General features: G+C 42.1%; 1 protein-coding gene across 5 annotated transcripts; it reads right to left on the bottom strand.

The window, feature by feature from the left end:
* Positions 1-48,412: 48,412 nt before the first annotated feature.
* Positions 48,413-117,673, bottom strand: TAFA4 (TAFA chemokine like family member 4). Of its 5 annotated transcripts, none has more exons than XM_088171285.1 (6): positions 117,502-117,673; positions 93,399-93,534; positions 90,309-90,424; positions 56,422-56,577; positions 53,123-53,247; positions 48,413-50,251 (listed from the first exon to the last, which is right to left on the bottom strand). In XM_088171285.1, the coding sequence occupies exons 2-6, from the start codon at positions 93,476-93,478 to the stop codon at positions 50,240-50,242; spliced, it is 489 nt and encodes a 162-aa protein (XP_088027411.1). In that variant the 5' UTR covers positions 93,479-93,534; positions 117,502-117,673; the 3' UTR covers positions 48,413-50,239. The 5 variants fall into 5 exon arrangements, with proteins under 5 accessions (XP_088027411.1, XP_014727259.1, XP_014727250.1 ...); XM_014871773.2 differs by lacking the exon at positions 117,502-117,673 and adding an exon at positions 117,056-117,191; XM_014871764.2 differs by lacking the exon at positions 117,502-117,673 and adding an exon at positions 117,056-117,191 and having other exon boundaries at positions 49,933-50,251; positions 53,164-53,247.
* Positions 117,674-128,082: the final 10,409 nt, after the last annotated feature.

Genomic DNA, 128,082 nt, shown 5'->3' with positions numbered 1-128,082 from the left:
GTGTGTTTTCATGCATTCAGTCACAAAGCTTTGTACTGTTCACTCATTATTTTGTACCTTAACAGTTTTCTAAAGGTGCTTGGGACATCCTACTTTGGTCATCACAAAATAAGTGCCAAATATACTACAAAACTGATAAATCTTGTGACTATGAAAATATTTCTCTCCCAACCTTTTTTTTTTCTTTCATTTGCTACAAAGAAATGTGGGCTAAAACTGATGTCTCAACCCAGAGCCGCCTGCGACTGAACGGCTGCCTGCTGAATCTACCTTGGTTAAAAAAATAAAAAAGCAAAACAAGTTGTGCAGTAGACCATCTGCCATGAAACATAAATGTCTTGTAATAGCAATAAGCCAAGAGCCATGAACCACTTAGCCTGGGGGAGAAGATGTTTCAGCAGGGTGAGCAGCAAGGAAACCCTCAAAGCCACGAGTGATGCTCCCATGCAGCTCCAGCTGCTGCAGTGTAGGAGGGCAGCTCTCCCCAGCCTGCAGAATTCCCACCCAGCTCCTGCTGTGCCACCTCGCCACCTTTGCATTCCTGCAGGGAGGTTGAGCCCTTGGGAAGACGGGAGTCACTTTTGTCAGTGCTGCTCTGTGGTCAGAGATCCCCCACAGCCCCCTGTGCCAGGAGAAGATGTGGCTGTACCTGGGGTTTATCAGCACCTCCTGCCAGGACAGCCCTGACCTGCTGCCACCCTTTGTGTGACACACAGCAGGAGAGCTCATATGCTGATAGGCCTAAATTCCCTGCAGGAAGCAAGGAGAGGGCACTACAGGCTGCTGGGATTATGGTATTGTTGATCAGATGCCACAGACCTGCCAGTCTCTATAGTTCCTGCTTTTTTCCCATCCTACACGAGTGTTTGCAGGACCTTCATGCACATTTTGGCTTTTGTTTTTGGATCACAAAGGGGTAAAAGACAACTAGGAGAGCACAGCCTCCATCTTTGAAATAAATTTTATCCCTCTTTTCTCCTAAAAGCATCAAAACACCCTTCATTCCATGTACACCTGCAGGACTTACTCTGACACAGCTTCTAACCACAGCCCCAAATGGGAAACCTTGCATTAATATGAACCAGTAGGACATTTCCAACTGTTTACTCTGGAACAGAGCTAATAAAAAAAGACAAGCAGTTTTCAACAAAAGGTAGGGTTAGCTCATGTCACGGCAGTTAAAGAGTATCATTTGAAAAACCCCAAAGGGAGCATTTAAGAAAATGTCTTCCAAAAAATCCCCACTCTTGTTACCATCTCAGGAAAAAGCAGCAGGAACATGACACCTTTGCCTTGTTGGTGTAATAATGGAACTGAGAGGATGGCAAGGTTGAGTGCTAATTGTTCATTGGGTGATCAGTGATATTCCCAGGTGGCTGCAAAGGCAGAGGTTGAAAGGGGAAAAACAATTCTTTGGATTTCTCCTTTCAAGAAATCATTTAAACAGAGGCATCAATGAAAGGAGTGTCAGGACTGAATCTGCAGATGGCTCCAATGTCAGGGAGCATTTATCTGAAAGCCAATAAAAATGTGACTGTCTCCTGTTCTCCCAGGCTGTGTAACATCACCTTGATGAGTGTTTGCAGCTCAGACCAGTCGGTGCAGGAGGGCACATCTGCTCACATCTGTGCTGCTCAGCACAGCCCTGGCAGAGCTGCTGCTTCCTCCAGCCCCAGGCAGCTCCCACAGGGAATGGCACCCAGGGTTTGGGTTGCATCACCCCTCTGACTGCCCCAGCCTCTTCCTCCCATTATCCCCACGAGGCTCATCAATTTGGCTGATCCTTTTGTGGATCTGTCCATCCGTTTCCACACTGGGATGTGCCAGCACCTCACTGTCCTGTGTGCAAATTAATTCCCTTCATAATTCAGCCTCATTCACAAGGTGCTCATAGTTCTCATTTTGGAGGACATGAACAGCCCCACACCAGCTCATATTTGGTAACCCATGCCCAGGTGTCCCTCAACACCACAAGCTCTCAGCCCAACTCTTCCATTTGTTGCTCTGTGTAGGGATATATTATTTCTAAGTTAGTAGCCCAAAATCCATCTGGGGATTTGGCTTTGACTTCCCTCAAAAAAGCACTTCAACATCTGGTCTTTACCTACCCAGCATGCAGGTCTGTGAACAAATCTTCCACTCCTTTGAACAGGGCTCAGTGTGGCTGAGGAGAGAAAATATGCCCCACATCTGGACAAAACACATCTGCTGCCTCAGGAAGGTCTGACACTCACTTTTAGTCAGCTGGAGGCCACAAATGATGGTGAAGAATCACTCTTGGAGTTCTCTTGTAAGAGATTATCTGGCATAGCTGATAATAATCGATGCCCAAGGGCAAAGTGACTGGTATTAACCTAGCTGCCCTCTCAAAGCCATGAAAAATAATTCCATCCTTTGTATATTCCTAGAAGAATGAAAAAAAGCCAGAAACAAAGTGCTTAAAAACCTGCATTTGTCAGACTGATCCTGTTTAATTAAACAGGAAATTGCAGGGCAACTAAATCAATCTTTACAAAGAAAAGCTGTTTCTCTGTTTACAGAAGAGAAACTTGTGGTGATTTATCTTAAAGAATGTAATTGCCTAATGATTAATAGTGACCAGAGATAGGAGGAAATGAGAAACAGGAGTGACTTCTCTTGGTGTGTGAAGCATGGCAGAACTATATGCCCCTGCCACAGGGAGCATTAAACAAGAAAAATTTCCTGGTTTCTACCAGGAACCTGCTATTCTTTCTCTACTTCCTTCTTTTGATACAGAAGTTATCACCACTGGTGAAATCCAGGTATGCTATTGAATATTAGGAGATTAGGGTCAAGGAATACATTTGGTTTTTTCTTTTCTGCTCATGGTAATTCAAAATCAGATTTTCATCTTCCTTCTCATCCTTTCCTGCAACCTGCCATGGAAACCAGTGGGCTTCACAATTACATTGTACCTCAGTGAACACCACAATGAAGTGTCCCAAATATTTCTGCAGCCCCATCCTTGGGGGTTTCATCCTGGTTTTGGATCCTGCCCTGAATGCAGGACACCTGAGGTAGAGGCAGGAACTGAATCCAGATTAGCTGCATTTTAATGTAACACCAAATGTTAAACACCACTTTCCAATCCAAAGGGTGTCTGCTCACATCTTTCTAAGAGATAAATGAAATTTGCTGGTCACTAATGATGGCTTAGAAATGGGGCTTAGAAATGTGAGTTCCTCACACAGAATAACAGATACTATGGCTGCACACATCCTAACACATCCCCCATCTCCACGATGACATTCAACAACTGATCAAAGCTATACCCTTGAATTTAAATAGGAAACAGATGATGCCAATACCTCTGCAGGGAAGGCAAAAGGAATCACCAAGGAGTGACTTATCAGAGGAGCAGCACACCCTGGGCTGTGGGGAGCAGGGCATCCCAAAGATCACAGGGAAGAGGGGTCAGCTCAGCCATAATTGTGACTGAAAGCACACAGCCTCTCTTGTGTGGGACTTGAGAGTTTGACAAGTCACGATTCAATCCTAGAGCACTTGATGATGTCAGTACCAACATCCTCTGCAGCCTCCACAGAAATGCCACTGTAGCCCAACACAGAAGGGCCATCCATGCCATCCCTCTCACCTCACCAAGCAGATTTAACAAATGGAAACAATTTCTGTTCACTTGGAACTGGTGAAGGTGAGGGTAAGACTCTAACATTTTATGGAGCCATAGCTTTTTGATTGCTTATGAGGAAAGGTAGACAGAGTTCTCACAAACCAGTAGTGAAACCTCAGTAGTGAAAGCTCATGGTTTAAGAAAATGAGGATTGTTTATTATTACTCTAAGATGGCTTACACTGAGATGAAAGTTTGAAAAACCTTTAACACCTCTGAAAGAGGTGTCTTCAACTTGACCAGAGTGTAAAATAACCAATTTTACAAGTGTTTCACTATTTTTCTGTTGTAGCTGAACCGAGGCAACATTCTACTTGTTTTCTCAGCTCAGTCAAGATTCATCTGCACCTCCAGTGGGACTATTCTGACCCTGATAGTTCATGCTCTCTCCCAGCAAAAGTGTTTTGCCAGCATTTCACTGCCTTACTTTAAAGCACCATGTTATTCTCTCAGCTCCATAATTTTTCCCCATTTCCTTTAAATGACTCAAGGAAAATCTGCTCTCGGTATCTTGCAGAAAGGAATCTGTCAGGCTTTAGCCCATAACCTTTTTCTGCTTTGGTGACCTAAAATTCTCTTGCCTGTAAGGCAGACTCACATTTCAGAGCTTCTATCTCCAAAATTTAGGGAAGGTCATAAAACATTGTCCAAGCATATCCACTCTCTTTTCCCATAGATCATTTACTGATTATTTATAGGCAGCATCCCAGCTACCTGTTTGACAAGTGCTTTCATTCCTATGCCTCCATATGAAGCAACCCATCTAGACTCATATCCACACACTGCAGTATAAATTCTCTGTTAAGTCCCAACCATTGTAATTACTCAGTCCTAAATACTCTCATTTCTTCCTCTGTAGGGTCCAAAAATATCTAGCACATGAGGATCTCATAGCCACCCTCACTGGTCCCCTGCCACCACTTAATTGAATTATAACACCATAAATAATCTGAAGGCTATCTCAGAGGCACCCCATACAATTTTCAGGGAGGCTGCCTGGTGGGTGACCTATTTGGAGAGGTGCAGGCAGATTTCTCAGTATTTTCTTCAAGCTGATTATCTCCATATTCCCTGATGGGCCTTTGTTGCAAAAGAATTACCAAAAAAAAAAAAAAGTGCTATTTAATTTATTAACAGCTGGTCCCCGACCAAATTCCCACGGAGGAGGAACACTGAGCAGATAAACCTAACTTCTGGAACTGAGAACTTCAGGACAGCAATGTATTTTAAGATGAGGACCTGAATTTTGCAGCTGAAGACCATCTTCAGGCAATGAGTGGATTAGGAAGGAATACAAATGCATGAGGCACTTAGAGCCAAGCACCTCCTGGCATTCACGAACATAATCTCCACAAAAAAGATTTCCACCACAAAGAGATGTTTCGGTATACAGCCAGAAACAAGGTTGCTTATTTGAATTAAACATTCCAAGGGCATTAAGGCTAATCTACTGGCAGCAGTAGGTCTGCACTTCAGGTAGATGGAGTGCTTGTGCTGTATTGTAGCCCTGCGTCCTCTCAGCACAAGGTACTCAGAAAATTGCTCTTCTCTTTGCTTGCCCAGCTGCTCTAGGGACACTGCCACTCTTGTCAGACAATAGATGTGGTATGGGAACCATTCACATCCCAACCACACACCCACGAGTGCTGTTGTATTAAACAGAGCTCTGCAGAGCAGGTCTGCACAGCACACATCTCCTTTTGTTATCAGCCCCTGCCAGTCTGCACATGGCACCAAGCTGAGTGCTGTGCCTGACACACCTGAGGGATGGGGTGCCCTCCAAAGGGACCGGGGTGACCTCAAGAAGGGGACCCATGTGAACCCCACAAGGTTCAACAAGGCCAAGAGCAAGGTCCTGTCTGTGTCACTGCAGGCTGGGGGATGAAGGGGTTGGGAGCAGCCCTGCAGTAATTTGTCTCTCTTCCAACACGACCAACTCGAACTAAGATAAGACACTCTGTAACCTGAGTGAATTCACACTAATTCAGTGTAGCACATCTACTGAGACCTTAAATATCTGATATGGTTACAGAGCAGGCTAGAACCCTTCCAGACACGGTGCTGCCTCTCAGGGACACTGTCCAGCAGTGCTTTGTCTGCTTAACCACACACACACTGGTGGGGCAGCTGTGCCATGGACACGCTGTGCTTCCAGATGCTCCCTCTTGCATTGCTCCTTCCTGTCCTCATATATGGATCCAGCAGGAAGAGAGATGCTCCTTGGGTTGCAGTGATGTGGTGGTTCTGGTTGCCATGACATGTAGCTGAGGGGTTTGCTTTCCTCTCTTCTTTCTCCCTGTCCCTGCCTCTCTGAGTGCCCCACATGTGGAAGCAGGGATGTGTGCCTGTGCTGCCACAGGATCACGGAGCTGTTGAGACTCGATGTTTTTCCCAGCTCCTCTGCTGCTCTCTGTGTGCTTTTGTGTAAGCAAAAGAAGCCATTGAAGCCTGATGTATTAATATATAATCCCTACATGGGGAAGCAGCAAGGTCTCCTCTCCTGCTGCTCATGGAGTACCTTTACATCTTCCCTGCTTCCCAAGGAGGGGTTAGGGGGAAAAAAGCCAAATCTCAGGAAGGAGTCTGCTCTTTTTGCCTTCCCATCAAACACAGCTCTCTGCATGTGTGAGGTCTCACAAGAGGTGTGAGCCAAGCCTTATCCTCATCCCAACCTTCAATTAAGGAAAGAGTGAGCAGCGAGCCTTGGCAAGCCCCAGGACCACGCCAAAGCCCAGAGCTGTCAGTGTGGCTGTCCACAGCAAGTTCCCAGGAGCTTTCTACCAATATTTAGAAAACAAGGGCAAACAAACCCAAAACGAACCACTGAGCCCGAATTTCTGATTAAATATCACAAAAGTGCACATAATCCAAACTGCTGTGTGCCAGGGAAGCTGGAAGGTCGGCAGTCTCTGGGAAGCCCCAGATGCAAGAGTGTCTCCTGCTCTTGGCCAGGAGAGAGGAAGAGGAGCTCCTGCAGGAACAGGAGCTGTTTGGGGCCAGAGTTTGGGTGACTTTCTGCTAAATTCCTCTGAGGTTTTACCCAGCCTAGCGGTAAATGCCATACCAAATCAGGGTTTTCAACAGTCCAAAACCTTCTCTGTAAAGTTTCAGGAACTCCTGGTGTACAGCTGAGACTTGGTATAGAGCTGACCTGCACAGAGAGGAGAAGACATTTTCAAGTGCAAATTCCACATATTCAATTATCATCCACCCAGTGCTGAGCCATGTGATGGAAGGGAGGGACGAGGGGATGCACAGTGCTCTGGATACCTGTCTGGGTTTACCTCTTTGGGGCAGGGAAATCCCAACTCTGCCTCTGTGTTCTGCATCACTGCATTCCCACAGCAACGGGGTCAGACACATCTGTCTCATAAAGGAGAATTAAACTAGGTTACCAATTTAAAAATACACTCCTCCTGTTAAAGAAAGTAAGTAAACACCCTCCACTGAGTGATTGATGTGCTGGGAAGTTACACAGCCTAATGAAGAGCACTATGAGCTGTTGGCATTATTACATTTGCTGTGACCTTAAAAAGGAATAGCTGCAGTTGTCTTTGGAGTACAGCTTTGTGTGTTCTTGGATTTCTAAAACTAACAGGAGCACAAAATCTGGCACTGATTAAAATCATAGAAGCGTTTGCTTCTACACCAAGGAAAGAGTGAGAATGGATTGTATTACAGGCATTTTGACAGAAAAAAATATTTGCTTTCACAGAGGGAGATCTAATGTGTCAGTCCTCTAGTCAGAGAGCAGACAGGCAGGCTTCCACTCCAGCACCAATTCAGCAAAGTCTGGTTTCACTCTGTTACACATTTCCCAGCACATGAGCCCAAGCCCTGGGCAAACACCTCCAAGAGCCCCTTTGCAGATCTCCTGGTGCAAATGGAATGGGTCAGACAGGGCAGAGTGGGCAGGATTGCAAGTTAAAAAAGGTCTGTGCTGGCAGCATGGCCCAGGGAGAGCTCACCCACCGTGGGCAGCTCCTGAGCCACACACGAGGCTGCTCTGGCTGGGCTGTGGTGCTTGTGGGGCTGGGCAGCAGCAGGGACTGCACAGGATGCCCAAATGGGTTTGTCCTGATACCATCTCCATGGTGTCCCACAGGGAAAAAAGGGGATTGCTGAGAGTTTCCCACATCACCAGCCCCTTGAGCATCCCTAGCCCAGTTTCCTGACACATTTCTCGTTCCATAACCACCAAAAATTGTTGGGTTTGTGACTTAAATTACCAGAAATTTCTCTGTGCAGCCATGCCTACATGAACACAGGTTACATCAGGTTACTTAACCTCCCAGGTCTAACATTTAGCAGCATGTCTGTTGTGAAAACAAATTAGATTCAACAAAACCTGTTTCAGAGACAGGAGCAAATTCCAATTGCATTTCCATTTCTGTAGAGAGGCTGAGAGTGGTAATTGTGCATCTAATACCAGTATTCAACTATAGGTGACTAATTATACCAGAAATGAAACAAACTCAATACATTTCAAATTTCATTGGCTTCCAGTTGGGGCTTTACTAAACAAAAAAGAAGAAAAATAAAGATGAGGCTTGTCTGTCTGAGATTGAACTAGAAGATTTAAATGCACATTTTCAGACTTTATACCATTCCTTCATATTTAATCTTTCTCTTTCCAGTGTTGTTATAAGCTTTCAAGTGATCACAATGCCTGAGTCTTAAGATACTCATTTGTTTGGGAAAGTATATGGGAAGATTTCAGGAAAGAGAAAGTTACGTCTCACCTGCTTTCTCCTAGAGAAGGGATAATACAATGTTATAATTAAATGTATTTATAGAAGAGTGTCTGGCAAAGCATATTTCTGCTGTTGTTGAGAACATGATGGTGCTTTTCCTCTTTTGTTACACTATGTAGAAAATGAATTATTTCCCTTATCCATTGTTTTTAACAAAATGTTTTTGTTCCTATCAATATGAAATGTCAGACTGAAACACGCAGCTATTTGCTTTGGAGTAAGCACAATATTACCCACAGCTCCATTCAAAGCGCCAAAGAACATAATAGTGTTAACTATAATTAGATTATTTTCTAGAGAGTTAAAAAGATTCATTGTAGAGCAGGGGTTTTCATACGGAAACACAAAGACTTACTTTATCAAATAACTCTGCACAAAATAATTTTGGAGCATTAACTCCCTTTTGTGCCTTGGCTTTAATTATTGTCTTTTTGGCTTGGTAATACATGGATTCCAATTATCACATTTTAACAACATAATAGATGACTCAACAGACAAATGTGTTTTCAGATTACAGAACTATCTTATCCTACTGCCACTCCAAACCTCCTGTGCCCACAGCACACATTACAGCTACTCTCAAGGGCCACCCCTTACCTTCTGCACAGCCCAGCAGCACCAGATGCAGATTTCCTCCACAGAAATATTTCTTTTTCATGCCATGCATGGCATCCTGGCCAGCACTTCTCACGGGTCAGCATTTCATCCTTCCCTGGACAAGGATGGCACAACACTCTTGCTAAAACCTCATCTCAGCACAGTGGTGCAGGCTTAAAAACATCTAATGAGACACTACAAAGGTGCATCTTCCTGGCACAAAACAGGCAGGCCATCACAAGAAATCGTGTCACCAATTTCATCAGTTATTTCTAAGCAAGCAGGTGATCATGGATTAAATGCTTTTGTTCCAGAGAGTCTCTGTAATTGTTTGTTGTGTTTTCCTGCACCTGAGGTCTGTGTCCTAATGGATGTTTTGTGGACAACTCATCTGGCATCTGGATCAGAGACTGAAGCCTCTATTGACCTGTTTTGTAGTCACTGCTGATCATCATTGTATCTGACAAGGTTTAAGAAAACCCAGATAAACAGAAGCTGATAAACTGCTATACACCTGGCACTTTTGGACTTACAGGATTTATAATGGCTGTTTCATCTCCAGTTTTCTTGGAAATTAGAAGAAATTCAGGAAATCTCGAAATGTAAGATTTAAAACAACTTCAACACAAAATTGAAGGACTCTGCACAGCTTAATGACCATTTTCCTGTGGAAGTAAATTCTTTTTTGTGAACTATAATTATTTCCAGTCATGAAACCTTTTAATTTTCAAAAATCCCTAAGGTATGGTGTTGCCTATGGGAAACCCCATCACTGTGGTTATGCACAGCTGGTCTGGAAAGCAAGATATAAGCACTGGTGTGCTTTATCCCACATCCAGCTGGATATTGTAGCTGAATCATATTACTCATTATTGGCTTGTGTCCCCAAATAAATATCTTTTCAATTCTTCTCTAGCCCCATGTGTTTTAACTCTCCATGAACACTGAAAGGATTAATCTCACACCTTAATGGCTTGCAGGAAGGGAATTTTAAGTGAGAAAACAGTAACCATTGAGCCCTGGAGTTGTGCATCCAGCTGGGTGGCTCCTGAAGGTAACCACAGTCAAAAAAGGGAGAGGAAATTTCAAAATCTTTAAGTCAGACCAGAAGATAAAACTAAGTCCAAACCAGAAATTAATTTGAGAAACTCATCAACACTCTTGACCTCCAGTGCAGATGAGTGTGGTTTTGCAAGGTCTCTGGGGACAAGGTTGCATCTGCCCATGAGGATTAGAGCATCCCTATTCAAGTGTTACACCAGCAATTACTAAAACATCGTTCAGTTCTCTCCTCTCAAAGGGCTGAGGAAATTGGGAACAAGCCTGGTTAGAAATGGCCCTTGTTTTGGAAAAGGTGTTCAATGGTCTCTACTGACATATTTCATACCCTTCCCTAGTGGTGACATTGCTCACAGCAGAGGAACCTGCCCCGAGCCATGGGACCAGCACGGAGTGCCACCTCATTGAATTACATGGGCAACTTTACCTTACCCCAGGCTCTTCCTGGAGGTCTTCCATTCACAATGGACAAGGCCCAAATCAGCTTGCCTTGCAGGACTTCTGCCCAAGCTTCTGTGGCTGCAGATATGTGAACAAATCTGTATCAGAGAGAGCTGAGAGCAGCAGGAACTGTAATGATGCTAGGGCTGGCAGTGAGCTAAATTTCATGTGTCAGCACTGGGACTTCACAGCAGCACTGGCGTGGAAATTGGATTAGCAGCTCCCACTAAACAGAGCTTAAGCCATTATAAAGCCAGTGGGAGGTTCTGATTGACCTTGGTGGGCTTTGGATCGACTCCTCCCAGGAAGAATATGACCAAACTAGACTGTGTTACTGCAAAACATTGTTCCTAGAAGATTTCCTTGCCCATGACAGAAGTGTTTCTAGTGAGCAGCTTTCTAATGGAGAGCCTGGGGTACGGGGAGGACTGTCTGGCTGGTTTTTGAAGGCAGCTTCTTGAGCTGCTGACTCTTGAAAGCAAGTGCCAGACAGGGAGCAGACAGTTTGGTCTAGTCCAATCTTCCTTTTACAGTGACCTAGTCAACCCTAGGTGTTATTAACCACATTTTCTCACAGTTGTTTTCCCTGCATTGAAGTCTCTGAATAGGACCTCAAGAGAATGTAGAGCTAGAGATATTTTTTGAGCACTAAGCAAATTCTCCTCTCTGCTTCTTCTACCCTTGCTATTAAATCAGAACATGATGCCACTTGAGAGGAACAAATTGAAACGGCCATCTAAACTTTTGGACAGCTGCTTCTTTTTGGAAAAAGAAATAAATACAGTTAATATATCAACTTGAACCCTGACTTTCATTATCCAAACCAGTTAATTAACTGAGGGGGAAAAAACCTATGTTTTATAGGCACCAGATACCCTCACTACTCACACTGTACAGAAAAGAAAAGCATGGTCCAAAGCCTGCCATTCAATGTTTCTCATGATTGCTTGTTGTTAGAAGGGAGCTGCAGCTATGCTAATATAGTGTGCTCTCTACAAAAAACCCTGTAATTGGGACAAGGCAGCCACAAAGCTTTCCACAGCTGGCAGGAATTGTGACTGTTCTCTTCAGCTTTAATCATGGCTTTTAAAGCAGATCAGTAACAGCAACAATTAGCCTTTTTAGATTGGTCTCAGAAATTACCATGTTTAAAATATGGTGACTCTGCAGGCACAAACCCAAAAGCTCTGAGCTCTGCATAAAACAAGCAGCCACACGCTCTGACTTGTTTGTCATTTGTTTGGTTGCTCCTTTGTTTCTGCAGAATTGTGGCTCTAAAAAGCAGACAGGAACTTGCAGAGATTCTCAAGAGGAAATAACTTTAGCCACCTCCTTTTCCTCAATAAACCCACCCTTTGAGACAGCTTCTGCTCTGAAGGAGTGTCTGGCACAGGGGCTGTGTCTGAGGAAAGGGAGACTCTGCTGTGGTGGCTGATGCCTGAAAAGGTTGCTGGTTCTTACTCAGCAGAAAACCTCTGAATCTCACTTAGTAGAAAAGGATTGAAACAAAGCCATTCGGAATGGTGACATGAGAGAACAAAGAGGTGAAATAAACAGGAAAATTTTCATTCCAGCAAAGGTCGCCGTGGGGAGGATATGGAAAGCAGTGTAGGAATAAGAACAAGCACCTCGTTAGAACAGATGCTGGGGTGTGTGGGCTGCTGTTGAGAGGGTCTTTCAGTGCACCTCCACAAACAGCAGCAGTCAGCCTGACAAGGCTGGCAAGAGCTTGTTTAGCTCGTATCTGTCTCTGCTAAGCCACTCACAAGTTTCTGTCTGCACAGCAAGGTTACTCGGTGACCCTCACATCCTTTGTGAACCCTGTGTTAGCCACAAGTCCTGGCATACAAAACCGGGTATCCCTATCTAAGATCTCTCTCCCTACTCTGTGTGGGATTACAAACGCCTCGTTCCTTCTTGGAGGGTTTGCCAGCACAGCAACACAAAGGAGCCTTTTCAAGTACAGATCTGGCCTTTGTGCCTCAGGGCTTAATTCTCTGATGCTAAGACTGCTTTGTACCACTCTGGCTTACAGAGTCTTTAAAGTACAAGTGTAGGTGCACTTGGATGTATCTCCGTGTCAGCTGGTAACAGGATGTTTCTTGCCTACCTCAAAGAATGACGGAGCGTATTATCAACCAACACTTCCACCGGGCTTTGATTTCCCTCAGAAAAGCACTTTTAACATTGGCACTCCTGGCTGGGTCTCACTGAAGCCTGCTGCAAACCCCACACATCATCCCCACAGCAGTGCATCCCTGGCAGACTGCTGTGCCAGCTGCTGGCCAGCTTCTTTATTCCCAAAAACTTCATTACCTGTCTCACAAGCTGCACGTGCCTCAGGCAGCAGAGGGTTTGGAAATGAAACATGGCAATTGGATCTCTGTGGCAGGCATGAGCAGTCCACAGTCTGCTCTGGGTTGTCCTACTTCTATGAAAACAACAGAAAGATGATGTTCCCTGAACCAAGTTTTCCAAGCAATGCAATTATAAAATGGCCAAAGGATAAAATCCATATATATAAGAAACACCGACAAACCCGCAGCCCATGAAGCATATCCATAAAGAATTCTGATATTTCCTTGCTTTATTTCTGTCACAAAATTGGAAAATTTATAAAATCTTCATTTTTCAACACTATAATTTGTCTTTTTCTATACTTACTGTAGACCTAGGAAGAAAAGAGTTGAAGCCTCAATTACAGGAGGCTTTCAAAGAAGCAAAGGAAAATCAGCTTTATGAAGTAATCCTGCATGATGAATAACATGTGGAGCTTAGGCTGAGCCTTTCATCTCCATGGGCTGCAGGACATGTGGACAGCAGTGCAAAGTACCCACTTTGTACTTCAAGCCTGTCATTCACCACATCCTCAATCAAATGGCATTGAAAGGTGGAAACGCTGATTTTGTCCATGATGGCCCATAATGGGTTTAACACCTCCCTGGGAAAGTGCAGTAGGAACTGGCAGGAATATAAACCTTATATTTCCTGAGGTCACACATTGCTTTTAAAATTGGGACTTTTTGCTGTAAATAGGGTGAACGCTGAGCCAGAGCCATCATTAAGGTTTGCATGTTCTACCCTGCCCATTACTACTTGTCTACATCAAAATCTGCACATAGCAGACACGGCAGGAGTCGGATAAACCAACATAGTTTAACGTTGGGCTTTCAATTATTCCCTCTTTATGAAGTTAACCATTGAGGCAATGTGCATTACCAGTAAACCAAAAGGTAACTTCATCAAGGACAAATGCTATTGGAATAACTGTGAGTGATTCCTATTATACATAGCAAAGCAAAGGATAATGTATTTATTTCTAATGCCAAAATGGGCCACATTTCCACCCCATAATTCTAAGGGGACAGAAAGCATATTTTTTTTTTTAATGTATTTATAATAATTAACACTAAGATGGAGCACAAGCAAATGATTCAATTCTTGTGTTAGCCTTGCCCAGCTGACCTACCTCCTCCCTACTCACCAATTCCCAAATATCACATTTGAGGCACACATCCTCTTCTCTGCTTTGTCTTCACCTCTTTCTCCTCTTTCTGTGCTATCTCCTAGAAATGCCAGCGCCAAGCACTAATGGGAGCATTTTAACAGCAAATTCAGGAGCACTTGCCTGTAACAAGAGCAGAGCTTTATTCAGAGCTGTATGGTCCTCGTGGATGTTGCTGAAAATGTATCAAGTGGGTGCTGTTGCCTTGATGTTCTCTTTTTATGCCATTCAGCAAAAAATGCTTATTTAGAATTCCTGTCCTTGGGAAAATGAAAAGCTTTTTTTCCATCCTTCCCATCCCAAAATGGAATAGAAAACATCTTAAAAAGTTGAATTTTTTGGATTTTCAACCTGTTTTTCAGGAATGAAATAATGTAGGTTGGTTGCAACAATTGTCCTTGCTGGCTCACAGAAGGTGTCTCATTTAGGCAGGTTCTGTCCCTTAGATCACCAAGATCTCTTAAGTATGTTTTCTTTATCATGATTCAGGTTTTATACACAGTGATTCAGGTTTTATACACAGTCTTTGTCTAAACTTTGCGAAGTTCTCTTCTCAGAAAACCTCTTATTTTTTCCTCCCCAGAAATAACTGATTAAAAATTTAACATCTTGTGAAAAATTCAAGAAAAACTGTTCCTTATAATTAAAATTTTAATTGATATCTGCTTGAATATGTTATCCGTTTCATTACTGAAATTCTATTCTTACTTAAGCTTTTATATTTAAAAAAAAATGCAGAGTTTCATTAAAAGAAATGTGACAGGTCTGAACGTCTCCAAACGGAAATTATTTTGCATAATGAGTTGTGTGGCATTCAAGCCAACCTCATTGTCTGCTCTGATATCTGATAATGCCGTGTGGTATAGACACATCTATAGAAACGCAATATTTGACACCACTATTTTTAGAACTGCTGTATTAGCATGTAATGCAACTGAGTTTTACAAGGTTTCAGGATGAGGCTTATGGAATTGTCCAAGGGGATACTATGCATGGTACCAACAAATCAACCAACCTGCCCACAGCTTTAATTTCTTGCAGAGAGCAATGCTTGGTGATAATGTCAACTCTGAAAAAAAATCTAGCAAAATTTTCTTCATCTGAATGTGGAAGCCACTTTATTAACAGAGAGTATTTAACTTGCTGCTTGAATGAAGGAAAATGTCTCATAAAAATAGCTCAGAAAAAAAGACAATTACCTATTTCTTCCTAAGATTGTCTGTAACTTCTAGACAGTGTCCTTCTAATTGCAAAAAACCTGACGCGTTCGAGTCATAAATCAGCATTTCTCAAGGCAGCCAAGATAGCCTTTAAAATTCATTGGGATAAGACTGCTTTATTGCAGTGCTGAAACCACAGTTTCTCAACAGCAGCTCCCTATTCAATCCAAATATCTCTGCCAAGAGCTGGTAAGACACATGGGAAATCTGGGGCAGAAAAGAGGGAAATGATGAAAGAAAACTTCACTGCAAATTGTATATAAAATTATTTTAAGTTATCTCATTGCAAGTGTCTTGTCTCCACCACATCTCAGAGTAACTCTTTCAGGAGGAGTGGGTTGTGCTGATCAGCCCTGACTCACTCCTTATCCAGGCAATCTCCCAAGGGCAGCTTTCCCCACCAAGAGATGGGGAGGCACCTTTAGGATTTCACACACTTTGCTTGAAGCTGGAAGCAGGACTTGACCACAGAGCAATATGCAGAAGATAGTAGGGAGGAAGATCCCTAGAAAGAGAGCTATGTTTTGTCTGATTCTGTCTGTCCCATCTCTGATTTGGTTTATATTCCTTTTTCTTTCCTTAGTCAGCCTCTCCCTACTGCACATCATCTTCCTGCATCATGTTCCTGATGGGAAGGAAAAAGTGATTATCTTGTGGCTCCCTCTAACCCTCACACCCCATCACTTGAAAGGTTTTTTAGGATGATGATTCCCAACCTTCCTGAAATTGAGTAAAAGTTAACACTTAGAAACCCCAGGATCTGTGTTCTGTTGATCTGACCCCAGGCAAAACATGTCTCTGGCTGGGGCTGTTTTACATCTAATCACAGCAGAAGAACAGCTCCCACCCAGTCTTATTTGCAGTTTTTTATCTCACTGTCCAGCTAAGCCAATCAATTGCTGCAAACTGTGTTGTGCTGCAGGGTGAAGAATAATAGAGAAATATTCAGCCAAACTGTACAAATGTTTCTCCTACTGTTCTGTGTCTGTGTTGGAACAGCAGCCTGGCTCCTGCTTGCCAGGTAATGCCACTGGTCTTTGACAAGACTTGTACAGCTCTTCCAGTTTCAGGGGGAAAAACATAACAAGAGCCATCATTCACCTCAGGAAGCATCCACGGAATAATTACTCCCTCCAAAACAATTATATCTGCAAAATGGTCCTTTTCCTCAGAGGGAAAATCCTCGTGGAGATAGTTCCCAATTAAGGTTAATATATGCCTCTGTTTTTCAGGAAAAGGGTTGTTCTGGTCCCCACTGGAACCACTCGGAAACTTTAATGGTCTTTGAACCAAGCCCAGTGACAATGTGTCTTCATTAGTGGTAGGAGTGCTCCCTTGCTTCAGGTTTGTCTGAGGTTTGGATGTTTATCCATCACACTGTGGACAAGAAATTGAACATTAACTTATGGGAAGAACTGAGATTTCCTACAATTTGGCCACCTCTCATGCCTGATTCAAGGGCTGCATGGAAGATGGCATTTTCAGTAACATTTGCTCTGGTGACACTGTTGGGACCAGTCCCTGCCTCCAGCTTCAACACGGCTGGAAATCACAAAATCATGGAGTGGTTTTGGTTGGAAGAGCCCTTAAAGCTCATCTTGGTCCAACCCACTGCCATAGGCAGGGACAATTCCCATAGACCAGGTTGCTCCAGAATGGGTCTGGGCAGCTCAGCACTGGTTCTAGACATGCTCCAGTGTCCCCAGCTGTCAGCTGCTGTCCTCTGGGCCATCACTGGAGCAGCATATTCTCCTTAGTCATGTGCACACTGAAGTAGTCCTCAGTTTTGGGGGCTGGAAGTTGCCAAGGGAGGGGAAGGAAATTAATAATTATGCAGCAATCTTTCTTACTTTATACCTCTGCAAAACAGCTTTGGAGTGATTTTTGTGTCAATTGCCCCACAACAACTACATCTAAGGTTCCTGGGAGGAACAGGGATTTTTTTTTTTTTTTTAATGGAATTATTGTTTAATTTCAGTGCCATATTAAGAAAGCAAACTGACAGACTGCTACTCTGGAGCTCTCTGCAGAGTCACTCTTACCAAATGCCTGGGAAATTTGAAGACAAATTCCCTCTGACTTTCATGGGCTCTTTTATCACCTCGTCCATGCTTTCATCACCCTGCTTATGTTTTCCTGTATATCCCATTACTTTTTACAACAAACAGGGTGCAGTTGTTAATATTGATCACCATTCTTCTTTCTCTCACACACAGACTGACTTCTCTCCCTTTCCCTTTCATCATACAGTTGCCAGCCTCTACTCTTACCCTGGTTTAGGTATTGTATAAGCTTTTCTTTCTATTTTCTATTATTCAGTAAATTACTCCTTTAGATTGAATATGTGCTACAAAATCTCTGCAATGTGCTGGTACCTCAAGTTCCCCCTAATTCTTTCAGTGCTGTGGTTTCCAAAGCTTTGCTCTCTTGCCGTAGCTGTCTGTGTAGCATTTCACACTGTTCCTTTACAGGATTGCTTTTCTCAGCTCCTCCAGCAATGCAGGGTTTCCTTCCAAAATATTCGTGGTTCTTCTTGGCATCCAGGTGCCTGTAGTACATTACAATAAATGGGGGGAAATAATTCAGTTGTGAGCTGCAGACAGATGAAGGGGTTGTGCCAGCCTTTAAATCACCAGAGCATCTAAATGTTTGTTAAAAACAATAATAAGCACCCTCTCATCAAATGTAGTACTCAAAAAACTATTGGATTTTAATCAAATGAGAACAAAGGCAGTAAACAGTGGCTCCCATTCATCTTGAGGCATCTTAATGCTGGCTCCAAATATTGCTGAAAGTGAGATGAATGGGAGCTACTGACAGCACTAGCAGAGTCAGCTCTTGGCTTCTGATCACTCTTAAAGCAGCTCAGACTTTAATGCCCACCCATCACGGGGTTTTAAGGGAAAGCCTGTGCCTTGGAGTAACAGAGACTTTAACTTATTAGTATAAATATGGAGAATTGAGCCCTCATCTTCCTCCAATCTTAAGAACTGTTTTGACATGTGCCTCTGTCCAATATTCTATAATACCTACCTGGTAGGGGAGCCACCATGAGGTGGTTCTCAGGACAAGGCTCATCCCCTCCTCTTCACTTGTGCTGGGTTTTACTCTGGGTCTCTTTGCAGTTGGACTAGATGAACATCGTAGGACCCTTCCAAGTGAACTACTTCCATTCCATTCCATTCCATTCCATTCCATTCCATTCCATTCCATTCCATTCCATTCCATTCCGATAAATAAGGAGCTGCAACCATTTCTACACAAAACATTGCAGCTGACCCTGAACACCCAACTCAGACATGTCACTCACTTCCAGAACTCTCTTACCTCCAGATCCACCTCTGCTGACTTTAGCAGGTCTGGGCTCTCTGGGTGTGCAGCCTGCTCTGAAATACACTTGAGGGGGTGGAGGGACATTTGCAGTTTGGGATCCAGGTGAATTAAATTGAAGAGCAGCCAGGCAAAAATAACATTGAAGCTGCTTGGACCACATAGTGCAACAGCACAGAAGGGATCCCACTGAACATTCCACCAGCTCTACCAGGATGGGATCCCACTCAGCTCTACAGCTGTCTGAGAGGTCATTTCCAAAGCCACTGAGTTCCTCTGTGCTCGAATGAAAGTAATACTTGTGGACTACAAACCAGTAGTTGGATTTTATGATATCTATGTTGCTTATCAAACTTCTGAACTCCGTGAGAAATATGAGAAACACATGGGAGAGTTGCTTGTGAATATACAATGAAATTGTTTCTTTCTGGGCAGCAGAGCTGATTATCAAATAAATGAATAAAACAAAATATTCCTTCTTAACATGGAACTTACATCTTTAATAAATATCAGCCTCTCATTCTCATGAGAATCTTACTATACAACTTCCTTCCCTGATTCATGTATTAATACCATTTTGTATTAGACTGGTACATAATTGATGATATGGAAGTGTTTTCATATAACAACTCCTTCACTGCATAATATAACCCACTTATCATATTTTCAGCTCAAAATCCAGAAAGTTCACGCATGCATTATACACTAAAATGAACACATTAACTGTATAAAAGTACAGTATATCATTTGCAAATTGCATGCAAACCAAAGTAAATATACAGTACTAAATGCTGACTTTGATACAGCTCATGTTGAAAGGCATAAATCAGCTAATAGAAAAAAAAATTAGCTCAGTGGAGTGGAAAAATCCCCTGCAGAAAACAAGACCCGACCTAGTGATTTGGGTGCAACCTGTATCCTATATGGCTGTGGCTAACACATATGTTACCCATTCAGAGACAGGACTTACCCCCAGAAAAACACTCCTGTCTTTCAGTACCTCTCACTAGAAGCAGGTGAAATCCCTGAAGAGCTGAGTTTTAGATTTAGGACATTATTGTTTTGTCTTCTTTGGCCTGCATTTGCCTAACAGGATTCAGCAATACTTCAATATCTAATATGGTAAAATTACCTAAGGCTCAGGAGATTGCTCTGTTTTATAAAAACTATTTAAAATTAAGCCCAGGAAGACAGTGAAGGAAACCTTCTTCCTGCCAAACAGCACACCGGGGCAGTGACAGCACAGACCAACAGTCCCTGTATTTATTTACAAGGTTTTCATCCTTGGAGCTCATTTTACAGATGCTCAGGCAAAATCATTAAATACTGGAGAGCACTCTGGAATAAGCTCACTGATAAAAAGGATGATGGTTTGCAGGAGGAACACGTGTTCACTCCAGCCACATGCAAAGAGAAGGAAAGTTCATTTCTGTGCTGCTGCTGTGTCCCAGCCTAGCAAAGGGACCGTGTGAGATGCCACTACCTGTCGAGGACTTGTGCCAGCACAGGATTGGCTCCGAGTTTTCAGACACTGTTCAATTCCCTCTTATCTCCACAAGGGGGAATGACTTTAAACTGAAAGAGAACAGGTTTAGATTAGATTAGATTCGATTAGATTAGATTAGATTAGATTAGATTAGGAAGAAATTCTTCACAGTGAGGGTAGGGAAATTGAGCCTTGTGGCACAGGGTGCCCAGGGAAGCTGTGGCTGCCCCATCCCTGGAAGTGTCCAAGCCCAGGTTGGATGGGGCTTGGGACAACCTGGGATAGTGGAAGGTGTCCCTGCCATGACAAGGGGTGGAACAGGATGGTCTTTAAGGTCCCTTCCAACTTAAATCTCTCTATGATTCTGTGTTGCTCCATTAAAAACCTAACAGTTCTGAATCTCCTGCTTCTTCTCCCTCCACCACAACACTGACTCATCACTTCTCTGCTGTAGAAAAGGTGTTCAGGACCCTGGGTTCCATTCCAGCTCCCTCAGGCAGGTGGCAAGCCACACTACCTGACCTTTTAACTCCTTCCCCTCGAAATGACCTCTCACTTCCCAACCCCATGCCCCCTCTGGGCAGTAAAACAAGCCTTGCTCCAGCGACAGTGATCCATTATTAATCCAGCATCACTATGACTGGGACTTTGAGTCCAAGGCAGAAATTAAAAGACAGCAGCACAGGCAGACTGGGAGTGAAGTCAGAACAGCGTTTGTAATTTAATAGAGCTACCTGGAGTAATGCTATAATCTCAAACAGCCTTCATAAGATGTTCAGAGAGAGATTCCCTAAATCCTAAAATCAGCTACAAATATATAGTTGCATTACTGCCATGGATTTAAATGCCTTTGAAGTCAATAGAGAGATTCTTATGGATTTTTTGCAGGCTTATGTGGTATTTACATATATATACACACATAGAAATACATACATATATATATATATATAAATCTCCCTAGGGGTTTAGTCTGGATTGAGAGTCCCTGAGGCACTCATAGCTGACACCCTAAGGAAAGGCACAGTCAGAAAGCTCTCTGTCTGTAGGGTTTTATTATAATGTCTTTTGAACACAGTTTTTATTCCATTAACCATCATCTTTCTTTCCTTTTGTCAAGGCAAGAGTTGTCTCAATTCTGTAATGTAGACATCACCACCTCAGAGTACGTTCCCAAGGAGGCCAATTTAAACACTGACAAGAAAATCACCCATTCCATTTGGACAGAGAAAAAAATTATATTTTTCCAGCTGGAAAGGAGAAAAAAAATCTTGCTGTGTAATCTTAATCACGTTTGCTGGCCAAGTCAGGGAAAGATTGAGGTTTTGCCAAAATGAGGATCAAAATTATGGGAAAAGGTAACTGAGTTTTGTTTGCTTGTATCTTTGCAATAATCTTCCCAGCCCCTGGTGTTCCCTTGGTGCAGAAGCAAGGCCAGTTGGATCCTTACATGACCTGCACAGATTCACCCTCTGCCACCAGAGCTGGGCTGGGCCACCTGTTCATTTTTCATCCCTGCTTTTATCTTGCCCATCTTGCTCCCTTTCTGCCCCCATTCCCTGTCTCCCATGACACAATCCCCTCCTCTTCCCCCTTACACTGAGCAGTTTTTCCTCCTCCTGCCTTTTCTCAGCTCCTGCTGCAGGGGCTGAGGGATGGCACCGGCTCAGAGCAGCTCCAGCATCACCCACAGCTCTGGACTGGCAGGTTCCCAGGCAATGACAGCCAAAAACACCGTGGAGCAGAAAGAATCACACCAGACACCAAAAGACAGAGGGCTGGAGGACAGCTTCTGCTGGAGGGCTCCACAGACAAAAGGAGGCGAGGTGAGCGGGTAAAAATAATCACAGGTGTCCTTTGGAGGGCACAGATCGGATCAGAAGCCTCTGACATTTTAACTGACATCTGTGAAAGCATTTCCAAACCACACAGCAACTTGCTGTGGAAGGGGGAAATGTTCCAATGAGGAAAAATCCTTTTTTTAATTCAGTAAAAATTTTTAAAATATTTTTGTTTTATAATGACTTGGGGATGGGGGATTAAAATTAAATTTAAAGCCTGGCTTGGAGTCTAGGGGCTGTTTCTCACCTCAGTGGTCCTGTCAGTTGGGAAGCAAATCATTTCATACAAACCAGGATGGGTTTAGCACACCAAGTCCTGCTGCTCTCAGCAGTGGCCAAAAATCCTGTGGAAAGACACAGCACCAGCATGGACTAGGCCTGCCATCACTGCAGGATCTCAAAAGCTCTGTCTGAGAGTCACACAAGGCTTAACTCCCAGAACTAGGCACCACTGCCATACAAACAAGGGGACAGGGTAATACAAAAATCAGCTGAAAACCCAAGTGTATTTCTTTAACCAGGTAGTTTAAAATTTTGCTCTGTATTTCTTTGTTTCAAAGCAGAAAAGAAAAGAAGAATAAAATAAAAACAAAGAAAAACAAAATACAAACAACAGAAAGTGGAAATGTGGACCAAGAACAAAAGGCTGTGAGATGTGTGTCTGGTGGCTAAGTAAAGCATGAGTAAGGAGTAAGAAACGTCGAGCTTCTTTAAATGTCTTTCTATTGCTAATTAAAACACTGTGCAGAATTTCCCACGGGAAGAATCATGGAAATTGAGCCTTGTGGCACAATTCTGATAGAGGGGTAGGATACAGCTGCCTCCCCCTCAGACAAAATTCTCTACCACACTTCTTTCCACCATGGTCTCTCAGTCCAGCTTCCCACACACCTCACACATTGTCCACCCTTTTAGTGAAGAAATGTTTCCTAACATCCAACCTTAATCTCCTCTGCCACAACGTGAGGCCATGTCTTCTTATCCTATTACTTGTTCCTGGGAGAAGAAACTGCCCCCCAGCCTGTTACAATCTTCTTTTGGGGAGTGAGAAGATCCTCCCGAGTCTGCTTTTCTCCAGGGTTAACACCCCCAGCTCACTCAGCTGCTTCTCATAAAGACTTTTCAGGGCAATTTATCCCAGGGATGTGTCATGTGCTGGATTCTGCAGGTCAGGGGCACGGGGCACCTTTGCAATCCTCTCTCTCTTCTCCCAAAACCTGGCCCAGTGCAGCCCCCCTGGCACAGATCCTCTCCCAACCTTCTCCCCCCACAGCCCTGCTCACCACCAGTTTCAATGCACAAATCTCAACCTCAGCACTTGCTGGAATAATCTTGTGTCATGTTCACAGAGATCAGGCAGGATTTATTTCTAGATGAAAGTCGGCTGATAATATAAAGCAAGTTATTAATCCACTCAGACCGCCCATCTAACACCCAAAGCCTGTTACTCTTGCTGGCTGGAAGGAGATATTTGATTAAATCAGGAGGGTCTTTGAACTCTTCTTCTTTGAGTTGGAAGCTGCTTAAAAACGTGTAGCCAGGGTTTGTGTCCCTGTATCCACCACCTGACTGTTGGCTCTTGGTTATGGGTGACTGAACCTGTGAGCTGAGTCTTTGCAGTAAGAACAGGCACAAAAGTCAGGATTCGAGTTCCTTCTGCTACACTCTCATTTAGTACCAAGATCCCAGGACTAGAAATAAGGCCAGTCCTGATTAAGCATGTAATATTTTTGTCTTGCATATTCATCAAACATCTCTTCCCTTTGGGCTCAGAGCTCTGTTTCCCTGCCTCTCCCTGGTAATGCCTCACCAGCTCTGTCTCCCCTCTCCCAAGCTGATATTCCCCACTGCCCCATCTTTCAGCCTCCCCCAAGGGACAGCCCTGTTCCTGGGATCATGGCACACCCCCACACCCCTGCCACAGTGCCCACAGGCTGGGCAGGATGCAAGACAATACCCTGCAGCATTTACTGCTCTTCTGGCCATGAAAAAACTGCACCTTAAGAGTTTAGGGGGTACAGACGCTTTGAAGATTGGTGTAGCTTCTAGCACTTGTGGTTTTGTACCTCTGTGCTGAAAAACTCTGATTTCTCCATAGGAGTGGTTTAGAGCTGTCAAAACTTTGTGTTTAGCTGCTGGTTTAACCAGCAGGGACTGGATTTTCTCTCCTTTTCTGTCAAAGGGTTTGATGAGAGAGCTGGTATCAAGAGGATCAGCCAGAGAGTGATGATAATGCTTTTAGCATCTGAACCAAAGCCCACTGCCTTTAGTGAAAGCCTTCTCATTGACTTCAGTGGGGGTTGATCAGCTCTGTGCCTCACACAGGACTGGGCAGGCTTTGCTTTGAACACAGCTTCAGCATCAGACACCAAAATTTCCAAAGGCCACCATGTGGCCCGGTCACAAAAGTTTGAGAACAGGCAGGGCAGCAAGGGAGAAAAGAATTATTCTTTACCCCTCTGCTATCAGTTCCTTAAACACTTTTCACATGCCTCTCCCAATATATTTATTTTTCAATATTCCCCAACATCTCCTGAAGCATCCAAAAATAAAAAAGACATCGACTCATTTTTAACAGATAGATGTAAAACCCAAAAGATTTTGTATAAATAAACAAATAAATATGAGGAGAGTGAAGAAAGTAAACACAAAAAAGATTATTAAATGCTTTGAGAGGTTGACAGGAAGGCATTAGTTTAACTCCTCTCTCACACAGCCTGAAATCTGCTAAATGCACGGAACGCAATTCTCCCCATCTCTATTTATTGCATTATGCATTAACTCTGCTATCCAGGGAGACGAGCAGATCTTGACAGGCTGTGACAAGCTGCCAAAGTTTCTGCAAACAGGAGGTTCCTGAGCAGCCTCACTAAATGAGGACAGCCCACACGTGCTCCTAATGAAGCAACCACAGAGCTGTGCCTGCAATCTGCCTCCCTCGGCACCAGGAGCACTGGAACAAATGGGGGATGGAAAAGCCTGGCAATGGGAGCAGCACTGGAGCAGTGGATGTGAACTTCCACACCTCCCAACAGCCACTGTTGATGCTTTAAATCAGAAATTAAATGAGCAGTTGTGAGCCTGAGCCTGTGACCATCCAAGGATTTAAACTCATTAAGATGCTGCTTGACTCCAGGTATTTTTTGGGGGTGAGACCACAGTCTCATTTCCTTCTTAGGTTTTCTGCCTCGTTACACACTAAAAACTGAAAGCTAATTAGCAGCTTGCATAAAATGCAGGAGGGATGAGAGAAGGTGTGACAGAGACAGGTGGCTATCACCAGGGAATGTCTCTTCCCATAACTGCTGGTGCCCATTCACAGGCTCCAGAAAACCTTGTCCCTAAGAAAATAAATGCCAGCTGCAAAGCACGTGGTGTGTGCTCTGCTCCTCTTCAGCAGCTTCCCTTTTGCACCCCCAGTTAATTACAACTTTGAGGAATAGCATCCTATAATCATGGACCTGCAAACTCATTTCTCTTTCCATGAAACCTGGCTAACGGTTGAGTTTTACCGGAACAATTTTCAAACAAACAAGCTCTGAAACTTAAAAGGAATCTTAAACTCCATTAAATAATACAGTTCCTTCACAGGGATTTCTCCTGGGAAGGGATGTCTTCGATTCAAGTGCCATGTTATGACAAGCATGACAGACTTGATAGCAATCTGTTCCAACTCATGACATTGCTTAAATTAGGTTAGATAGAATCTGCACAGGCTTTGGAAGGAAAGCTCCTCTGGGTGAAAGCACTATTATTTTTGTTAATGGCAGTGAATTATGATTTTCTTCTCCTAGGAGTCATAAACTATGTTGCTTCACAGTACTACATCATGTAATGTATGTAATACATGATTCCTTAGTAGGGGTGGAAACTGTTATATTTGCATACATTAGAGCCAGAGTTGTAATCAGAATGTGTTTTCCCGCTTCCTTCATTGAATATTTATGGATTCCTTCCCCACTTCCCCCTCTGCTGCACATGTCTCTCCTTGACCTGGTGTCTTGCTCTGTCTCACTCAAACCGTGGAAGGGCTGGTGCTCGTGGCACGCTCCTGTTGCTCAGCAGGCACCGAGTGCCTGGCTGGCTTTCAGACGGCTCTCTGAGCCTCACTCACTGCTCTGCACACCCAGCCACAGCCTCAGCCATGGGCACAGACAGGTGGAGGCAGAAAGCAGCTCCACTCCATCGCTGGGGGCTCAGGAGCACATCAGGCCAGGCAGCTGCTGATGGCACCAAGGATGCTTGCAGGTAAACAAGGGGATTTTAAGGTTGTAGCAACACCTGAGCAAGCTTGAAAATACCACAGCCAGCAGATGACAGGGTAGAAAGGCACAGGGTGATGTTCTCAGTGCTGTGCCTCTGTGTTCAGTACGTTCCATACAGATATTTCCAAGGTCTCAGATCTCTAAAGGTTCTCCAGGGCTCCTAAATCGCTGAGGATTTATGCAGAAATCCTGTTTAGGAGCCCACCAGGCAATCCCATGCTTGTATTCTTCCACAGCTTTCATAGTTCACATCTCAAATTTTAAAATAATCATTCAAGTGCAAACACAGAAGATAGACTTAGAGGATTTGTTCAGAGCTTACATGAACATAGCTGTTTTCCCATCAAGACAAAGCAGGACAGAAGACTGACACCCATTTGTAATTTGCAGAGGGGCTGGAGGCCATCTGAGCAACCTGGACAAAGAGAAGCAGCAAGTGCACTGGTTTTGATGCCACGTCTGAGCACAGAAACAAAGCAGCAAAGCTGGAAGACTATGAGAAAGATCAAGAAGCAGAAGAAATTCAAATTGCTTTTGAATGCTATAAAACAACAAGTATATAAAATTCCAAGGAAAATGCTTGGATCTCAAGCACACAAACCCACACTTGGTCCATTTTGCTAAATAGAGTGTCTGCAACTTGTTTAACAGCACATCTCCAGTCTCCCCTCCAGATAAAGTTTGTGCAAGTGCCTGAGGTTAGGGACAAAATGAGAGATGGGTGAGATCCCTCACTGGCCCCTGAGGCTCTGCTGGAGCACTCAGATGCTGACAGAGCTGGCCGATTAGGGACGTGCTCCCAAGCACTTTGGTGCTGATCAAAGCAGAGTGGACCTTCCTGATGTCCATCACGCTGGCAAGGCTCAGCCAGGTTAAGAGGAGGTTTCACATCCATGTGTCAAAAGCCCACAGTAATAACAGGCTGCACATTCAGAACTGAATTATTGCCCATGCTGGGAGGTTAGAGAGAAACCAAGAGCATTCCTTACTGACTCAAACCAATTTAAGCTCAGGTTGCCAGAGTGACACGTTGTTATTTCTTAGCTGAGAGATCATTCAAGGCAAACTGGAGCCCTGCAGGCAGCCTGTGGGCAGCCCAGCACACAGAGAGGGGAAGGGGCTGGTGTGTGAGGCTGCAGCACTGCAGGTCAGAGGCCACTGCCACCAAAAGGACACAAAAAGAGCCCCGTGCTGCCACAGAGGAATATTCTCTGCCTCGGAGCAGATTCATGGCTGGGCTGCCAGAGAAGAGCTGCCCTTAATGAAAAGGAGCAGAGGGGGTGGTTACAGAGTGAGATTCCTGAGGGTGTGCAGAGGAGGAGGTGGCAGTGCATGGTACTCCAAGGGTTTTAATACATGACCAAAGATGTACTTACTGCTAAAAGATGACTAGGTGCCTAAAAATGCAGAGAAACATAGGGGGCCAGATCTCTGAGGAAGAGAGTTTTTCCTGGGATGGGGGTTAGAGGAATTTCCAAGCCCTCCCAGTCAAAGGAAATTAAATGGCAGGAGTGTGGCACCTCTGTGCTTCTTAAAATTGCAGAAATAGCTCTGCAGAACAGGACTTTGTGCTGAAGAACAGCTGCAAAACTAAAAGGGGAAAACAAATTTTAAATGGGATGTTGCAATTCCTGTGCCACTGGGGCAGGTGCAAAGTTAAAAGTGTCAGGTGGTTTTACATCTTACATTTGAATTCATGACAAGTTCATGGTAAAAAAATATGAAAAGTATTTTGAAATAACTTTGGCCTCTCTCTTCCCACATGAGACACTAGTCACAATTATCTAATAATTATGTTACAGCCACTTCCACAGGAAGGACAGACACTCACTCTGCTGCTGGACTCATCCTGGAAAATCATTCACGTAATGCAAACAAAGAAGGAACCTGCTTTAAAACACTATCCAAACTCACAGTCCCTAAAGCTGGAAGAATCACACAGCACTGAACAGACACGAGTGCTGAGTTCCCACCCAGTTCAGGGCAGATGCCTCTTCAATCCCAATGTGTGTGAAGATCTGCTATTGTATTGGATCATGGTTTTCCAGCTGTTATCCAGCAGACTGCAGTGCTATTAATCTAAGATCTTTATGAAAACAACATTATTTTCAAAGAGAACTCTATATTTATGGCTGATAAGTGTCATTTGATCATTTTTGTGAAATTAAATTTAAGTTCATACTGCATGCTCTCCAAATTACTCTATAAAATTACACTTAAAGCAAAAATTATATAAATCTCAGACAAACTGATACAGTCCTTACCCCTTAAAAGTACTGCATGGGTATTATTTAACCATGATATATGCAAACAAAATGCAAATTAAATAGCAGTGGGTGTGGTATATATGCAAATTTAAAACCCTCCCCAGTCCCAATTTCCCCTTCATGAACTGCCAACAGCTATAACTCAGAATTTATAAGCCTCTCAGCTTCTAATGCAATCTCTGTCATGGGAATGAGGCAAAAATAATGGAAAATGATACAAAGTCAACCTGCTGCCTTAGGCCCTGCTCATATCCAGGGCTTTGGCCACCCAAGGAAGTGTTGGCTTGAGGATGGCCAAGCAAGGTGAGGCACAGGAAGGTGTGGGACTCGTGAAAAACCCCTGTCCAGGGGGCACCTGGGGCTTTCTGTGTTACCCAGCAGAGAGCTGAGAACTTGAGGGCTGGAATTCACACGTGGAAAGCAGCATGGACCAAGAGCTGCCCTGCTGCTCCTTGCAGCAGCTCACAGGGACACCTGAGCAGGAGGAAGCTGCTGTGCCCCTGCTCCAGCCCTCAGCCCTCTCATTTCCATCACACATATCTCACTTTCCCACAGCACAAATTGCTTTCATCAGCATCTCCCCACGGTTTCAATACAATCTGTCTCCTTGTTTTCCAGCAATATTGTGAAATGACAAATTCCACGAAGAATCCTATCACACCTCTACCTAGAGGGGATATTTTTTTATGTTGCTAAGGCCTAAGTGCCTGGATTTAATTTTTTATAAAAACAGAGCCCAGGTGTTTGGACAGAAAATATTCCCTGTTTCAAACCAAATTAATATTTTGGAGAGTCTTCACTCCTAAGGTGAGAACTGGCAGTAGAAATTGCCTGTGCTTGGGGCACATAGGTCAGTATTTTTCTGGAGTAAACATGAAAATCATCCTTTTGGCTGACCTAGCTGCCACTGGCACAGGACATCATCACACTCACCCAGCAATGAAGGAGAGATGCCAACAGCTTGAGTTGAGCTCTATACTTCAAACCCAGCCTCCCCCACACTGGTCCCAGAGGGAAATTTTCAGTATGCTAAACTGACAAAGCATTACAAGTATTCTCCTCCATCTCTCCTAATACTTGAAGGCCTCCCTGCCTTTGATTCCCTTTAAAATTTTCTCTTCAAGCATTTATTTGAGCCTTCTCTCAAAGGCTGTGGGGACTTTCACCCTGTGACAGCCTCACTGTGTTTTTCTTGAGAGCCTTCCAGTGTCTTCATTTCCCCCCAGGGCCCTCACCAGGGAACCAAGACATCACATTTAGTTTCAAGAGACTCGATAACAGAGAATCTGTCTGCCAAACCTGGCAGACTCAGACTTAACAGAGTTTTCCTTCACAGTTTCAAAAGCAATAGGATAAAGCAGCCCCAGAGTCTCTCCTTCACCTTCCTCCTTTCTAACTCACACACTACAAAAGGAAGCTGGTTATTTTTCACTCCTGTATTGGACCCACTGCATTTGTCATCAAGACTTTCCCCTGAGGACAAACCTAAAGACACACCTAAAGGACAGAAATGAAGGTTTTCCTTATCCCACTGATGGAGGACTTGGAGAGGGAACAGAGCAAAGCACACAAGACAGGTCTGTAAGTCTGCAAGTTCAGTTCCAGGACTCCCAGCTGTAACTCACCACTCACAGCCCTGGCCACTGAGTCAATTTGCTGACTGTTACTACATTTGCTGCTTTTATTAGACCTTCATGAGCCACACAGCCTTCACAGTCACAGCTATGTGAAAAGGAAACTTAGTATACAGAGCAGAGACAGGGCTCAAAGAACAGAGGATTAAATAATTAATTTTGGTTCTGAGAAAGCACCTCAAAGAAGCACAAATGAGAGCGTACTTTTTAGTTCAAACTGAGTGAAGGCAAACTTTATGTTCCTGGAGACTGGGAAAGTTGCCTTTTCCCCTGTGAACACCTTTTGGAGATAGCACAGTTTCTCTGAGTCCAGAGCAGCCTGAAAATTTCTGCATGAGAAAAAAGGTATTTGAAGAGGAAATCAAGGAAAAACGCAGCTTTGAGCACAATGTGCTTGAAGCCCCATTCACTGCAAATAGAACACCCTAATTTGTGACTGCAAACCTGGGAGTAACACGATGATCAAAGGCAGTGTCTGATAGCGCAGTACTTGTGACTTGTTCCTGTCTGTTCTGTTCCCACCTAATTATCCCTTCCTGAAGTGAATGGAAAATAGTTTAATCTGGTTTTACAAAGCTCGTTCCATCAAATTAGTCAGTGAGGTACATGGTACAGCTACTGCTGGTAAAACCTACACCTAGGAACAACTGAAGACAGAAAAGCCGTCCCTCAGTGTCTTGGTTTTTTCTTTGACAGATTTAACCAGCTCCTACAAGGGGAGGGTGTGCAGGAAAAGGCCCAGCAGACACCACCTTCCTCTGGCACACGGGTGCCAGGGTGGTGCTGCTGGGTATATAACAGATATACATATAACACACCAACTCCTTTAACCCCTACTGGTTGAAACAAACAAACCAAAAAATCACAGCACCTTTTTCTCTCCCCAGTCGTCTCTGTCTCCCACAGGAGCACAGGTTTTCCATTACTAATGGTTAAAGTCCACCAAGGCTGCTGTGATAGGGGATGCTGTCCTCAGCCCTTCCAAAACTTCCAGAAGAATGCTCACTCATACCAGGGATTACACAGCTCGGGTGAAAATCACACAGCTTCTCAAGGATGGAGAGAGCAAGCTGTGTTTGGATTAGCAGAGTTATCCACCATTCAGGAGTGTCTTAGCCTACCCTTATCCTTGGAAGGAACAGCTCCTACCCAAGGCAGGGTCTCATTGGAGCACGAGCAGCTCCACGTTTTGGGAGCTCTCATTAGCACTCAGCACTTACTTTATCAGCTGCTGTTAGGCTGCACCTGTGCTTTGGTCTCCTGAGTCTGTCAAAGTAATAATCCACTTGACATCTCCTCAGTCTGCTGTACATTTTATGGTTTTATGGCTTATTCCTCTGTAACATCACTGTGTACATGCACTTCGGGTGGGCTGACCTTGAGAGGAAAAAGCTACTGCTAGATAACTACACCCATAAATCCAGATCAGCCTCGTGTCCTGCTGATCCCTCTCCACACTGAGCCTAACCCAGGTCTGACTGAAACTCCTGGGAAATCTCTGGCACTAGGCATATTCTTCTTTATCCTGCTGTCATGCTTCTCTGACCAAGTAAGCTGTAATGTTACTAAGCTTTCCATCTAAAAACAATCCTTCCTTATTTGGAAATAAATTTAAAGCAGTGAATTAGATAATTATGGAAGACAGATCCACAAGGGGACAGAAAAGGTTACCAGCCTGTTCCCCCAGTCACACCAGAGAACCATATCTTCTTAAACTATTCATGAAAGGTCTTCTTTAAGCTCTTTTGGGAGTTTCCAGGGGTGAACCCTGCTGCATTTGTATTTACACAATTTTTTAATTATTCACATGGTTTAGTCTTTGCACAGGTTTTCATATCAATTCTAAGTCCATAGAGTGAATCAAATCAAGATCATTTTTGAGGGGGTGTCAAGGGGTGGTGTTTGCTTTAAACTGGTACATAAAATACACAAGACACTGTCAAAACAAGCTGGGAGTTTCTTTGTCTGCACTTTTCAATCTGAAAAGATTCCAAACTATACAGTGTAAAACACATGAAGTTGGAAAGTAACCTATGGGGAGAAATAATGAATAAAACAATTTGATGCCTTTCCAATCTGACAAAACAAAGAAACATTCTGAGCAGCAGTTCTAAGGGATAAAAATCCAGCTTTTCATTATATGTGTTAATTTATGCTTTACATATTTTAAAAAACATTGAATTTTTAACTTGGAAACCTGCTATTGCATCTCACTCTGAGTGACACTTGGGCAATACACAGAGAAGCACTGGTAGATCTAAGCACTGAGCACGGTGCATTTGCAGTTACTAACATTTGCTAATTTAGCAGGGGATGGGGCTTTGCTGAATAATTGGTTTTCCCAACCACTGATGGCCATCTTCTTCCACCCACAGCTCTGGCCTTGGTGACATGCATGGGAGGAAGGCCTTTGGGCATTGATTTTGCCACCTTACAAGAACATCAAATTCTTTGATGTATAGTTTGTTAAACCAGTTGCACCCAGGTGAGGAAGAAATGCAAATCTTGCACAGAGTCCAGTAGAGCAGAGAGAAGCCAATCCCACTAGGGCTCAGGAAATAGAAACCACCAAGATGAAGCTGCTGTGATAGCAGTGCCCTAAACCTTCTCAAATTGCATAAAATATTTCTTCCAACTTCACCATGTGTTGAATCAGTTCTGAAGGCATTTGCTCATTCTGCAACACCATTAAACAGAAGAGAAAGGGGGAAAAGCCTGCCACTGTCAGGTGACTGCGAGATCAGATGGCAATAAAACAAGCCAGACTGGGCAGGATTTCAGTTTGGCTGCTGTATTTAGTCACGACTGCCTCACTGAGACATGACTCGATGCTACAGACTCTTGAAAAGGCACCTCTCTCACCTTTGCTCCTTCTCATCAAAAAGTCTAGGATATATTCCACACTCTAGGATATATTTTAGTACATACCAGACGAATGAAGAGAAGGGGTTAGCTGTTCCTCAGTTTCAGATGTAGAAAGCATTCCTGCATTGAATAATTGGAATTAAAAATAAATACATGAAGAAAACCCATACAGCAAGAAAATAAGATGATCAGAAGCACGTTCTCCTCCAAAAAGAAAGACTTCTAATTCTCTCAATGAAATTATAGATCAGCTGCCTACAACCACATGGAAACTTTGTATGAAGGCATTCAGCTATCATGTTATTATCTGGATTTTCTTATGAGGTGAACATATTTTGCATCATATTTTCAATACAAAATCTGAAATCTTGTATTCTGGAAGTACTGGGAACCTCAGACTCTGTTGGAATTATTACCAACTAATGAGAGCAGAGATCAGAGGTTAAACTACACACCCGCATGGCTGAGGACAACACAAACTGCTTTGCCTTTCAAAGAAGCCTCAACTTGTCCTAAATGAGCAAACCAGTCAAAAAAAAAAAAATCATTATGTATTTTCTTCTACTGTTTAGATACCCTCACTCTGCCTATTCCCTTCATCCCTACCAAGAAGGTCACTCCATGAATCTGAAAGCCAGCAAAAGAACAAGTCATGAAGTATCAGCTTATTAATCAAGTACATATGGTTCTCTCCAGAAAATGAACTTTCACCTACAACCAAGCTGATGTCTGTGTTTCTGTGCTCCAGCAAAGTTCTTTTTTTTCCATAAAAAGAGCAGGATTCAAAATAAATATCAAAGGAATCAAGTCTTCAGAGTCCTTCTTCAATGATAAATAATTTCTTCGACCTTTTCAAAAGCTGATCCTTGACCTTGAAGATTCTGACGTGTTCTCCTGTTGACACCTCCCTGCTCCCTGCCAGCTGCCTCACTTTAGCCAGCATTCTGCACAGAGCAGGGATGCAGCCCCTGAAACAGCACAGAGATCTCTGCTGACACCCAGTTCTTGCTATCCCTCCCTTCCACTTCTAGATTGGTCTGCAGCCTTTGATACAGAAATTGAAGGAGCTGTTAGTGACAATAACACCAGCAGTGAACAGTTCCACCCCAACATAGCTGCTGTCAGTGGTGTCCAGCAGAGCTGGAGGCAGGCTCTGTTCTCCCATCTTTGAACAGCCCATAGACATCCACATAACCCTTCTTCCTCTCTTTAATCAGGAAGGATGGCTGGGAGAGATGGAGAAGGTGCTGCAGGCTTGGTTACCAGCAGCCTGCAGATGACAGTGTCCCCACTCTTCACCACTGACACTCAGAGCACACCAGAACACCTCCAGGAACTCAGCTCTTGGAGAGGAGCAGATGGCTTGAACTGCATCCAAGGAGGCTGAAGTGAATGAATCCAAGCATGGCCAAAATGCAGGATGAGGGGAAGGATTTCTTTGAACAGCTCGTGGAAACATCATCTCCCCCTCTGTGGAAAAGCATGCTGCTCATATTTGTCAGGGCTGTGCCTTGGGTCTAACACCTTGCAAAGTCTGGCTGCTTAGGTGGCATCAGTAATCCATGAATTTGTCACCTCTGGGCTGGATTATAATAACTCAATGTGTTCTGAAACTCAGTGTGGAAACTGTACACCAGCTCCAGCTGGTTGAGAATGAGGAACAACTGCTTATTTCATGGCTTATGTTGCCAAGGGCATATCTGGTTTGTGCTCAAGTCTTTCCCATGGCTCCCAGCCAGTATCTGATGCCAGCTTAAGGCCCCATTTCTATTTTTCAAAGCAATTAGTGTCTCAAGCTCCAACCACATCAAAGTCTGAATTCTCATCCATGAACCCCCATGGCATCTGTGAGCTTTCAAGAGGTCTTAAAGCTCAGAACAAAGCATCTAGGAGAGCTGTGAAGAAAATAAGGTGGTTCTTATCAATAGCTGTGGAATATTTTTCCTGTGGATATCAGGCAAGTCCAGACTCTGGTACACTTCAGGCATATTTCTTTAAGGTGGATTTACTTTCTGACCTAAATTCACAACTCAGATAACTGTTTGATGCCAAAACTCTTCCCAAAGCCCTCATCATATCAAATGTCACTAGTTTCTACTACAATTTGGAAGATCTGGAAGGGGCCCTACAAAGTCCATTAGTCCACACTGCCCACAACATACAGATGCTTAATTCCTGTAGAGGAAGTACAGAAAAGCAAGAGCAGGAAAAACACGCTGAATGCTTCAATTAATCCTTGACATTTTTTTGGATGACAGACCATACCAGAGAGGAAGTTAAAAACCATTTCCATTTGGTATACACCTACCTTCTCACATCTGGCACTTTTGCAACTTCATCAGATGAATTTTTTTGTTCCATTCCTGTTACAAATCACAAGTAGGTTTGGGAGATTTGTTATTTACTCCTCCAGGTTAAGCACCTTGACAAAACCACAGTGGTGTTATCCTACCTAGCACACCAGCCTGCAGGCAGACTGATTTTTCTCCAGTATCACCTAGTGGAATTACCAGGTTTATTTCCTGTGAAAACTTGGTGTTCCAGTTCTCCATACTTTTAAGAATTACAAAGGGACATTCTTTTGCAGGTGGACAGGATTTTATACAAATTATGTGTGTTAAGCAGACTTTAAAATGCCATTTCTTCAGAAGCTGTATTTTTTCTACATGGCTGTTTTTCACTCAATAATTCTCCTGTTGTTTTTCCCCCCTTCCCAGTGCATCCCTCTCCTCTTGAACTTTCTCAGCATCAAGTCCTGCTAGTGGTAGATGTCATTATCTTTCTGTTCCCACCAACGTCCATAACATCTCTTGTTAAAAAACAAACCCAGAGTAGCACAGGCAACTCCTCACATTCATCATATTCTGCCCTTACTCAGACAAGATTAAAGACCTTTCAGTAATTAAAGATGGAAGGGTGTCATTGAAAGGTACAGGGCAGCAGGGGAAGGTGAGTTATCCAAGCAACACATCCGTGAGTCTCTTGTCTCTTCTGACCCTTGTTCTGAAGGCTACTGTTTGTAAATCAAGATTAATGAGAAGAACAGCACTTAAGTGCACCTGATCATAAATCTGGGAGAGTTAGTACACTCTCTGACAAGATTAATATATTTTATATCTGACACTGTCTGTGAAACGTTCTGTGCTCAATTTATTACCGTCTCAGACCTGAAAGTGGAGCACGGATTTCCTTGCAGAGAAAATTTTACTTTTTGCAGAGTGTTTCATATGTAACTCCATATCCATTTTCCTTCGTCTTGAGGTTATTTTCATTATGAAATAAACTTTTAATATAATTTCAGTATAATTATACATAAACCAACATATTGGCAAAAAGCGACAGAAGAGTGTTGTAGGTTAGATCATTAAAACAATTTGGGAATTTTTTGAGGAAAGATCAGAAAATGCCATTTCACCTAATCCAAAACATTGCAAATGAATAATTGTTCAAAAATTTGTTAGCTGGGGAGAAAAAAAATTATAACCTTAACTACTTTTTAATATACATTTTTACTTGAAACTGACTGAATTTCACATAAACCTGCTTTCTTCCTTTGAAATTTATAATGATCAGCAAATACTTCATTTACATTTTTAAAAGTCTGAACTCAAACTGCAGTAATTGCAATTTACTGAAACGGGTTTTTTTAACTAAGCCTTTAAATTCCCTCAGCTGATGAATAAGAATGGTTGAGATTTTGGGTTTCTGTCTTGATTTGAGGCAACAGCATTTTTCAAATCTTGAATTTCTCAGCATTAGGAAACAATTCCCATGGTGCCATAACAGCCATAAGAACTCTACAACAAATTGTAGCAGATACTCAGATGCCCAGAAGTTCTGGACCATGGTCAGTGAACATGGTGAGGTCCTCAAGTTCTCTTTGGTGGGCTGAACACATCTGGGATCAGCATCAGACATTGCAGAGAGAATTATTTTGTGCAAGGCTACACCAGCCACAATGGCAGTGTGATATAAGATGTAACAAGCAAAGGTAATGCCTCCCAACTCATGCCTTGTAGGTGAAATACAGTGGAGCAAGAAGAATATAAGCTGAAATTAGGAGAAGTTCTGTCCAATTGAAGGAACTCCTCCCAGAGCTGCCCCTGTGGTCCCAGTGAGTCCCAGGCACGATGGGCTGGTGGCACATCTCTTCCCATGGCCATTGCCTCCTCCCAGGGCTGTGCTCATACAATTATCTGTGGCAGAAAAATACCTTCTGTCCCCTTCTGAATCAAAGCCAGACCTAGAGAACAACCAGAGGGCCCGGTTTTATTTCTCTGGAGAGCAACCTATGGATACAGAACATCCATCTTTAAGATGCTCCTCCAGTTCACACCACAGCTCCTGTGGCCTCCAGGCTGAGAGGAAGAGCACATCTGTCAGAAAGCAATTTCCATCCCAAGGCTCATCCCTGTTCATAGCTCCTGTCTTTACCCTATTTGATTCCCCTTTGCACAAGCAGCCCCATCTCACCCGTTCCTGCCCTCTGATATCACAATCCTAAAGGCAGCACCCCACAAAAAGTCTGCTTCTCATTATATTTCTTGATCTTCACTGCCACTGTCACCTCCTCCCACAACACCATATGTTCCTCCTCTCTTCCCTGCTGGGCAGTCTCAGGTCTCTGAAATCTGACAGCTGAAGTGACCTCCCCCTCCTGGTCCCCAGCTCTGCCTCAGCAGAAGTCAGGGAGTACAGTTGGCACATTCTGCTCTCCTCAGGAACACACCTGCAAACAAGGGTAAAAGCACGTCCTCATTCCACCCTTAATCAGCTCTCTCTCCTGATGCTCTGGGTTTTTGGGACACAGAGGTCTCCTGCTATTTGGCTGTAGAATGTTTAAGCAGGTCCTCTCACCTGGTTGAGGTCAGTGGGTGCCTCACGGCACAGAATCTGCCCCCAATATTACTACAGACTACCCATTTCTAAAGCCTTTTTGTCACATTTTTCTCACCAGCACCACAGAAGAGCTTCTGCCATAGTGTGAACTCTCAAAGAGGTTCTCAAGACAAGGTCAGAATCTCACCCATAAACAAACCAGTTACTCCTGTTCGTGCTCCAGCTCTGCAGCCAGGACTAAAATAAAGCAAAGTCAAATTCTCTAATCTTCTACAGTACAAAACACCCAGCAATCAGAGGCTTATTAGCAGATAATGATTTACTTTCTACCCACCAGTTATTTGCAAAGATCATCCACTCTCCCTGTCTGAAGTATCATCAGGGTTTCTCCAAAAGTCTACTCCATTCATCATTAGGGGGATTTACACTGTAAACAGGACAGCTGCATTACTAAGTCTAATTACCCTGAGAAGACAAAGCACCGTGTGCCTACACATCGTGCTGGAATTAGAAGTCCAGGTAGAACAGGAGAGAGGCTTTTAATTAAACAAAGTCAGTTACCTTTCACAGAAAGCCTACGATTTAATTTAAGCACACACACAGGAAGAACAGCAGGTCAAACACCTTCCCCATCTTGTGAACCTGAAGCTTAGTGATTGCCACACAAAACAATCATTTCTCCCCACCTGCCTCACATTTCTCTTTAGGAGTATTTCATTCTGTTCTTGGCTTGCTTTCCTTTAATTAGGAGTAAGGAAAAGGTTGTACTGCCTTCGTAGCATGTCAGATTTAATCTGCATAAGACCCCACCACATGTTGGGGGGATGTGTGGCAGGAGTTTTTAATAAAGGATTACAGAATGCACCTGCTGTGGCTGAAATATTGCGAGCTTTTTTGAAGCTCTGGGAGGCCTGCATTAGGTCAGCTTTGACTTGAACATTTATTACTTATCAACCTTTGGCATTGGGATAGAGTCTGGAGCATGATGATGAAAGCAGCTGATTTAAATTGCCAAAAAGTGATCAGGTTGTTTGCACAAAACCAGAGAAGTGTTTGTCTTAATGGCTGCTGCAAAGATGGGTAGGATTCCTCTGTCCCAGACAATATTGGTTTTTTTGTTCCCAAATGTCATCAGATAATGACTTTTATGCCAACAAGTTAATTGCAAAATCAAAGCAATGAAAATATATACTGAACCATAGTCACGTATTTTCTACATTTGCTTTCAATTTAATGTAATGAACAGAGACTTTTGTGAAGGAAGATTGCAGATGCCATGGAAAATAAGTTCTGTTTCTGAGCAATACCATCATGCTGCCAGCTCTCCCCTTTGCTTGCACCTCTTGCACTCTTCATTTTTTCCATCTTCCACAGGGTGTGGGACATGGGGTCAGTCACTTTCTCCATGTGAAGGAGCTCAGCCCAGAGCTCCCCAGGACACACCTTTGGCCATTTGCTGCAGCTTTGGGACGGACATCCCCACTCCAACCAGCTGCACATTGCTCAGGCAGCTCCAGGATTACTGGGGCAGACAGAGGCAGCACCTGTACACTCTCCTGTGTGTTTGAGAAGCCTCCTGCTCACACTGCCTTTCCATTTTCTGCTTTTGAGGTGATTTGATCTAAGAAAAGCTTACAGTGGACCACTGCTGGCATGTGCAGCTGCACTGCCTGGTTCAGCAGCTCTGACAGCCCAAGCAGAGCCAGGAAGGAGCAGTGACACAGACCACTTCACCTGGGCTGCAGAGCTGGAGCAAGCCTGGGAAACAGCCCCCTTTGGAGTGTTAGGTGCCTCCTTTGGAATAAATCACTTGTCAGTTCATTGCTCACAGCTGCCAGTGTGCACCACACTATTTACTGCATCCCAGCCCTGTGCATTCTAATGGCTCACAATAGAAGTGAGAGACATCCTGAAAATACACGGAGCACTGACAAGTGCTAATGGGGCTGCTCTCCTGCTTTAAAGCAATTCTATTAACACATTATGCTGCAACTGAGGGTAATTATTTCCAAGGGAAATGGCTCACCATGACCCACGATAGGCTCTCATAAAGGCGATTAAACTCACATGTGACTAATACACATCAGACATTAAGTGAAGTTTGAGGATTTATTAAGATTTGCAGAGACATCTCCAGGGCCACAGAAGACAGTCTCCTTGGGTTGCAGAAACCAAATACAAAGTAAGAAAAGTTCTTGTTACCTTATAAAGCCGAATAAAATTATTTCAGATTTTAGTAATACTTTCAATTATAAAGGAATGCCTCTGCAAATCCAACATTTTATTTAGTAAAAACATGAAAAGGAAAGGGTTGTCACTCATAATATCTAATAAAGTATTACATTTTACCTTACCAAAACAGTGCTTACATTCCACCATTTCTCATCTACCATTGTCTTTCTCTCCCTTCCTGCAATCTGACTGCAGCACAGCATTGTGCATTCAATCCTTCCCTACCACACAAATAAGCAAAATACTCATCAATGGGATTCTCCTTGTTCCTTTACAGCACCCAACTGGCTAAGCCAGTGTTGGAGAGGGATAAAAGCCAGCAGCTGATTCCTCTGCCACTGGAAAATCTCCACCTGTCTCCCTCCTGACACTGGCTCTCCCTTACATGCCAGTCATGCTTTCATCTACCAGCGATGCAAATCCATCCCAGCAGGAGCTGCAACCAGGGCCAACAGCAAAAGTAAAAATGCAGGTTCTGCTGTGTCACACATGCTGCAGCCTCAGAGTGTCACAGCTTTGCCAGTAGCAAGGAAGGAAACCCTTCCAGGGGTTTCCACAGTGGCTTGCTGTGAGCCACCACAGACAACTGGGAGAGGGTCAGTGAGCCACCAGGCTCCCACACCTCTCAGGGAGGCTCTGCTATGTCAGGATGGCAGCTAATGAGCAGTTGGCAAACCTTTAGCCCTTTACAGGAAACCATCCCACAGCACCTGTCTGTAAGAACCAAATGCTCTCATGAAGAGTTTCCCTGGCTGCACAATACTGTAAATGTTCCTGAGGAACAAATTGTGCTGTTTTGAAAGGATAAATGACTCTCATCTAATTCTGTCCATGCAAGAGCAGTGCAGGAGATTTAATGGTTATCTCTCCATTGCCTTTTGAATTTGTGTTTATGCACAGCTTGGCTATAAGGAGTGGAAGGAGAAGAAGAACAGAAATGAGGAAAATTTAGATCTACATCTCGGGTTGAATGAGCATAGCAGCAGCTTTTACCACGCAGCCAAGTTTTCCACTGCATGTAAAGGCTCACAGTAGCTGCACACAGTCAATATTTGATAGACAAGTTGGCAAAGCTCTCACATCTCACATTACCTGCTTGCTACACAGCAGACTGGGTTGTAGGCAGTTGGGCTGCAGGAATCCACACTAGGGAAACACCACAGTCTGGCTTCTCCCTTGGACCTGTGCCCTGGGGACAGGATGGGAACAGCCCTGGCTTCTCAGCACTCACTGTCACAAGCAATAAAGCAGAGAGGAATAGAATTGCTTTCCAACATTGATGGAAAACATTTGGGCTCCATCATTCCTGCAGGATTTCTATGGATCACACCAAGATATCCACTACATTTACCAAGCTGCATTCATTCAACCAGCTTGGCATCGCTCGTGTGTCACAGCCTGAAGCTGCATCTCAAACACAATCTCCATGGCAGGGCTCTGGCTGGAGCAGCACCAAATCCAACATTCCTCTCAAGCTGGTGACACTGTCTGCCAGCCTCCAGCTTGGCCACTCCCTGAAATCAGCTGAGAGCCAAACCCCATAGGTGCAGAACAGGACATTTATGAACTTGAAAGACAAAAAAAATTTAAAGGACTGACTTTGTCATTCATCAAATATTGATTTGTTCTAGATCTGAGGATACAAGGCATCACACTCTAGCACATAATGTTCAGTGGGAAAAAGCATTAAGAAGGGAAATACTTTGTATTTTCACAGGCTATTCATTAATATATATATGAATAGCAGCTATATATATATAGCTACTTATCAAGCAGAGAAAACTCAACTGGTAGGCTCAATAATGTCATTCCTTCATTAAAAACACTTCTAGAATCTCCAAAGCAATCTTTGAATTGAGCCTCCCATAAGAGAAAAAAAAATATTGTTGGAGAATACAGAAAACATTCCTGCCTCTTTCAGCTCGTCTGACAGAACATAACTCTGCACACCTATGGACCAGCAGATCAATGATCCAGGAACATAACTCTGCTGAAATATTCTTGATGTGGTGAGCATTAATGGCTCAGAATAGGCCTATAGGGTCTCACCCATCAGTGCACCTGCAGCAATTCAGAAGACTGTAGCATCTCTGAAACTGCCATCAGCCCATTAAACCACAGCTCTACAGAAATACCTCTCTCTAAAGGAGGAGCAAAACCTGATTTGATTTGGCAGACTCAAATAACTTCATCAGAACTATTAACTAAAATATCTTCAAAGGTGCTTATGGGGGCTTTGGATCTTGTTGAAAACCCCACACCTTTTTCATGCCATGAATCCAGAACTCCAGTGGATAAACCAAGATTCTATTCATTAATTCATGTCAACACAACACGGAAAAGCCTCCCCAAATAGCCCAGCCCTCCTTCCCCATCCACCAGGGTCTTTCCCCAAAGAGAGGATGTCCAAAAGGAATTGGATTTCTGCCATCACTGCCCAAGGGTATAAGGGGGAAAAGACACAACATTTAGAGCTATACCAAATCCATATTTTAAAAGTTTATCTGCAAGAATACTTGCAGATATTTGAATAAAGCCTCTCTAAAATAGAAACTAAAATATTGATACATTAATCATAAATAAACATGTACCACAAATGCAGCTCTGTAAGAAGAGTCTTGAAAGATATTATAAACAGCTTAAAAAATTTCTTCTTGCATGAATTCCAACACTCCAGATCTATTCGTTGCTAGGCTTAATTTTCAATCATGTGGGGAAAAAAGAGGTTTTACTAAAAGAATGCAAATATCCCTGTGGTTCATAAAAGAAAGTTCCTTTTTTGACATGATTACCCTAATCTAATTAAAAACTGTGCTTGTCACATCTTGGAAAATTAACTGTCTTCACATAGGCAAATGCTATCATTTCAAGAGGTCACAATAAATTACTTATAAACAAGAAAACAAAATTAATTCCTAATCTAAGCACCAAATTCTTTACAGACCTAATTAAAGAGCAAAAATCAGAATCCTGAAGTGACTCTGAGATGCCTCCCGACTTGCAGAATAAAAATCTGTGTGTTTAAGGGAAGAACTCAACACAATTGAGAAAGAGATGGAAAGCATCAAATGAATAATATAAAAGATGAGAGACAGGATTTTATGCAAATGCAATATGAATATCAATACACCCCAACACTGGAACACTGAGTGCATCATTATTGTAGAAACTGGGGGATTGGCTTTGTTGTCATTCAATGCCAAAAATCAATGCTCAGTATTCTTTTCTCGTGACACTGTTACAATTCATAAATTATTAACTGGAGTCTTTTGTAAAAAGTTCCTGTTTACAAGGTTACTCTGTAAGTTAAAATGTTTGTTTGCCCTCAGATCTCTACTGTAAAGCATCTGTGGGTAGATTTACATGATGAAGTTGATAGATTTGTATTTTGACAGTACATCTGTCATCCTTGCTTCCCGTGTCAGGAGGTCAGGTGTGCACTTGGTGTTATCAGGTGGCTCATTAGTGTCCTGTGGGATGTGCTACCTTGTCTGCTTTGCTTTAAGTGACAAAAAACGTTCTTTCTAGCCCTTGCTGCAGAAATCCACATCCCCTTCTACACTTGTTTGTGTTTTCCTGCTGTCAGAAGACTGGATTCTTAGCACATGAGCAGAGAGAATGTCTCTGGACACAGCACAATGTGGGGGGAAGCTCAGTCCTTGCACACACAGCCCTGCTCCATCTGAGGGGGCAGAGCATCCCCATTTAACTCCAGGCTTTACAAGGCCTGGAATGCATATTTAGACACTCAGCACAGCCACGTTACATCTTGCACCATCTCTGTGTAAAAAAAAGGACATTAACCAGAGTCAGCAAGCCCTGAGCTCACTGCTAACCACGGGCAGGCACTTGTGCTCTCTGCAGGGGTAGGGGCTAATCCTCAGGCTCTGAAAGCCATGGGCTAATGTAGAACGAAGCAGTTTTCCCATGACTTTCCAAAGGCCCTGGAAAAGTTGTTGAAAGCAGCAGAACATTCCTCTGCTCTTCCTGCAATATTCCTCACGGATTTGCTAATGCCTCCTGCTGGCTGCAGGCACATCTTCAAAAGGCAGATAGAGAACATCATTGTGCATTCATCTGCACCCGTGTGAACTCATCAGCTCCAGGAGCTCCACAGGAATCCGAGTGACAGCAGAGTTTAGTCCTGTGAATAGCTGGGCTGTTTTACAAAGCACCGATTTTATTTTGTTGGGAGTTAGAGTAATGCATTTTACATTGATTTTACCACTGTAGTAGATTACTTTGTGAGCTACTTAATTTAAAGGGTAAGCAAACAGCTGACAATTTTGCTTGCAAATCACTTGTTCTAGTGAATTTTAAGCAACGGGCATATTTGTTGAAAAACATGGTAAAAAAAAAAATCATCATGATTCTGTAAACTGGAAAACCACCCAGTGCACGAGTTTGGATGAGTGCACAGTACTGTACAGCAGACAAATAGATTCTGTACCTAATTTTATGTTGTTTTTGAGGCTGTTTTCCCACTGCTGTAATGTTCATCTCTTTTTCACAGTGACTCATGGATGGCATCGTAGATGTTCCTTTATGGTGCATGAAATTCTTTTGCAATTTATTGTGGGTCTCCAAGGCCTCAGCCATATGAAGGCCACAGGTTAGCAATTCTTGAAATGTCTTGAATAATGGTTGGTATCAATAACATGAAGTATCTTGAGGTAAAGCTATCTTACCCATGTCACATTGTCACTCTTCTGGCTCAGAGAGCGTTTGTGGAGCTGGATGAACTTTGCCCCTCACAGATTTCTTTTCATGTCTGAGCCAACCATTCCCTCTGCTCAGCAGACCCAATAAGTTTCCTGACTGGAAGGCATTTCTGTGAAAAACCTCTGTGATGATTCATTCAAAAAAAAAAAAAAAAAAAAAAAAAGGAAAAAAAAGTACATCCACCCACAACCTTTAACTGCAAAGAACACGATCAGGATTCTATAGCCAAGAGCCATGAATGGGATTCCCAAACCTTCACCCAGTGAGAACACTGAAGGGCAGAAGGGATGCTGAATTACTACAATTTATACAATTTTGTGAACATTCCTGTATACCAGCCCATGCAACCTCGTGGCAGCATGGATTGTCATTTAGTGAAGCACAACTCCAATGAGCAAACAAAGTATTTGTGTTCCTATTTCTCTGCTGGAGGACTTCAGTGCCCAAATACCAAACATGTAAGTGGGGTCAGTTCTGCAAAATTTCATTTACAAAGATAAAAACCTTTTATACCCTAAAATTAAGAAGTCACTGCTTGTGCTGGATTATCCAGTGTCCCTACATAATGCCTATGAGGCAGACACAATGCAGGTTATGGCTGAGACTGACAACTGAGAGAGTTAAGAGAGCTTTAAAAGCTGCAACCTCAGAGCAGCTTGAGGTACCTCACTTTATATCCACAAGGAAATATGGTCCCTGCCTTTCAGCTAAAGCTCAGTGTCTTGTCTGTTTAACCACTTGTAATCTGACCATGCACTTAGATACCTTCCAAAATGGAAAACTTACATGGGCCAGAAGAGATTTATTAATCTCTGAGCTTCAGTCCTAGAAAACTACAACGACTGAAGGTGCAACTGTTTTTTTCTCTGGAATGGGACAGGAGAGTGAAAACAGAGCTGATTTTCCACTTAATTCTCCCTCATGTCTGTACCTTTTACAAGTCATTACATCTCAAAGGACCAGAAATATATATTCATTTCCAGGCCCCGTCTTGGGCTGGTAAAATGCAACAGTGGCTTTTCACAGCCTTGAGCATCCACATTCAGAGCAGCCTGCAGTGATTTTTCTGGCAACATTTCACTTCCTATCATTTTGCATAAATGATTGTAATAACAATATGCTACCAATAAAACATGCTATCAAAACTGTTCTTCTTTTGAGTGATGTGATTTCTATGTATTAATGGGAATGTCACACTCACACACTCACACAGGGGCAGAATGGCCCCTGAAGTGTTTTTACTCAATTTCTCCTGGTGGGTGGCTTTGTCCTCATAACCTTTATAAAGCTGTGGTACTTTATAAAATGCTAAAGGTCTCCTGAAGGTTGGTACACACCGCTATTCTAATCTCCATTTTGTGAGATTTCAGCCAAATTAGAAAAATCTGGTAACTGAGACATATTCCCACAGTAGTGTTCTAGATTCTAAAGTACAAGCTGTTGACTCTGCCCAGGCACTTTTTTGGTTGGTTGTCTTTTTAAGTAACTTTAACAGCAAAAGACATGAAGGAAATTATTTGGAGATATGCTGCTTATTCATCAAGGCAAAGTCATCATTTGGAAAAAAAGCTCCTAGTTTTATTATTGTTTAGTTCATCCTGCTTTTGCAAATAGGATTCAACAAAACTCTAAGGTAACTGAAGTGAAAAACAGTACATATTTCATATTTTCATGTGTAGGATTCTCATTTCCAGGCAGTGAGAATCCCTGCAACCTTAACCTTCAAAAAAACACCTTCCTGAATATAACCAATATATTCCAAATTCCAAGGTGAGCAGATCCATTCTGAGTTTGCCCAGAATTATTACTCCAGTGCATTGCTGAGAGACAAAGTGCTGCAAAAAGCAGTCCTTTAAATGACATTACTACAGTTTAGAGGTACTAATTTATCCCAAATGTTTCTTACAGGATCCTCTCTATCTCAGTAGATACAGAAGCATCTATTGTTATGACAGAAGTCTTAGCTGTTCTCTTACCTCAGGGTCTTTTCAGTCTGCAAGCAAATTGTGAGTCTTCAAAGCCATTTTCTATTGTTGTAGGTTTGTTATAAACTAACCCTTGAGAAAATTTACAGCAAGTGTAAAAAATTTATCCACCCTCTTTAGATCCAGATTTGAACAAAAATCCTTGAAGATAACAGACTTAGAGGTAAATAGAAGATGGAAAAAATCTATCATGAATTTAACAGAGTTGTAGGATGCAAGGGAAACCTTGAAGGGAGTTATGTTATGATAATTTATTTTCTAGATAAATAAAATGCCCTATATTTAGCTTAATCTGTATATCCAAGCATTTATTTTGATACCACAGATATTTCCTTATCTAACTGGGGAAGACAAGGATGGTGGTAAGGAATGGCTGAGGAGTGAACAGTGGCACTTCCTGCTCAAAGTGAGACAGGATGGAGCTCCTCCCCAGTCACTCCTGGCAGTGTTCAACACTTCCAAGAACCAGCAATGGCAGATGCCAAATAAAGCACATAATTCTGCAATCTGTGCACAAAATTATTCACCAAAACTGCAAGGAGGGCTACAAAGACAGGCAGAGGGGAGAAAAAAGGGCATGAAGAAGCCACAGTTATTTTATGCCTACTGAAACATCACCTGGATGAAAGGAAAGGCATCAGGGTCATCCTGATGAGGGCCAAAAAGAACACAGTTAAGAAATAAGACATAGGTATAATCAGGATATGAAACAATTCAGCTTGGATATTAATATATCATCAGAGAAGTGAGTGTCTGCAATAATCTTAGTTTGATTGTATGGCAAAACATTGCCACGTTTAGAGCAAGAGGATTATTCTCTGAACCAGGACAAGAGAGTGTCCAGACAAACCCCTGGCCATGATGACCCACAGGATTTAACCCCACAGAAGCTTAACACTGGGAGCACACTGAGGTTGCCATGAGGTGGTGAGGATTGCTGCTTACAAAAACTGCTCTTCTAGAACCAGTAATTAAAGACAAACCGTTCCAGAGAGAGCACACCAAGGATCTGAGGCACTGAGCTCTTCCACCAAGCGAGCAGCTGGCACAGACTCTGATTCTGCTGTCTCTCAGCAGAAGGGCAGAGCCAGACAACAGCATCGGAAGCAGCAGCAATCCTCCAAAAAAAGAGGCAGGCACACATCACAGCATTTGTGCAATGAGTCAGAAAAGGCTGTAAATCGGCCCAAGATCCTCTGGAACAAAGCCTCTTTAGGAATATAAAATCTCTGTCATGGGCTGGGCTTCTAGGAAGGCAAGTCATTCATTTGGGCCATATTTCATAATCCCATGCTGCCAAATTTACATTATAGTTTCTCCCCTTCCTCAGTGACAGCAAAGGCACCTACCAGGGGGTGTTTCAGGGCACATGACATACGCTGCACCCCTTTGGGGTAGGACTGAATTAGAGAAGTTTTGGTTTTGTTCTCATTTCCACCACAAATCCAATGTGTGACCAGAGGAAAGTAACTTATTTTCTTTGTATTTACCTTCAAAATTTTTTCGAAATTTCACAAAAGTATTTACCTTCTAAACTTTTCTCTAAAACTTTTTTTTTCCCCACCTAGAACATTTCAGCAAGGTTTTAAGTAAGCATCACCATAGAGCACTTATCAAAATAAATAAATAAATTCCAGTTATGGGTCAACACGCTACAAATAGCAAATGAAAAGGATCTTCCCCGATGACACCATGAATATATATGCAGAGAAACAATAGAAATAGTAAAGGTAATTTTAAAATTTAATCAGAAAATCAAAACAATGGAAAAATATTGGGAATGTAGAGCTCATTAGGGCAAGCAGAGTCTATTAACTGTTCAGCTGTCCAAGCACAGAGCAGAAAATCTCTTGTTTGCTTATCACTGAGTACAATGACCACTATGATCCCAGCTGTAATCAAATACACAGTTGAAAGTGAACTAAACCAAGGAAATCAAAACCAAGAAACACAGGGCTAGATCTTTCCACCACTGCCTCTGGTGGAATTAACTGGCTGAATGCTCCCACTCACTCCAGCTAATCAGAAGTTAATAATTATGACCCTGAACAGCTTCCCACTGCTGGTGGGATCTTCCCCATACACAAGAAAGCTTATGTAAAATGACTTACATTAGTACAAGACACCTTTTTTTTTTTTTTCCCCATCTTTCTGTCTACATAAAATTGGATGTGCATTGTTACCCCAATATTTACATAAAGCACAACAATGACTTCTGTCTCTGGGTCACCAGCAGTTCATCTGCACCACTGCACTTCAGTCTGCTGCAATGTCAGGGGGGACAGACTGGCTACAGCTTCACCTCTACCCTCTATTCTATTTATGAAGACTAATGACTAAAAATTCTAACAGTCAAATAAGAGAAAGAGCATGAAATGCATCTACAATAATAGGGAACAATTATGTGTCTCAAAATGTAACCACTTGGAAATTCAGTCTGTCAAGGAACTGGACATTTAATTATTATAATCATTCTAAACAAGAACTAATTGAAACTGAAGATTCACTTTTATCTAGAATTTTGCTTATGAATTTTAAGTATGTTACCTATTAGGATATAACCAAAGCTATGAAAATCCAAACAAATTATTCCCCTTCCAGTAAGCCTTCCTTATGCAGTACAAGCCTGCTCTCCTTTTTTTTTGAGGCATCTCAATGAATATTTCTAGCTAATGGCTAAATTCTTTTTCATATCTAGATTCAAAGAGGCAAGGAATATGTATACTTTGCTATTCCCCTAGAGAATGGATTTATTTTAGGACAAGAAAAACTATGCGTGCTTTCAAATTTTATCTCTTCCTCACGCTTTTCTGCCATCATTTATGAATGTAAAGGTTAAACTACCTCGAACTATCTAAGGAAATAAATCTAATTGCACAGCTATAACCAAAGTTTGCCCTACAATAATTGCTACTAATTTTATAAGTTCCATCTTTTCACCTTCATACCATCTTCATAGGTACTAAATTACAGTTGAAAATACACTAAGACATAATTTATAACACAGTCAATTCACTGGGATAAGCTTTGTATCTTTAGGTTGTACTGTAAGAAACACCTCAGACAAATCCATAGAATCAGGTAGCTTGAAAAGACTTTAGAGATCATCTGTACCAGTTCTAGCATCAGCATTTTCTTTCTATGATCCCCTAAGTTACATTCATGACCTAAACTCATTTAAAACAATTTTACATATCTTTGTGTCCTTGAGAAAGTCTTATCCTTGGTGCACCACAAGAAGCTCAGGTGTGTTCTTCCACAATTTCCATCCAGGTCTCAGATCCTTGAGAATCCAAGGTGCATTTCAGGTGGAACCAAATCTCCTTGTTTTTTTCTTGTAAAATTATCATGTACCACTGAATAGTAAAATCCAGGCTCAGGAACTGCAGCCACAGATGAAAAGGAGAGGTGCTGTCCTTTTTCCCAACTCCTTTGCAAGTTTGAAGGATGAAGTTAATAACATCATGACAAAAAAGGGTCTCTGTGTAACAGCCAAGGAACAGCTCCACATGCCATTGTCCTGGGAGTGACCCTCAGGTTTAGCCTTTGCTACCGTGTTACCTGTAAAAGAAGAGGAAAGAGAAATTCTACTTACACAGAATTGACCATAAAAAAAAGATGGTTATCAGGTGCATTGTTACTGCAAAAGAGCTGTGCACATAAATAGACAACGAATGAACTTGCCCCAGCCACACCTTTATACCACACAGAGGAGCAGAATCTCTATATAAATGTTAATTACACTGTTATTTGCTAGCATGAGGGGGTTTGCAGATAAAGAAATGGCAGTTCATCATTAAATTTGCCACCAACATCTCCTGGAAATCTCGCATTTTCCTTTGCTTCATGTCATTCCTAACAGCAATGCCTCCAGCACAAGTGTAGGATTTCCATCCCAAAGGGCCACTCGTGCAAACTGCTGCCCATTCCCTGTGGTCCATCCTACGGGAGGGAATCAGGGACCAGGCAGCACATGGAGGGAATAAATTGTTCTTGCAGCAGAAATCTCCCCCAGCCAGCAGAACTCCCACAGGACCCTGGAGGGGTTGCAGGGATGTGCTCAGGTTTTAATGCACGCACAGGGTACAAACCCAGCAGCTCTGGCTGCACAGTGAGGAGGGTCCTGTTGGATTTCCTGTCCTGGAAATGGATGAGAACAGGCAGCTGGAAGGAGGAAAGCTTTGTCAGCTCTGCTCTGCAGTGTCTACATGTGTCACAAAACTAAACAGACACTCAGCATAGAGATTTTATTTCCTTCCCTGAGGGAACTGATGGAAGATGCAAATTCCTCAGCTTTGCACATTTTAACTGTCCCACTCAGACACTAACTATTCATCTAAATACTGAGTAGTGTCAGCAGTCTCCTGTGCTTCAAATATTTTTGTTACACTATTTTTCCTTATTTTCATGGAATGAAAAGATAGAGGACTTAAAGTTGATTAAATGACATTTCCTCTTTTGGTGTGTAATTAACCTGTGGAAGCCACTGTCCCACGTAGCACTGATCCCAGGGTCTTAAAAAGCTTTAAAAAATTGATTACAAATTTAAATGGTAATGAGATCATCTCTGGTGCATAAAACAAAAAAAAAATAGTATGGAACGGATCTCAACTATTGTGTTTTAGACATAAGGCAACTATTAAATTGGAAAAAATTCATGGATGTGTACACTTTCTGTAATTGTCCCCCAAGGGTTTTGCTGTGTCTGATTTGAGCATCCTATTGCTGAGGTTCACAAGTGGCTGAACAGTTTGGGCTACTGGTCTGACAGTTCAAATGGTCCTCTTCAATATACCGAAGAAATATTTTGTTTATTGATCTGAAACAAATCTTTGGTTAGTTTTCAAAGTAAAAATATAAGTTACGCCATACTTCCCTTTTCCCTGTGACAAGGGAATTTATCTTTCCATTCTAGTTTCCTTACTACTGTCCCCAGGAAGGAAGAGGCAGCTGCATGAATGAGAATTTGACACCTCAGGCCTTCAGTCATCAGTGCCAACATAAAAGTCTTTGTTCTGCCCCCCACCCCTCGAGTATCTGTTAAAGGCATCAAGGATAATTAACTCACTCAAAGGATAATTAACCTGACTCACTCTTCTCCAATAAGGTCCTTTTAGTATAAATTGTCAGCTCGCTTTTGGTATGTCCAGAGATGAAGTTGTCTCGTACAGTATTTAGAATTCCTAATTCACCAATCTCACCCTTCAATGAGGTGCTACAATGCTACTCCTTATCTACAAATGAGCAGTTAAAAATCAGCACTGGGAAAAAATTGAAAGGCTGAGGGTAACATTTATCTTACAATAACGGAGTCCCTGTTATCCACTTTGACTCCAGAGTTTGCAGGCCAAATTCCAAGTGTAGTGTCCAGCATAGGAGAACAGCAGGACCCAGGCATGCTATAGACTACATCTCTGGCACTTAATAAATAACATTAGCTATAGAATCATGGAAAGGTTTGGGTTGAAAATGTTCTTGAAGGTCTTCTAGTTCCAGCCCCTCTGCTACATGCAGGGATGCCACTTCCTCTGTGCCACTGTGCAATGTCTATAAACCACCAGTATAAAAACCACAGCTGCCCAAAACATCCAATTTTCTCTCACCCATCCAGAAATTAGTGCAGTTTTCACTCCTCAGAACAGCCTTTACTAAAGAACATTTGGTGACAGTATTGCTTATTAACTCAGACTGTAACCTAATGAACAACATTCTTTCCCAGCTAGAAGAGGCTGTAAAGGGAAAAGCTGAGCATGTCTCTCCTTGCTATTGCCTGCTAAACACTCCTGCTTTATGATGTGTTTAGACGTGCAGTTTGCTGTGACTTGTTGAACTTCAATGCACTGAACTCATTTTAAATTGCCAAGCAGACAGAGGACATGATATTTTCTCTCCATTAATTAGGAAATAAGATGACATAGCAAAGGTCTGAATTAAAATAAAAAATGAGGCCAGCTACAGGGTAGTCTTTAATTAGAAATATTCTGAACCAGCCTGATTTCCAGTGGTGCTCAGTGGCACAGTGGCATCAGTGCAGGTTTCTAACAACTCCCAAGCCAGGCTGCTACTTTCAAAAGGTAAAAGGCTGTCCAGCACAGGAATCTAACTTTAGGTGACAGTGGTAAAGATCTTGGATCCCTGGACTCAGTCTGCAAACTGAAGAATTGCTTCTGGAACATGATTATCCCTGTGGCATTGAGCACAACAAAATAGTTTCTTTGGCTCACTGAAGACTGAATCAGGACCATTTTCAGTTTGACTGCAGAAGTGAAGGGGCAGTTCTGATCTCATATTTCCTCTCTGAGAGTAACTACATTAATCACAGCTTTCCAAAACTTTGAGAGGGCCAAGACTGGTGCTCACACCCACAGACACAATGCAATAAGAGCAATCAGGAGACTGGCACCTTTAAATATAGGTGATCTCTGTACTTGCCTTTGTGGTTTTGACTTTATTTCCACTGCTGCAAGACCAACCTGAATAGTCTGGTAGTACTTTACAGTCCTCTCCATCCAAACAGGGGTTCATGTGACACCACCACTTCTGCAGGACAATGGAAGCTAGAAAAAAAGAAGCAGAAAAGAGAAACAATATCTTTTTTATCACTGTTGGTTTTGGTTTGGTTTTTTTTTTTTTTTTTGAAGGGAGGTTGGCTGTGCCATGTTCAATTGGTTGATTTCAAAAGGGAGAAACAACAATTACTGGTTTAATAGTGAATTACATGGAGTGTGTTTGAAGTAAAAAAGTGGCTGAACACTTCACCAGCCCTCAGAAGGGTAAATGCCATATGAAATGGTAAAGAGGCAGGCACCACCAGGGACTGACTCCAACACTTGAATTGACCTCTGGAAGTACCTTTCCATCTCCACTGACTACAAAAATGACTCTTCTCCTTCATTTGCATGCTTCAGTCAAGTACCTGCTGTAGGGGGGAATGAAGCTGAGGCTTCTTGTTTAACCCATATATGCATATGGGAGACTGGACAGAGAAATGCCAGTTTCTTCCTTCACTGGGTGAGAAAATAGAACTGCACAGAGATGTAAACTCATGAGGTGTGCCAGAAAATACTGCAGGTAAGAACGGGGAAACCTCTGACAAGCACTAGAATATAAAATAAAAATCTACTTGCAGTCACAGTGCCACTTTTGCAATATGTTTTGGAAGGCTACAGTTGTACAACTTAACTAGGCAAATTTATTAATTTTCTACCCTTAAGCCAATTTCTATTAAGACCCATTATTTTTAGAAATGTAGTCATGACTTCATAAGCCTGCTGTTAACAACAGCACCTGCATGCATTTCTCAGTTTTGCATTGTTCATGGCACTCATCAAATCCCAGAAAATTATTATGAAATATATCAGTACACAATCCTACATAATCTATATTGGATTTCAAAATAAAGTGTGGCTTAAAATGTTGATTCAGCTAGTCTGCATTATGCTACTATGCGCACAAAGTATTGAATTGCATGCCTTAAAAGATAACACATTCAGAAAAGATGAACAAAAATAATGGAGTCTACTTCTTCTAAAGCACTTTTTTTTTCCTTTTAATTTCAAGACATATTTGTTCTTCTGCAACCTTAAAATTAGGGTGTCAAGCAGGCAAGCTGACATCAGGATATTGCTGAAATGTTCATTCAATTATTTTTGTTTTGTACTTTTACTGAAAAACATTATGAAAAAGTACACTTCTGGAATACTGCTTTGGCTTTTATAAACTAATCTTTCAGTCTTATAACATTACAAAATAAATGTATGAACTTCCACCAGTTATTTGGGTCTCAGATCATTTACATTGATACTGATTGATTGTGGACCTCAGGTTGTGGATAAAAAATGGGTGAAACCTGGCTGTGCTTCCTGGAAGGTGAGAGATCATTTCTGATAAGGTCAGTAAGGATGGAGTGAAAAACACTCAGAGAAGATGGCAGCACCCAGTAGGGCTCCTGGCACAGAGAAAAACACAAAAAAAAGGGATTGTGGGCTGGAAGGAGGCACCATGATCCTTCCTGGAGGAGTGGGAATGAGGAATGGCAAGCCACAGGTCTGCTGGGGCAAGTAGGGCTGGGTGATTTGAGGTGGGAGCATCAGGTACCAACCACAGCAGTGACCAACAGCAGAGAGAATTGCTGCCCTAATGCAATGATCACCACTACTGGATAAGGTCTGAAGCTCAATGAAAATAAAAAACAGCTACAAGCCTATTGCTTTATAAATTTTTTTTTTTTTTTTGTTGGACAAGTAACTCTATGCTTTGAGTATATCCTTCCCTTTAAAATCAGGGTAAGTTATAGGTAAATTAAACAAGCCTGAATTCAGAACAAAAGTGCTGGAAAAAGACCCTAAATGTCTGTAATAATCAGTCTGTAATGTGCAAATTTAAGACTCAAACAGTTTCTTGCTTTCACAGTGTAGGAGTCTACTGAAGGGTATGTATAGAGAGAGAGAAAAACACATCTGATCCTGAGGCTAAAGAAGGAGAGTTACAGTTTCTGTGCTGCAGCAACCCACTGTAGTCCCAGATGCCTGCAAAAATAAGCAAAGCCTGCTAAAGCACTACCCTAAGGAATGAGGGGGAATCAAAGGATTTCACTTTAAAAGTCAAAACCTTACATTCATAATATTTTGTTGCACTTAATTGCAACTATACTTGAAGAAAAATGCAGCTATTAAATTCCTTCAGCAACTGTGACTGAATCAAGCTTCTGCAGTATTTATATATTTCTGCCATAAAATGACAGTGTCAGTTTTGCAGTCCTTAAGTGAGTGTAAAATAATGTCTGATTTCTATTGTCTGTTATATATAAAAGTATTTCTGTTATTAGATGTGTCACCTAAAAATGCAGAAGACACTTCTAGTGTAAAAAGAAAACTCCCTAGGAAAATGCACAGCTAAACTTAAATGTATTGCTGAATTACGAAGCATAAAAGCACTAAGAATATAAAAAAATTCTCAAAAATCCGCATTTTTAATATCTGTTTTGACAGCTTCATAATAGGTTAAAAAAATCCCCAAAAAACAGATTCACAGGTATGTAGAGTTTTATGTCTGACATTAAATATTTCTGAATATTAGATTAGATTAGAATTGTACTTCAAAGTTTTTTTGTTTTATGTTTAAGTGAATTGGTTGGAACTTTATAGGCAAGAGAATGAAAACAGGATCTTGCTTACGAATTAATTAAATGAGGAATTTTGGTAACTTTAAGATTAAAAAAAGTTGGTCTTGGAGTAGATTTACTAACTTATCAAGAGCAGCAACCTCTGCAAAAAGCAGGCACCTTAAATGGTGCAATATTGATCTATATCAGATGTCCCAGCACCATCTGCATGCCCAGTCTTAGGGTTGCATTTTTTATCCAGTGAATTTTTAGCCAAGCTACTAAGTCTTAAGCCATCTGGAAGAGTTAATATCATAAGCTTGATTTTCTTGGCTTATGCTGTTTTCAAACTAGTTTTAGAGGAGAATTCTTGTGCGAAAAAATTAAGAAGTTTTATTGGCACAGACATGAAATGGACCGGTACATATATTAAGAGGATTAATTACACCAAGATTTATGCACGGGCTCATTATCATCAACGCGCAGAGGAGTTTCCGAAATTAACAAAAGGAAGGATTAGGCTTCTTGAGGCAGTGGGAAGACAGGCAGCAGGGAGACTAAACTCCTCAAACAAGGGTAAGGAGCCAGGAGTGAGCAGAGCAGAGCAGAGCAGAGCAGAGCCTCTCACCTTCCACACAGGAGGGCTGAGCCCGTGTGGTTCCGGCCACCTGTCCCGGGAAGCAGGAGCACTTCACCGTCTGCGACCGCTCCTCGATCCGGTTCTTGTTGCAGCACCTGTGCACGGCCACCACTTCACACGTGCCCTGCTTCACCTGGTGCTGGCCTAATAATTCCAGACGTGAGGGGTGGAGAGAAAAAAAAAAAAAAAAAAAGAAAACACATCAGCGCCTTCAGGAGGAGTCAGGTTGTGCAGTCCTACAAGATACGGGATCTCCCCAGCACCAGTTCAATCCCAGGAATGCAAAGAAGCAAAGAGCCTTGTAGGATGTCAGGCTCATTCTCTAAGTTTATATACTATTATTTCTTATAAAATTCGTTTTTGTAAGTCAGTTTTCCAATCTGTTTTCCCTCACCCTTACAAAGCCACAGGGAAAAAAGCAGGTTGGAGTATTCAATTACATGATGAAGGCAAAAAGACAGGCAGACAGAACACACCCCTCTTCCTCTGCCTTCCTGACATCCATTAAGTTTTGTATTTAATTCTTTTCCTTCATAAATGGACAGAATAGAGAGGATAATATTTAATACAAGAGAGACATCTTAAAGAGTGGGGAAACTTTTAACACATCAACATGTAAGCACTGCTTGCTATGCTTGTCATCACAGACAGGCTGAGAACAAGGTAGGCTGTAAAGCTGTCATGGATATCATGGATAGTCAAGTTTTGTCCAAAACAAAAAGAAAAAGAAAAACAAAACAAAACAAAAAAAAAACCCCAAACCAAACAAAAAAACCAAACCAAACCAAAATAAAACAAAAACAAAAAAAAAAAAAAAAAAAAAAAAAAAACAACAACACCAAAAAAACCCACCACCCCACCCAAACGGTACTGATTTATTCAGTTCCCTCCCAGGCCATTCTGAACAAACCTCTGATGAATAGTGTCCTTCTGCTTTTCTCATGATTCACTGTCCCCTATTTCTCCAAGTTTATTTTCCCCTCCCTTTCTCTTCCTAGCTCTTGCCTTCATATCTCACCTCACTGCTCCTTGCAGCTGATCATTTTCCTCCACTGCCAAGCATCCTCTCCATCCTGCCTAAACCTTCTCTCAGAAACTCCACTTCACAAACCCCTCAGCTCCTTGCATAAGTCATTTCCGTGTCCTCACTTTCCTGAACAGCCTTCAAGTGCTTCATCTTGCAGTTTGTCTTTTCTTATTTAGAGTAGAGCCTTGGATGGCTCTTATCTGTGTTTGTAAAGCACCTTGTAAATTAACAGCACTACAGAGCAGGGTGAGTTATTTCATAAGAGAGCCAGACAGAGAGACAACACTGAGAATAATAAAAATAGTCACCATCAAAGCAGCACAAATATGAGAAGAGAGACAGCACAGATATTGGTGTATTGGTGGCTAATATCAAAGGCAGAGAGAACAAAGAAATGCAGGGAGAAGGGAGAGAACTCTCCACAAACTGACAGTCCTCCAAGTGACAAATCTGAGAATTATCCTGCTTCTCCTCACTCCGTGTTTGCCCTACTTGGAGGTTTTTGTTTGGATATTTGGGGATGGTTTGGTTTTCTTTCTTTCTTTGTTTGTTTTTTACAGTATCTGCTGGTGACTAACATCAGGCACACCTTTACAAATGAAATTTTACTGAGGGATTAAGATCACTGTAATTTTTGTGGAGAAAATGCTGTGACTTGATTAGTTGTGAAATCTTAACCTTCAAAAAGAGCTAGCAATGAAATTTAGGCTTCTATGGGGGTTCTTTTTTTAAAAAAAGTATTAAATACATACATATAACTTTTTTTAAAAGTTGGCTTGGCAGTGTTCCCTGCTGTGTATGTTTTAATTTCACAAGTATTTCAAGCACAGCTGAAATACTTGTGAAAACACTTGGCTGCCCGAATTTTGTTGCCAAATTTGTATTCATAACAACCTCAATGGACAAGAAACTATGCATATTCAATCTTGGAGTGGAAATGTAGTGTTCTACTTGAGCACTCAACTTTTTAAAAATTATATATACAGAGATTTTTGGGTTTTTTTCCTTTTTTTTTCCCTGAGGACAAAGCTACACTACTTTTAAGCAAAATGTGCTACAGCAGAAAAATGCATAAGGTATTTTACAGCAAGTTGGCAAAATGCTGAAGATAACATAAAAGCACCTTACAGAGCCACTGTAATAAGTTTATTGTCAGACTCTGACTTTTCATGCAAGTACCTAATAATAATCTAATATATTATTATATCATAATAAAAAAGGAAAAAAGTAAACAGCTACTATCCAGGAGGATAGCAGCTTCTCTGCGAGCCAATATGGAAAACAAACATACAAAAGAGAAAATAAATTTGCCACTTCATCCCAAAGTATTGTTCCTCAAAATACCTGACATGGCAATGCTTGGAGAAAAGGTGGCACAAGTTCTGACAGAAAAGATTTTGTCAATTGAGATTGTTGATTTAATGAGCTTGTTAATTTATTTATTCAGCAAATAAATTTAATATTTATTTCATTATCTGTTTATTAGTACCACAGCCTGAATCAAAACTCTTTGGAGTAAATAGGAGAAATTTTCCATTGGTTTCCTACAGTGCCTACTGTGGTGGTTCTGAATTCACTGGAATCAACAACAGAGTTTCTATTCACTTCAGGAGAGCAAGGTCAGTGTGGTTTGTTTCTTGAGAATGAGATTTTATAAGGGAAGCAATAAAAAGTAAAAAAATTTTGGTTTCTCAGGACACATATTTGTGTTTGCCATGTATCTCATCTGAAAAACCAAGTGGCCAGGTCTTGTCCTTAATCAAAGTCACCATCCAGCAGATGCTGAGATAAGAGAAGAAGCCTTTTTTTCCCAGAAGGTACATCATAAGGATGGACAAGATCCAGCTCCAAGGATCGATATGTAGCTGCAAGGATGTCTATTTTCCAGCTCAAATCCTGCTTCCTTTAGGTGAACAGTCCCGTTAAGCCAATACCAAAGGAAATCAAACACGCTGGCCCTGAGCATACAACCCCAAAAACCTGGGGCTCTCTTTCAATTATCTTGTTTGACTTTTAGAGCAGTGACAGTGCTGCCCTGAAGTGCCAGCAGTCAACAGACACAGTGCTGTTTGCAGAAGCTGAGATGAAGTTACCCCACGGAAGCAGCCGTTGCTTTAGGAGCTGTTTTGCTGTCACATTCCTGTCTGGCAGCTCCACGAGCAGGTAGGGGAAGGTGTCCCCTCTTCATCTCCTGGCAGGAGTGGGATGCCCAGGTTTGAAAACACCACTGCCACGCAAGGGAAGGCAGCACTCCCCTCCCTCATCCCTAATGCACGGCTCGTGGAGTACAAGAGTGGAGGCACTAAAAAGCCACAGACATCTGCATGCATCATTTGCATTAATTGGATTGCCCTTGTAATTGTCTTTCCCCTCCTACACGCTCACATCGATATTTCCTCCTGCTTGTTCACACACATCCTGACACTTTTTATGCTGTTGAGCACCATATGAATTTCTCCTTAATATTCAGACACATCTGTGAGCAGGTGCTGAACAAATGCTGGGGGTTAACATGGTGCCTTTCAGTCCTGTTTTTGCCAGTGTTCAGAAATCTAGAGGATAAACACTCATTTGCGGAGTGGCTTTCACATTTAAGAGAACTTACAGAAAATCTTAACCAACCCTAACTCAATCTATTCCTCCCTAGATCTACTGAAACCTGTTGTATCTGCATTTAGGTGCCCAACAGCAGCAAAAAGAAAGAATATAAGAATTCACTCCTGCACCTTTTAACATTCGTCTTGCACTAAATAAAGCTTCATCTCAGGTTTAAAGTACTCTTAATGTGCAGCTGAGATTATACTGACGGAAGCACTCAAAAAACGCCTTAAAATATTTTATAATTGATGGGTTCTCTGGCATTAGAGGAGCAGGGACTGAAGAGTTTTTCAAATGTGAAGATCACAGTAAGTGAATTCTATGCTGGACACATCAGGAAAGCTATTTCAGGGAGAAATGCAGTGAGAGAAAGGGAGAAAAGCTGTGGAGAGCAAAGCCCATAAATCCATAGCTCATCACCTGTAAACCTATTGAGAGCTACAATTTGAGGGCTGTCGGTATTTGTGGTTGAAATTCAGTTCCATCTTCCCTTTTAAATAAGAAAACTCTCTGAAGGGAGAAGCCTTATATCAGCAGCACCACCACAGAAAGGTCTCTGCCATAGAGCATGGAAGGGAGAGCATGGGCCAGCCAGGCATGGTGGAGGACAGGGGATGAGTGTTGAAAAGCACATGGCTCTGTGTTTCCTCTTAGCAGGAGTTTGGTACAAGTGTTGCTAGCCATATCCTGATTTCTTTGCAGCTCTGCTTCCTCAGAAACACCAGGGCTGTCCTGCTTCACTGAGGACACTTTCTCTGTCTCCCATTACAGGGCACAGACACGATGGGACAGGGATCCCTAATGGAAGCAAACTCCAGATATTCCCTGCTATGAATATTGCTGCCTTCCATAATGAGATACCTACGGAGAACAACAGCCCTCAGGCGCCCAGGTCCACAGTGCTTCTTACTGACTTCAGGAAGTGGCCACATGAAGGTTCTGTGACCATTTATTTGTTATCTGTAGGATTTTCATCCCAGGAGAAGGTGCTGTGTAGAGCTGCAAGACAGCCCCCTGGGATTTCAGAGAACACAGACAACTCTGAAGAACAAAAAAGTGGAAACCAGGAAGTTATTAGGCTTAGACATTGCAAACCAGCACAAGTGTTGTGAGTAGAGTTGACTCAATAATCACTACTGAATTGTTTATTCTCTGTGGTATTCTTAATATTCTCTATATTATTCTTAATGCTGTTTCTCAACAAATATATTTGACAAGACCTTATTTTCACTTTCTTCACAGAAGTCAGAGGGCAGATATTCAATTAATACTTCTAAAACTCCTTGAAATGCTCAAAAGGAAAAAAGGGAAATACAATTATTGTTAATAAAATACCAAACGTCGTAGTGATGCACTTCAAAACCACAAGGAACATATCAAAGAAAGAAGGAGGCTTTCAGAAGGTTGCTAACCAATTCTGTCCACATCCATTTCATCTCTGTGACTAATTCTGATCACTCCCAGGGACTGCTGTCTCAATGCAATTCACATGCAGGCAGCACGCCTCTAGCAGAAATCCTGAACAACCGCCTCTTCTTTCTAATCTCTTGGCTAAGAAACATAAGGAAAAGACAAATTTTAAGAGAGTTTTTATCTCTGTTTCATAATCTGCCACCTCTGATGGAGAGAGCTACTATGCTGTGGAGAGCAGCAAATCTGGAGTAGGATGAGCCCAGCTCAGCACATTCCTCAGAAAGCCTCAAAACCAGCAAGCTTGGTCTGCACAAGATCAACTGCATCATTTATTTAAAGGGTAAGAGGATGGATGTCAATAGGAGGATGAACAGCTAAAGAACTAAATATTGCAGACAACATTAAGAGAAACAAATGAGTTTAGAAGTCAGCACTGATGCTGTTTGGAAGAGGAAAGCACTTTAAGAAGCTTGGTGCCAGTTCATCATCTGCCTTCATCTCATGCTGGTTTTTGCTTACAAATTCATGAGCATAGGAAGCACATACCAGCAGGCAAATATTGTTAGAAAAACACAAATATTAGGGGAAATAACACCTGCTATTTTTCATATTCTTTGCCAAACATTTGCAAGAACCAATCCCATTCACATGTCAGGGTTTTCCGAGGGGTAAAAGGGGAAAAGGGGTATTTCTAAAGACGACAAGTCTTCTCAAGAAAATAATCTAAAAGTCACTTGGAAAGTAAAATTTACACACTATCTTAGAGGCTGAGAATATCAGCAGAGCTTTTTCTCCACTACCATTCCATCAGCTACTGGATTTTTTTCATAATTTTGCATTCATGTCACAAGTTTCTATCTTAGATTCTCTCCTCCTTCAAGGATGTACAGTACATATATGTACACACACACTTTCTCAGAAATTGCCTTTGAATATACAAATCAGTCCAGTTCCACTTTTAAAGTTCAACCTTTTCACTTATGGGCAGTAAGGGAGTGCTCAGAGGTAGTCCAGAACTGCCACAAAAGCCCAGTTAAGCTGTTCTAGAAATAAATAGACAAGAAATATCTTCCCATAATCACCTGCCCATGATAGTAGGCAAAGCAAGATGAAACACACCAAAAAAATCAAACAAGAAAAAAGGGGAAAAGGAATCCTATTTGCTAACCATTACTCACTGTCCTCAAATATACTGTAGGATCTTGATTCCTAGTAATCTGTAAGAAAAAAGCAAGCAAAGACACAGCCATTTTCCAAATGTAAGAATAGAGGCTGGAGCTTCCACAAAGCCCAGATTTCAAACCAAAGAGTTTTTCTCACAACTTAAAAAGTTACAGATTTGTTCTCATCAAGACATTTGTGCTTTTTTCCTTGTGGAAACCAGCAGTGTGGTATGTGCAAGATCACAATCAAGATTTTAACTGGAAAATCAGGGAACCAGCCCTGAACCACTTTAACAGGTGAGAAGTAACATGTGGGTTAAAAAAACAACTCTCAAAACAAGCAACTAAGTAGAGAGGAACACCAGTGGTACAGTAGGTGTGCCTCTATATTTGAAAATAAGTGAGTGACCTCAAACCCTGATAATGAGACCCAAAGAGTTAATGAAATCATAACCCTTCAGAGCAGGTGGAGGAACCTGCTGACACAGCTGGAGACAACCAGGTAACACAGTGAATTCTGCAGTGAGTGTCAGAGGTCACATCCATATGGAGATTAAAGTCCCCTGGAATAAGTAGCACAGGTGACCTTAGATCAGACACAAGCACAGAGACTTCTCCAAGGAATGAAGCATTAAATCTGAGTGGTCAATAAATCAAAACAACTGAGAAGGTGCTGGAAATGCAGGGCGGGGGGAGGGGGGAAAAGCTGCTGCAAATGGGAAGGTGAATGAAGGGTGACCTGGAAGCAAAAACAAATTAAAACATGAGTGTGTCTATTGCCAGGGCACTCGCTGAAGTCGATCAATGAGGGCTGCTGGGCACCAATATTCATCGTGGTTCAAGCACACACATCACTTGTACAGACAGAATCCAAGAGAGTAAAACCTCGTAAGGCACCTCAGAGTAAAGCAGTGTTAATAATTTCCTACAGGGAGCTTCCTACTGTGGGGCTATTTTAGGTGAGGCAGTGGAGAAAATACAAAGGAATGATTTGGTTTTCAATCATAACTTGTAGCAAATGAGCAACATTGTGCTCTCTAATATAGGAGTATTTCCCAGGTGTCCCATTAACATTCACTCTTGCTATTACATGCAGACCACTATTTTTCTCTCATTTGTTCCTTCCTTCACAAATTTATCATGAGAGAAAGGGAAAGAGAATGAAACCGGTTCCCTGGAGAGATTTCTGCTTGCCTGAAGAAAGCAGGTACACACACATCCACACAGGCCAGGCTTGTGGTTACTCACCACTTTGTAAGCAAAAATTAAATTTTCTGCCTGAAGTGTGAGAGCTGATTTCTTCTTAAAACAAGGTTATTCTTGCCATAGGAAAGCAAAAATAGCATAATTGGGACCACAGACTGAGAAAGGCAGTCCCATCCACATCAATAACAAAGCCATCCTGCCCAAGGTGTCACTAACACAGCCCCTGCAGGCACCAGGAGCTCGCTGCCATTTCCAGTTGCTCTCCACACCCAGTCTCAGGGCTGTGCTTGTTGTCTCAAAGCAGCTTATTGCTGCTCATCTAAGGCATGACAGAAGTTCATTTAATAGTATCATAATCTTTAAGAAATCAAATAAATAAATAAATAAACCTTCTAAGTCTGTCTCGTGCATGCAACAAAATATATTTTGAGGATTAAGCCTTGTGCCTTTCCGAGCATTCCTCCATCACCTGAAATATCTAATGATCATTTCAGGCTTCCTTGTGTAAAACAAACATTTGTAATCTGCTAAACACCAGAGGTATTTTTAACCCAGTTCAAGGTCGTTCATCAGACAAGAATGATATTTGTTTAGAGAATATGAAACACTAATTGTCATCTAAGTCATTAGGCTCTGCAGATTAAGTAAATGGAAGGTGCCAGAAAACAAAGTAGGAAAAAAGCATTCTCTTCATTTCAAGGAAAAGTGAATCGTTATTCTCATGTCCAAAAAGAATCAGTAAAACTGGAGGGAGCAACTAAGGAAACATGTACAGTACTCCATTTCACTGCTCAAAACAGCTCACACTTACAAGGCATAAAGAACTGCTTTTCTGGGGGTTATTTTTATAATGCAAAGATATATTTCCATCCTTAAATTCCTTTGATGGGACTATAGAATGATAGGACTTTGCCTGAATTTGACAGTTAGAGGCAGGCAAATAAATAATTATTCATTAATTAACCCTCATTTGACAATGTGTTCCAGAAAGATCTAGACATAACTGTAATCATTAAATGGTGTGGTTTATGAAACTCTTATGGTTGCCCTGTTTGACATTCTTAATTTAAAAGATGGGCAGTGAATCCCTCATTCCACTAATTGCTCTGTGTTTATTAAAATCATAGAGCAGCATTTGTTGCACTGGAAGAACTGCCTTTTGCAAAAACCAGAACCAGCAAATGAGACTGAATTTGAGTGACGGATTTCACTGCTGAAGTGGGATGAAGTTTTCATGCAATAGGCAAATCAGGCAAATGGAATTCTGAGGAATGTTACAAGCAATCAGATCAGTTAATGCACTGGGCACCAGGCCATCAGCTCCTCAGCTGGTCTTTAATCCCTGGGAAAATCTCTATGTCTTGATCACCACTGATTAATTATTTTCAAAGTTTGTCTCATTTTATATCAGGTTTTATACAGCTGTAATGATTACCTTGGGTTTATCTGATGGAACAGACAAGGAAAGCATCACAGCAATCCAAGTATAAGATCCAGCTGCCAGTTAAGCAATAACAGGTCATAAAACTAAATTGAACAAATGCATTTTTAACTCTGAGTGGCATGAGGACTTCTAAGTGGTTTCAGCATGTACAGACTCTATCCAACCTGGCTGAACAGTAAATTGAACTTAAGTTGTTTTAACTGCTGTACCCAGAAGTGCAAAGCACAAGTGAGGTTTCCAGAATGTCAACAGACATTTTTTTCAGTCAGCATTGTTGAAATGTTGGAGGATTTCTTACAGGAAAAAAAAAAAACAACACCACAGACTGCCCACCACTTCATGCTGCACTGTAACAGACACACAATAAAATATAATCACAATGAAATAAAGTGAGAATCAACCTGGTAGCAGTTTCCCATAGGCCCACATTTAAACTCCTGACCCCAACTGAAACTACTAATGACAGAATAATGATTTTAAAGGTCAGAATTCAGAAGTTGTCAGGGTCTGTACATTTCCTATTTTATACTGATGACTGTCAAAGCTTCACCATTAATACTTCTTTTCCTTTTCAAGATTCTGCGGCTCTCTTGAGCCTCTCAAGTTTCACTTTTTAATCTCTTTTACCAAAGAATAAAGGTGCAAGACTAAAATTTTAACATTCCAGTCACAGGCTGTAACCCAAGAAAATCCCAGAAGGGTGCAGTTCAAAGAGCCAAATGTGGAGATCTCTGCTCTGTAACTGGGCATGCACAAGTGGGTGCTGCCACAACACACAAACTGATCTCTCACCTTATTTCTTCCATGCCATTTATATTATTAACCCTGTTATTTTATGCAGCAAAAAGTTTGGTTTTAAGTCAGTCTACAGCTAGTTCTACATAAATTTAGCTTTTTCCATTTGGCACCTAGCAACAATAAAGATATTTCACCCAGGCTTAAAATGTGAATTACTACAAAAAGACTGTTTGAATCAGTAAAGACAGAGTGTTAACAGACCCTTCTCAGAAATGAAAGGACTATCAGTTAAAACATTTTTTTTTGTTCCACACATCCTATTCCAAGTACCCAAGAATCCATCTTTTCTTCCATCCTTTATAAAATTGACAGTCCTTGACAACGATTAGGTAGATTTTCCGTTTTAATTAGCCATTCAGCTTGAAGTGAAAAGTTAAAACAGAACTTTATAATGGCACAGAAGCCACTGTATCCTGTAATATTTACCACAGGAACAAACTGGAGAGCAACATCAAAAGCCTCCCCCCACACCATGGCATAGCTTTGAGAGAAGGAGACCACGACTCTGGGAGAAAGTCTGAGAGTTTGATACTTGAACTAAATTCAGTCCTCACTGCCATCACTGAAAGGACTAAGAGAGCTCTTGACTCTTGCAGATTACTGTATTTGGAAGGGGGTTTTTGACCATGAGATGGAAATTTGCCCCCCAATAACTGAGCACACTTATTTTGTGATGCAGCAGATGCAATAATATCATTTCCGTGTGTCTGTAGGAAACCAGGCAGACACTGGCTTAGCTCCAGGCCACTTGACAAAGCATATTTGGATTAGAAGCTCAGAGGAGTTAGAATTGAAGGGGAAGTCTCAAATTCGCCAGGGCTTTTGAATGTCCCCTTCTTATGTTGGCAATGAAATCTATTTGAAATCAACGGCAATTAGATGGTTAGGTAGCAGGAAGACACATGGATATTTTTCTAGGTGTTGGCCAGAAAAAAAATAAATCATGCATGTGAATCTGAAAATGAGATTTACTTCATTGACCACAGAAGAGAGGGATTGCTCTTTTTAGCAGGAGCACTTGTCACAACTGGACAAATTGCAGAAACAATGTAGTGAAATTGTGCCTTGAAAGTATCCCAGCCAGCCTGTCAGATTTGACAAAGTTTCATTCTTACCAGAAAACAACAGGCTCCCTCACCTGGTGAATTTTCCCTTGGCCCTAATAAGACTATCAGCAAATGCAGAGATGAATTAGAATAGTCATTAAGGAGACAGAGCATAAAAAATGAGCCACAGGAAAGGTCAGAGCAACGAGGGTGAATGAAGAAGAGCACATGCCCTGTCACCACCGCTGCAGATGTGAAGGAAACAACCAAGGGAGAGAAGCAGATGTTCCTGTTAAAGCCTTGCAAATTTCATGGCTGCTTTCAAGGATAATGGAGCAGCCAGAGGTGGCAGGAGAGGACATGTCATTACCTTCTGCAGTGCTGGTTGGGCTCCCCCAAGAGCCATTGACTTTAACAGCAATGCTCCAACATCTCCCATCTGAGAAAGTTAAAGGTGACCTGGCACAGTTGTCATTAGTTTTACTCTTTCCACAAGGATGGTACTCTAAATAAAGCAGTTGGGTTTTCCTCTTGAAGTCGGCATATTAAAAAGGGGAAACTGTTAACAGGTTTCTTCTGATCATATTCTCAAAAACAAATTTCAACCCATAGCTTATGTGGAGGTTTCCTACCCTTAAAAATTGTGTTGACTTTAATTCACTAGAAAACAGTTTCTGCCAGTGTGGTTAGCTTTTCCTGATCTCAAAACACACGTTTTCTTGCAATATAAATTTTCAGAATGGTAGATAGTTTTGAAAATCCATGGACATCGTGAAATTATATTCAGTGTCCTTTTGATATTTCCTTCAGCTCAGTGTCTCAGTAGGGACAGGGTGTTGTTTGCAATATTGACAATTGCAATGTGACAGCAGCTATAGTTTGCCATAGCTGCTCCTGCAGAGCAGCAGCAGTTCCATAAAGGCACATTCCTCTGCAAGAGCCCTTGCTTGAAGGTCCTGAGAACCCAAGAAAAGGTCACTTTAATCTGCAGTGAAGCCCAGCAGCAGGAGACAGTGCCAGCTGCACTAGTGCCACTGTCTGTAGTGAGCTGCCAGGTGCTCCACATCCCTGTGCAGCACACTTGCTGGACAGCCCATGGAAAAATACTTCCCTTCCATTCACACCTGCTCAACTCCTGTTATTTTCAAAGCCTCTCAGATTGCTGTGTGGGATTGGACTGCCTCCCTCACACTGTTCTTTGAGGCTTTAGTCTAGCAGTCTCTGCTTTAAACAGGAACTGCTCTCCTGCCTCCTGCTGCTGGGCTCCCTCCAGTGCCCACGCCAGAGGACTCGTGTCCAGCAGCATCATCACTGCCCAGCAGGCAGCTCCCAGCAGCAGGAACCCGGCTGGAATCACATTAATCACCCTCAGTCAGCACAATCCTGAAAACCAGCAGAAATTCTGTCTCCTAACTGGATAAGAGGGAAGGAGACAGCCAGAGAGAAAAACACAGCCGTGGCAATTTTTCTTCAGTGAATTTGTTCTTATCAACAGCCCTGAGAGCTCCAGCTCAGTGCAGACCAGGCACCTGTCTGAGGGCACTTCCCAACAGCAGCAGGCAGATCTGGCTTAGGAAATACAACCTTGAGGTAAAAGGCTCTGAACCTCATTACTAATCCATCAAGGCTTCCTGATCTTAGGTGATTGCATCTCATGATTATTTGCAAGCGCCTCTTTCGAGCACAAGAAATTACAAGACTTTCTTTATAGTGACTATCCACCTTCAGAGCATGCAAACCTGACCAGTTGAGATTAAACAATATAATTAACAGGTTGGTTTCTGCACTACCACTTCCCTGAAGAGAACTCAATTGTCAGCACACTGACAGTCCTGGCTAGCCCAGTTTAATTCTACCTTGGCAAATAGAACTTTCAAGGAAAATAACTCACCCACCTGAACTGCTGTGACTTTTCTTTAATGAGAGAGTCTGAGTCCTGTAATGTGAAAATACCTACGTTTCTGCATTTAATAAAAATATGAGTTTTGCTTAACAAATATTACAAAATTTTATTCTTAGGGAACAGGCATGCTGGTATTCAACATGACAATGCAGAAATAGAAATGGCTTTTCAAAAGCCTTTTGTTATTTCATATGTGATTAAGTGTCTGCATGCTTTCTGTTTAAATACTTCTAACAAAGTCATTTACTTTTTACTCCTGAATTACAGGTGAAATATGTAAAAATTTTAATTGCATTTGATTGCAGTCTCCAACGAGTGCTGCTTCTGAGAATGCAAAAAAGGCACTACAGAATCTAAGGTAAAATTTCCCCTTTATTTTTGGCCAAAGGTTAAGGGAGAGACAGAAAATGTGGAAGATTTAAAGACTCTAAAATAGGAATAAAAAACTTACTGGATTTAAAACGAGAAAATACAGTAAAAGATATATTCCACTGTGAATCAGTGGCTGTGATAAGGCAGGATGCATCCAGAATGGATATTTTAATTCATTCTGAAATCAGTGGTGGATGGCCTGAGGTTATCATAAATATGTACACTTTGGAAGTAGCCTTAGCTGAGAAGGGATCCAGCTTCAGCAAGAAAACCCCAGAAGAGTTCACTTACAAACAAGAAAACAGGTTTCTCACTATCCTGTTCCAAGCATTCTGCGTTCTGTGAGGCTGCAAAATAATGATTTATGTTTAATCACAATTCTAAACCAGACCAGTGAGCTGACAGTAAACATGCTGATAATTTGACCTGGCCATGTACAGTGTTCCTAACTCCAAGTTATACAAAGCAATGGTTTACAAGGGTCAGCACCAGAGAGAATTAGACTTTCAGATATTAAAAACATCTGACACTTCACTTAGAGTGTCCTACTTTTACCTGAAGGAAATTTTCCATGCAAGTTGCCTAAAAAAGCAGGAAACACCAGAAACCACATCCATTGCCAGCCCCTGCAGTTTCACATGGGGAGAGTATATTGCACATTTCAGCATCACCTGTTCCTCAGAGACTCTTAACTCTAACACATCCTAGAGATGAGAGCAACACCAACCAACAACCATCACAAAGATGCGATTCCTGATTCCCCCAGGTACCAGAACAACTCCAAGGAAGGGAACATCCACATGAAAGTCCCTGAGCCAAAGATTCTGCACTGGTGATAGATGGGACAGTTGAAGAAAAGTGTGATAATCATAAAATTATGGAATCATAGATAGAATTGGATTAGAAGGGACTTGAAAAATCGCCTAGCTCCAACCTGCCTGCCGTGGGCAGGGACTCCTTTCTCTACACCAGGTTGTCCAAGCTCCATCAAATCTGCTTTGGACACTTCCAGGGATGGGGCAGCCACAGCTTCTTTGGGCAACCACCCCACAATCAAGAATTTCTTCCCAATATCCCATCTAAAGCTGCTCTCTTTCAGTTTGAAGCCATTCCCCCTTGTCCTGTCACTACAGCCCCTTGTAAATCAGTCTCCATCTCTCTCATAGCCCCCTTCAGTCCTCACAGGGGTTTCTCTGCTGTCTCTCCATAGAGCCCACAGAACAGTGTTCTGATGGACCCAGCTGGAAAGTGATTTCCAGAAAAGAATTTCAAGGAGGTTTCAAGTAAGTCTTCCAAACTGACTGCAGCAGTGGGGCACCTGAAGGCCTGAACCACTGAATTTGGTATAAATTTCACTCCCTACATAAGTTTTAGGTATAATTACCTTAAATATCAAGTACTTTAAATATCAATAGTAAAATCTCAGACCACCAACACCCTGCTTTAGCTACAAAGGTTGCCCTTTTTTCACTCCTCTGGAAACCTATTGAGCCTGTGAGCCAGGGTGGATTTGTTCCCATTGTGCCCTGGTTTCATATTTATTTTTTCACACAGGCAAGGCACTGAGAGCACTGAATTGCCACCTGTGGGTATCTTTTACAATCGAGTGAACAGCAGGGTGTGTCAAAAGAAGAACTCAGCTCCCTTCCTACTGAGAACTATTCCACTTTTCAGTTTGTACTCATTAAATTCCACTAACTATTAGACACGAAATCAGACATGTTATTTGGCAACAAACCTGACATCAATTTACAGTGGTCTAGAAGAAAAACCCAGCATTATTTCTCCTTCAGGAATGCATTTTGCTCTCTACGATTAAAAGGTGCAATCTTTTAAAAGGAGAAATGAGCTATGATTTTCATTTATTTAAAATCATTAACATTTTATCAGGAACTTCAGTAATATATTGTTATTCAAAAAACACTGAATTTGAGTAAGAGAGAATAGATTTCTATTTCTTCTAACATTCCTGTCACTTCAAACCAGAAGGATATTTTTCTTAGTTAACTTTTTACAAGTCAATCAAATTTCAGAAAAAAAATTCCAGTCAGTAGAGAAGAAAAATCTGTTAATCTAGATCCATAAAACCTGAAAATACTGCAAGTGAAGAAACAGACATATTTGTGCATGAAACACCCTGTCAAAACTGGGACTACCCTATTTTAAAGAGTTTCTCACCTCATATTTCTCCTTGTTAGCATTATGAGAACAGAGCTATGACTGATCATGATTCACAGCTTAGGGCACAGGTGAGTTTCATATGAGAGGTGGATGGCAATTACCAGGATGAGTAGATTCTATGTTAGAGATCCAACATGCTGCCAGTCCAACACCTTTTCCTTTGTCAGCTTCTGAGTAACTTTAAACATCTGTGCAGGGGCGGATTATTCTGTAGTTTATGTTTTATAGCACACAGACCATTTGTGGGGAGTCTGTTAGAAGTGGAAAACAGCTTTGTTTGCAGGATTCTGTAAATGGTTTCCTCAGATCCCTTCACACTGGAACGTGCTGCTTTCATGGGGAGACTAAGCAAGGACCCTTTTCTCTCAGCTGGCACCTCAGACCACACAAAAACATGGAAAGTGATGAATTAAAATACTTAAAGACAATCCTAGAGCAGGGAGTGACCAATTTCTGGCTGGAGGCAGAGACAAAACACTTGTTGCTTTCAGTAAGCAATCAAGCCCGAGTGTAAAGGCAAATGCAACACGGTTTGTGTCTTGTCTTCACAAGTACTGAACCAAGACAGGCAATAAGGCAAAATGAGAATGGACTCAGTGAAACAATTTGTTATTTGTTTATTATTCACTAACATCTGATAGAGACTCCACAGAAACAAAATCCCTTCCTGGAGGTCTTTGCCTTGCTTAGAACTCATTACCCCAGAGACTGGAGATATCACTGATGCTATTTTAATCCACTAAGCTGCTGTTGCTTAGCTATGTGGCAAGTCTTATAAAACTCTTCTCTGCACAAAGCAAAATCTTCTCTCTCCTAGCAAGAAGTCCTTGAACTTGAAGGTTTGAATCTCTAGCAAGTCAGACTGTGGCAAAATTACTAGTCATAATAGCAGTGCAGGATAATGCCTTGTATTTTCAAAGTTTAGGGTTTGCTGTACTGTATTAGTGCACATCCAGCAGCTCTTGTCACCAATAATTACTATCCCACAGCAACTACACTAAAGTACCCACCAATTAACTAATTTCATTTTGACAGTTTTAGAAGCAGAAGAGGAGAAATATTGATGTCTCCAAAGCACAGTCAGCAGCTGACACATTTCTTCTTTCTATCCAAAGGAGCTGCTGTCAAATGAATTGCTTAAAAAGGTATTTGAGGTGGTTCTATAGGATACAGCAAGGATGCACTGCAGAGCCTTCTGCTAATATTAATTCTTGGGGTGCTATTAAGATTGGTACAAATGAAAAATACTCCTTAGTGGCAAGAAATGACAACTTGAGAAAAGTAGTATTTATAGATGGCCAGTATTTTAAAGGCTGAGTGAGTTTTGAGGATATTTCCTCTAAAAAATAAAGCAAATCTTGACTTTTTCAGCAATATGCACTAAATATTTAATAAGGGATCCTGGAGCTCAGGAAGGTTTAAGACACTGTGTTAGAATATTGAACTAATAAGCTCCTCCAGTAAGCCTCTAAATACGTATAGTTAAACATTACCTAGTTTATTTTAATTATTTAACACAGAGACTGAAGGAGGTTAATGGGACCCAGTGGACTTGTTTATGTTGAAAACTATTGCCTCTCCTTACTCAAAAATCTGCATGCTGAGCTGCATCAGAGCACAGAGCTACAAGGGAGCCATAAGGAACAGAGGTTTACAGCTGCCTGCTACCACCAGGATGGGAGTGTTTGCACCAGGCTGTGCCTGCATGGAGACACAGCCCATAAACAGTCAGGCTCATTAATTTTATTTACATCGCTTGGAAAACTAATATACCTAAGTTAGAGGTATAGCTGAGAATGCCCTGGATGATGGGGGGATATTGCTTGTTTCCAAAATTTAGTTTTAGAAATATAAAAATCCCCATCATTTGCTCTTCAGCTCACAAATCCTAATAGCTAGTGGTCCTTCTCTTTTTTCAGACTATGGATGATGGTTCAGTTGGCTCTTCAGCCTGGTCCTCCAGCTACAACAGGAGAGAAAGCTGCCTTCACTTAGCCATAGCAAACAAAGAAATAACTCAAACCACCCTGGAAAACTCAAGTGATAGAGGATAGATACTAAATATTATGGAGAGAAAACCAGCTTTGCAGTCTTCCACACCCATGTAAAAATAAGGACATGAGGGAAAGGCAACAATGGCCCCCACTAGGGAAGGGGAGGAATAATCCAGTTTTAAGCAATGCCAGCTAAGACCCAGCATATTCACTTGGATTTCTCTTCTTTAGAAAGACTAAAAGCTAGTCTTGCATAAGTAAAAGACTTGAGTTTCATTTTAACTGGGTATCTTCTTTATCAAAAGAAATCTTGTTTAACATTGTTTTCATTTGTCCTTGGGAATGCCAGCACAAGCTGAGGCTTATGTTCCTTCTTGTACATGAAATGCAAAATCATCCATCTCATGCATAGCATAAGGTGCCAATGAACAACATGGCTTAGCTCTGCAATGTCTCTGGTGCAGGGAAATGTTCAGAGCCATCATTTTGCTTCTGTAAACTGGTATTTATGAAATAAAGGTTGTTACACACTAGGGAGAAAAGCCACTGAGAGCAGGAGTCAGGGGGCCCTTAGAGGATCAGCTGGCAGAAAGAAGGCACTGGAGTTCACTGTGCTAATGGAGTCATGTGCACTCAGAAGGGAACATATAATGAAAATTTTGCATATGTGTTTCCTAGAAACAAAGAATCCTCTGTGCCAGAGCAATCCTATCAGCACATCCATGCACAAAGCTCTGTGCTGCTCTACTGTTGGAGATCTACTGGCTTAAAAGGCAGAATGCTGCCCAAAAAATGGCAAACACCTATTTCAGCTTCACAAGAGACCTGCTCTGCCTCCTCAACCCTTTCTCACCACCATCACCTTCCTGATGATAAATATGGGTGACCACGACTGTGTTTTGTTTCTAACTCATTTCTCTGCTTGACTGAAAGGTGTGGCATTTTTAAACCTTCACAAGATTCAGGTACCTAAATTCCACAGCTATTCAATTTCCAAGATTTAAATAAATTGGGGTTTGTGCTTTAGAGCTTTGCCCTCTAGAAAAACAAAACTTCATGAAAATTACTGATCTCACAGTAAAAACAACCTGATTTTCAAACAAAGCTGGGGTAAAACGATGCAAATCCTCCAAGTAACATCAACATCATCTTCAATCACCTAAAAATCTCAGTACTGGGGAAATCAGTGGGGCAGAAACTCATCCACACAAAAAGAATATAATAATTAGTGATTCAAATGTTTTATCTGAGAGTGAACCCGGGGGGTAGCAGAGTCCTTTTTAACCCCTAAAGAGAAATAGCACGCTTAAGCCTTAATTTTGTTGGCTTATTTTTCCTTTTCTGCAGGAATTTCATTAGTGCTTTCCTTTAAAGCTCTCCCAGGACTGGGTTATGTGCCCGGAGAGCTTTTGAAGGAAAAGCTCTTACTTGCTTGGCATCTCCCTCCAGCCCCCCCTAGCACTAATTACAGGGTACAGATTTAAAATGCAAATTAGTTCTATCATTGCATCCTTGGCCTTTTGGGGGGGAAAAAATAAAAAGGAAAAAACCCCAAAAACACACACAACAAAAACATGAACAAAAACCCACAGGAAAAAAAACAAGAGTGGGGCGTCCAACCTAAGGTAGAATGTTGAAGTCAGCAGCTTGTACTGGGAGAGGGGGGAAGAAAAGATGAAGTCCAATTTAAAAAAAAATTCAGTACAAAGCTCACATGCCCATGGCAGTCTTGTTTGAGTACAAAGTCGTGCAGCATGTAGGTGACATAATTAGGTCACTGGGGGCAAGGCTTCTTAGAACTATTATATAAAGAAATCCATAAGAGTTCTCAAATTACACACCTTCCAGGTTTCAAGAAAGTTCAAAACAGCAACTCTGCAAGTAATCTGGTCTAAGTCCTTCCTGGCAGTACAAAGCATTGCAGTTTATTATCTGGCTAACTAGTTGCTTTCCATCATTATTCTGGTCTCAGCTTGCAATTATTTATGGTATCCTGACATGCATATTTTATAACTTCATCACTGAACACAAAACAACATTAAAGAAATTAAAGGTGAGCTACTATTGGTGTTTCCCTATCATTTGAGGATGAGGAATGACATTGTTCATGTAACAAATGTGACTAATAAGACACTTTCCAAGAGGGTTTTCAGAAGAGTCTTAAGGGAGCATTGAAAACAATAACCTTTCCTGTTCAGCATTTGCTGATGATATCTAATGGATGATATTTAACCCAATGGATGATATCTCAGATATCTAATAATCAAAATCTAATGGAACTGAAACCAAGTGTGAGCTGGACACTCACACCTGAGAACAGCACAGGTTGTGCTGGGAGGGATGGGCCCCAGTGTTTGGGTCAGAGTCTGCACTGCCAACAGCCTCTGCTGGCCCAGCACTCCCAAAAATAACTGGAGAGTCAGTGACAGGTGGAGGCACTGTAAAACAACGTCCATCCTGCTCCTTTAGAACTTTCAGTCCTTCAGGGTTAAGAAGTGTTTGAAATTCAAATTGCACACCTGGTTCCCCTTTAGGAAAGCATTGTGAAATGCAGAGTCTCACTAAACTCAGCACACCACAGCAATCTCCTGTTCTCTGCAGCATCCCAGTTCCATTTACTCTGAAGCATTTCATAATTAATTCAGAGCATGCTGGACTGTTGGATTGACAAACATCATAATAAACAAGAGCAGAATGAAATGGAACCTTCTAAAGAGAAGAAATATCTTGCTTAGGACAGAAACCAAAGTATTCTTATCACCTGTGGCCAATCCCAACACTTGGAACAAGACACTAATATCAGCATATTTTTAAGAGCAGCCTGTCTACACCACTGTTACAAGTGCATAAATCATCTCTTGATTATACTGTATCATTTCATAATGAATGTATAGGACTAAATCCCTGTACACTTCTAAGCTGTGCCCTTAAAACTTCCAAACTCCCCTAAAACTCCCCAGTTTCACATGGATTATTTTATGTGTCTGCCAGCTAGACCTCTCCTTGGATATTCCATCTTCTGTCACCTAGAGCATACACAGCACTCTCCCACAGGGTCAGGCACAGACCTAGATTAATAATGCTAATGAAATATCTTCCCTGGATGGCACAATTAACCCAAACTAAGGGATCTCTTTACTCTTAAAAAATTCTCCTTCAAAGCAATTTTTCCTTTAGGCTTCTAAGCCAACCTGATAAATCCAACAGCTGGGAGAGTCATGTAAATCAAACAGCCCCAATTTCTATAGTGCAGCATCAGATAATATATTCAGCCAGTGCTGGTGTTGATAAGTTTGAAACAGTTTTGTGTCACTGTATCTGCAAGCAAGTTCAGAAGGAGGTGAACAAGTTGCCAAAATCTTGTTTCATTCCAAGATTAAGGGCTATAACAGAGGTCAAGCCTGTAGCAGCTCCAAGCTTGCATTTTTTTTTCCATATAGCAATTTTCCTCACTTCATTGTCTCCATATTCTTGCCTAGAACCATCATAAAGACCTGTGGTTGGGATTAAGTCTCTTCTACATGTCCAAAAGGAAATACTATGGATTTACTGATAATAATTCAGCATTTATAGCCCTGCTCTTCAAGGGAAATAATCTGTTCTGATCTCATATTTCCTGCTTGCAGCAGCACTATCCTTATTTCAAGCACTTAATGCCATATTCACACCCTGGTAAACACAAGTATTTTCTCTTAAACTTAGAGCCACCTCCAAAGAAAGCAAATGTGATACTTCCTAAAATAGAGTTTTGTACAGGTAAGGCTCTCTCTTCAATAGGAGAAGGTCCCACAAAAGTTAAAATTCAAATGACAATAACATTTTGGGTATCTAGGTAGAGCCTGAACTTCAATCAACAAAGCAGAGCTTTTTAATTTTTAACATCTTGTCTCTTGCAACTAAACGTTGAGAGTAATGCTTTTTTTTTTTTTTAAATTATTCTTGGCTAATTAGTAAAAAGTGTAGCTGACACCAAGATACTTTTTCTTTCATGGTACAGAGTCCACACACAAATAGCTAAAAAATACAGCAGTGACACGGAGGTGAACTGCCCACACTTTCATCCTAATAGATTGTTATCCTTGGAGGTGAGCTGGATCTCATTTAAATACTGACACACATATAAAGTATTGCAGGTCCTAGCACTCAGCATAGAATCATATTTGGTTATGAAACATTATTACTTACCTTTATAACATAAACGCTAAACATCTCAATGCTATATGAGATGTTGTTACAAATTTTAAGAAACGTAATTTACATTTTAAATAGACTCAGAAATTTAGATACTGCTTCTAACATGAGGATACTAACATGAGGAACGTGGGGCTGCTTAAGGTCAAACCTAATTACAAAGCCTGCTAAAATGAGGATCATTTCTTAAGCAGTGCAAAATTAAATTATTTGTCAACATTATCAGGCAGTAAATACCTGCCTGTTTTAATTGCTGTTGATACAGCCTAATAAAACTTTGGAAGAAAACACTCAGGCTCAATTTCCTTTCCCTTCCCAGGTTAAGATCTTCCTGACAAGCTGGGCTGGGCAGGGATCACAGCAGTGACATGTCCCCTTCCCACTGCCTGACCCCTGCTCTTGGAAAATCTGCAACAGTGCTTGGACACGGAGGAAACTAAAAACCGAGCTGTGCCTCTCTTGGATACACAGAGGCAAAAAAAAAGATGAACTAGTCTGGAGGTATTTCTCCAATGCTCTAGGCGCCATTTGTCGGGTTGTGGTTGTTTTCTTTAAAGAGCCAAGCAGCTAATAGTTGCTATAAAGCTCTTTATTACAAAGGCACAGAGTCACAAGCGTTAAAGTCCATGCTAAGTTTTGGTACAGAGTCCTAAATAGAAGCAGAAGCTGCTCCCGAGGGTCCCAGCAGGGATGATGCTGCTGCAGCTCCTATCTTCTTCTTTGAGTGATGATGGCAGTGAGAGAGCAGGAACAAAAGCAAAAAGCAAAGTGAAGCAGAAAGCAAATCTCTCCCTAACGCATAGATTCTTATACACAACTTCCCAACAAGTTAAAGACACAAACTAGAACTACTACTTCTTAACCTATTAGAGTTTATTTTTTTAGCATGCCGGGTTACATATAAACTACACATATGGTCTATCTTGTTCTATCTGAAAAATATAAGCAATATTCTTACTATATTTTATTATGTATAAAACTATGTTTCTGGAGGCTCCACGGAAACACTAGTATTTAGGACTATGTTTTTCAACTTTCACTAGAACTCACTGATCTTTCACTGAGGAACTCAGGGAGGCCTCTATTTTCAGACTCCAACAAAGTAGGGAGAAAATCCCATGGAAAACTGGGGGAAGGAGTTCTTGGTGGGAGCGTGGCGCTGCTCCTGTGTCTGTCACGTTGCTGCCATCCAGCGGGCTCAGCACAGGGACAGAGCACAGAGATGGAGAAGGAGCCACGGGCACAGGGATGCTCCTTCTGCACCTCCGTGTCAGTGCCCAGCGAGGCTGAGATAGGCAGAGAAAGTGAAATAGAGCAGGCGATGAATAAACAGCCTCTGTAAGAGTCTGCTCCTTCTGCACTGGGACAAAAGAGGCGCCTCCTGCCCGGACTCTGTCCTGGTGCTGCCTGAGAAATCACTCCATGGGCTCCATCCACTTCCATCCTGCAGCTCTTGAGCTGGTTTAAGATGCTGGCTCTGAGAAAGGAATGGTCACACAGAGCTTTGTGACGTGCAGGATCTTACTTATCTTTTACCAGCACAAATTCCAAGTCTTCAGATCTGGAATTTCATTGCACTTAAAATAGAGGTTCAGCACATACCTCGCATAAAACCACTTGAAAAATCCTACTGGCTGCTAATCTGCTGTGATAGGTATCTAAATATCTTGTTAAATCTAGCTTTAAAATCCTGTGTCTGCCTTGTTTCATTACTTGAGAGCTCAGAATACATGTAGAGCAAAATGAGACTTTGATATTCTGCTATCTACTTATCATCTCCTCATAGATAACAGAGGGGCTAAGAATTTGTAAATGATAGCATAACATTTTCATTATCAACATCATTACTTGTGGATGATGAAGCAGAGACAGTGACAACAATTTAAAGCCAGCTCAAATTGTCAGGGTACTGTCTACAGGGCAATTTATGAAGAAGATAAATTTCTGATGCTAATAGGAGTCTACAGCAAGACATCAGTGGCACAAACTCCTCCAAACCAAGGAGAATGGGAGGGAAGCAGGGGGCAAGGGGCCTGACTTGGGACCGGGAAAGAGGAAAAGACAAATATTTCCTCAGCAGTTTAGCTGCACAATCAGTATTCTGTCTGCTGAGACAGAGGAACAAATGTCAACCTCTGTATTTTTCATAACTTCATATTTCCTGTAAAATTGCTACAAGAAACATAAAACGATCATTTGGCTACTTTTAATTTCACCCATCTTTAAATTCCACTACAAAGACTTCTCCCAAAGAGCAGCAGTGATGTAGCAGTCAATAAAGAAAGGGATGATGCTTTGTTTTTGGTGTATGGGAGGAAATAGGTGAACGGTGACTGATAAACACCACTTACCAGTATCTGATATTCAACTACACCACTGACAAAATGGGAGAATCATAATTCATATTTCACCTTGTTTGATTATCTTGGGGTTTTTGTAACAGTTGGAAAGCCTGACGTGCTGTCTCCTCTGTACAGTCAACTTTCCAGAAAAGCAGGGGCACAACCAGAACTCCTCCTCTCTCCAGGAAGCCCTGAGTGCTACAAAAAACACTCCACTAGAGTCACAGGCAAAAGCCACGGCTGCCCTGTGATTACAGGCTGTGCAAGCCAGCTTTTACAGAGTCTGCAAGGAGTATCTGCCTTGATTTGCTGCCACATGTTCAGTTCAGCTCTGAGTGAGACACCCAGCCCAGGACACTCTCAGTGCTTAATTTCAGGAGGACTCACTTAGGATAGTTGTGTTCTGCCAGTAAAGAGACATGCTTGATTTGCCTCGGTACCAAAACACAGTAAGACCATTTACCTCCTAAAAGAGTTAACTGGAGCATTAAGGCCCTGATAATTCACATACCCCTACAAACAAGGCTTGCACAGCACCTAACATGAAGAAAAAGCTCAGCTTTGCACATTTCTACCACGTTACTTCTCAACTGCATTTTAAACTTTAGCACTTGTCTGGATACAGGACAGCAGACTTAACTGAAAATGTACAATATATTATTTGAGTCTAGTCAAGAGGTTATGTAATCATTAGTGCAGACCTATTTATCTCCCTCTCATTTCATCATTCAGAAATTTTAATGTGATTTTTGAATTTCAATTGGCCTGTCAAGTGTTCAATGACATCATGAGATCCTGTCTCCACTGAAAGGGATTTCTGTCTTTCTTCTTCCTTGAAGACTCACATCCTGTTCACTCTATCATGCAGTCCTTTCACAAAGCAGATAGCTTAAGTCATCAGATTTATGCAAAAAAAAAGACTAAGTAGCTCTCATTGCCCCAGAGAGCACTTTGCCATTGGATGCTGTTTTTACACACACTCTTGCTGAAGCTCGGTGTTTATCCTTTTGATTTTCATACCGATTTCTTTTTATATTCAGAATTACCTTGTTCAATGCTTTATTTGCAATGTGTTAGAAGTCACTGATCCCTTCTCTGTTGGAAGCCAGTACATGCTGCCCCTCATCTCCAGGTACCTTGGTGTTACCTGTGCATGAGCCAAGGCTCAGCCAATGGGCACACGATGCCTGTGCTCTCACCTCACTCACCTGAAACACAAGGACCCCATTTCTTCTCTCCCCATCCCCACAGCCAAGCAGCAAACCAGTTCCTACTCACCATGCTAATATAAGAGCAGTGGCAATTAGCAACAGCCCCTCAGTACAACCATCTGCTGCCACAAACCAGACATCTTTCCACAGCTTGTCCCCTGACTGAATTCATCACTGCACAACAGGCAGATTTCCCTTGGTCAAGGAGTGACCCTGCTAATAATATTTATCATCTAACAGATCTCAGACTGAAAGGTCATGTCATATTTCACAAAAAAATATAGTGAGCAAAACCTACTATGTAAGAATTAATGCCTTTCTTTGCAGTGTCTGTTGACCAACTCTGCTAACAGACTCTAGACTGAGAAATGCTGGAAATAATTTTGGGAAGGAGCTCCCCAGTAACTTGCCAGCTCTGAGAGGTGTGTGCCTGTGCTGGCCAGCACAGTGCAATGATGGTATTTAAAAACAAGTGTGTAGTTTGCATAATTCACAGCCCAGCCACCAAGTCCCAGGCAAGATAATCTAAACCTGACCCCTGTTCTGGAGGTGAGAGCTGTTGGCTCCCAAGACATGGAAGTGTTCACCAGGTACACAAGGGTTTCATTCCCCATCTCTTAAATGAGAATAATCACACTTCCTTTGGAAAGCAGTTCATGTTGCTGACAAAACACCTCGCATTGCTTTGATTTGGCTGCCAGAGGAGTTACCCCAGCAGATCACTGTTTATTTAGGCTGCAGAATTTGGGGCAATGACTCATCTGGTTTTGGGAGAGACAATACAGAGAAAATGCTGAGTCACCTTTATTCCCTTGTAAACTCCTCCTTCTGCAGCCATAGTTCTTTTCAATGCTGCTTTGATGCTGTTCTTGCTATAGCCAAAAGAAAAATGGAAATGATTTTTGAAAAAACCCTACTCAGGTTTTGGGTTTGATCCAGAATTCAGTCAATCCAAATCCCTTGATACTGGGGAAGGGTCAGGAAAATTATTTCACAGTCACTGCTGGATTAGATTTGTTGCCCCAGAAGAGGCCACGTTTTCAGAGTAAACTCTCTTTTCTCTCCAGCTTGGCACAAACCACCATGTGATGCAGTCTGATAAAAGAATGTTTCATTACATTAGCATAGCAGACTTATTTGTCAGTTGCAGACTAATTATCTTGGCTCCTTGTTTGGGGACTGTGGCATCCTTTGCAGTAAATTGCATTTTGCTGAGGGCAGCAATTTTATTCCATTTCTAAAGAATGCCAACACAAAATTGTGGAGTCTTTTGTATTTCCAAATAAAATATTAAAAATAATGTGTGGTGGTGGGATAAAAACAGCCCCTCTGTCACATTATTTCTGGATGAAATATCAAACTATTGCTTTTTTCTATATAATTTAAACAACAAACAACATTGAACATCAGTCTGATAATAAAACCCATTATATTGTCTCCAGATTTCTGAAACCTTGGAAGAAAAAAAGCTGAAAAATTAACTCTATGCAAATAAATTATTAAACTCTATTGTCAGCAGCCATTCCTAAAAACGGACAACAGAATTGGACACCCAGCCAAGCAAGTGACAATCCTAAAGAGCAACTTGCTGAGCAATCTGACTCTTAACAATATGCATTTAGAAACACTGAAAATAAAATTATCAGCTGCATTTTTTTTCCTCAGTGACACAACAGCACTAACTTCAATTGGGTGCATGTAGAGAACAGCAAGGACCTCTTTCTGCATTCAGACTCTTTTAGATGAGAAATTTCAGTTGACTTAGGTTTGGTTGGGGTTTTTTTGTTGGGTTTTTTGTTATGTTTTACTTTATTTTTTCCAGTTGGAAGCATACCAGCATCTGCTGAAAGGACTCAATGGACAGAAATCATCAGCATAGCCACCAGTCATGCCAGACACTCATGTTGCTGGGATGAGTTAAGCCAACTGACATCATATGCTCTTTTCTCAAGTTATACTCTGACCTGATTTTAATATTTTCAATAAATTATGTTTTCTAAAGGCAAATCTGAGAAAGCTTAGTAACAAGTGTCAGTGCTGACACACAGTCTTAAGATCTTCCTGTTTGATCTCCTCTGGAAAGGGCATCTCCCTGACATGGCAAACCAGGAGAGACTTCATACTACCTTGGTACATTTAGACTTTTGTTTTGCAATCATTTACAATTTCATTTTTGCTATCAGGCAAAACCAGCCAACGTGATGCAACACCCTACAAACAGCTGTTAACACATCCCTGGTTTGTTAAACACAGATCCTGCCATTCCATCTCAGCTAATTTGCAACAGTTTGTGCAGAAAAAGACATCAAAAGAAAACTGCTTATTCCAAAATATTCACTGCATCTTAAGATGCTACTCTAAGGAAACACAGGTAAAAAACAGAACTGGTATCAGGAAGATGCAAGCAGGAAATAAAGCTAAGAGAAATCTTGCCTCACACTTATGTGGTCATTATTTCTCAAAATAACAACATAAATCAAAAGACTAGTGACCATTCACAGGCTGCAAGGTATGTGGATGATACCCATAAGGAGAAAAAATAGGTGGAAATAAAGAAAGGAAATAAATAAATAAAGGCAAGCCAAACAATAAGCAACAGAACTGTTGATGGTAGAATTTTCCACTCATAACTTCTGGCATTTCTGAAGGTATTGTTAAAGATGGCCACCCTGGAAGATAGTGAATGTCAGGTGCAGCTTCCATCTCCAGTGTGATGAGGAGAGATTACCCTGCTGAACCCTACAAGACATCTTTAATCTCCTGATTTAGAATCCATTGTCTGCTATCAGTTGTCACTCTCCTGAAGGAATGCAAGAATGTTGCCAACACTAAAAAACAGCTGCAGCAGAGGGCTACCAGCAGCAATACCAAGGTGCTCTGCCAACAAAACACTTAAATGTTAGTAAAAAAAAAAAAATTCCATCTCCAGGTTCTTCCATTATTAATTAAACATTTTCTGGGTTCCAAGAAGAAATGCTTGCTCAAACATGTCCTTGAAATCAGGCACATCAACACCACAAACTTTGAAAGTTAAAGTTGAGGGGCATTTCTGTGGAGGGGAGAACTGTGTTTGACACAAGAGCAGAGCTGGGCACTTCTTGGAGTCTGAGTGGACCAGGCACAGGTGGGGCACTTTTGATGCTACAGCCAAGGATGACAACAGATTTTCTGCTCTTAAACACAAGGTGAATATTTTTTACCCACCCACAGGCAAGTGGGCAAATGAAAGCCACAATTTAGCCTGCCCAATTTAGGCTGTGTCTAAACCACCCTTCATCAGGTAACACAGACAAAAACAGCCTAAATCACCAGAAGCTGCTACCCATTTCCAGGGACATTCATTCAACGTGTGCAGCCATCCATTTGGGATGAAAGATCTTACAATTACATTGAAATGGGACTTGAATTTTGGGGCAGGCTCTGCACTGCTGTCACAATCAATGTAACTGAGAGGCTGTGGCAATGCAGCCCAGCCTGGGAACACAGACCTGGTGATCAATAGAAGAACAGGCCCTAAAAAGAGTTTCCATCCTTCAAAAGGGCAGTGATTTGCCAAGCACTCAATGGTGAATTATGTGAGAGTGACTGGTTAAAGCTTTAATAAAATCATAACTATGAAGTTTAACTTTTCTGCTGAGACACATTCGGAGTGGCCTGGAAACTAAATCACAGAAGAATCACAAACTCACACGTCAGTGGGGTCAAGACTTCATCTTAGGCAAGTCTTTTAATCATTTCAGAGCAAGGAACTCGATGCAAGTCCTTTACATCTCAATCCCTTGCCTTCATCACTCTGGCATCCATCCTCCCAAGGACTCAGCATGTTGACCTCCATGTAAACCCAGAACAGAGCATGTGCCACTTTTTGCTGCATCACTTCACTCAAGTGAACACCAAGGACAAGATCTCTTCTGTTCTATTTGTGGATTTACACTTATCTAACCATTTCTTTCTCACACTAGCACAAGACTGTCCATTTGCAATGTAATATTTTTTGCTGTTATCAGATCAAAGTTCGGGAGAAGTACATTTAAAAGAAAAGACACAGAGTAAAGAAAGCTTTCCTGGTTAGAATTTTGGTCAATGAAATATAAAGATTATCATTTACAGCAGGTGGCAGCTATGTAAAAAAAATGATGGTGTCAGTGTAAAAAGAATAAAAGACAATATTTTCACAGGCTTTCCCCAATGGCTTTAAAATAAGGTCACTTTGATACTGCAGGAAAGAGTTTGGAATCAGCCTCCTGCTCCACAGTTTGGCACACTGGGCTTGGCCATTATATAAAATGAGACTGTCTCTTTTTTATTACAGAATCCCCCCCCCCCCCCCACTTTTGAAACAATGGCATTTGATACATTTACCTGGACATTTACCAGTTTGTCTGTAATTCTCCCCCTCCCACCCCTCATCTCCCCAGAATACACAAGTCTTTCCATATGCAATCACATTCCATGCAGTTAAAGGGTACGTTCTTGGAAAATGACACCAGAAGCCCTATAAAAGAGTAAACCCTATAAAAGAGTAAATCAACACTGAATTGTTCCTTACTGGTAACATAGCTATGCATCTAATTTGAAGTCATTGTCAAAGTCTGTCATATATATTAAAAGCTCTCATTGTTATTTAAGAAAAAAATAAAAAAGGAAAATAAATATTTCTTATGCTTTTTTCTCCTCAAGAATAAGTATACCAGCAAACTTCACCCAGAGAATTCTGCTCCTTTTTGTCTTAAAGGGAACCCATTTCTCAAGTGAATTGCCTTCCCTACCTTATTACTTGAAGAGATTACAGTCAGGGTTGTATATTGTAGCTACCCTATATTTAGAAGCTGGGTAATAAACCACATAAATAGCACACTGAATAAAACATTAAGACATAAAAGGAGTTAAATAGAACCAAGGGCTAAAGCTTATTGTGCAGTAACCATGTCTGACCCATGGAAATACAAAGGACTTATAATTCTAGTTAGCAAAATGCAGAGTTGGGATTTAAATCAGGAGGAAGCCGGTGGTGGCTGAGTGCTGGAGCCCCTTGCACAGCCTTGCAGGGCCCTCTGGTGGAAATGGGAATCCATCTCATGGCTGCCCAGCAGCACTGCCAGGAAAAACAATGCTCCAGCCCCAAAATAAGGGGAGAACAAGCAGCACGGGTTCTCCTTGTTTTCTTGAAAGCAGCAATGTTTCTGATATAATGCTGCATTTTTCAGCTTTCCTTTAAGAAGATTAAATCCTAGAGCCTGTATAAGTACAGAATTTTTCTTCTGACTCCAGTGGGGACAGAGTCTGTCCATAAAGCCTAAAAGTAGGGAAAAATGTCCTTAAGGTTGTGAAAAATTGAAATCGATGTGGAATATTCTGCCCAAAAATTTAGATCCTTCACCAAAGCTGGAGGCATTTCAGATGACCATCATCACATAAAACAGTCACAAAAAAGCCAAGATACACCTGAATTCAAGGCAGAAACTGCTCAGCTGGCTGTGCCAGCTCAGGGTCTGCAGGGCCAGCCCTCACATGAGCTGACCTGACAAAATGTCTTTTCAATGCTTCTTCATTTGTGACTTAGAGCAGTGAGGTAGAAACAAATCTTTTCTGGTACTAAATGTGTGTTGCTTCATCCAGCACAGCATGGAATTGATCATTATATTGGTATTAGGTACTCAAAAGCCTGAACTATTGCCCAGTTTTTAAAGAAAAAGTAAAATTGGTGCTGATGCTTCCCTTAGTTATTGTCAGACCAGAAAAGAAACCCTTCAGAAGGGAATTCACAGCAAAGTCAGATGAACATTCCCATGTTTCTCCTCCACACAGATACACAAGGAGGCTGCCAAAATAATCTGCACAAGCAGCATCTTCAATAATCTAATGGTGATGAGAAGGAAAATGTCTCATTTTTCTTTTTTTCTACCTTTTGCCTTTTGACTTTGTTAGCCAGAGCAATTACAATGTTCCAGTGGAAAACAAGCTGTGGCCTCCAAGCTGAGCCAAAAGATCCTCCAAGATCCAAACTGCTCCAAGGCAGCAGCAGGATTGGCTTGCAGGATTGAACAGTCTCTCCCCTGACAGGTATTTGATGATGGTGAATATTTCACAGAGCAAAAGAAAGAACCAGGTCTGTCTTACACTTCATTACAGTGAAGAGGCCTCCATTGTCAAAGGGATTTCTCAACGCCATTCTCTCCCAATTTCCAGGAGCAGGATGGCTTTTGGGTCCATAAGATCCAGTCTCTGTCCCTGCCTGAATAGGGCAGACAGCTGCCAAATGTCATTTTCTCAGCATGATCTGGGTCAATAATTGTCTTTTCCCAGATTAGGCTCCTTAAAAACGACAGTATTTTGAAAAGGAAAAGTCAATTCCCGCTTTTCATCTTAAATTCTCTTGTCTGCTCTTAGTTAAAAGAGTTTCTTAGTTGTAGAGAGTACACATTTATTTGAAAGTGCTGATGATGTAAAGTAAATCACTTAAACACACTGACTGTCAGGAGCAGATACAACCTGTTCTTAAAAACCAGCTCCTCTCAAAGTATCCCAGGCTGGGCATCTCATGTCTCCCAGCTCAGCAGGTACCTGTCAGGTGAGAGGTGCTGGACCCAAAGCTTGGAGTCATCCCTCTAAGGTGCTTCAGGATGTTTTACTTTGAAAAATGTGAATGCTGCCTATTGACTGCAAAAATTTAATCTCAATTGCTATCCAAGAACATGCTAATTTGTATGAAATAAAGGAGGCTAATTATTTGCTTTCCACAAAACAGGCTCTGCTAAAAGCTCTGAGTTATTTGCTTTCCTGATGAACAAGGCAGCACCTTGCTCACATAATAGATTCCATCAGAGGTTTGATTAACCATTGGAAGGTCAATCCATGTGTTGTGCCAAGCAGCAAAGATAAGATGAGGCTGAGAAACACAGGCAGAGAACAGACCCCTAAACCCTCTATATCCACTATGGTGCCAAGAGTCAGCTGTAGGGAGCTGGAGAATCAAAAATGGGATCACTGCTTCATCTACCACATGGCATCAAAGTGGGATGGTGGTCACTTCAGTGCACAAAGGAAGGAAACTCACATTCGGGGAAGAACAGGACACCACAGTCTAAAAAGGTGCATGAAGGCTCCATCTTCAAGGGTGTCCATTTGAAAAACAGCTCCATAGTTGGACCAAGCTATTGATGAGGAGCAGAACCTTCTTTTAGCTCACCAGAGAAATCACAGCACACAAATATGCTTAAAGTCAAGCAACTTGACTGTGTTTGTGACACCTCTTTGATATGGTGGAAAGAATTCCTGGTGTCAATTTAAGGTATGCTCTCAAGCATTCTGAAATTTTATGCAAAAAAATATTGTCCTGATTTACATAATGCTCAAGCCCACAACACAAGATTGCTGCTGCCTTATTACAGGTATTTCCCTTAGGTACACAGGCAAAGTGCATCTTGAAAGGACAAAAATAACATTTCTTCTGACAAGACTGCTCCCCAAATGACAAAAGCTGCAGAAAGCTCTTCTCCAGGTTTTTCTGCAGAGTCAGCTCTGAAATGCTCTGCTATTAACTGTGCATAGACCCCCTTCCTCATGGAAGTGATACAGCTCATTCCCACAACAAAGCAGCAATAGGAGTCATCCTCCACCACTGCATTCTCTGGAATCACTCCTTAGGCTTTTCCTCACAATGCAGTTACTCTCCATAAACCGTGGCTGTATTTTATAGCAAACACGGGCGTTAACACAGCCAGGGAAAGCAGAGCTGGTGGTGGGGGAAGGCAAGGAGGAGGTTTTGTAGCTCTCAGAGACACGTGCAGGTCAGTCAGTCCTGCTTGCCAGCTCTGAAGATATTTTGGTGGGCACAGGAGGAGCCTTCAGCTCCTACCTAGACAACCACTGGAAGCAGCCAGGGAAGAGATCAATAGTTTGTCTCTTCTGGAGGATGGAACCTCCACCAAACACATCCTCACTTCCCAGCCCTAGGGGAGTGGATGCTAACATTAGGACCCACAGGAGTTTGGCTCAGCGCTAAGAACACTGCATATGGATTTGAGGACTAACACCTAACTTAAGAATAGTGCCACATCACAAAGAACAACATTTGCAGAAATCCCCAAGAGAGCATGAAGCTATGGTGTTGAGAACATAGACCCAATGTGGAGTTTGCAGGCAGACTTTTGGCCTCTCCTGAAATCAGCACTGACAGGGGGTATTTTGTCACCTCACCTCTCTCTCTAGTGGGATCAAAGGTTGGACAATCTTAGCACAGCTACCCTGTTTTATTTAGGACTTGCACAGATACCTTCGCATTAGCACTGGTACATCTTCATCTCTTTCTGCTTTCAAGCTGATGTCTGCATGATCCTACCAGAGAAGTTACTACAAAAATCCAGTCTGGAAGTCAATCCAGCTTATTCTGAGCTTTTTCTGACATTTTTAACATGATAACATCGTGCCTGGTAGGTATTTCCCTACTACAACAGTACATCCTCTTAAATGCAAGATCCTTGTTTTCCTCACTGTGCCAGTTAGGAAAGGGAGAGTATCACAGGCTGATCTAAGTACAGGTCAGAATTTCTGTCAGTCAGTGAAAGAACTGGCTAACATGAGTCTGAGGGCTTCGATTTATTGCCCACCAGAGCAAATGATACCGCTGTAAAGTCAGTTGATAACAACAGGATTAAGAGGGTGAAGATAAAGATACATCTCAGAATGTCTTTGGATAAGGATAAAGCAAAATGACACAAACAAATCCCAAAGTCCTAGCAGTCATGAAGTCACTCCAAAACCCTCCTGGCAAGCTTCAGTACATAAATAACTAGAAAAAAAGCCATGAAAATTTACAATAACTCTTTTTTTTTCCTTGTTGGTGGTGTATTTTTAACCTATTGCACTGATTATAACGCGCTGTCAACAGCCTCATCAATTATCCATTGCTAGAAAGTGGGCTCTAACATGCTGCAAGTGGTATTAATTGGTCTCAGTAGCACATAATGAGTTTAAAAGCTCCTACCTGTGTGCCCCCGGGGATGGTGACTAGAGGCGGACAACAATTTACAGCAGACCATTAACACATAGACCAGAAAGAGCCAGTCAGACAGAAGCATTGATTTGGCACAGAATCTCATCCTGGAGGCAGAAAAGGAAGCAGTTGAGTGAAAGAACAATGCGAGTAGGGAATAACATAAAAATGATGTGGGGAAGGAGAAGCTGAAAGGACGCTGAAGAATAACTGATGTGGCTTATTGCAAGGCAACACTCACAAAATCATATTCATTATTTGGTTGGGATCAATTTTTTGTTAAGGACATTTTATAATTAGAAGCAATGTCTATCACACATCACATTACCCACAAGCACATGTTTATAATAACACATTATGAGTGCAATACAGTTCCATGAATCTGATATAAGGGATGGGTTCTTTTGTCTTTTATTAAGATCCAGCCACATTCAAATTTAAACATACATATTTATGAGTTGTGCTACTATTTTTAAACTGCACCTCCCCCAATGACAGGAAAAAAAAAAATGTAATTTTTACTTAACACTTCTCAGGACATATTTACTACAGCAATCAACTCTCCTGTAGCCACGCACAAGACTTGGCTGGGTCTCCCAAACACACAATATTTGGGAGATTTCCTGGAGATCAACCAGTTTGTTGAGGGTAAAACATGAAGCAGCACCTCAGTCATGCAAGGATTCACTTCTCTGCCAGGGTGTTGGAAACTGCATTTCAGAAAACATTTGCTCTAAAGAAGGTGTTGTTACTCTTATTCATGTTATTCTTAGAACTAAGATCCCAAATCCTCCATAATTTTTCTACAAATATCTACAGTAAACCCCTCAATAGCTTATGTTATGCTATTCATCATATAGAAAGGGAATCTAATCATCTTTTTAAACTCAGTTATGATGATTTATTGCTTGCATGATACATAAATGGGTGTTATGTACTTGAACCCTTAGATACCATGTTCCACACTTTCAGCAAATTCTGCAAGCAGGAATGCATCAAATTAATTAAAGGCAATTTATAGATTTGCATAAATTGAACCAAATAGTGTTTTCATGGCAGTGACGTTAGTCTGCAGTTAATCAGCATGCTGGGATTTGTGCAAGCCTATCACAGTTTATTTGCACCAAAAGATCCTTTGGGAAACTACTTTGCTTTCCCTCTGCAGACTCCAGTTCTGAGTCTTCCAAGTATTTTTTTAAAAATTATCTGTATATCTTGAAAACACCTAAGACTATTCAGCTCATCCAATGTTCCAGTGCTGAAGAGACAAGTTCATAAAAAGAAATCTCAAACAACACGTCTTAGACATGTCACAAGCAGGTAGGTGACACACTTGGATGTTATTTAAATTTTATAAACATCTACCAATGAAACCCAAACAGAGGCCATGTTTTCTCATTTAAAGTTGTTTGCACGATTTCCCATTTCACACTTTGCAGAACAATACTTTTTTTCTAATTCTAAGTGTTGATAAAGCCCAAACAAATAAAAAATGCACTTATTAATATCAAAAGTGAAGAGACTAGAAGCCTGCTGCATGTAAATATATTTCAGCAACAAATACTTGTTTACACTTCAGAAAGAAATACATTGATGCAAATCCCAGCACTTTTGCCTACATTTTTTTTTTAAATTACATAAGTATCACATGAAAAAACAGCTCACCATATCTACAGATTTCAGACAATGAAAATTATGTGGAAAGAAGCCACACCCAAAGCATTGATTTTGCAAAATGGTACCTTTTCTTGCTTCAGAAAGATGCTCTGTCTTAAGCCCAATATGTTGCTACCCTGAATACAGGAACAAACACCCTAATAGCCTTTTACAGCTGTACATGGGAGACTTCTGGGAGCATGAATCAAGCCCAGAAGATGAAGACATCACTGTTCTTTACCTACCCTCTAAGTACCCTCTTCTGGAGCACTCCCAGACTAATTCAGAGCATCTGAACCTAATTCACCTCTTGCATCCAGCTGAACCACATAATGTCACTACAGCTAATGGGATTGAGTCACTGTGAAACCAGCATGAATGTCACTATTGCTGTTGATCCAGTATTAGCCTAAGAAAACTGCCTGGTAAATTCTTTGTAAATCAGTGTACCATTTCAGATTTTGGTCATCCAAATCTTTCCCGGGTGACTAAATTTTTCTTTTTAGGAGACAGCTGAGTTTAACCCTAGTTTTCTTGGCCTCTCCACGAGAAGCACACAGGTTACAGGTTACAGCTCATGCATCATCACTGAACTGGATGTCATCATCTGCTCAACTTCCAACCCCATCCTTCTGTTGCTGTAAATGCAAACCCTCAGATCTGATCCAAGTGTCAGTGGATATCCCAGCTCTGGTGTTGCTCTGATCTATTGCCATGAAGACAGAAACCTTCCTCCAGGTTTCCTGGATTTAACCTGTGGAATTAAATTGCAGGCATTCTGAGCATGCCATTTCTGGTGGGAGCTGGTGGAAGGGGCAGATGTGATGATGGACAGGTCCCACATCATACATCATAAGCTCAGCAGCTGCTGTTTCAGTGAACCCAGGTGTTCCTACCATTCCCAGTGCAGCAGCAAAACTGGTCTCAGTGGAAATGGCCACGTACTGACCTATTTTCAAAAGTTTTCCCCAGTTGAGTTTGACTCTTTTGAGACATTAAACAAGGAATGTGGAACTAGGGCTCATCAGGTTGACAGGGTAACCTTACCCCTGTGTAAAATGTTCAAGTCCAGGAATAAGTGTATCACTACATAGCATCCATTTGGTCATATCCAAGCTGAAAGGCTGCTAAAAGCATCCAGTACAATTTAAATGACACATCTGCAGACTTGTCTGCCTTGCAGGTAGACAGGATGCAAGCTTTCAGCCTGCTAAAGTAAAGAAATACAAGAGGATCTTTGAAAAGGCAGAGAAAAAATGAAATTTGGCAGACAGATGCAGCAAGGGGTGCTGAGCCCTTCAGCGTCAGTGGGCTGCTGCTTTCAGAAATGTCAAGCCCTCATTCTCTATTGGATTCAAGTGGATATTGTTGCTAACCAGAAAAGAGAATCTTCAGTGTCATTTGAAAGATAGAAAGTGCTCTTACCTTGGGGACTTTGCAAGAATTTTGTTCCAGTCAAACACAATTATTTCAGTGTGTTTTTCATAGTTATTCCAGATTCCCATTTGCAGCAGCAAATAAGCCTTTCTGCATCTCAGAATTTTTCCTTCACTTCGGGGACCTAGAAAGAAAGCCACATTACACTGCAATTAACGTCTGGAAAGGTGCTGTAAAACACATCTTTGTTACCAAAACCTTAGTTTCACAGTGCCATCTACAGTGCAGTCTGGGGCAAAAGGCAGCAGTTGTACTGCTCTTTTCTTTTTGAGAGCACAGAGGAGCTGTGGTGAGGCAGCTCTGAGGTGTCACTACATTCACCAAAGGCAGAGTTTGCTGTGCTAGGGGCTGCAAACACAACCTGTGCAGCTCACTGGGGCCTCATCACCTCCTGCCCTCTCACCACCCAACTGCTGGGAAAGCTGTGAGGTCTGAGCAAACACATTTCCACGTGGTTCCATGAAGCCTCCAACAGTTTGAAGCAGAGATTATTCGGGATAGTGGGGAAAATCTGCCACTGTCTTCATAAAGATTTGGCCCATGCCCTGCAGCCTGCCCCAGCAGCAGAGGGTCACATCCACAGGATGTGTCTGGAATTGTGCATCCTTGCACCCTCTGACCCTGCTGCCTCTCCCTGCTTCCAGCATCCCCTCTCATACCCAGGAGTTACACTTGGAAATCTCCACATGGAAACACTTTTGCAGCAGCACTGACGCACCTTCTGCAGAATAAGGAGCTCAAACTCTCCATTTTATAGACATTCAGACCTCTTTGCTGTTTATATTTGTTCTCTCACTTCCATCCCTGGGCACAACTTGACCTTCTGCTATTGAAAACGTGACACAGAGCAATTTGTGAGAGTAATAATAATGTGGTCTTCACCTACACAGCGATCACAGCAACCTTTTCTCATCCTATCCACCATTCTTTTCATTTCACTCTTCCTTTGACCAATTAGAAATTTGCTTTTAAGAAACACAAAATTACAGCACCATTGGAGGGCAGAGCATGTCTGGGATCATAAAAGCACATGGGCAGACACCTTTCAGCAGCTCAGGACAGGAAAGTCCCTGGCTCAGCACACTTATGCAATCACAGAACCTTCCAATCACAGATTGGAAAGGAACTTAAAACTCGTTCCAAACTATGGGCAAGGACATCTTCCACTGGAGCAGGCTGCTCGAAGCTCCATCCAACCTGGCCCTAACAGCTCCTTTTTGTTCAGAATGCCATGAGAAAACAGAGTAATTGCTGGAATTAAAGAGGAGCCAGGCCAGCAACCTATAATTAATCACATTTTACTCTCTTTGCTTTCCAAGGTGGAGTTCCAGGGTGAGCCAAAATCAGCAGCTCTATCAAATCAGCAGTGGAAATCAAAACAAAACGTAGGCAAAGAGTTGTCTTAAGAAAAAGCACTGCCATCCTGTATTAATCCTTTCTTCCACAAATGCACATAATGTAAAAAATAAAAATAAAATAATAGTGTGCCTCAAAAGACCTATTAAGAAGAAGCAAACAAACAGGATTTTCAATATAGCATTGACTGACTGAAATGGTTATGTAGTACATTTTTACCCATTTCAACATAGGACAGGTAGATAAATATATTCTTACAGTGCTCTTGCAGAAATCAATACTGCAATACACTAACTTGGGTTTTAGTGCTTATCTGTTCCATAATTTTTATTAGAGAGGAAAATAAAACCCTGTGCAGATTCATCTACAGGTAAATACAAACATCAGTGTAACCTGCTCTGTAAACACATGTTAAACACTAGTAAAAGGCAAGGGAGTATTGATTAGTCCAACTCATTCTAATTAAGTGGATGCAGCAAAAGTGACAGATGATACATCCACCTGCATATCTCCAGGCTTTCTGATGCCTTCCAGGCAGTGATATTTCTTTTAAAAATAGAGTTGTGTTAGGGGAGATTAAGGCAAACTCCTGAAACCAGCTTCAGCTGGTTTATGTCAATAATGGAGACAGATCAGAACAGAAACAAGAGGCTCACCTGGTTAATAACTGTAAAAGGAATTCCAGGCTTTTCAAGGCAAAAGCATGCTTTGTGTGTGTGTTTTGTGAACAGTGGGTTTAACTGCTGGCCCCTGTCTTGTCTCAGGGTGACACATTACTTTGGAAAACAGAGCTGCTTGTTTATTTTTATACAAAGAGCTCTGGCCAGTGAGCAGCTGAACCCCACCTCCATCTCCAGCAAAGATACAGAAAAGAAGGAAGAGGGAACAGGAGAGGGGAAGGGTTCCATTTTCAGTATTTATGCATGGGCTGGCTGTGAGCAACTCCTGCTTTGCACAGGAGCTCCCCAGAGGCAAAACCACTCCCCTGGGTCAGGATTTAGGGCACATGAAGGTTGTGGGTTCTGGAGGGAATTGCAATGGTCAGGTCTGCTGCACCTCGGTCCCAGCACAGTCTGCTCTCTGTTCCTCTGCACTTGAGTAAAATGGGTATAAACAGCATTTCCCTGTGCCAAGGAAGTGTTTCAAGAACAGAAACAATAAAGGTTTAAAGTTATTTGAAAACTCTATAGGCAGTGTATAATTCCTTTGACAGATGGAATAAGATAACATTTTAAATTAGGTGCATTTCCTACCAATATTTACATGTTGTAAAATGCTTTTTATGGCTACTTTCTGCAAAGAATAAATTACTAAACCATTTTGTACCATCTTTTATAATAAGCTATTAAATAATTTAGAAAACCTCCTTTCATTAAATATTTAAAAGGCCTTAATTTCTCCATTCTGAATAATTCCTTACTTAAAATACAACCGTGCATCTCTTAAAGACTCCTCTTCTGTAAAGCAAGGGGTGAGAAGGACAGAAATTTGGGGGCCATGTACTGTTCAGGGGATTTGCCAGCCTGACTTTAACTCCACTGTCAGCCTGGCCAAACTTTTGTCTCATACTGAATAAAAGACAAAGGGAAAATAGAGCAATATATGACATTTCTTAGAAGAGGGGGGAAAAGATCTGATTAGGTCACTGTTGTATTTGAAAACTGCTGCTGTTTGAGGTGAACAAAAGAGACCAAAGAGAGAGTTAAAGCAAACACCTACACACTGGCTGACCAACCAGAGCCCCATTTTGGGGCTAAATCACTGTAAACAGGATAAATATTCAGTGAGAGTATTCGAAGGGGCCATATAAAAAAAAGGAAGAGCAACTTTTTATACAGGCAGGTATTGACAGGACAAGGGAGAATGGTTTTAAATTTAAAAAGGATGGATTTATATTAGATGTTATATAAAATTTTTTGCCTGTGAGAGTGAGGAAGCCCTGGCATAAGCTGCTCAGGGAGCTGTGGCTGCCCCTGGATCCCTGGAAGTGTCCAAGGCCAGGTTGGATGGGACTTGGAGTAACCTGGGATAGTGGAAGCTGTCCCTGACCACGACAGGGGTGACACAGGATGGGCTTTAAGGTCCTTACCAGCCCAAACCACCCCTGGTTGTGATTCTGATGTTGCCCCGTGGCCTGGGGCAGTTCCAGGCCCGTGGGCAGGTGAGTGTCCCAGTCAGGACACAGGTGACCGATGTTCCTGTCGAGATACAGATCACTGTCTATATCAGGATACAGGTGGATGATGTCCCTGTCAGGATACAGGTGATACACCCATATCCCGATGTCCCTATCACGATACAGGTGATGTTCCCCATGTCCCTGTCACGATAGACGTGATGTCCCGATGTCCATACTGGAATACAGGTGAAATCCTGATGTCCCTCTCGAGATACAGATGATGTCCCGATGTCCCTGTCTGTCAGGACACATACAGGTGATGTCCCGATGTCCCCGTCTATCGGGATACAGGTGATGTCCCGATGTCCCTGTCTGTCAGGACACATACAGGTGATGTCCCGTTGTCCCCGTCTATCGGGATACAGGTGATGTCCCGATGTCCCTGTCTATAGGGATACAGGTGATGTCCCGATGTCCCCATCTATCGGGACACAGGTGATGTCCCGATGTCCCTGTCTATCGGGGTGATGTCTCTATGTCCCCGTCTATCGGGATACAGGTGATGTCCCGATGTCGCTGTCGCGGTGCCGGGGCCGTTCCCGGCGCTTCCCGAGGATCCCTCGGGGCGGTGCTGCCCCCTGGCGGCCGCGCGCCTCTCTCCATGCGGATCCGGAGCCGTTCCCAGCTCCGGCAGCGTTCGGGAATCTCACCCGGGAATCTCACCCGGGAATCTCACCCGGGAATCTCACCCGGGAATCTCCCGCTCCGTGCGCCCCGCGGAGCCCGGGCTGCCCTCTGGGCAGCAGCGCTCCCCTGTGCCGGCGCGGCTGTCCGCGACAATTAGCGCCTGTCATTAATGACATGAACGCGTCGCTGTCGCAGGGTCCGTGAGTTCAGCCTGCCCTCGGAGCGTGGGACGTGCTGGTCTTCACTTCACAGTGACCGCCGTGTCCTCCAGGTGCCCCATCGGATTCAGGGAATAACGCGTCTCACATTCCGGATTTGGTCCCTTAACCCTCGCCCAGAAATCTCTGCACCAGCTCACGTAGCTGCAGCTTGATCTGAAGGCTTTGAGTGTCAGTAAATCCACCTCGGCCGAGTTATTCCAACAGTTAATTAACCTCACCTTAAACACTGCACCTTCCAGCCTTTAGCTCCTGATACATTCCTCTTCTTTTCCCAGCTGGCACATCCCACGGGGATGTGTCAGGTCTTTAAGGGCCTCAGTTCTGCCAATCCTTACACCAAGTAAGGGTTACACCAGGTAGGAAGGTACTGTGCAAACTGAGAGAGGACAGAATGTTACCCATGTAGTACAGACACAGAGTCACAGAACGGTTTGTGATGGATGGGACCTTGAAGCCCATCCTATTCCATCCCCTGTCATGGGCAGGGACACTTTTCACTATCCCAGGGTGCTCCAAGCCCTGTCCAACACTTTCAGGGATGAGGCAGCCACAGATTCTCTGGGCAACCTGTGTCAGGACTTTGTCACCCTCACAGTAAAGGATTTTTTCCTAATATCCAACCTAAACCTACTCTATTAATTTGAATCTATCCCCCTGGTCCTGTCACTTCATGCACTTGTAAAAAGTCCCTCTCCACCTTTCCTTTTGTAGGCTCCCTTCACATATTGGAAGGTAGCACAAGACTAAGCTCACAGTGCAAGAAAATAAAACTTTTGTTGGGCCCATTCTCTCTTTTCTTTTCTCTCAGAGTTGACATCAGCTCTTCTGCTTCCCTACAGGAATCTCTGAGGGGTGGAGGTCTGGTCATATCGAGCTCCCCACGGCAAAGTGAAATGAGAAGACTCTTTGGACCATACAAAAATCATCCAGGCAGGTATCCAAAAAAACCACAGGGTCACTGCAGCAGTGCCCAGCCCTCTCAGACCCAGCAGACTCCCTACACACTTCATGGGCAATTTTTGAACTGTTTTTTTATGACATCACGTCCCATTTACGACATCAGTCTCTGCTGGCAGCAGCTGTCACCCCGAGTCAGGCCTTTCCACAGGAATATTTCAAAATCTCACTTAACAGGAACTGGGGGTGGTGGGGAGGAAAAGTAAACAATGCCACTGAGAGCTAGAGGAAATAAACCCCACATCCTCCTGAGGAGGGAGAACTCAACTGCTGTTATATCCACATAACACGAGATATCGACCAGCAGCCAGACCATCCACACACAGACACACATCCTCTGTGCCTGGGTTTGAGTCTGTCTTCAGCAGCATTTGGAATTCTCTAGGGTAAATCTGTCCTCACCACCTCCTTAAAACATGAGAACAAACTTTTTGGCTGTTGTGGGCTTGTAAAGATGATGTCCTGGGAGGATATCCTGCAAAACATGCCTAAATCACCCTGATTTTCTAGCTCAGACACAACAGACTTAGTTAGTGGTGCCAGAGTCACAAGAGTGACTTGGGTGGATGATGTGCTGAAAAGGCTTTTCAGTTGGACTCATTTTAAGGGAGAGACTGTGGCTCCAAGTTTGAGCCAGCAGAGCTCAGGTCACACAGAAGCTGAAAGAGCAGTGCACAGGATCAGGAAACAAATTCAAGCAAGGGACTGAGGGCAAGGAATAGAGGACTGACTGCCAGAAAACCCAAAGTCCACGCAGAGTAAGGATGAGTTTAAAATCAAAGCTGTTCCTTCCTCTGCTCTCTCAACACAAAGTGAGTTCTCATCTTTCCTCCAGGATAAAATCCACCAAGACCAAGAGGATGGCTCAGAGAGCAAAGTGCAACTATTCTGACAGTCAAGTGGAGGCAGAATAGACCCTTTTCTCCATACAGCATTATTTATTATTCATCACCACCCCACTAAGGACCATTCTGCCAAACTCCAGAAAAGGGAGGTATCACCAGCAAGGTTTCATCTTAAAGGTTGCACAGACTCACCAATGTGGACAGCCAACACAGGAGATCTCATTACAGCACAGAATTTCAACTCTTTCAATTACCTTTATCAGAAAGAATTTTTCCTTGTGATTATCCAGGTTCTTTCAGTCCCTCACTGCAGCTCAAAATCTTATCCACCCCCTGTGCAAGCCCTTCTTAAGAGATGTGCAGGCTTCAGGCACTTTGTTCAAGGGAGAGCAGGAATTACTCCAACCCTGTTCAAAGAGGACACAGAGCAGAGACAGTGCCCTGCTCCACTCCCAGTTGCCCTCCCAGAAGCAGAACAGTTTTCATCTAAAGCAGGCAGCACACCAAAAAAACATGGAGAGAAATGTCTTTGAAGGAAATCTCTTCAGCAGAATGTTTCAGACACAGCAAAAACACATTTTCCCCTACTGTAAACTTTGCCTGCCAGGTAGCAAAGCATTAAAGTTGTAGCACAGGTTATCTTGAGCCATAAATCACTGTTTTCTATACCCTGAACTGAGGGAGGAATTTAATTTCTCCCATGGAAGGCAAAGATAACTGACCTGCTATAGAGCAGGTCACTCACCTTCCTTTCCTCTCACCAGGGACCCAGTTGAGCTGGTGGTTATTTTGCAGAGGATGCTCAGAGGAGGGAGGAATGGATGGAAGGGATGGAGGAGGAAAACTCGTGTCCATTTGTGCCTCTGGATAATGCACTGGGAGGCCCCAGACCTGCTCTGGGTGTGTAGTGACCAGCCCAGGGCTCACAGGCAAGAAGCAGGTAATTCCTAAGGGTGGCTGTTCAAATTAAGAACAAGAGACAATGCAAGGAAAATAACATGAAAATCAGGAGAGTCAGCAAATGCAAGTGGTAAGGGAAGGTGGGAGTAACTGTTTGTTTAGCCATCAAAAAATAATTTGTTGGAGACATGTCAACTATCTCCTTGAAGAGGCTTGCTTTAAAGGGCTGGATTTGAAGTGGTTCTCTGTAGCTACTGCAAATAGCATAAAAATAAATTCAGTGTCCTGCAAAGATTAATTGTTGTGTGCATGAAGAAAAGCTTTCTGTATCTAAGTAGGGGAAACTAGTGGTACAAACTGCTCAGAATCTTGTGGAGCCTGGTTGGTGGAGTTTTCTTTAAACTGGATCAACACCTGTGGGATGGTCAAGGCTCCCCTCTCCATCCACAGGGTTGGATTACATGTTTGCTCATGTTATGTAACAGAACAACAGCTCCTTTATGCCCTGGAGCAAAAAAAACCACCGGGATATAAATGTGAGGTAGTCAATCACTGTTCAGTGTCATCCTCAATACCCTTTTCAAGTCAGAGGATGCTGGAGGAAAATCCTGGCAGAAACAAACTGAAAATGCCTCCTGCACATGTTGGGTTTTTCATATAGGCAGAGTCAGGGTGTGTTGTATTTAGATATCTTTCTGGTGGTTCCTAAGTTCCTCATGCAACCAAATTTGGTTCTTTCTGATTCTACGGCATTAGAATATTTTATTCTCTTGTTATCCCCAAAAACACCTCACTCACAGATACAGCATGTCCCCTCCTGCTTCCCTAGGCTGTATTAAGCCCTGACAGCAACAGGGCCTGTCCATTTCTCTGTCACCAATGTAACCTGGCCCCTGCTTTTGTTTCAGTTCCTAAAACACTCCTAGAGGAAAGCACAGAACAGCTAGCTTTGCTTTTAGAACACAAGCATGTTTTATGAGCACTGGCTGCATGTTGCCTGATGAAGAATCCCCACTGCCTGGGTATATGGGATAATTGTTCCACTTGGGACTCATTAGCTAATTATTTAAAGATTCTAAGGAAAAGCATTTCATAAATACAGCACTAAATTTCCAGAAGTGTAATTACAGGCTGAACACACATTTTTTAGCACCTGTGTTATCCACTATATAAGCCAATAGCAAAGTACCCTGTGCTGTGCTGTCCCTGCTCTCTGGCAGGCTTGGGGCGGACAGGAAATTCAAAGGGAACATTTTTGGTATTCTCCATCTTGGTAACAAAAACAACACAGTCATCTTAGGGTGGTTTAAAATTCTGCCCCTAACAGAATCTCAATAATGAAGAATGAAAACTTGCACGGGGTGAGGGAAGCACAGACCAAACAGCCAGATCATCCAGATTCTTGATCTGGTTTTGGCACTCGACTTTGATGCTGTGGGATCAGCTTTTACACAATGTTAGAAAACATCTTATCAGTAACTTCCTGAAGTTACTCTGGAAAAACATTGCTCTGTTGAGCAAGAGAATTCCAGAATAGCGTTTCTGACCCACCAGTTTTACTCAAAAGTAAAAAGTGTCACATCACAGATTAACAAAAATGAGGCAATTGTGTGGCATGGAGACTTGGACTTGGGTCAATAAACAATTGCATTTAAAGGAGAACTCAGTCTTGTTCAGTCTGGATTGTCATTAACTGAGCTAAAGCATATTTAGAACCAATCTCAGAACTGTGTTTGCTTTTCATGGTTTGGTAACTCCTGCTGGATGGGAGCCCTGCCCATCACACCCACACGTGTTTGTGCACGGGCTCTACATCCCTCCAGCAGGTCCTGCCTTTCTCCTGGTAACCAGGAAAATTCCAAATCCCAGCAGGAGAACATAAAGCAACTCTCAGCTATTTTCATTTCCAGACACACCAGGAACTGCATTCCCTTATGCAAGAAAATTTCAGAAGTCCCATAAATTTTGCTCCTCACTTCCAGAAGGAATTTCCTCCTCCCTTTCCTCTTCCTGCCCAATCCTTCATGCCTCCATTCCTGTGAATCTCAGCTCTTTGTGTTTCTTGCTTCTCCCTGCCTGCTCTGGGAAGTTCTGCTTGGCAGCAGCCCATATGTGAATCCCAAAAAAAAAAAAAAAAGGTCTGGGAGGCAGAGAAAGAGACATCCCTGGGGGTACCGATAGATCAATCATGACAAAGGTCTCCCATGGCAGCTCAATCACCTGCTGGATGCTGTTTTCATCCCTTCACAGGCCCAAGGAAGCCACACAGAGCTCTGGGTACTGCTGCAGTGGAAAAGGAGCAAACCCCTAAAGGTCCCAGGCACCCTCCTGTGGCTGCACTAGCAGGAGAGGAGAGCAGCAGCCACAAAAAGCTGATAACTGCTCTTCAGAAATAGTAAGAGAGGTGTTAACATGGTATTTCCTTCTCAAAAGCCTGAGTTGTCAGAGGGTCCCCCTCCCAGCACCCGTCACAACTGAGGGAACATCTTTCCATGCACCAAACCTGACCCTAGCCAGGTTGGAATGACTAACACCATGTCCTGTTCATGGCTAAGGCTAGAAACTTTCTTTTTGATATGGGGCTTTTTTGTCTTTTTTTTTTTTTTTGAATGATAATAATTTTCATTTTCACAGAGCTCAGAGAAGCCTGAACTTCAGACTTTCAGTTCTCTATCTGCCTACAATGGATTTTTCTTTTCCTGTTCTTCATTCATGCAAAAGCCTCCTCATGATCATGTAACAGTGTGCATGATGGAAAGAGCAAGGGGGAGGATAAGTGGCATAATTTTGATTATGCTTTGAAATGCTTAGGGTTGGAAATGAAGTATGAGATTCCCCCCACTTCCCCTGCCTCTCTTGAAGGCAATTATGATTGCCTTAAAAATGTGAGATCTGTTGAAAGTAACAAATCGTTGATTGTTTATTTTCAGGGCAGACAACAATCAGCTTTTAATCAGCTTCTCATCACCACTAGAAAGCTATTAACTCTCTTAAAAATAATTAGAAAACAGAAAAGAAAAATCTTCTCTAATTATTTTTATCCAGGAAACTGAGATTATACGGGGGAGAAAAAAGTCACCTAAAGATCCACAGAAAATAAGACTTAACCTAGTGGCACATTAAGTTCTCTCTTTTAACAAGGAGTTATTGTTTGTTAGAGGTTGGATTGTGCTTCCTGATTTTGTACAAGGTTATGGATATTGGCACCTGAATAAGAAGCAGTATTTTCAGTCATCTTGGGCAGATACTCAGATATTTCAGCTGAACGTTTTTGTTTAAGGAAATTGATTGCACGAGCCTTCCATTTCTCTCATTTCTAACTGTTCACAAAACCCTGGCTTTTAGATTCCCACAGCACACATTTTTTCCATTTTTGAGCAAATAGTCTGAATTTCTGTCCTGGGGGAAACAGTACTCAAACTTAACTACAATTAGGAGAGCAACCTCCAAATTTCAATTATTTGCAACAGGTATGAAACATCTCAGATATCACTTTTTGTGATTTCAGATGGCAGCTGAATAGTCATTTCAGCTCATGTACAACTTTCCAGAAGCTTTCCCTACCAAAAATGTCATGAAAATATCTCCTCGGTGTGCTTCATTTACTACTACCACACAGATTTCAATAGTACACTGCTTGTAACTCAAATGTAAGTCAAATAAAATCAGCCATGAGCACTTTGCAGGGTGCTGAGACAGCTGCTGCTGTGCTGCCCAGCAGGTATTTTCCTTTGGCCAAGGCAATGTCGTGGATGTTCCTGAGGTGCAGTTACACAACAAGGAGCCTTTGGTAAGAGACTTGGGGACAGACAGATTTTTGTCACTGTCACATTGCAGGGAGCCCACTCTCCAAAAAAGCAATAGACTGCAAATCCCTTATGGACCCTAAGGGACAGCTCTCTAAAGTGTGTGTGACTGCTCAGCTAATTAAGTTCTCCCCTACCAGCACCCCAGGGGCTGTATCTTTTGGTTTTACTTTCTCTATTGCCCATTGGAGATGAATTGTGATTACTTTAAAAAGGGATTCTTCTTGTCCATCGATCAGTGTTGTACCCATTTGACCTACTAGTGTCTCTTTAAAGATTGATGAACTGGAACACAAAAGTGGAACTCTCTCAGTTTAAGTGTTCCCACCTGAGTTTCCTGCCCTGTGAGATAAGTTTTTAAAGAGGCCCATGGAGTGGTTGCACCACTGGTTCAAATTCCAGGGTTATTGCACACAGAATTTCCATGGCCTGGCAAGAGGTAAAACAGCAAAGACAGTCATAGGACTTTACATTAAAAACTACTTTCATTAAAAATGTGCTACGTCTCAGGACCAGAACAGGAATTTAAGTCAGGAATTTAAGTCTTCTGCTTTAGTACTGGTCACTAATTAGATGAGAAACAGCAACACTGACTTAAATAAAAATATGGAAAATTACTTACTGGATTTATATTTTCCCCTCACCACGTGAAACACCTCCTTGCAAATGACAAATATTTTGGCTAAGATTAGAAAGAGAGGCTGCAGGCAGCCAAACCTTCACCCACCAGAGGGTACCACCACCACATTCAAAATGGAAGATACAGATTTTTAATTTACAGCTGTGCCTTGTCCCACGTTTTCACACAGTTATGTACTGCCAATTTAGTCTAATATATCATTCTTAAACCATGGATGAAGTCCTGTCCACCTCTATCCTCCCTTAAAATTGACAGACAGCGGCAAAAATTCACTTCTCTGCTCACAGAAATTGCTTGGTGAGCTAAACCCAAAGGACATTTTCCAGAGAGTGAAACCACCCTTATTTTACCTTCCTGGTCCTTTTTCTAGGCTGATGGCTTTGGGCAAATAGAATATCTACTTGGGCATTTATTTGTTCAGCTTCATTCAGATTGTATGATTTTGAGGAGTACTTGTGAGTATGAAGTGTCTTGTAGTAGCTGTGTGTCAGAAAGACAGAAGAACCCACTTGGAACACTGATATTGCTGCATAAAGCAGAGTAAATGGCCAGTGGAGGGTATGGTTTACCATTTTAAATTGTTTTTGCTCTCCAGCCAAAGACAGTTGGTTTCTTAAGCCATGATTTTATCCTTTCTAATTTGACTTCTCAATTGTACCAGAATTCTTAATTATTTCACTGCTTGCAATAGCACCATCCAATTTATCACCTGAGAACAGTGGCATAGCATAAATAATCTATTGCCTTTTTAACCTGAAGGTCTCAGCATTTAGTCTTCAAGAATATGAAAAATTTCTAATTTAATAATGGAATATTCCTGTGACGGTCACCCTAACTGGAAAGTATTGATTTCTGAAGTTTCCTCTACTCAGGAGAAGTCAGCAGAGCTCTCTGAATACAGAGCTCAAGCCCAGCTTAAGCTCCATTCAAACAGTCTGGAAACAGCTGGAGGTTATTTGGGATCCCCTGGAGATCTCACCTACCAGAGACCCCAGGCCACCCATGTTTTTTTGCATGTCCCAAAAAACAGAACCACAGCCAGGTCCTGTCTGTGTGTTGAACAGTGTTGAGCAAAAACCATGAATGAAAAGGAAAATCCAGAGGCTGCTCCCCTGGCACAGAGGACCAGAAACAATCTCTGCTGTGAGTGGGTAAATTTCAGTGATCTTGCAGTAAGAACAGGGATTTTTTTTTTTAAATATACCTCTAAGAAAGATCTGCCAAGCACCATGCAATAAAAATACAGACAATTAAATTTTCTTGAGTCTTATTTACATCTTTGATTCTGAAAGTCTTGTTCTGGACAAGAAACACCAACTCCCATCCATTACTCCTAATGGAGCAAGACCCACAGTGTGTTTGTTACTCATCTCAGAGACACGAATATTATGTTTAACCAAGATTAAATTAATAAAACAAGGTAAAACAAAGTAAAGCCTGAAGCACCAGAGTATCCCCAGCACTGCTCCCCAGGCAGGGCATTGCTGGGTGGAGCAGAAAGAGTAAAATTTGCTGCCCAAATCACACTTTACTCTCAAACCATCCCGTGGGAGCTCTAGAAAAACATCCTGCTCACATCATGTCCTGTCTGCCAAGCAGTGCTTTACCCAGAGCTCTTATAAAGCCTCCCCAACCCCCTCCCATTATAGGCACACCCCACTTACAAGCTGCCCCTTTTTTCTCATCACCCAGCTGAGTCACTTCTCACAGGACAGCCCTGAGTGAGGAGAAGGCAAAATCTGCAGATCTTTGTGAAGCATCTCTGTCCTACCCTAGAAACCAAACAGAGATGTCTAAAAAAGACAAGAATAACTAAACTCCAGCCCAGCCATTGGACAATGTGTTTGCCACAGAAGGGCAGTGACCCAAGGGTTTGAGGCAGAAGCTCAGCCGTGCTTGTCAAATAATGCATTTGTAGCTGCACTGAGATGTGAGATTCAAGCTTGAAAACCAGCAGGGCTCAGGAGTACCTTAGAATTGAAGCATGAGGGCTGTGAAAGTCTGATTCCAGGTGCAATGCCATCATTATTATTCTTCTCACCAGAATCATCATTATTCCCACCAGAGAACCCACCCATGGCACTGGTGTGGGTGCCTGCTCCATAAATACGAGACTGAAAAAAACGCTGAGTGTGAGACACAGAGGAGCCTTTCCAGCACCAGGCTGTTTGTCTCCTCCTTTAATAACATCAGCTACCACATCTTAATGGAGCAGCTCCTCCTCCCAGCTCCTCCTCTACCCCGTGTACCCTGATGATGCCTCCTCGATATTAAAAGCAACGTCGGATGAAAGACGGAGGCCCCGAGACGTCCCTTTTTTCATCATGTATAATTTGTAAAGCCGGTCAAAAAATAGCAAGCAATTTAGCCTGGAATTTTGCCAGCTGGGATATTCATAGCACATGTGATCAAACAGCAGAATTTGCCAGTCACTGGAAAAACAATCAGGCTCCGTAACCCGACTTCACTGCCGAGGACAGAGCCTGTAAACATCTCTATTGATCAGCCTGCACTGCTCTGGACAGCAAACATCTGCAGAGTCAACACCTACACAGCTGAAGTTAGGGCAGATAGCTCCAAGAATTTAATGTTCCCGAGACATGAGCAATTTCCAGAAGAATTAGCAGCTGAAGACACTATGAAATTACACTGAAAATTGAAGAAAAAGATATCATAAATGGATTTTATGTAAAACTCCGGGTTATGGTACAGCTTATTGACATATACAACAAATTAAAACAGCTAATTCATCTTACTACCTTCCACTGATAATTTTTTAATTAAGTTACTTATCTTTATCTACATATTTAGGAATGTAGGTCTTTCATTATTCATCTCTTAAAGAAAATCAATGCTGTCCTGATTTGCTACAGCTCAAACAAGGGAGCAGTATTATCTATGCTAGAACTGACTAATAGAAAAAAAAATTCATTAACTTTATTAGCAAGCCCTAAGAAAATGCTGTTGAGCACATTTTCATACTCCTAAAAGTCTGAATTATGAACCAAAAGCTTAATAGCGTTCAGTATAACTAAAACAAACATTGTTTAAATGCTTATAAATAAAGAAGGAAAAGGTAGAAAATTATTACAACAGCCTAATGAAATGTTTTAGAAAGTTCAGCCCTAATTCTAGATTATATTTTAAAAACCACTAGCAAAAAAAGCTCTTTATTATTGTTTTTATTTTTTATTAATTATTATTCTGTGTTTTATTTATTACTGAGACTGGAAGCCCATCTGTAGCACTGGTTAGATGCGAGTGTCTAAGTGCCTATCCACTACACAGTTTGGAAAAATTTGCACATCAAAACAGACTCTGGTTTTACACTTGGGATTCTAAAGCTTTATAAAAGAGACCATGAAAAGAGTAAACTTTGAATCTCAATTTCTGGAGGAAACAGACTTTTTCTAGTCATCTAGAGTGTCCTTTTCTTCTCAAGGTGACCTTAAGTTTCAGATTTGTGAAATGGTTTTCTCTTGTGTTCAATCCTACTGTGTTATAAGTTTTTAAAATGACTATTTATCTTCTTTAATATATTAGTCATATATAGCAGGAGAAGCCTCTGTGGGAATTTTTGCTATCGAGTTTGCTCAAGCCTAAGTCAATGCTGATTTACAAAACATAACTTACCCTTAGTAACAAACAATCATGGATATATTTATTGGAATAACATCTTCCCATTCTCCTCCAGCAGCGTGTTTCGTTTATCAGTTCCAGTGCTGCAGATTGGGGGATATTTACAGTGACCACGGCAATTTGAAAGAAATGCTTTTATGTTGCCCATCTTATTACAATTTTACAAGCCTGAATCGCTGGCATTTGGCAAAACAAATAGATCTGATGGTTCTGAAAAATGCTAATGAAATGCAAATTAGCCAAGCAGGTATAAGTTATATTTATGTCAGAGAAGTGAGAATTGGTGCATTGCTCAGAAACTGCCCATTGCAGAAGTTATATTTAATGAAGTTTAAATTTTTTTAGATTTTGCCTTGCTAATCATGACCTCGGCTGCCTGCACCATGTAATGACAATAATGAATAAACATGCTGTGCTTATGAAGAACTAGAACCTAACAAGCTGATCAATTGTTAATTCTATAAAGTGACTAAAACGTGCCTCCACTATCAATAAGTAAATCAGCTTCTATTTGCAGTACTAATGCACCTTGTACATATCCTCCAGCTATCCTGCCCTTCTCTGTAATAATGTAATTATCAGTTTGGTCATATTTAAGTACAACCTGAATGAGATTTGATATTATTTTTGTCTTGAGGGCGGAAAAATAGGAGGAAAAAATGTTTGGGTATTTAAAGAGACACAATACATTTATTTGGAGAATGCAGATTTTCCACTTGCCCTCCAATTAGTTATACAAAATCATTCGTTTGAAAGCCAATTATTTTACAGCATTATTCTTAAATCATACGGGCTATTATCATACAGACATTCCAGAGAAGAAGGCCTTTTTATTATTAAAGCCCTTTTGCTCTAAGCCTCTGTAACAAAGGCTTTAAACAAAAGACAACAGTGCTCATTAACTGTAAAAGAAGATGTTTCTTCTCTTGGGGAAAAAAAAAAGCATTTAAAATAAGACTAGTTTGGCTTTATTCAGGCTTTATTTTTCCTCTTACATGAGGAAAACACAGAAGGTAGATCAGATCTTTAGCCATAATACAATTATGTATATTCCAAATATGCTAATTGCAAAGAACTGACTGTCTCCACTACATTTCCAAGCAAGATTTAGCAGTAATAATTTATCCATTGCTGAAGAACATGTTCAAGAAAAAGGATGTTTAGCACATGCAAAACCCAGGAGTTTTGCTTGAATTATCTGTTTTCATTCTCATCCCTAAAGCTGTCTGCAAAGACACTGGGAGGAAGCAGCTCCCTGTTCATCCACCCAAAACCACCACCTACCTCAGTTTGGGGTGCTGCCAGTGAGGAAACCTCACCTGGAGCATTTCACAGGTGAATGATACACACTGGAGAGTGAGTAATCTTATTTAAAGTGGCTGCACTAATTGTGTTTGAAGTGGCTGCCCCTTTTTCAGAGTTATAAACAGTAATTATTCTTATTGTTTACAGCTTCTGTGACCATTCTTCTATTATTAAACTGAAATATATGTCCCAAAAATACATTAGAAATATTGCAAGGAGGAAATGTTCTGGAGGGAAATGCTCTTAAGTGTGTGGATAAACTCAATATACCAATTAATTTCTAACACTTAAGCAAGTGTTATTCTTCAGACGGAAGGTTACACTCATTCTGTCAGAAGTTGTCTCACTTCACCTCAGTTCCATCTCTCCCTGACAATTTGGTGTAGAAAAGGAGGGATAGTCCTTTTTACCTGATACTCTCTTAAATTAAGACAATCAGCACAGGTTTTAAAAGGTATTGAATCGAACAAAGTTTTGTTCTTTCAGTGGTCTCTGAATAGAAGGGTCTATTAGAAAACAAAAGCAGAATTAACCATTTCAGAAACACACCAAAAACACAGGGATAGTTTAGTACTAAAATAATTATTTTGCTTTTTCCTCCTTCAGCCCCAGTTAAGCCCTTACACCACAAAACTGGCACGTATTTCCACAGTTAAACTCTTACTCCAATACTACTTTGCAGTTAAATAACCCAATTTCAATTACTCTGTGATATGCTTCCAAACAACAGGCATTAACTCAGAGGTTCAGAGGCACTGTTTAACTGAGCAGTGTAACAGGAACACACACACATGACAATCTCTCTGTATTCCACAAAATAACTATTCCTTTTTGAGACTCAATGGCCTGTTTAATGTGCAGGTCCACTCACTGCTGTAGATCTGTGTTTGGGGACATTTTCATAGCATTTGACTTCTAACCATGGTGCTTCAGAGCCACTAAACTGGCAGTGCTCAGCACAAACAGTGACACAACCAAGACGAGCCCACCAGACAGCAGGATCAGGCTTTTACACCTGCCTGCATCCAGGGCCAATTCCTCTTGCATCCCAGTTTTCCTTGGGGAAGAATCAATGCCCCAGAGTAGGACAGACACAGCACCTTCTGTCATTAAGTTTTCCTTCATATTGTCTTTTTTTTTTTCCTAGGAATAAAGCAAGTGGGTATCCTGAATACTGCCCTGGCATTGCTATGGACCCTGGCACTGTCCAGAGGAGGAGATAACAGCACAGGGGAAGGGGTGAGCCCTCCTTCCTCCCTGGTAACCCTTCCTGGTGAGTTTTTGACAGGAAACTGGAAGGAAAACAGCCAGGAACATGGGTTTATCAAATGTCCAGTGAAGAAACTATCACCAGCAACCGGAGCTTCTCTATCTTCTTTTCAGAATTATCCTAGAATCATGGAATGGTATGGGCTGAAAGGGACCTTAGCGTTCCAAATTCCACCCCAGCATGGGCAGGGACTCCTTCCACCAGGTTGCTCCAAGCCTCATCCAGCCTGGTCTTGAATATTTCCAGGGATGGAGCAGCCACAGCATCTCTGGGCAACCTGTGCCAGGGATTCATTACCCTTACTGTGAAGAATTTCTTCTCAATATTCAAACTAAACCTGTTCTCTTTCAGTTTAAAGCCATTCCTCCTTTTCCTCTTACTACAAGCCCTTGTAAATTATAGGGAACAGAGTCCCAATGACTAATTTGAGCAGGGCACATTGACCATCCTACTTGTGTCATAGAACCATACTTCCATTAAAGAACTCAACCACACTTTTTTAATAGTTTAAACATAACAAGAAGTTTCATTTAGGAGTCCAAGCTAAGTTAATTTTGTCAGGAAATTGTAATATGGATGCATTACATTAAATTCTGAAACACGGCATTTCTCTTCCTGTCTCCAACATTATTAGCATCTTACAGTGGCTTGAATTAAAAAAGAAACATTTATTTTATCACCCTGATATCAGCCCGCTGTAATATAATATTTTTGAAACAGGGAAATATCACAGCTTGGCATCATAAATTCAACACTGCAACAAGATAAATCCTTCCCATTAATGTAAACCGCTGTACTTCCCAATATATCTGCATCTGCAACACACTTGTGTTTGCTGATCAGACTATCATAAACACACATAACTCTCAGTGAATAATGGAAGCAGCAAGAAAATCCGAGGGTAACTGCTCTCCAGACTAAAGCAGCCACAGCCTGGTCCTTCAGGCAGATTCACTCATGCAGGGAGGTTCCTGCTTGTGTTCGACAGCATAAAATACCATCATCCTCACCCCTGGAATGCACATAACACAGCAAAGGACACGGAGCTACAGTCACTCCTTAATTACACATGCACAGAATGGATGCTGGAAGCTTTATTAACTTGCTATATATATAAATCCCAGAGATGCACAAAGGAGAGGTTGGGTACCCTATCAATTAAGAATTTCTATATTTCTCACTGAATACTTAAGGTGAGAATGAATTGACACAGGAAATAAAATTTAAAAAAAGAAAAAAAAAAAGCTCACTTAGTTTTTTGAAAAGAAAAATCGCTTAGTGCTTCCTACAACAACTCAATTTCCACCTTTTCCCCTTTACACTGAGATCAACACTCTGAAACTTGCGCCAAATGGGAATTTGGCACAGTTTAGGAAATGCAAACGCATGAATTAATAACCTGAATTATGCAAATACAAACCTGAAATTTGCAATTTGTTTCAAAAAGCTGAAAGAACTCCTCTTAATTGGTTTATCCATGTCTAGGCATTACTCAAATGATTCTGGTTTAGTAGTTAGCAGCCTCTTGCAGGCTCAGAAAAAAAGCCTACAAATGCTTTAAGAGCTAAAGCACTGAGTTCTGCTCTCTCCTCTATAAGGAAAAGGCTTGTTGTTTCCAGAACCAGAAAGTCCAAGCTGATCCCATGTTCTTCAGCTCAAAGGGATGTAGCACATGACTGAGTCATGCTTGGCAAGAGGCTGGAGAAGAAAAAAGGGGCAAGAGCTCTGCACTGAGGGTTGGGGAGTTCGTTCTTTAACCATCTTTTACCATCCTGTAACAGCAAGGATGGGATTGCTGCCCCTTTATATATTGATCCTATTATACCTCACAGCACACAGAGCACAACTGCTGTGGAAGGAGGGAGAAAACTTGTACTGGTGCTGTGCAGAGGGAAATATCCTTCTAGGAGAAGGACCTGACCTCACCAGAGTTTTTATTCACTGATGTTCCCTGCAAAGTGTAACTGAAATTGAAACACAGCAGAAAGGGGAATAAAAACAACAGGTCACCTTTGGAGTCACAGAGATACCCGGTGCTACTTTCCCTCAGTTGAGCTTTACTCTGGCACAGTTGTACCAAGTCTGAGAAAATCAGCCTTTCAGCTCACAGCCTTTCCAAAATAACTGCTGGGAAATAGAAAATAGAGCAAAATGGGTGAAATCCGCAGTCCTTTGTTCCTCCTTACAAGCCTCTTCAGAATAGCAAAGAGGCTTCGGTGCCCCAGCCCGATAGAAATCCCCGTCCTTGCAAGTGCTCAGGATGCTCTGGCACTGCAAAGCAGCTCAGCTCGAGCTGCCTGACCCCAGGTGAAAGTGCGCTGTGATCTCCTGATCTGCAGGGCTGGCACCGGCTTCAAAGCAGCCGCCTGCGTGATGGTTATCACATTTTCAAAGGGGAAAAGAGATGCTGAAGGAGTTCTACTAGACCTTGAGAAAAGGAGTCCCAGGGCCATAGACTCTGAGAGAGAGACAAGGAAAATCCAATACCTCGGATGAAAAGTATTTGCATTGGAGAGATCTTTATTCTGAGCGTGCTTCCAAAATCCAGGACAAAACATTATGCTCAAGATTTTCCTTCAGAGACAGGAATGAGGCTTAAGACTCAAAAGTATCTTGGCTGCTCCATATTCATATTGGGAGTGAGTTTAAAAGACTAAAAGATTGGTCTTAGAGAGTTATAAAATATTGGTAGTCCAAATAAAACAATTTTTTCCACTCACAAATTCCAGTTTAGTCCTAGATTAAGAATTCTAGATTATTATTTTTTCAATGGCCAGCTGAGGTAGATAGAATTACAAAAGCATAATAATTTCAAGATGTCATAAGAAACTTTAGTTTACACGAGGCTGAGAATTAACTGCTTTCCATCAAGTATTTTGCTATTTACTTCTCCATGTACAATTTTTCCTAACACTGGAGCAGTATTGGTAATATTCTGCCCTTTTCACTCTCAGCCCAGTCCTTAATTGGGAAGCTTTCTCTGAGAGAGGACAGCAGGTGCTGGCCTTCAATTAATAAAAGATTGGCATGGAGAGATCAGGGGCTGCTCCCAAGTACCACCAACCAGTTGCCAATTCAGATCCAATCCAGAGCAGTCACATCTGGAAAGCAACACCAACAAACACCTGCACCTGAGCTGTGTGACCAGGAGAACTGGTGGATCCTTAGCAATTCATATAAAACTCAGGGAAGTAAAGGCGAATTTTTTTTATGCGGTTTAAATAACATTACACAATCACCAGAGCTGGAGCAGCCTTCTAAACAGCTGAGGAAAAAGGCCATGGAATAAGTGGCATGAACCCAGACAATCTCTGCACCCTGGAAAGTCAGAAAGCTCCTCAGTATTGGACTGAAATCTATCACCAAGACTCTTGTTTCCTTTTGCCTGTTTTTCTTCAATAATTGGGAGATTTTAGCTCTCAGAGTGCGTCAAACCTGTACCTTCCACAAACACTGAAGTCACTTAGACAAATATATCAAACATCAATATGAAACTAGAAGGGGAAAAAGAAAAAGAAGAAATCTGCTACAGCATCATCTAAACGTAAGACACTAAGTAATAGCATTTAAAAAAAAATCTATTTCACACAGATGAAAATCATTACAGTTCTCTAGAGACCCTCTCTCTCTCTCTTTCTGCAGCTCCCCGTGTCATTTCCTAGCTGGTAAAAATGTGCCACAGGATATCAAAAGACGGTTACGTTCTTCTAATTTTAATATTCCTCTAATCCAATAATGGCTTGTTTACTGCTTTCTAATTTAAAGGTAATTCATTAGATGTATCCTGTCACGTCTTATTGGCAATGAAGGCATAAGGATCTTACACAGAGCTCTGAGGCATGTCAGTCATATTGCTAATATTCTGTGTGGGTCCCTCAATGCAAAGGGCTATCGATGCAATGCCACTGATAAGGGACTCTGTGCGTGTACCTACATACAAATCACAACCAAAAATATTAAAAGACTTCAGGGGTGAAGTCTGGACCCAAACATTTCTGGTTCAGCATTGAGAATTTTAGTAAACAGAAATATAAGTGATTTGAGTGCAAATATTTGTGATAGTGACAATAAGGGTCTTTCACAGCCTGTGAGGAAGCCTCTGCCTGACCTGCAGGGGAATTGGATGGGTCTGCAGCAAATGATGAAGGTTAAGGAAACATTAGACAGAAGAGGCTGCCTGAACTCTGAAACAAACATTTCAGGAGCCAGACCATGCCAGGAAACATCTGTTATCATTCTCCAAAAGCTACCCCGAGTTTTTGAGAAATCTTAGGGCAAAGTGACAGGAACTGAGGCCAAGGGCTTCAGACCTGCTGGACCTTGGCAGCACAGAGGCACCAAGGTGAGGGTGAGAGCACGGCTGGAGCCATTGGCACAGCAGGGCAAGGCGCTTTCCTGCCTCAGCAGCCACGGCAGCATCCACCTGGCTGCACCGTGTCCCTCCTCACTCCCCTGGCACGGAGCCTGTGCCCACCTCCACGGGAGCAGCTCTTCTCCAAGCAGGCAGGCAAAGGAAAGCAATTTACTACAGGTGAAAGCACTGTGTGCTCAAACACGCTGCTCAGGCTGCTCTGCCACAAGGGCTGGGAACTCCTGGGCTGTTTACACTCTGCCAGCAACCAGCTCAGCCACATCAGCTCTCTCTGTGCCAGGGCACTGATACACCCATTTTCAATAATCTCTTCCCAAGAAGTGAAACCTTTAACCAGCCAGACTAACCACACACGTGTGGCTGCTGAATAAATTGTTGACTATTTCAGAGGAGGACACGGTGACACCGTGCTAGGAAACCACGCACAAACTGGCGTTAATCCCCAGGAGCACGGCAGCATCACCAGTTTGGAAAACAGTTCGGGTCAGTACGTGTCCAAACCCATCCCTTCATTGGCTGTCGGTGATGTCATGCCCGTGCATTAATCCCCGGTGACTGCAGGTTTAACATCACCCGTATCACCCCATCCTCTGCTAACGACAATGACCACGCGCCTTGGAGGAAATTACTCGAGCAGAGAACAAAGCAACTTGTTGAAACAGGCAAAGTCACATCTCTTAAGCTATTATTTCCAGCTTTTCTTTTGTCAAAGTGAAGTTGCTGGAGTGAGGAGATGACACGTGCCTCGCTGAAAGGAATGGGTAATGTTAGAGCTCTGTTTTAGAGAAAGTAAATCCTCCCACTCAAAAAGGTGAAAGTGCCAGTGGTGGGAAACCAACTGCTCTGGGAAATGAAAGTATTTCAGGATCTATGAAATCGCTAGCTGAAATTACAAACACTTTTTAAAAGAAAAAGAAGGGAAAAAAGAGTGACATTTAAAGAGCAAGCTTGACCCTTTGCTAGCGGCACCCCCATCACTGGAGCGACGGGGGCAGTAAATTAATTTCGCGCACACACCCCAGTGCAGAGACAGATTAAACTCCAGGACCAATACTTGGAGTGTTCGGACTGACACTCACACAGCCACTCTCCCGGAGCCTGCCCAGCCCCGGGGGCTCTCTGCAGACGTTCTGGGAGGCGCGGACACCGCAGGCACTGCCGGCACGGCGGGTGCCCGGCGTGGGGATCCCGCAGTCCCCGGCTGGGCAGCCCCCACGGCCTCTTGGGGAGCAGATAATTCACTGATAGCCATTAATTGCCTTCCGAAACACAAGTTACATCGCAGCTGAAGCGATGCTTCTCTGCCAGCTGCCACTCCCCGGTGCACATCACACATCCCCGGCCCGGGACGCGCAGCACCGGCCCCGACAGCCGGCGGGGACCCCCGGCTCCAGCCCAGCCTGGCACCTCCCGGAGGGGACTCAGTTCCTGGCCCGGCCCGCACCTCCCGGCACCGAGCAGCAGCCCGGGCAGCCGGAGGGATTCCCGGCCGTAGCCCAGCCCCGCTCCCGGTCCCTGTCCCGCTCACCTGGCCGCCGTCTCGCCCGGGGAGCGGCTGCGGAGGCAGGAGCAGCGTGCGGGGAAGGAGGAATCACCCGCGGAGGAGAGGGGAGAGCACCCGGCGTTCAGGCTGCGAGGAGGATGCTCCGCACAGACTCCCGTACGTAGCGGCGCAGCGCCCAAAGTGGCTTCGGAACTCCCCTCCCACTCCTCCTCCTCCTCCTCAAAGCTTGGGGATGAAGCACAGTGTTATGGCTTCAGCGTCTCTGCCTCCTCCGCGGAGCATCCTCCCTTCGCTCCCGCCGGTCCCTGACCCCACCGCAGAGCCGGAGCTGCTCGGGCGAGGTGCCCTCCCCTCCTTCCCTCCCTCCGCACCGGGCAGCCGGGATGCTGCCCCCGGGAAAGATCGCTCTGCTTTCCGGAGACAGAGCCTTCGCTCAGCCCGGGCTTTTAATCGCCTGACGGAGTCCTGACCTTATTTCAGCATCCGAGTGGTCGCTGCTCAGCCGAGGGAAGACACGGGAGGTGTTTGCATCGCAGCCGGGCCGGAGTTCGCAGCATCTTTCGGAAACAGCTGCAACTTGAGAAGGGAGCGGGGGCTCAGGCCGTAACCTCCCCGCTCCTCTCACCGCATGTCCACAGTCCTGCGGGTTAGCAACAAATCATCATCTTCACAAATTTGGTTTAAATGTTCAAAATGAAAGCTGGTGTTTCCCTGGCTACAAAGTCGGGGTCACTTTGCCTTTCCAGCAACCACCGGGAAACGGAGTCTCCTTCTTGCTCTGCCACTGACTCTCTGTGCAGCCTTTATCCTCCCACTTTACACCTCAGATTCTCCCGTAGCTCTGCTGCTCACCTAAACAGTGACATCCAAATAAATGCTTCGGTGCCTGTCAGGCATTTAAATACGTGTAGAATCGAGTCTCCTTTCTGTGAGAGAGGGCAGTGTCTCACCATGGGTAACCACAGGGCTCAGTGCAACAGTAGGTTGATCTCAGCTATGTTACCTAAATACTGTTGTGATACAAATCGTCATCCTCCCCGACAAGTATTCCTTAAAATTGAAGAATCACTGTAAAAATGCCTTGTGGAACAGAGCAGGCTACTTTTATCACAGGAAAAACACTCGTTGGCTACTGTTGTGGAACTGCAAATTGCCTCTCGAGTTGTCTTTGTGCAAGTTCTCTAGTTCACATGCAAAATGCAGTAAAAATCTCAGCAACTTCCACACCACCATTCATAGTAATTAATAATCCAAAAGCAGACTCTCATATCCTGGATAAATTCACTTAGCCTGAAAGTTTAAGTGATTGGTCCAAAATCCCTAGCCTTAGCTCTCCCTCATCTTATGTTAGCACAACACAGCTACTCTCTTTTAAAAAGCGGGAGTTGCAATATAGTCAAAATAGGAGGGAACAAGCCCACAGCCTGAGACCACATCTCTCCATCTCATTCCTTACCTGAGGAGCTGTCACCTTCTTGCCTACTGTTCCTGACACTTAACACCCCTCCAGACCTCTAGCAAGCTTAGAAAAGGGGAGAGAGAAAAGGCAGAAGCAGGAAGGAGCTCCAAGGTTGCATAAAGAAACGTGAGAAGTAGGTGCGGGTAAAAGGGAGGGAACTGGATGTACTGATGGGAAATGGAAAGATTTAGAGGACAGGAGACACAAATTAGCAGGAAGAAAGGTCTCATCTTGCTGGCTGGGGTACAGTTTGTTGAAAGTAGGCTGGTCAGGACATTCAGACAGGGATTATGTAGGATCAACAACCCCCTGATATATGTGGATGGAGCACCAGCTGTGGGTGCTTTTACTGGGCTGCTGAGCCACAGGAGACAACAGTTCACAGCTCTCCCTGGCCTGCTGCTGTCCTGTGCTTGTAATTCCTTCCCATCTCTCAGCCTCAGTTTTCCCATCCAGACAGCAGAGACTGCCTCATTTCTAGCACTGGGTTGCTGTCAAAGCGAATTAAGAGGTCCAAAGAGTACTTTGAAATGCAGATATTATGCTCACTAGTTTTAATGTCTCCAAAGCGGTCTCCAGATATCACTAAATCCTCAACATATCCCTGATCAATTCCTGTTTTGCATAAGAGGAAGCCAGGCAGAGGGACAGAGGCTTTAGTCCATCTCTTTTATGTTGTGTTCTGAGGGTCCCCCTGACCTTGCCATGGCTCAGGTTTCCAGTTTTTGTCCCACAGTATCTGATGCCATCCAAAGCCACGTTTTGCTGGTGACACAGAACAAGCTGCATACATGCAGAGCCTTCACACCTGATTATTAATTAGCACCCTATTAGTAATAAATTACTAATCCCAGAAAGCTATTTCCTCTAGCAAGTCAATGCCTAGGCTTGAGCTCCCATCCCCTCCTTCACCCTGGAGTTACACCCACATTCCTGGCATCCACTGTGCCCTGCAGGGCCCTCCCAGAAAGCTTGGGCACTTTGGGGCTGGACTAAATCTCCCCCTGTATTTTCCTTGCCTTTGCAGGTGCACTGAGAAGGAGCAGGACACAGGAGCTTCTGGTCCCCAGGCCTGTGATCAAATTATCTCTCCCTCTGTCACACATCCTAATCATCACAGCTGGCGGCCATGCCAACAATATTAACGCTGCTGAGTAGCTTTCAGTTTTGCAATTAGCAAGGTTTTCTGCTTCCCTCAAATGAAAAATAGGCTGGTGCTTCTTAACACTGCATAAATGATACAGAGACATTCAGGGCCCACGTTCCTGCCTTGTTGAGATGAACCGACATTAGAAGTGCTGGAGATATTTTAAGTCGTCTGAAGATTAAAATGGTTACAAAGCTTATTATTTCTAAACATGTTTATCCTGCCTCTCTTTTTTGTTTGCAAAATTAGGCAAAGCACAGTTTAAACAAACAACTATTGTACTATTAAACATTGATTAAAGAAAAGGATTCCATTTAAATTATTAAGTGGTAAGATAAAAAGCATCCCTTCTCTTTTGTACGCTACTTTATTCAGAAGTCAAACTTCTGTAGTCTCACGGAATGCTAATGAGCAGCATAATAATGCACAAGGGCAAGAGGGGGCTGAGTAATTAAAAACACAGGCCAGAAATCAAAGGGCTTGAAATACACTTAAGAAAATAATTCAATTATACATTAGAAACCTGGGATAATCAAGACACATCCCACAGTTTCATTCATCATTATGCCCCAATTTTATCTCTCTGCTGGTTTGCTGTAGACAGGAAGCAGGGATTGGGACTTTCATGTGTGATGCCTCAGCTGGAGAGACAAAGGCAATGTGCACTCAGGTCCCATCCTCATCTCTGCTCCTTGAAAACGGCTTCACTTGAGTGACTAGATTCTCATCTGATTTAGGGAAATATTTTTGGTCACGAGATAATTCTGTATTGGTTCTATATTCCTTTTCTCCGTAGCTTTGCAATTAATTAACACAAAACTCCACACCTACCATTTTATCTTCCTTACAAATCCATCTCCCACCACTCTCCTTGGCTTCACCTCTTCCCATGGCTTCAGGCTTGCCCACAAAAAACCTCTGCCAAGCAAAGCAGTGGGTAGGTTTGTCCAGCAAAACGCGTATTTAGCTGGGGTGGCATCATGAGATTCTGAGGTTTTCACACAACACAAGCTGGGTCAAAAAGTCCTGATGTAGCTTTGCAATGTCACTTTTATGGGTCAAGGAGTCCCAGCACAGCTCTTGGTGTCCAGGACAGCAAAGCAGACTTTTATAACATAAACAGTAACATTTATAGGGAATTCCAGTGCCATGTGATAAAACAAGGAAAAATGAGACAGTTTAGTCTCGTTCAGTGACTTTGGAGGATTTAAGTGATTTTGCCTTGTGCAGTCTGGATGCAATAAACAATTATCAAACTTAGACTCATTGCACTGACTGCAGCTTAAAGGAGGGAACTGTAAGTGATGCATTGTCAGGTGCCATGGAAAAAAACAGAAAAAGTGAAAACAAGAGTTTCCATCTGACAAAGAAGAGCACTGTGTTCACAACCTTTGCAGATGAACAAATTGTTACCTCTTCTTGGTACATAATTAAGGCAATGACAAGAAAAAATGTTGGAAACAACCCAGAAAAGAAAAAATCAGGAATTTTAACAAAACCAACAGTGAATTGCATATCAGCTTCCTGAGAAATCAGATTCTGTCTGTCTCACTAGAATTTTTAAAGGTTTAAGCACAGAGACTATGAGTTGTGTCTAATGAGCAATAGAGCCAAACCAAGCACTGCTGTGTTCCACGAGGCCAGAGGAGCCTGGAGTCCAGCACAGGTCACAGCTTTGAACAGTGGGAAAGGGAAACAAGAACCTCAGGTCAAGTTTTCCAAAACCAAGGGTCTCAGAATGAAGGTTATGACTCCAGCAGATGGGGACTGTTTAGTGTAGTTCCAACTATTACTGAGCTTTGCTGCATCTTCCATTCAGGTAAAGAACAAAAGGCTGCACATGAAGAGCCAATTTCAACTCGTGTATGGCAGCACTGGTTGAAATGACAATGTGATTGTCTCAAAATCTCCCCAGCCTTATCAGCCACATCTTCCTCAATCAGAAATAAAGATTTTTTGAGATGGTTCAACTTCCCCACCAAAATTTATGCACATTCACTTTTTAAGTAGATCATAAAGACAAACAAATCAGCTCATAACAGGAGTGGAGCAGTGTTTGCTATAGGTGAAGAGGGATTTGCAAGTTAAGACAGACATTAAATTTCAACCTACAGTGAGCTAGGAGCAAAATATAAATTTTTCCCCATTTTTCTAATGAGGAATTAATTTTTAGAAGAGAAGACACAGACAGACACATTGCTTGATTTTGCAGAGGGAGTGGCTGGAATGGGGGAGCTGCACCCAAGGGCAGAGCCTGAGCCTCAGAGGAGCCCCACTGCTCAATATTTGTTTCTCAAGTTTGTGGTTGAAATACTCTAATAGATATCTTAGTGACATCCTTTTCCGAGAAACAGTCTGGGGCAGTAATTCTGACAGGACAAGTCAGCTGTAATGAATCTTTTTCCTCAGCACAGATGGGGCCTCACATGCATTGCTCCTTCCACTCCCTAAGACTATGTGGAGACAAGAGAAAGCAGCTTTGGCCTCTTATCTTACCTGCCTGAAACAATATAGTGGCAATCAATAAATGAACTACATTTTTTAAAAATATGCAATTACATGGAATAGATTATAGAAGTGACAAAACCCAAAACAACTCCACAAACAGAGAGCTGGGCTCTGATTTCTATCAATACAAGATGAAAGCCTTGTAGCTGCTCATTTACAGCTCAAAGCTGTATTATTTTCCCTAACTCAGGCTCTATTGGTAGTCAGCTGAACACTCTGAAGCAGAAATACCAACTCATCTTGATATTCCTTCCACAGTAAATAATGATTTACAAAGGAGGGGGGGAAATCTCCCTTCCCCTCCCTCTTTCAATTCATTAAGCTCAACTGTGATAACCAGTGAGGCATACAGGAAAGGGTTAGGTATCTCTGCCTCTGAATATTTAATTCAGGACTAAATGTAATGCACAGCATCCTTGCACTCTTGGGAGTTCAGCAGCCAATATGCCAATGAATATATCCTGACAATAGTGATTTTTTCTGCACTTTGGAGGCATGAGTGACATTTGCTCACCACATATGTTACATCGGATGCTGAGGTCTACACTTGTGAGAAATTAATCAGAATCCATCTGTTTCCTTCTCATCCTGGACAATTTCATTACAACTTAACCAAAGATTATAGGATTCCCATGTCTGTGTCCCCAGCCCCCAGCCCAGTCTTGGTGTTTCTATACCGAATGATTAAAGCTGCTTAGTTTAAGTAAGGTCAGAATCAATCTTCCTTCCTGTAGGGAAAGGCATAATGCTCGTGGGCAGGGTCCAAAATCTGCTCTAAATTACATGTAGGTAAATCCAGAATATCCCTGCTGAACCAAAAGGGGTTCAGATTTTTCATGGAGCAGGTTGTGGACCTTGACCTATCAATACATTTTTCTGGTGGCTGATTTTGATGGATATCAAAAATGCTCAAAATGGCACAGTCACTGCAGGTGCTCTGTTACATTTTCATTTACCTGTCCAGGTGGTGAAGGGGGATGGCTCAGCCCTTCTATGGGGCTTAGAGATATCATGACATTTTTGGGGAAAAAAAGTACTCTGGCTTAAAATATTTCCTGTACTTAGATGGCTTGGAAAATTCTATGCTTATTTCGTATTTACTGGAACCTCTTTAATTCACTGTAGTAGCAAGGGAGAACTGGACAAAAAAGTTGCTTGGACCCTGATTTATAATGACAACATTTGCACAATGATGGATGAAGAGCTTAAAAGTGGGGGATTCTAGGAGTTCTTTGGACGAGGCACAAATGGCTTAACAAGCCTAGAAGGAGAAATATCCTTGAGATTCTGGTACCAAGTTACTTCATGGCAGTCCCAAACATGAGGCTTCCCGAATGCCAAAGATGTGAACCAAAAAGAGAGGTTTCCATTACAGAAACCGGAGAGAGAGATGGGAGTGGGAGGCCTGGGAAAGCCCAGCAAAGAGGAAAAGGATCTCCAGTGACAAGGAGCTGAGAGGCAGCACCAGGGTGTGCAGCTCAGGGGGGCCAGGCTGAAGGCTGCTGGCTGCATGCAGTCATGGCAGCTCCCAAAACCTTTTGGCCACTTACCTGTGACTGTGGCAGAGACACCTCAAGCAGAGGAGTTCACCCAGCAGTGGGGAGGTGGGAGCTGAAGGAAGATGAGATGTGCAAAGCAAAACACCATCAGCAGGCTGAGATGGAAGCAGGAGAAGCTCCCTGACCCTGCTCTGAGCTGTGCTGCCTCCCCCACTCCTCCCAGCCATTATTCCAGCTGACTTGCAGATACCTGATAGTTATTTTTGAAATGAAGGTGCGTTCAGATCAGACTGTCACAGCCTGTCTGTTCAATCAGGAGTTATTTGATCAGATGGTTTTTTTGCTGTAACATAATCACACCATCCCAGGGATGGAAACGGGGCCTCCATTCCCTCTCCAGGGCTGGAGACTTCCATGCCAATAAGATATTGACACATTGGGAGATAGCTGTAAAAGAAAAGGAAGATCTTGCATAAATTAACTTTTGCTATTTATAGATATGGAGAGCAGTCTATCCATGGGACCATCTGCTAATCTATGTCCCATGGCAATTAAAGTCAACGTTTCACTATATCTTCTCCATCAAGAGCTGAGATTATGCACTCAACTGCTTTTTTTTTTGTATAACACTAACCTTGCATCTGTGCTTTTTAGTATCTCTTTCCAACTTTCCATGGCACTTCCCATGTCCATAATCTGAGTGCCTGCTGCAAGAAAGAAAAAACTCAAATGGATGATTTTTATTAATTTATAGTGAAGGGGAGAATAGGTTTCTCATGTTTCTCAAGAACTCCTTTGTTGTGATAACAAGAAAACAGACATTATGTACTAAAGTAATGAATTTATATATTTGATGCAAAATGATCTTCACAGTCAAATTTTATCAATGGTTGTTACAAACAAACTACATAGATTTTCAGACTTAACTTATGATTTTGGACACTGTTTTTAATATTCAACTCAAGATACTTCCAAAAATTATCAAAAACCTGAGAGCAGACCTCTTTTCTTCAGACCATCTCATTTTCTTCAAGGAAAGCTGGAAGCCTGAAAAGAATGACATCCAAATATTCTTCTTTAAAATACATGTAAAGACAAAACCTAACTGTAGTTACTGTACCACTTGTACAGCAGATAATAGATATAGAGAATTTTCTGGAGTAACTTGAAAGCTTGAGTCCTCTTGCCTTATTCTGTTCTTTTTATACACAACAGATTTTTATTACTCCATGCAAGTTTAATAATTTATACTGGCACCATCACTTTAACAATTGCATTCACTACATTTAGCAATAGGAGTTTCTATAACAGCAAGGAAGAAAATACATAAGATTGGACTAGCAGGAGGGTTTGCAGAAAGACAACCTTACAGCAGGACTGAAGGGCTCCTGCTCAGGCCAAAGATATTATTTTGCAGAAAGAATTACAGAAATACATGTTTCATGGACACTAACACATTTGGTTAATTAAAAAACTAATAAAGACTTTCTTAGTTAATGAATTGATCAATTGCATAAATAAAAACTCCAGTAATGCTCCACCTCTGTCACAGCTGATGTTACAGAAAGCTTCTCTTTTCCAGCTGTGTGGGGATGTGTGTGAGGGAGAGAAAGAAATGGAAATATTAAGCAGTGATAGAACCAAACTTTATCTCACACTGGTCTGAAGCCTCACTGCAGTCACAAGACAATCAGGAGTTCTGTGAGCACAGAGCTTTCCCCAGTTTATGCTGGCTGAGCCCCTCTGTGGGGAATGATCACATTCCCAAAAATTCCCTTCCCTCCCCTCTCTCTGATCTCCGCTTTCCATCACAGGATACAAAACCTGAGCTTTGCATCCACGACTGCCTTCCCAAAGGTTCAAAGCCTAAAGGTTGTTATGCCAAGTCCTAGAGGAGAAAACTGGTGTAATACCTTCCCTCAGCACCTAAAAAGACATAACAGATCATTACTGCCTACGGATATAACATAAACAGAATATGCCAGGGCAGAGATGTAAGTATTTGTGGAGAGGCTTTAAAACCATTGTTGTCCATTTTTGCACATTAAAACCCACAAAGAGTTTTATTTAGAGCACTAAATCCTTTCATTTCTCTCTGGCTAGATTTTTTTTACTGTTAAAATATTCATCATGCACTCCAAGAATCTTGATGCCAAGTATTTATTTTATTTTTTTATAACCTTTTAAAATAGTTTCTTTAAAATATTTTCAGGTATGCATATTGCTCTTAAAAAACCACTGAAAATAATGGTTAATTGTAAAACAAAAAAAGAGAAATGAGGCATCAGGCACTGCTGAGACCTCAGTACAATAAAGAGTGGATTCCACAAAGTGCTAAGGGCAAACAGAAAGGGCATTTTTTCCAAAGTTGAAAGTTTTCAAAGCTAAAATTTTTCAGGTTTCAGATAAGTAAATGTAACTTTCTGTTGCCAATGGGGGTGGGGGATGGAGAAAGGCTTCTTTAAAGGGAATTTTTATGTCAAAGGCTTACATTTATATTCCCCTTCAGATGAACGATATTTTTTGTGAGGTGGGTGGCTGGCACTGAGAAAAATCAGCATTTCCTGTCTGAAAATTCCCCTCTAATCTTGATACCCTGGAGGCTGATCCCAGCTCGTCCTGTAGCTTTTGGGATGGTGCAAATGTGGCACCTTCTGCCTGGAAAGCCCCTTTGGATGGAGAGAGCTGAGGCAGGGCTGGCTCACACCCAGGGCTGTGCTGCTCCTCACCCTGCAGCCTCCTCACCCAGGGCTGCTGGATGTGATCAAATGCAATCTGGCAGCTGTGAAGCTCGGTTACAAATGCCTGGGAAGAGATTACCTTCAGCTTCCAGAACATTTCTTTTAATCTGAAGAGAAGTAGACACCTCCCCTCTCCTCCCCGTGAAGCCTCTGCTTTATGCATGGAGTCAACCTCATTCTCAACACCACAATTTGAGCCATTATGTTCCCTTCTCTATTCCCAGGTGAGATTTAACTTCTTCTACATGAAAAAAAAATTAACTTTCCTTCTTTCTTCTCACAGAGGAAGCAGTCAGAATGAGGCAAAACCTGAAAATTTATCCCACAATTTTACCAGCTGCTTTGGCACCTCCTCCAAGAGCTCTCTGGACACTGGTGCTCCTTGGAGGACACAACAGCATCTCCACCTGATTTCATAGAGAATTTGTGCCATTGCTTCTCTGTCCAAAGGGCTTCCACTCTGCATCTATATAAATATAGAAAGCAGAAGATAATATTTACCAGTGATAGTCTCCAAGGAGCAAGGGATGTGCTTGTACATAGTTATTCCACCTGTTTTGTTTTCTCTCCCAGACACTGAGATTAATGAAATAAAAGGCAAGGCTGCATTTGTAGACACTGACTACACTATTACTGAACACAGAACTTAACACTGAACGTCTGGGTCATTTAAAAGGTGACCTGCATTTGTGAGAAAAGGTATTTGGTTTATTTATGGACAACAGAGAGACCCACTGGATTCACTGTATCATAGGCTTCCCAAGCAAAATGCTCCAGTTAAGGCAGAGTAAGTAAAGACATCCCACAACTGAGGAGAGAGAGCTTGTTCTCTTTCAGCTAATTGCTGGTTCTATGGCATATTAGATATCATTAATGGATTAAATAACTTTTATGAAACATGACCTGCTATTTCCACAAACAAGTCTCTTAACTTTACCACAAATATTTCCTCCAAAATCTTTGATTTTCATTTAGTGTCTATCTAAAAGGCTAAAGACCCAGGCACTCCACTCAGCTGCACTGACATTATCTTTTAATTAGCAGAGGTCACTTAATGCTTTTAGTGCAATCAACAGTTGCTTTCTTTCCATGATCAACTACGAGAGCACCACAGTTAATGCAGACTGATTAAAACTTGAAAATCCTTTAGTGTAGAAGTATCTCAGGACAAATATAATCAAGCTACTGCCTGTAGATCATTTTCCTTGACAGCTTTGATTGCAGCACCACCAGGAAGAACAATGCAGGAGCTGTGGGTAAAAGGCCCCTCTTGTCCCGTGGGTCTCACTGAGCCCTGATAAAGTCATGGGTGAAATTAATCCCCAGGGTTATCTCCACCTGCATGTGTTGGACATCCATTGAGCACTTCCAAAACCTTGTCTCAGTAGGGGAAAAACTAAAATTAGTGCTCACACGTGGTTGATAAATGATAAGCAAAGCTCACACTGGAGTGATTTACAAAACTCACTGCTTAGCACTGCAGCTGAAAGCACACATGAAAAATTAGGACCAACCATGTTATGTCTTGCAAATATCAATCAGACTCCCTCATATGAAGATGAAGCTGGGATCCTTGTCTGATTTCAGTGGAGTACCTATTGGGTATTTGGTAGTGAGGAATTGGTCTAAAGTGAAAAAGTTTTTTGGGAGTAGGGACCATGTTCAGTTCAAGAGAGTGACAAGTCTTCTATTTCAGA

Source organism: Sturnus vulgaris, chromosome 11 (genome assembly GCF_052056855.1).
Source record: "Sturnus vulgaris isolate bStuVul1 chromosome 11, bStuVul1.hap1, whole genome shotgun sequence".
NCBI classification, from domain to species: Eukaryota; Metazoa; Chordata; class Aves; order Passeriformes; family Sturnidae; genus Sturnus; species Sturnus vulgaris.
The sequence above is the reverse complement of the archived record's forward strand: the minus strand, read 5'-3'. Positions and strand labels throughout refer to the sequence as shown.

Bases quoted from the DNA above. Each gene is read 5' to 3' on its own strand.
- TAFA4 (XM_014871764.2), bottom strand. From the start codon at position 93,478: ATGGGAATCTGGAATAACTATGAAAAACACACTGAAATAATTGTGTTT. The intron at 56,578-90,308 runs GTAGGAGCTTTT...TGGAATTATTAG, and splicing joins CCATCCCCGGGGGCACACAG to GCCAGCACCAGGTGAAGCAG. The intron at 50,252-53,163 runs GTTGGTCTTGCA...CTTCTTTTACAG, and splicing joins AGTACTACCAGACTATTCAG to GTAACACGGTAGCAAAGGCT.